The sequence below is a fragment of the Cydia amplana genome, chromosome 15 (genome assembly GCF_948474715.1).
Source record: "Cydia amplana chromosome 15, ilCydAmpl1.1, whole genome shotgun sequence".
NCBI lineage: Eukaryota > Metazoa > Arthropoda > Insecta > Lepidoptera > Tortricidae > Cydia > Cydia amplana.
In genome coordinates this window covers 16,631,000-16,742,071 of record NC_086083.1, presented here as the reverse complement: position 1 = coordinate 16,742,071, position 111,072 = coordinate 16,631,000, and the positions used below count along the sequence as shown (strand labels likewise).

Genomic DNA, 111,072 nt, shown 5'->3' with positions numbered 1-111,072 from the left:
TATAAATATTTATCACGAAAATAACCATTCTACGCGGTCGAAGTCACGGGCAGAAGCTAGTAACTAACTAAGAATTATCTATATAACATAAAAACAAAAAATAAAGATAGGTATAATTGATTTTCAATGCAATAATGCACCCTACAGTACTTTTTCATACAGTGGACGAAAACTGACTCATACGTGGACGAAAAGTAGCTCACAGGCGGACGGAAACTGAAATAACCCTACTTTTTCATAATATATTTTTTATGAAATAAACCGTAAATATTATTTAAGGTCACGTAATATTAACCTAAAATAGACAATATGAGCAATACAAACAAATATAGCACATTTAAGTAAGACTACTTAAATATTTTTTTTTAGCATTTCAAAGTAGACATCTCCTATAATTGGACGGTATCTGACACAATTACCCTATATGGCGTTCGGCACGGGCGCGCGAGACGTGACAGCGTCGGGCGCGGGAATATTTTTCAAATTTAAATCTCTAAACGTTGTGAAGTTTAAGCATACTTAACAGTACTACATGTTATCTATCATCGAGAACGAGACGCGTAGTATAATTTTATTATTATTTATATAAATTACGGCGGTTAAAAGGTTAATAAAAGAAACGCATGATACGTAACATAATTTATTAACACAGCTCATCTAATATTTTTAGCGTTCCTATTGGGCCGCCTCCTCTTCTTATCCGGGTTCTTATTAATCTTCTGTTTCGGCTGTTTCACCCTCTCTTTCGCCGCCATCTTTAACTTCCAAGACTTCCCTCGTTTCTTCTCAATTTTAACCTGTTGTCTATGGATGTCCGCTTGGGTCCTTAGTTTATGGAAACTCCTCATTTTGTGCTGCGCGCCTTCTTTCGCAGTTAAACCCGAGTATTCCATTTCTTCGTCATCTCGAGGTTTTCTAACGAACTTTCCAGGCTCATTTTGATTTTGTTTTCCCCGTTTGAAACCATTTTGTTTTTGCTGTTGATCCTGATTTTTGCCTGGTTTTTTCTCGAACCTTCCTTTCTTCATATAGCTCTCGTCTGGTTGTGAGGGGTGTTTCCGTTTCCTGTTTTTCCGTTTGTGTTGGTCGTCATGGTTCGCTAGAGGATTGTTGGCGATGGATTTCTCGAGCCGCTTCTTTCTGGCGTTCAGGGCGGTTCGGTCCTCGATTGAGAATGATACTATCGGTCTCTGTAAAAATAAAACATGGTAAATATGACTACAAATTCTAAACATTGGAGTACTAGCACAGAATAAATAATAGTACTAAGTACAGAAGACTCACTCTCTAACAAAACGCGTCTGTTACGATCAGCACAGACATGGCCGCTAGGTGGCGACAGCGCGACGCGCGGCTTATGGCTTTCCCCAAAATTGGGGCGGAACGGATGTACTTTTAGCTACCTGTAGCAAAGCGACGAAATCGCGGAGTGAGCCACGCCTGGTACTAGTACTGGAGTTAGATGTTCTTACACGTTGACACTAGATGGCGGTAGTAGAATTATTGTTGTTTTAGTGAGCCATCTATTGGCTCTAGTGTATTTTAATAGACCCGACAACGGCGAAGTGTAGGGCGATTCTTAGAGAGGCCACGAATATTTGACAATATTCCGTGTGACTTTTTTGGTGTGCCCTAATGGGAAACATATAGTCTGTCAAGCCATTTCCGTCAGTAGAAAAAAGCGGCAAATATAAAAAAAATTGGCGCAAAGGGTTATCGTCCCATAGAAAAAAATAATTTCACTCCTTTTTCTACTGACAAATGTAGATTCAACATCAATGTTTCTCATACAACTGACAGACATTGATGTTGAATCTACATTTACAAAAAGTTGAAATACTCGTAGTATCAATAAGTAGGGGTTCGTTTCCTGCGCGTGTCAACAGATGTCGCTAGTAGGTGAGTAAGTATACGTACGTTGTTCTTGTCGAATATGTCGGGGTTGTTGTTCAGCTTGCGCAGGCAGGCGACCGCGTCCTCGTGCCGCGTGAACATCACGAACCCGTACCCCTTCGAGCTGTAAATATGCAATATAATAAAAAAAAAAAAAAAAAAAAAGCCTTTTATTTCAAGTCCAATTTGTTACACTCATTTCATTACAACAATATAAGTTAGCATTTATTTATAAGTATTTATTTTAGGTATAATGTCAATTAGAATTATTTATTGTTAAATCAATTTTCACATGTTATAAATATACAAAGTATTAATTATTTGTGGTGGACAAGAAGCTATATCTTTCCAGCGGGCTCAGCACGGTTCCATTTTTATCGACTATCACTATGCCCGTCACTTTCGCACTTACATACTTGTTAGAACGTGACAGGCATGGTGATAAACGATAAAAATGCTACCGTGCTACTAGGGCAGTTTATACCGGCTGTTTTATTTATGTCATCAGTCCATGCAATATATTTTGTATAAATTAATCACTATCACAACATCACTATATACATATAGTTCGTTTTTTTAGCATTAGAAATAAGGTAAACAATCTTGATGTGTCTTTTAATTGAAAAACACATTTTAAAAATAAGTTACGGTAGATATGTAACAATTGTGAATCTAATACGATCTTTTATAGTCTTCTGCTTTCATAAGTAATAGTTATTGATTTTTAAAGTGTTTTTCAATTAAAAGACATGTTAAAATCGCTTACCTTCTTTCAAGTTCTTTCTAATGCTAAAAAAAACCGGCCAAGTGCGAGTCGGACTCGCGCACGGAGGGTTCCGCACCATCAACAAAAATAGAGCAAAACAAGCAAAAAACGGTCACCCATCCAAGTACTGACCCCGCCCGACGTTGCTTAACTTCGGTCAAAAATCACGTTTGTTGTATGGGAGCCCCACTTAAATCTTTATTTTATTCTGTTTTTAGTATTTGTTGTTATAGCGGCAATAGAAATACATCATCTGTGAAAATTTCAACTGTCTAGCTATCACGGTTCGTGAGATACAGCCTGGTGACAGACGGACGGACGGATAGCGGAGTCTTAGTAATAGGGTCCCGTTTTTACCCTTTGGGTACGGAACCCTAAAAACGAACTATAGTATAAAACAGAGTCGCTCCCGCGGTCTGTCTATATGTATGTATGCTTAGATCCTTAAACTACGCAACGGATTTTGATGCGGTTTTGTTAATAGATAGAGTGATTTAAGAGGAAGGTTTATGTATAATTTGTTAACCCGTGCAAAGCCGGGGCGGGTTGCTAGTAATTCATATTTAGTATTCGTATAATTTGTATTGTTCCGGTACTGAGTATGGAGCGAGCGAAAGATCACATAACAGAATCACGACCGAAGCAATTGATTCTAATTTAATTAGCATCTCGTGCGTACCGACACAACCTCTACCAATAGGGAATATTACGTAGAGCTGTGCGTAGGGGGCGCCACTAGCCCTAAGAGTAAACAAACCTCCTTGATGCATCAATGTCATATTTATTCGTAACAAAATAATTTGTGAAAACTTACTACTGTACTATGATTTACGGTGCTGTACTCTGGTGGCAGAAAATTGCAATGAAACTCCCTATTCATTATGTATGTATGTTAATTTAATAGTTTAAATCTTGGAAGCTAAACTTGACCCACTTCCCGTTTTCCGATTGAGCTAAAATATTGCATACGGGGTCCCGTTGTTTCCCATAAAGTTTTAAGTCATAATGTATTGTTTGTCATATTATCATTAGTCATAAAACTGAAAGCGTTAACATTTCAGGATTTTCGTTAGGTTATCCTATAGATAGGTTAGGTTAGGTTTGTTTTATGGCAATCCTGAAAAGTGACGCGTTTCTGAATTAAATGAATTATGACTAACGAAAATTTGGGCAAACAATACATTATGGCTTAAAACTATTTCGGAAACAATAGAGACCCATTGCATACATATGTAAATCGGATGACAATGCAATATTAGGATGACATGGAGCTGATCTGATGATGGAGACATGAGGTGGCCATAGGAACTCTGTGATAAATAAATAAATAAATAAATAAATAAAATAAAAATCATTTATTTCAGACTAAAGGTCCATACATGGTTAGTGAACGTTAAAATTAAAATCTTATTACTAGTGTTAGTATGACATAAAAATAGACTAACTAAAACTAAAGCTGTCAATTTGTGCCTCGGCAAACATACCAGAGGCACTACAAAATCGCGGCAACCCCATCAACACCCGGAACGCGTTATTATATTGGACACGTAGGCCGTTGTATGCCCTCTGCGTATAGTTGGTCCACAGGCTGCATGTGTAGAATGACTGACAGTAGGCTTTGAAAAGTGTAGTCTTTACTTGCACAGTACATTTCGCGAACCTGCGGGCCAACATGTTACAACGGACAGCCAACGACCTACGCTCTCGCTCAATATCCAGATCATCACTCAGGTCGTCAGTTACCCAGTGACCCAGGTACTTGAACTTGGTGACGAAGTTTAAAGGGACATCGTAGAGTGCCAGTAGCGGTACCGTCGGATAACTTTTTCTACCAGCTTTAAAAATCATCACTTCGCTCTTTTTGCCATTATATCTGAGTCCCTGGGCCACAGCATAGGATTCGCATATTTTTATCAACCTTCTCATCGAGTCGATTGAAGGGCCGAGCAGCACCATGTCATCAGCGTAACTATAATTGTTGGCGGCGACTCCGTCAATGTGACATCCGGCATAGGTACTGCTTAGCTCCTCGATGAGTTGGTTGATATACAAATTAAACAGTTTTGGGGAAGACAGCCCACCCTGTCTCACCCCACACATCAAATTATAGTCACTCGACATTGTGTTACCCCATCTTACAAAATTACTTTGATGTAAATACCAATATTTAAACAGAGCTATCACTTCCCTAGGTACACTTGTCTCATTTCGTAACTACAAAACATCCGTACGTTCAAAACATCGCGGACTAATTGTGTTTGGGGTTATTCAAGAAATATTAGAATAGGCTACATGACTATTTTTTTTTATGGTATCAATTGATCGGGTTTGTTTTTAGGATCAAATGCCTATATGGGACCCATTGCATTAAAATAACACAAAAGTCAGAAATTGTAGTCAAAGGCCGACAGTCGCACTTCACTCGCGAAACGCCCTATACAAAACGGCCAAGGGCCGTGACGTCATCGCCCATCTTGTAGTATGGTCAAAACAAGAAAATTGCGTTTTTGTCGGTGAAATATTGCGTTTATGTATATAGTTGCTATACAATATTTTATTGCATGAAATGTAAGGAATCGAATGGTACCCTTACTTTTATCGTTTTTGGAAGTTAAAAAAAAAATTAAATTTTGAAACTTTCAGGTCCTGTATTTTTGTAATTTTTCAATATTTTATTTTAATATCCACATTATTGTGATAAATTGCTCGTTTGCTATCTATTTTACTAGATTTTGTTATAAAATTCAACATGTGTCATCATCCCTATTGTCGATGTTGCCTGTGGAAGGAAAAGTAAAGTCAGCGATAAAAGCTTGTGCCAAAAATGAAACTATTCCAATGGAATGGACTTAGAATAGTGTTGTGAATAACGCTCATTTCGAGGCTTAAAGACTCGAACCCTTAAGACTCTCGAGGCTTAACGTCTCAAAGGCGGCAAAGACGATTTCTTACATCCGTACGCGTAAAATAAATAAATACAATTCTCAAATACAGTTGAGTCTTCAAGACTTACGAGTCTTGAGGGCTCGAGTCTTTAAGCCTAAAATAAGCGTTATTCACAACACTGACTTGGAAACCAGGGATGTTGCGGATGCCGATTTTTTGACATCCGCGGATGCGGATGCGGATTTTTAGAGGCTCACATCCGCGGATGCGGATGCGGATGTCAAGATAGTACCATAAAAAACGTCAAATATTACATTTTAGTCATTTTTATTTAAAAAAACCGGCCAAGGGCGAGTCGGACTCGCGTTCCAAGGGTTCCGTACATTAAGTCCCACTCACGCTTGACTGCTCATTTCTAATAGTTTTTTTTGGTTAATGACTAAATTGCCTAGCAGTCTAGCACTTACGCCGATGCTAAGACGTTCCTGTACCGACCTGTTCCACATCCGCATCCGCATTAAATCCGCATCGATTTTATGCGGATGCGGATGTTGAAAATAATGCGGAAGTTCTGCGGTTGCGGATGCGGATGCGGATATTCGCAACATCCTTGTTAGAAACCAATGTAAACTCACGGATGCTTCCCGTCGCTGCCCACTAGCGCCCTGAGGTCTCGCATGACGCGGCACTCGGTCACGACGGCCTGCTTCCCTGAAGCGGACGCGCAGATGCGGCGGAGGCGGTTGTCCTCCGTGTTGGCCGGCAGCTTGGACACCACCAGGCGGTAGCGGGACACGAATGGAAGTGTAAACTCACGGATGCTTCCCGTCGCTGCCCACTAGCGCCCTGAGGTCTCGCATGACGCGGCACTCGGTCACGACGGCCTGCTTCCCTGAAGCGGACGCGCAGATGCGGCGGAGGCGGTTGTCCTCCGTGCTGGCCGGCAGGTTGGACACCACTAGGCGGTAGCGGGACACGAATGGAAGTGTAAACTCACGGATGCTTCCCGTCGCTGCCCACTAGCGCCCTGAGGTCTCGCATGACGCGGCACTCGGTCACGACGGCCTGCTTCCCTGAAGCGGACGCGCAGATGCGGCGGAGGCGGTTGTCCTCCGTGCTGGCCGGCAGGTTGGACACCACTAGGCGGTAGCGGGACACGAATGGAAGTGTAAACTCACGGATGCTTCCCGTCGCTGCCCACTAGCGCCCTGAGGTCTCGCATGACGCGGCACTCGGTCACGACGGCCTGCTTCCCCGAAGCGGACGTGCAGATGCGGCGGAGGCGGTTGTCCTCCGTGTTGGCCGGCAGGTTGGACACCACCAGCCGGTAGCGGGACACGAATCTGGAATACATTTGAGGTTCAATTAATTATTGTAGAAAGAGGATTAGGTCTGGTTGCGCCATTGATCAAATCACAGACTACACAGACAATATGAAGAATTTACAAAGAGCGTCAGGATAATTTTATTGTACCTATCTTATAACTTTAAACGAGTAATTCTTGTATATTTATTTTTTATATGTATATATATTTCGGGGATCTCGGAAACGGCTCTAACGATTTCGATGAAATTTGGTATATGGGGGTTTTCGGGGGCGAAAAATCGATCTAGCTAGGTCTTATCTCTGGGGAAACGCTAATTTTTGAGATTTTATATGTTTTCCGAGCAAACCTCGGTCTCCCAGATATTTAAATGTAAAGTGAGAATTAAATTCGTGCTGGATGGATGTAAGAATATATGGCGCTGTACAATTTCTCTCTGTATCTCTAGTTGTCAAAAATATAGAAGGTATAAAAATCCGTATGACAATCTAGAGACTACAAAGCAAATGGCGCAGTACAGCGCCATCTATTTCAGCCGTCAAACTAGGGGCATGAATTTTTTTAGACTTCTAAATACAATCGATAAAAAATTAGTATAGAGTAAATAACGTCAATATTTTAGCGCATTTTGGTGTATTCCCATTTGTCCCCACGTAATCGCCGCCATAGATGAGGCGGGGACAAATGGGAATGATTTATATGAAAACACCTATTCCCATCTGTACCCGGCGGGGACAATTGGGAATACACCCGCATGGTATGTAAAAGGACTCTTTCTGCGCGTGAGTTGAAAACCTTTTTCAACAGATGGCGCTAGTAGTTTCAATATTTGTGATGCCAAGACACTAAGTAAATCCATACTAATATTATAAATGCGAAAGTGTGTCTGTCTGTTACCTCTTCACGCTTAAACCGCTGAACCGATTTAGTTGTATCTTGGTATGGAGATAGTTTGAGTCCCGGAAAGGACATAGGGTAGTTTTTATCACAGAAATCACCCTTTAAGGAGGTGAAAAGGGGCGTGGAAGGATCTATGGGAAATCGATAAAAAGCAGATTGGGTAAAAATAAGCTACCCAAATTACCAACTTCACGCAGACAAAGTCGCGGGCAAAAGCTAGTCTTTAATATTTACCTGTTCAGGTTCTTGAGCATCTGTGTCTTGCTGCGCTCGAGCGCGAGTCGCTTCGCCATGTCGGACGCGGAAACACCCACCGCGGCCTTCGTGCCCGCCACAATCACTGGAAACACAGCCTAAAGTTACATTTGACATTCAGTTACAGACAGACATAATGCATGACACCGTATAGCGCCATGTAAAATTAGACAAATAACGAAAACAACCAACTTTTAAGGTTTTGGCACTGAATAAATAATAGTACTAAGTACAGAAGACTCACTCTCTAACAAAACGCGTCTGTTACGATCAGCACAGATATGGCCGCTAGGTGGCGACATCGCCACGCGCGGCTTATGGCTTTCCCCAAAATTGGGGCCGAACGGATGTACTTAGACACGCCTGGTTTTGGTAAGAGTCTGCTCATGCAAATATAGCCTAGGGTCTCTGTGATTTTTTCAAGGCTTTTAATAATGATTAAAAGATATAAAAACTCAATAATAACTACCATTTTGCGTTATCCCCACTCTTAAGGCTACATCTCGCTATCACGTTTGGATTCACGTGAGAGCAATGATAATTATTCCCCTACGACTTTTCGTTCCTTTTGCTTGCAAATGAATTTACTGAACTATTGAATTCCTCGCTTAGCGCTGGTGGCCTAGCGGTAAGAGCGTGCGACTTGCAATCGCACGCTCGCGAGCGTGCGCGAGCGTGCGACCTCCCAAAAATAATAAATCAAAATTGCGTACTATTCGCTGACGATATTTCCGTGCTCACATCATGCCTAAATGACCAAAATCTTAACGAAAATCTAAAAAACATATTGACAAATATAACTCACTGGATGAACGATCATAACTTAGAAATAAATTTTTCAAAGACTAAGTTAATGCAATTTAGGCCCTACCAAAAAACCCCGTTACAAATAGACTTCTCATACAATAACATAAAACTAGAATGCGTTGATAGCTTTACACTTCTTGGCTTGGATATCGACTCCAATATAAATTGGAAAGCGCACGTAAAAAAGATTGCAAATAAAATGTCTAAATTCACCTATGCATTAAGAGAACTAAAAAAAACCACTGACCTAAAATCTGCCCTTGCAGCTTACTACGCGTATGCCTATTCATGGTTAAAATATTCTATCATCCTATGGGGGAATAGCACAGATGCAAACGAGTTGTTTATTCTCCAAAAAACATGCGTAAGAATATTAGCAAATATCTATTGCCCTGACAGTTGCCAACCCTACTTCATAAAATTTAAAATCCTAACCTTAACTTCAATTTATATCTTTGAAATTTGCAAATTTGCACGTAAATACCCCACTCTATTTAAAAAAATTGCTGACCAACCTAGACGATACGAATCGAGATATAAAAATAACCTTATACAGACAACAAACTCAAATCTGAAACTACATAGCACAAGCCCACAAAATATGGCCATAAAAATTTATAACAATTTACCTAACGAAATAAAAGACATCGAATTGGAAAAAATATTTAATAAAACTTTAAAACAATATTTAATCAAACAATGTCATTACAGCTTACAGGAGTATTTTAATGAAAATGAGTAAACAGCAAATAAATATTAGGTACGCTGGTCTAACTTCCAAATACCTACTTGCGAGTAAATATAGCTGATCCATTTTACATAATCGTACTTGTTGTGTACCACGGTCTCGGTGAGAAAGAAAAATGTACATACCTACTTATTTGTATAATACTAGAATATTTACTATTCAACCACCCTGCAATTGATGAAATTATGCTCGAAACGACTAATATTGTTTACATATCTACCTGATTGCTGTGCCCATCAGGGTTTCATGTGTCATTTGTGTACCTACCTATACTCTTAAGTACTTGGAAAACCTGTAATGTACATGTGAATTGCAATAAATAAATACAATACAATCCGGAGGTCGCGGGTTCGAACCCCGGCTCGTACCAATGAGTTTTTCGGAACTTATGTACGAAATATCATTTGATATTTAGCAGTCGCTTTTCGGTGAAGGTAAACATCGTGAGGAAACCGGACTAATCCCAATACGGGCCAAATTTACCCTCTGGGTTGGAAGGTCAGATGGTAGTCGCTTTCGTAAAAACTAGTGCCCACGCCAATTACTGGGATTAGTTGCCAAGCGGACCCCAGGCTCCCATGAGCCGTGGCAAAAATGCCGGGACAACGCGAGGAAGAAGAAGACGTAAGTTGGTAACATTTAGATGGCGTATTAAGCGGGACGCGAGTCGTATTAACCATGAAAAAATGTATGAAAACAGGCCTAAAGTTGCAGGGACCGGCGTAAAATGGCGTATTATGCGGGAAATCGTATTAAACGTGATCGTATTAAGCGGGTTCTACTGTATTTTATTCTGTGCACAAGATTATTAGCAGAATAAAAACCTAAATAGCCTTACCTCCCTCTTTAACCAGGTAAAGGTTCCGGTTATCCTTGGGCTGTTTGGAGGCTTTTTGCAGGCTCTCCCGCTTGAGCGCCGGCCGGGGCTGCAGCGCCTGCCCCTCGAGCCGGAGCGCCTCGGCCGAGAGAGAGAGAAACGTCTTGGCGTCCTCTTCTTTCTACAAATGTTATAAAAAAAAAGTTAAAGAACGGAAGGAGTACGTCTAAAGCTTTGGATTCCTCCGAAAACGGTGCCGTCATATAGCGGCCGCAAAAGACGGCCGTCTTTACGGTGGCGACATGTGGAAAGTACCACGGCGTCATTACACACCGTCAGCCACCAAGGTCAAAGCGGCAAATTTGAAAAATGTAGGCGCGGTGGGATAACGTCCCATAGAAAATTTGAATTTCGCGCCTTTTCCTACGGACAAGATTTGCTTGATCATCTATAATTTACTTGGAGGATGAAATATCATCAGAAGAGGAAAATAATCGTAGTACGGAATCATTTATTCAAATCTCGTGTCATTTATTCAAAATGGCGTCACCGCATTCTAATAAAACGTTCACGAAACTTTCGACACCGTCATGACGGCCGTCATCTTACGTTACGTTGACAATCAACGTAACGTAACGCCGTGTAGGAAACCGCGCCATCTTGTTTACATAGACAACGTTCTAGTGACGTCAGTCAACGCTATATAGCGGCCGTAATATGACGGCACCGTTTTCGGAGGAATCCAAAGCTTAAGCTAAATAACTTTGTACCGACTTGAATAAAAGGGTTATTCCCAGTAGTTACCACTGGTAACAACTTGGTGGTAACTAGTGGGAATAATCCGAATAGAACTGTCTTTAACGTCATATTTTCATATATAGAGTAAGCTTAACGACATAAATCATAATAAAATAAAATAAACTCCCAAGGGAATAAAAATATTGATCCGTCATTACAGACTGTGTGGATAAACATCCCTGTGAGATGAATAACATGTCACAATGTGAATGCAATTATAGTTTTTTGTTTTACAAGGGGGCAAAGTTGTTTAACCGCTCGTGCTAATATTGATACCCGAGCAAGCGAAAGATTTCAGAATTGAACCACGAGCGTAGCGAGCGGTTAGAAAAATGGAATCTTGAGCGTTGCGAGGGTTAAACAAAATTTCGGGGGGCAAATTTGAAACACAAAATTTTTCACCACACCAACCCAAAGCAAGTATTAAATGTAAAATATCAAACAAAATCATCAAATGAATGTTATTAAATATGTATCATCCAAAATCATCATTTAAAAGTCAATTCTACCAGCAAACATAAGAAAAAAACTCTAAATTATACAGTACATATATATATTTATACAGTCAACAACCCTATTGGACTTAATGTGCTTATTGTGTCTTTTTTCTTTTTCCTTGTTTGTTTTATTTTGTTACTGTGTTTTGCGACAATAAATTACTTTTTATTTATTTTTATTACAATAAATTACAGTATCGAACACCTGCAATATGCGGGCCCACACCTACCTCGAGTGCTGGCAATGTTATATACTTTGTGTCTGGGACATTCGTATTTACCGGCCGAACTAATGAAAACCGTTGTGGTTCCGATTGTAAAAAACAAGACTGGAGATACGTCGGACAAGACCAACTACAGGCCAATTTCTCTTGCCACTGTTATTGCAAAAATACTTGACAGTCTGCTTAATACACAATTAGATAAGTATATACAGCTGCACGGCAATCAGTTCGGGTTTAGGCCCGGATTGTCGACTGAAAGTGCTATATTGTGTTTCAAGCAGACTGTTAGGTATTATACTGATAGAGACACACCTGTTTATGCGTGCTTTCTCGACCTATCGAGGGCTTTTGACCTGGTCTGTTATGATATACTATGGAGAAAGCTTATGGAGATGGAGGTACCTCCGGAGCTTATATCCATTTTCAAATTCTGGTACACAAGACAGGTCAATAGCGTTCGATGGGCAGGAGCGTTGTCGGAACCGTATAGTTTGGAGTGCGGGGTAAGGCAGGGAGGGCTAACCTCCCCGAAGCTCTTCAATTTATACGTAAATGGATTTATTGCCGAGCTCAGCAGCACACATGTCGGTTGCCACGTGCAGGGCGTTTGCATTAACAATATTAGCTACGCGGACGACATGGTGCTGTTGAGCGCGTCACCCTGTGGTCTCGCGAGGCTTATAACGGTCTGCGAGCGGTACGCTGCAGCACACGGGCTTAAATACAACTCTGCAAAGAGCGAAATGATGGTGTTTGGAGTCAGAGGTAAATGTCCATCAACAGTCCCAGTATTACAACTAAACAAAACCCCGCTTAAGTTGGTAGACAATTTTAAGTACCTGGGACATATGATTACCTCTGACCTCAAGGACGGTGCCGACGTCGAAAGGGAGCGCAGGGCACTGGCTGTGAGGGCGAACATGATTGCCCGCAGGTTCGCTTGTAGCTCACCGGCAGTAAAGGTTACGTTATTCCGAGCCTTTTGTACATCTTTTTACACCAGCAGCCTGTGGGTGAACTACACGCAAAGGCAGTACAGTGCCCTGCGTGTACAGTACAATAATGCATTTAGGGTGCTGATGGGGCTTCCTCGCTACTGCAGCGCGTCAACAATGTTTGCGGAGGCGCGCGTAGATAGTTTTGCTGCCATTATGCGCAAAAGAACCACTTCATTGTTATGCAGGGTGAGGAACAGCACCAACAGCATCCTAGCCATGTATGCAGACAGGTTCGATGGGGCCTACCTGAACCACTGTGGTGCACTCCATATGTGCATAAATAAATAAATAAATATGTAAATATAATGATTAATGTAGTTAGTTAATAAGTTTGTGTGTGTGTACCTACTAACATTAGTTGTAAGATTAAATGTGTCACTAACGAAATTGATTCTTTGTTGGTCTTAAATAAATTTAATTTAATTTAATTTATTTATTTATTTAAATTTGCATTTGATTACTTTGCCTCACATGTGAATAAAATGCAACTTTGCTATCGGTTTCTGAAGTGCTAAGTAAGCCTTTCCGAGGGTGTGGTGAAAATTTACATTTACACGTTTTATCAAAGGATTTTTAGGCCTTTACGGCCATTCAAAAATTGCCATAGCGGACGGTATTTCACGTCCACACGGCGGGGTATTGGTAAAGTTTTCAACTAGCAATAATCGCACCTCGGATAAACCTCATTGGTTACGATATTGCCTCTGCGCAAAGTTAGCGACACAACAGTACGGAGGGCGGGTCATGAAACTACGCCGCACTAACGATAGCGAGATCTATCTCGACGCCAGCGCCATCTAGCGACAAATGTTGTAACTAATTTAGATGTACAAAAATGGCGGCGTGATTTTTTATTTCCCTTAGAATATTTGTAACTTGTAACTACATAGTTACATGTTATTAAAGCTTTATTTTATTCATTTTTGGATATTTGGTTGATTTTTGCTTCTAAAAAAATTAGTTGAACCAAAGTTTCGTGTCAAGTCACAAAACGACACTTTTCCTGGATTGGTTTACCGAAGTCTGCAAATGCGCTATATGGGTATTTTATTTCCTAGTGTATTTCTTATTAATAATATTTTTTTTTTTAATCTCATGGCGGGATTTGCGAACAGGCTTAAATTTTAGCGGGATATTTTTTTTTACGTTGCGAATTATATTTTGTATCTGCTTTCTCCATAGATGGTTTTTTAGTAAACTAGACTATATTTCATAGGTAATAAGTTGTAAATTACCTCAAACTTGACGAAGCCAGAGCCTTTAGAGTGCTCGGTCAGCTTGTGGACACAGACTAGAGCGTACTGCACGGGTCCCGTGTTCTCGACGAACGCTCGGAGTTGGTCGTTGTCGACGCAGGCTTTATGTTATAGATGATAAGGTTCATATTACCTCAAACTTGACGAAGCCAGAGCCTTTAGAGTGCTCGGTCAGCTTGTCCACACAGACTAGAGCGTACTGCACGGGTCCCGTGTTCTCGACAAACGCTCGGAGTTGGTCGTTGTCGATGCAGGCTTTATGTTATAGATGATAAGGTTTATATTACCTCAAACTTGACGAAGCCAGAGCCTTGAGAGTGCTCGGTCAACTTGTCCACACAGACTAGAGCCACAGTATAATAAAGAGTACTAGCATACAGTATGGACGCTCCCTGCCTCCCGTTGAAAGTGCTGCCCACCCGCTGAGACCCGCTCTCGGTTACCTCACAGTTACCCTACAATGGCTTATCTCACTCACACAAGCATGGTACGCGTTCACCTACACGAGCTTAGGCTGTGTGCGTAGGAACGCGTTTGTTTCATACATTTGATCGCCAGTGTCCGAGGTGTGCTAGAGCGTACTGCACGGGTCCCGTGTTCTCGACAAACACCCGGAGTTGGTTGTTGTGGACGCTGAACGAGATGTTCTTATGAACTAGGCTTTATGTTATGGATGATAAGGTTTATATTACCTCAAACTTGACGAAGCAAGAGCCTTTAGAGTGCTCAGTCAGCTTGTCCACACAGACTAGAGCCTACTGCACGGGTCCCGTGTTCTCGACGAACGCTCGGAGTTGGTCGTTGTCGACGCTGAACGGGATGTTCTTATGAACTAGGCTTTATGTTGTAGGTGATAAGGTTTATATTACCTCAAACTTGACGAAGCCAGAGCCTTTAGAGTTGTAGGGACTGCGTCCTACATTCGCCCAAGCTTAGATGATATTAAATAAATAATTAAATAAATTAAATTTTAGCTTTTCCCGTTATACGCAATGTGCATAGCATTCGTAACGGTAACTTTGTTTTTTTATTGCCGTTAGGAATAAGCTTGTAAAAGTATTGTAAAATGCATTTCCTTTTCCTTGTCGGCACTGACTCTTTGTTTGTCCATCTTTGTTTTATTTCTTTGTCGGTGTCCGAATACCTATTGTAAACTTAAGTAATAAACTAATTTGTAGCCAGCGTGAGAAACGCTAGGATCCATGTGCAAACCGTTATCGGTCCTGTACCGCTATCCCGATGAGCCTGATGCTTACCTGCAAAGTTATGGTCATCGGAATCGCGGGGAGTCAGAGTTAGTTCTGAGTTAGACGTCAACTCGTCGAGTTGTCTCGTACCTTTATTATCACAGGTCGAGTTTGATTTTATATCGCTCCCTACTCCTACTACTAGTGTAAGGGTAAAAACACCAGAGCACCATTTATAACAATATTTATTAGAGAATCACAATATATGAGAGTTAGGGACTTAGGTAATACGCGACGCCGTTTAGGCGCAAAAACCGATCTCTCTAGATGACAGACGTCAAAGTGCTGTCGCATTCCGGTTATTGTAATGATGTGAAGACCGCTAAATTACGATACCGCCTTTTAGCTCGGCCATCGCCTGACCCGACCGGCGCCCCGAAGGTCACTGTCATCAGCGCAGCCACTGAAGGCTGCCACAGCCAACGCAGTCGCAGCAAGCTGGGTCTTCACCAGGTGGAGGTAGCCTCCACCAGTTCATTATTAATTGGCTTCTCCGTTGTAGGATGCACTCCCTCGCATGCACGCACACAAATGCGTACAACTCGTGAGAGGCTAACATGGGACACGTCTCATGCATGTGCGGAGCTGCCTAGGCTAGGACACCACTGCCCTTGTAGGCGCAACGACCGTAGAAGTCAGCCCTTCACGATAAGGTTGTCACGGAGCCCGGTGCACGCACTCGCTCCAACTGGGTATTTCGAACAGGCACTCCCTCCAACTCTACTGGATCCGGTACTTCGCCAGCGATCCCTAGAAGGTATAAGTGCGAGCAACCCTTTCAAGGTAACCTTGAGATCATCAGTCTTAAGGTCATTAAAATATCCTTTTGTAAACAAGGTCTCAAGCCAACCTCTCAAGGTCAACAACAAATAGTACGATACGATATAGATAAAACATTTATCGGTAGTAGAAATAATGGTCCTCTTAAGGATAATATCATATCGCATGCAATGGTCCGCCTCTTAAAGCCTGCACTGCAGATACCAGGAACAAACTAGCCTGTTAAAGATAGTCTTGTATCACATGCAATGGTCCGCCTCTTAAGGCCTGCACTGCAGATATACCAGTAACAAAATTAGCCTATTAAGGATAATCTAAGCTCACATGCAACGGTCCGCCTTTTAAGGCCTGCATTGCAGCAAATACCAGTAACAACCATCCTCTTAAAGATAGTCTTATATGACATGCAATGGTCCGCCTCTTAAAGCCTACACTGCAAATACCAGTAAACAACCATCCTCTTAAGGAATGCAATGGTCCGCCTCTTAAAGCCTACACTGCAAATACCAGTAAACAACCATCCTCTTAAGGATAGTCTTATATCACATGCAATGGTCCGCTTCTTAAAGCCTACACTGCGAATACCAGTAACAACCATCCTCTGAAGGATAGTCTTATATCACATGCAATGGTCCGCCTCTTAAGGCCTACACTGCAAATATACCAGTAACAAAATTAGCCTATTAAGGATAATCTAAGCTCACATGCAACGGTCCGCCTTTTAAGGCCTGCATTGCAGCAAATACCAGTAACAACCATCCTCTTAAGGATAGTCTTATATCACATGCAATGGTCCACCTCTTAAGGCCTACACTGCAAATACCAGTAACAACCATCCTCTTAAGGAAAGTCTTATATCACATGCAATGGTCCGCCTCTTAAGGCCTACACTGCAAACACCAGTAACAACCATCCTCTTAAAGATAGTCTTATATGACATGCAATGGTCCGCCTCTTAAAGCCTACACTGCAAATACCAGTAAACAACCATCCTCTTAAGGATAGTCTTATATCACATGCAATGGTCCGCCGCTTAAGGCCTGCACTGCAGATATACCAGTAACAAAATTAGCCTATTAAGGATAATCTAAGCTCACATGCAACGGTCCGCCTTTTAAGGCCTGCATTGCAGCAATTACCAGTAACAACCATCCTCTTAAAGATAGTCTTATATGACATGCAATGGTCCGCCTCTTAAAGCCTACACTGCAAATACCAGTAAACAACCATCCTCTTAAGGAATGCAATGGTCCGCCTCTTAAAGCCTACACTGCAAATACCAGTAAACAACCATCCTCTTAAGGATAGTCTTATATCACATGCAATGGTCCGCTTCTTAAAGCCTACACTGCGAATACCAGTAACAACCATCCTCTGAAGGATAGTCTTATATCACATGCAATGGTCCGCCTCTTAAGGCCTACACTGCAAATATACCAGTAACAAAATTAGCCTATTAAGGATAATCTAAGCTCACATGCAACGGTCCGCCTTTTAAGGCCTGCATTGCAGCAAATACCAGTAACAACCATCCTCTTAAAGATAGTCTTATATGACATGCAATGGTCCGCCTCTTAAAGCCTACACTGCAAATACCAGTAAACAACCATCCTCTTAAGGAATGCAATGGTCCGCCTCTTAAAGCCTACACTGCAAATACCAGTAAACAACCATCCTCTTAAGGATAGTCTTATATCACATGCAATGGTCCGCTTCTTAAAGCCTACACTGCGAATACCAGTAACAACCATCCTCTGAAGGATAGTCTTATATCACATGCAATGGTCCGCCTCTTAAGGCCTACACTGCAAATATACCAGTAACAAAATTAGCCTATTAAGGATAATCTAAGCTCACATGCAACGGTATGGTCGTTCAATTCAAGAATCATTGCTGTCAAATTTCTGGAAATTACACAAACCAAAAACACACCAACAAAGCATTATGTCAGTTGCAATAAGCATGTGTAATATCATACACACACATATGAAACAACAAGTAATTTCTCCTTATTGTTGTTGTAACCAATATTCCAGTGTTTTTGAAAACTTGTAATCTATTTTAATTTGACTGAAAGGATAAAGTATTAAATAGCACTCATTGTTAATCATGAAAGCATAATACCACCATACATATAGCATCAATCAAGGCTAAATTTACATTACCAAACTTGTTTTATAATATGCTTTTTACTTGAATGTAAATTTCACCATGACACAAACTTTAGAAAATGTTCATAGCATTTTTTTTAATATGTCATGTAGACATACTTAATCACATTATGTTATGTATCTGAAAGCACATAGATTACAAAAATAACACAACATATAAGTGAGGCAGCATTTACCACTATGGCCCGGAGCACTGTTAGGTGTTGGATCGACAGACTTCTTACCTGAGTTAACTTTTACCTGAGTTACTCTATAATCCCAAGGATTTATTTCATTCATACCAATATCAAAATTCAATTGTACCTAATGGTATCTGTCAGCTTATGTCTTGTGATCTTCTGCTGTGAATATTGTAATACATACATGCCAGCAGCTTTATTGCACTGTCAATATGTTTTATTTTTGACAGTCATGATCATTGGTGTACATAAACTGAAATAGGTATCTGAAATCAAACACAAAACACACAAAACACACGGCAAAGGTACGATACGCCAGCCAATAGCCGGCACGGGTTAGTTTTGTAGGCTATTCTTGTAGGTATGATTTTGACACCAATCTTAGACTTTGTATATTTAAGTCCCTAACTGATGAGTGGTGTTGGTGCATTTACTCATTACAATCAGATTAACGATCAGAACAATGAAACAAGGAAGGACTACGCGCGGTAAATTTCGTAATGTCAATTTCGACAAATTATATCGTAGTAGGCGGGAATCCACTATCGCACTTCTGAAGCTGTAAGGGTAAAAACACCAGAGCACCATTTATAACAATATTTATTAGAGAATCACAATATATGAGAGTTAGGGACTTAGGTAATACGCGACGCCGTTTAGGCGCAAAAACCGATCTCTCTAGATGACAGACGTCAAAGTGCTGTCGCATTCCGGTTATTGTAATGATGTGAAGACCGCTAAATTACGATACCGCCTTTTACTAGTTAAATATTGTAATTTCTGTTAGTTTAGTTTTTGAGTAGTGTTAAATAGAGTAATTATTTTTCCGGAGTCTACATTTTTATTTACAATAATCCCAACACCTTAGTACGCATACCAAACCCCGCTGCCAAAGAGTGCTCGGTCAGCTTGTCCACACAGACTAGACCGTACTGCACGGGTCCCGTGTTCTCGACGAACGCCCGGAGTTGGTCGCTGTCGACGCTGAACGGGATGTTCTTATGAACTAGGCTTTATGTTGTAGGTGATAAGGGTTATATTACCTCAAACTTGACGAAGCAAGAGCCTTTAGAGTGCTCGGTCAGCTTGTCGACACAGACTAGAGCGTACTGCACGGGTCCCGTGTTCGCGACGAACGCTCGGAGTTGGTCATTGTCGATGCTGAACGGGATGTTCTTATGAACTAGGCTTTATGTTGTAGGTGATAAGGTGTATATTACCTCAAACTTGACGAAGCCAGAGCCTTTAGAGTGCTCAGTCAGCTTGTCCACACAGACTAGAGCCTACTGCACGGGTCCCGTGTTCGCGACGAACGCCCGGAGTTGGTCGCTGTCGACGCTGAACGGGATGTTCTTATGAACTAGGCTTTATGTTGTAGGTGATAAGGTGTATATTACCTCAAACTTGACAAAGCCAGAGCCTTTAGAGTGCTCGGTCAGCTTGTCCACACAGATTAGAGCGTACTGCACGGGTCCCGTGTTCGCGACGAACGCCCGGAGTTGGTCGCTGTCGACGCTGAACGGGATGTTCTTATGAACTAGGCTTTATGTTGTAGGTGATAAGGTGTATATTACCTCAAACTTGACGAAGCCAGAGCATTTAGAGTGCTCGGTCAGCTTGTCCACACAGACGCTGAACGGGATGTTCTTATGAACCAGCCAGCCTATTATGGATAGCTTTATCCATCTTTATCCACGTGATAAAATAACTGTCACTGTTTAACACCGTGGGAAAGAAAGTGACGGACACCGTTTTATCACGCTGTCACGTAGACAAGAACGACCATCATATCCGTACTGGCTTTATGTTGTAGGTGATAAGGTGTATATTACCTCAAACTTGACGAAGCCAGAGCCTTTAGAGTGCTCGGTCAGCTTGTCCACACAGACTAGAGCGTACTGCACGGATCCCGTGTTCTCGACGAACGCCCGGAGTTGGTCGCTGTCGACGCTGAACGGGATGTTCTTATGAACTAGGCTTTATGTTGTAGGTGATAAGGTGTATATTACCTCAAACTTGACGAAGCCAGAGCCTTTAGAGTGCTCGGTCAGCTTGTCGACACAGACTAGAGCGTACTGCACGCGTCCCGTGTTCTCGACGAACGCCCGGAGTTGGTCGCTGTCGACGCTGAACGGGATGTTCTTATGAACTAGGCTTTATGTTGTAGGTGATAAGGTGTATATTACCTCAAACTTGACGAAGCCAGAGCCTTTAGAGTGCTCGGTCAGCTTGTCGACACAGACTAGAGCGTACTGCACGGGTCCCGTGTTCTCGACGAACGCCCGGAGTTGGTCGCTGTCGACGCTGAACGGGATGTTTGTTACGAACACAGTGCGCCCGTCCTCGGCGTCGTTCAGTTGTATTCTGGAAATGTTTTAAGAGACTAAATGAATACCTAGAAACTAGTAAAAACATGACACGTCATCACGTCAAAACGATTCGTTACTATAGCTGGTCAAGCAAATCTTGTCAGTAAAAAAAGGCGTGAAATTCAAATTTTCTATGGGACGATATCCCTTCGCGCCTACATTTTTGAAATTTGCCGCCTTTTTCTACCGACAAGATCTGCTTGACCAAGTATATGAATTGCTATGAAGTTACTATGATAACGCATTTTGAGACGTCACTAAAAATCCACCTCCTGTAATGAATTTTTATTAGTTTTTAAATATGTTCAAAGCACAGATCATATAATACTAGTACAGATACCCAATCCCATACTAAAAACGCGCACCGTCCTAAGTAGCAAATACTTGTAGGCAATTTTTTAGTTCACAGTAACAAACTAGATGGCGCACGGAGCCCCACGGAGCTAATAAAACTCTTACGACAAACATGCGTTGAAATGGCGTCAAAACACCTCTCGCGCGATATCTGTTGTAGCTTTCACGCACTAAACCTACACATCACATTCATTTTTAAGGTCAATCATTACTAGATGGCGTTTCAGCCATCGGCGACAAAATTGAAATTTATTTACATATCATAATTTACGATTATGAAATCAATTTGACTTTTTAATTTTTTTGTTAATTTTTTTGTATTGTAAATAGAAGTCTGAATGGGTACCTACTTTAGTATAGGCGAAGGCCTCAAAGTTTCGTTACAAATCACAGGTCGTATTCTTATCGCTTACCTTGCTTCGGCAAATCGGCACGACAAGCGTTCGGGTAAACCAGCATAACTGTGACTTTGAGATACACAATAATAATGCATAATCAAAGAGGACTCTTATGCTGGTTTGAAGGTATCTGGTACCTATGCTTCACATTAGGGCAGAAAGAACACGGCATTGCGGTATGATCTGTTTTAATAAAATAATTCTTGGAGCTAAGCGTTGCATTGCCGCGTGCCGTCCACATGGCCTTGAGAGGCCCAAATCCCAAGGTCGCGCCGACCCGCCGACGAAACAATCTATTTTTAACGTCCGTTAAATAAAATCGAAAGTAAAAACTTGAAAAAATATGCGCATATTAAAATCTAAATTTATATGTGACGTTATCTATGAAAAGGGACCTTATTGTCGATGGCGCTTACGCCATTATTGACGATGTTTAGATATAAATACAAGGCCACGCGACGCCGTGCGGCGTAAGCGCCATCGACAATAAGGTCCCTTTTCATAGATAATGCCCCATATTAGTACCTAGAGATATAGATATAATACTACGCGGTATTTTCTTAGATTTATTATGAAATAAAAAAGACCATGTATATAGGAAAGGAAGGAGTAGGTATTTTGTAAGGATCACAGATCATATGTGTATGTGACGTTATCTATGAAAAGGGACCTTATTTTTGATGGCGCCTACACCGTTATCAACGATGCTCCGGCATAAATACAATGCCGCGCGACGCCGTTCGTCGTAAGCGCCATCGACAATAAGGTCCCTTTTCATAGATAATGCCCCATAAAATACTAGTACATACATAGTACATGCAGATACCCAATACGCCAATACCATACTAAAAAAGCGCACCGTCCTAAGTAGCATATGTGACGTTATCTATGAAAAGGGACCTTATTGTCGATGGCGGTTACGCCGTTATTAACGATGCTCTGATATAAATACAATGCCGCGCGACGCTGTGCGGCGTAAGCGCCATCGACAATAAGGTCCCTTTTCATAGATAATGCCTCATATACGTTGCTTTGCGTGTTTTACATTCTATTTCGTAATATTGCAATAAAAAATGTGTGTAACGTTTATTTTGCCATGCTTTTAAATTAATAAATAAATAAATTGTATTTCCGATTTATTCATTTTTTTATTTATCTACTAAAAGTTTTGTAGCTTATTCGCTACGGCTATCATGAGTTGGCATTTGACGTTTAGGTACGCTAGCGACTGCATGAAGTCGATCGCAGTCTATCTCGCTCGCACTCGCATTGATGTATTGGTGCGATCGAGTTCACGCAGTCGGTGGCGTAAAAGTCAAATGTCAATTAATGGTAGCCGTACTTGTCCTATCATGTACAGTCAGCAGCAATAGTTGCTAAGCGGGCGAGGTGTTCAAAATAATCTTGACGCGACTTTATTGTTAAGAGAATAAGAGCGCGTCAAGGTAATTATGAACGCCTCGCCCGCTTAGCAACTTCTGCTGCTGACTGTACCTAAGAAAACATTTTTTTACATCCGATGGATTTTTTAAATATGATATATACAAAACGGATTAGTTACTAGTGGCTCTGTGAGCTGTAGACCTCGCAAGCAGAGCTTAAAACTGAATAAATGTATGGCAAAAATATTTATTAAAATATAGGTATAGTACATGTAATATAAACAAAAAATTAAAAACTACATAAAGCTACAAACAAAAATTAAACGAATACGCTTAAGTTAAAATGAAAAATTTCGTATTTTTTATTTATCAAGCGCGGCGCGGGTTAAGCGGCTTAACCCGCGCCGCGCTTGATAAATAAAAAATACGAAATTTTTCATTTTTTCAAAATAAAAAAATAAAATAAAAAACAACTATATGAAATTTAAGTATAAAAAAAATACTAAAAGTTATGTAGCAGCAGTATACAATTACTGGGAATGGAACCAGGGACCTGCCGATGCAAACAAAAAAAGCGAACGTTTGCTAAATACGCCATTATAGTTCTTACTAAAGCTGACGAAATTTAGCTACTCATTCTTAAGTAAAAACTAAATATCTAAATACCGCCAAAACCAGCGATACAAATTTTCTGAATTTTTGGCCATTTAATCTATAAACATATCTCAAAAAGAAAAAACTCTTATGATACCGATACGACTATTTGTTTAGGCGGGAGCTATCACAACTCCGCCATTTTGAAAAAATTTCAAAAACCGGATAAACAAAAAAATTTTAGTCATAGAATTCGGTCACAAAATTTCACGAAAATCGGTTAAGAATTGCGACCTGTAGAGGAGAACATCCGGACATACAAAAGCAAAATGCCCGAGTCAAAACGTAGACCTTCGCTACGCTTCGGTCAATTAAAAATGTTACTCGAGCGCGCAGCTTGCAGCTATTGATAGTGTCAGTCGCGCACCAAGTCTCGGAAATAAATAAGAGGAGGGAAAATAATAAGGGTATGCCGGTTTCCATGGTCAGGGTGTTTAACCCGTAAGTAGCAGGGCCACAAAGTTACAAAAAAAGTGACCTTGAATTACCTACTCGATCGATTTTTTTATATTGAAAATAAAGTGTAATTTATTTGTATAATGAGACAGATATTTGTTCCTGAGTCATGAATATTTTCTATGTATTTAAGTATTAATTGTATATTACACATTTGTATCGTTAGTCAGTTTGTGTAAGAATCCCTATAATATTTATTTATTTATTAAACATTTATTTCATGTTAAAAATTTACATTCTCGTACAAACGGCAGTAACACGATTTATTTTGTAGTATTTTAAAATACAAAAAGTAATTATTTGCACGAAAAACAAATATTTACAGCCGGGCTAGCCCATGATAGGCACGACAGTATCTCGCGGCGAGATATACTGCCCGTCCCTCTTTTATTAACATGGTTAGAACTGTTAGAAGTTTCAAACCGTGCATGCTGTCCCTGTCGCTCCTATTAGAAAGAAGAAGAGGACGGCACGAATGAAGAGGCTTTCTATTCCATAGAGGAATACATGGCATCTTTTGACCGAGGTAGGTGACATATTATAATATAGGCCTTGACTATTATGGATGTTTAAACTTAGTTTTAGTTGTAAATTTAGTTTTTTGCATGCCAGATGCTGGTGAAATATGTGCTACTTATGTATACTATTGTCTGACCATCTTTTGTACCATATTTCATGCAAAATAAAGTTATTTGTCTTTTGTATTTGTATTTGACTGTGGCGTTCACGCCTATGTACCTAGTTGTATGGTATTTTTCGTAAGCACACAGACGCACCTTACAATTAGTACTTAATCTGAGTGTGCGTGTGCACGTCGCTGTGCGGCCTTGAGACGCTGGAGCGATTGAGGACATAAGTATTCGTATTAAATTAAAAATAAATACAAACCTATAGATATAACACACCGTATTGTCAATTCAAGTTTGCAAACGCGCACTGTGTTCAGATTAGAAGCGAAACATCGACTTTTGACCAATCATGGCGGTCATGACCTTGCATTGGAAATACGAACACCTAGGTGGCATTTTTTTCAAGGCTAACTCGCATGTCACGCCGTGGCCAGTCCATGACCAAATCATGACTACCCCCATACTCCCCGTCGTAGTCATGAGTGCAGTCATTGTCGGAGTCTGTCCGTCAACAAAAATTCGACTAGGCAGGCCCCGAGACCCGCGAACACCGAATATTGCAAATTTTGGGCTCTTTATACTCACATTAAGATGTAATTCGAGTGACAGAGATAGTTGCATGAGTCATACGAAGCATATTTTATTAGTGTTATTTTAAACATCAAACTTCTATTAGATTATGTAATTAAAAAAACACTTGCATAGTCTGTGCTATCAAAATCGCTGTCAATTTAGTTTGTTCTACCTCATGAAGTTTACAAACTTCGATTTTCGCGGTTTAAGCCGATCGTCGTTTACAACAAGGAAATTAATAAACTGTAGACCTCGCGAGCATAGCTTAAAACTAGAGATACCACGAATATTCGGCAACTATTCGGTATTCGGCCTATTCGGCCACTTTGCCGAATATTCAGTATTCGGCCGAATGTTGCCTACTATTCGGCCGAATACCGAATATCTGTTGCACCTACTTAAAAAGAAAAATTGCATCATAAAAATAACCAAAAACTATGTAGGTAAGCATATTTAGAATGTGTTATTGGAAAGTTGTTAAATACGAAGACCCTTTTTTGACCATTTATTGATTAAAAAACATATTATTTTTATCATGAGTCTGTTTTGTTTGACTCTACTCATTAATGCTGTTCAACAAAAATATAACTTAGCTAACGTCATCTAACGTTGAGGTTTGTTAGCGATCAGTTTTCATAATAATTGTGAGTCAAAATGTTCGCATGTCATGCCGAATATTCGGTCGCCGAATATTCGGTATTCGGCCGGGAGAGGGGCAGAATATTCGGTATTCGGCCAATACTACTTCGGGCATCTCTACTTAAAACTGAATAAAAAATATATGGGTACGCCGTTTAGAATTATTTAGAAAAACTAAATTAACAAAAAGTTAAATAAAAGATTGGAAAAATGAAACGAATACGTTTAACCCGTGCTTTGCACAAATAATAATACATAATACAATAATATAAGTGTAAAAATTTACAAAAAGTTAGAAGCGCACTTTCCTGGGGTTCGAACTTGGAACCTCCATGCATCAAAGCAACTGTTTGCAAACTGCGCCATGATAGCACTTAGCCAATTTGACGAAATTTGGCTACTTATTCTCGAGTAAAACCCTTTACAACATTTCTACATTTTTGCCAAGCACTGTAAATATATCTCAAAAAGAAAAGAAATGCTCTTATAATATTGATACGACTACATATTTGTTTCCGCAATTTTGAAATAATCAGATTGAAAAAAAACTATTTTATCCTAGAATCTGGTCACAAAATTTGATGAGAATCGGTTGAGAATTAAACCGAGGAGAACGTTCTCCTCAAACGAAATTTGGCCCGAGTTAAAACGGAGACCTTCGCAAACGCGTCGGTCAATAAAGGAGTAAAATGTGCGTTTGACTTGGACATCAAGCGAAATAAAAACTTGCATTGTGTTTAAAAACAAAGCATTTATTTCTTTTGAAAGACATCGCCCTACGAGTTTTTTTAGTTTATATTTTAACGTCAGGCCTACTTTAAAAAAAAATAGGTACTCATTTAGAGTAAGCAAGTTTATTGACCGATCTATTTTTTAACATTTTGTACTAAATTTCGTAATTCATAACTCAAATGTAATTATTCTAAATCAAACTCCACATATTAGAACCGTGGTGGCTCCATCTAGCGACAATATTCAATATTACTTCGACAGCTCCACATAACTGTCCTGCGCTGTTGTTCATAACGTAGTCAGTCGCGATATAATTGTGATTTCAAATTTTGAAAATTAATGCATTGAATTCGTGTTGTTATTAATGTTTGAATTTCATTTATAATGTTTTTAATTTATGACACTTTAAATGTCTCTTAATACATCTTAATCTGTAAGATAAAAATTTCGTTATCGCCGATTGTGACATATAGCGCCATCTATGATATCGATTTAAAAAGAATTATACGGCCTTCGGGATGGGAGGGCATGGTTCAAAGTATGTAAAATACTATGGGACACCAATTAAATAATTTTAATGAAAATAAATTAAACCCGACGTCATGGATGGCGCCAGAGGGGACCATAAGCCCTTAAGAAATTGCATATACGAGGAGAAAATACGCCTCATGCCGCTGCAACCCGGGTGGCCGAGCGGTTTTAGGCATCTGCCGCGGACGCTGGTTCTTGCTGAAGACGCTGGTTCTTGCTGAAGACGCTGGTTCTTGCTGAAGACGCTGGTTCTTGCTGAAGACGCTGGTTCTTGCTGAAGACGCTGGTTCTTGCTGAAGACGCTGGTTCTTGCTGAAGACGCTGGTTCTTGCTGAAGACGCTGGTTCTTGCTGAAGACGCTGGTTCTTGCTGAAGACGCTGGTTCTTGCTGAAGACGCTGGTTCTTGCTGAAGACGCTGGTTCTTGCTGAAGACGCTGGTTCGGTTCCAGCCTCGCTTGGAGGCTTTGGTCACCTTTTCTTTCGTTTATAACATTAATTTCAGTTTATAATTCAAAGTACAGACACATGTTTGAATTTGTGATTGATTTTGGCAGTAACTTACCGTTTCCTTTCAGCTATAGTACTGGTCTCACTCTGATCATCCATCTCTTCATCCTCGGCATCCTCATCATCATCATCATCTTCTTTTTCATCACTCTCATCATCGGCTTCTGAATCCTTCTCATCATCAGACTCTGCGGAGCCTTCATCAGACTCGCCTGGAAAAAAGAGAAAAAGCAAAAAATCTAAATCGGTGTTCTATGCAAGTGAAGTTTTTAAACCCCGACCCAAAAAGAGGGGTGCCTAAAGTCTATTTTTTTATTCGGTAGACTAAAATGACATTTCATAGTATGAACATAAAATGTAATTTCATACTATGAAATGTCATTTTAGTCTACCGAATAAAAAAATAGGCTGTATGTGCCTGTGAGACGCAAGGCTCTCTCACCTTGGACAAAGAAATTGGACAGACGGAATACCACCCTTAGACAAGACGTTTTTTTAGCGCTTTGAGCGTTTATCCTTGTAAAGACGGCTGTAACGTGTAATGTTAATCCATTGTGTAATCTAACAGGGATTCTGCATGTGGACGCAACGCACGTGTCCGATCCATCGGGTGTCGGTTTTTAGCGCGAACACAAAGGCGCTCGTAATATTTTTAATGAATTCGAAATGTTTTTATTTTATGTAAGGAATGATTTTACTGTTATTATTTAAGATTGGCAGTATTTTTATCTTTAATTCATTTTTAATTTCTATGATTTATCCTGTTAGTTAAGTTATTTTATTGTATAAATTATCTTAAGGACATGTTTTTGTACGCCAAAAGGCAAAACATAGTGATACCAAACTTATAATTTTTTACACCACTGTAATAGTTTTACCTATGTTTTACAAATAAACACTTCGACTATTGACTGGCAGTGCCGTCCACACGTTGACAATATATTACAAGTGACACATTACACCCTTCTGGATCCGGCATAATGCTTTTGAATGTGTTGTTTGAAAATTTTGAAATATGAACTAACTTTTGACCTCCGTCTTCAGTTCGTCGTTGGAGATGTTGATGGGCGGCTTGACATCATCATCGCTGTCCGACTCCTCCTTCTTTACCCCGTTTTCCATCTCGGTCTGCTTGTTCACCACAAACTGCATGTACTTGTCCTTCGCTACCGCCCAATCTACGGAGATCGGCCGACCTGAAAGGATAATGATGGATTTTTAACAAGTCACTCAATTTTGGTACATAAACGTTAACTACGTCTAAAAGAGCGTCCTTTATTTACGTCTCACTTTTTTTTAGATTTAGACATTTAAGTACTAAATTGTAGTAGTAACACGGCAATCTGAGCATTATACGGTAATTAATTGGCTAATATGCCACATTAAATATTAGAAAAAAAAAAATGGTAATCAAGGAGGTTTTTTCACAATTTTATACTGTTAATATTGCCGGAATAGAACTATGTGGAGAAACACCCCATTTTGTCTACATTCGAAATAAAATAAAAACTTACAAAAGTGCAATTGAATTTAGTCAAAATTTTCAGGAGTTGTTACTGTGACTTACCTAAGTAAGGCTTCATATTAGTATTCAAGAGAGCCTTCTTAGCCATAGGTACATTCTTGAAGTGCACAAACGCACAGCCCACCAGCTTCCCGTCCGGTTTCTTCAGCAGCTTGACCTCATGAATCGTGCCGTAGGGCTCAAAGTGCTCCCGGAGCGACTCCTCGGTGGCCTTGAAGGAGACGTTACGGACAATGAGGCGGGCATTGCGGTTTATTCTTGGTTCATTCTTCTTTGCTTGTGAGTCTTCAGATTTTATTTCTGTAAGCAGTTAGAAATACTATTTTAACTCATTTGTAATGTTTTTTTCATTGTAATTTTATGTTATTTCGCTCATACTGTGACACCAAGCTGAGCCATTTAGGGCAACACTTAATTTGTGTAATTATTTGGTACTATCTGTGTAACTGATACAAATTAATAGAACACTTTTCAACAAATGAAAACATTTTGAGAAATATGCCAATGCCAGTTATGCCAGTGCTAAAGTTTAGGAGCCACTGATAAAAATAAAGTTAATTGTATAGGTACCTAGAATCTTAAGACTATTACCAAGTGCCTAAAGAAGAGTTCTTATGATAAGAAGGTAGAATATCTTTAGAATACAACTGTAATAATACAAATAATAGGAATAAGGATAGGAATAAGGAATTATGTATATTAAATAAAAAAATTACTATGCATAGACATTTGCTAATAAATCCAACATTCTTTTACATACCTTGGACATCATCCTTACTGTCATCTGCTGATGCTCCGCTGTTCAACCTCTTTTTAGGCCCCTTCTCATTGCCCTGACTCTGTTCTGTGTATTTGTCTTTTGAAACTGCCCACGAAACAAAGATCGGTCGACCTGGAAGGAAGAAAAACATTAACAACTCATTTGAAATCAAACGAAACAGTGTGAGCACAAAAATAATATAAAACATGATGTCCATAGTATCACATTGCAAGGCCTAGATATAGTTTGACCTTGTGTTATGAGGATAGTGAACTTTATCAGCGCTTAAAAGAAATAGGAACCATTAAATCTAGGGTTAACATTATTTTAAAGAGACAAGTAAACTCACCAAGAAAAGGCTTCTTATTTGTGGCTACTATAGCTTTATTAGCTTGAGGCACGTGTGTAAAGTGCACGAAGCCGCATCCCACCAGCTTGCCATCGGGTTTTTTCAACAGTTTCACTTCTTCAACAGTTCCATAAGACGCAAAGTGTTCCTTCAGAGATTCCTCCGTAGCTTTAAACGATATGTTCCGGACGATCAGCCTGGCGTTTCTGTTGACGCCGTCCTTGTACTTCGTGTTCGAGTTAACGTTACTCTCTTCTTCAGACATTTTTAAAAATTAAATTCACGTGTGCGCAATCAAAACATAACCTAACAATATAAGTATTTAAGGATAATGCGAGTTAACTTTGTTATACTTTTTCGACAATGTTATTTTTACAACACTTAATTATCACTTGTATTACTTTACTCCATTTATATAACGTTTGAATTGCAGAAACTGTACAAAATATCGATTTAAAAATACGCTTAACATTGCACAGCAAAGCAAGATGTCACCTTATAAAATGACATTGACACTTGACAGCAAGAAAAAAAGTGCGTTCAAAACAGAGACATGTTCAAAATGCGTTTACGCGTACGTTCCGTTTCCCTATTTTTGTTGGGTCATCCCTTCCGGGTCACTGCACTGGAGAAGTACACGAGAAGTGGTTGAGAGTCAACTGAGAGTTGCATACTAGTATTATGATTTTTATAATAGAATAGAATAGAATAGAAATAATTTTATTCGTGAGCACAAACACAAAATAGAAACAGATATAACAGAGATATAACAAGAGATGACAAGAGATATAACAGAGAATAAAAGGATAAAGTGCCACGAAATGGTCTCATCTCAGCATGTCACACACACACACACACACATTATCATCCGTGTAATACACATTATCATCCCAGAATCACATCAAAGAATTCAAAGAAAAGGAAAAACTATTAGGTACATGGTTTGGCTGTGTATTTTAAGACTTTTGCCTGGAAGAAATAATATTAGAAAAGCAATCAACGTCACTGTCAGCTGATTGTCAAAAAATAAAAATAACCTGAAGTTTATTCAATTTGTTAAAAATATAATAGCCCTGTTTCGAAACGATGAACACTCGAAGCTTGTTCAGGGTATGTAACAAACTTATAGGACCTAGCATAGCATGCACTCCGTGCAGGCATGTAGGGACTTACAAGACCGTAAAACGTCCAGACCCAAGCACGCTAAAAATGCCTGCTCCCGGCACAGCCCCAAAGCTAATGGAGATAATTAAGGAAAAAATACGATTAAAAGGTCCTTTATCAGTGGCAGAATACATGCATATAGTGATCACGAATCCTACTGAAGGTTATTACATGAAGAAAGAAACGATAGGGGAAAGTGGGGATTTCATAACATCGCCGGAGATCAGTCAGCTATTCGGCGAGATTGTTGGGATCTGGTTTTACGCGGAGACGCAGAAGATGGGCATGGGCCCGGGAAGACCGCTGCAGATTGTGGAGCTCGGCCCCGGGAAGGGCACACTCATGAGTGATGTTTTGAGGGTAACATTGTTTTTCATTTTCTTATACAGGCTAATCTTTACTTTATGGACCGTCGATTTGGAGGGAGTGTTGGGTATGGGGGGGTAGAGGGTGCAAAGGCCTACCCCCCAGTCCAACCCCCATGGCGCGGAACCCCATGGTTATGGAGATATCCATGGTTAAAGTTTGTATGAAATTACTATGAAATAAAGGAGTAATGTCATAGCAGATGTCGAAAGGTGCTGTTTTGTGTTCATTTATATTACCTTTTATACTACACCACCATCCTCAAGGTCACCAAAATCTCAAGGTCACGAAATTTATGGTCACCAAAATCTCAAGGTCACCAAATTTTTTATCCCCAGAATCTCAAGGTCACCAGAATCTCAAGGTCGCCGAAATCTTTGGTCACCAGAATCTCAAGGTCACTAAAAACCGAATCAGAGCACCCCACTATCCACGTGGGCTTGTCTGTCCTACCCCTAGAGAGCAATTCCAAAAACGGAGGCGCGGAGGGAGGGCAGCCCTCGCCCGCCGTGACGGAGCGCGGGAACGAGCGAGGCGAGCGGCTGAGGCTGGTCGCCGAAGGCGACCAGTAAGCCGAAGCTGCGGAGCCGAGTGCAGTGAGCGTGCTTTGTCACGCGAGGGCAGAAGGGCTGCTCTTCCGCAGCGCCGGAGCTACCCCCAGATCCAACAGCTTCACCGCTGAGGTCGAAGGCTCGCGGAGTAGCCCCGAGGTCAGCGAGCGACCGAGACCAAATAGCGAAGCGCAGGGGGGGGAGGTGGCGAGCGTAGCGAGCCGGCGACGTCCACAAGCGAGCTATGGTCTCGTCAGCTCGCGACCTCAGGGGCGACGATGCGGGCCTTCGGGCGAAGCGCGCCCCCCCTCACCCCTCACCCCCTCCCCCTTCAAATTTTGCTGTAATCCCTTATTTCATAGTAATTCCATACAAACTTTAACCATGGATATCTCCATAACCATGGGGTTCCGCGCCATGGGGGTTGGACTGGGGGGTAGCCCTCTCCCCCCCTCCCCCCTCCCCCCCTCTCCACCCCAAAAATCGACGGTCCATAAAGTAAAGATTAACCCTTATACAAAGTTCACACAACCAAATTATACAAAATTTTAAAATAGTTATATGTTAATTTTTAGTTGTCTTTCACCTTTTAATGTTTGTTCCTCTCTCATTTTCTCAAAGGTTAGCTGGAAGAGATCTCTATTGGGGATAAGTTCGCCTTTGTACATACACTTACATCTTTTACTCTGTTGTTTCTGTTTTTTGTAAACTTGTTTATATGCAATAAAGTGACATACATACATACATACATACATACACACTCTCTCAGTGTGATGTGTAATAAAAAGTTTTGACCGAGATTTTTATTATAAACCTGATGGTGATGCATAGAGATCCATAATGTAGTGTTAATTAATTATTTTAAAATCAAATTTGGTTACTGAAATTTTATAGGTAAGAAAAATAAAGAGTACTTCAAGAATTTCTATAGATATGTTTCGAAATTGATTTATTTTCATTTATTCACCATAAACTCCATAAAGTAATATGTGCATTACACGGTAATTCAAAAACGAAGTCTTGTATGGAATTTCAGGTGCTGCACCGATTAGGATACAAGCCCAAAGACCTCAGCATTCACCTGGTGGAGATTTCGGACACCATGCAAACTGTACAGGCTCACCAACTCTGCGCTTCACATAAGGGCTGTGATGTGGACTCGCCACACTATTGCGAGGTATGTATGGTATAGAAGCGGAAGTTCTATTCCAATTAGGGTTTGCACGACGGATCCGAAATGTATGAGAAGATCCGCGGATCCAGATCCAGATCCGGATAATTTCATATATTTCGGATCCGGATTGCAAACCCTAATTCTAATGTATTGAAAAAAAAAGGATTTTTTGTGTAGGAAAATATAAATACTTTTAAAAATGAAAGAAAATTGTCTGATTTAGCTTTTGTTGAGTTTTGATAAAAGTGGTATTTTTTTTTAATAAACCAAGTATAACGTAAACTGCAGATCAAAAACTAAAGTTGTTATGGTCTGTTAAATTTCTCTATAATTTAAAATTAATTTCATACAGGGTGAAACAACGAGTGGGATAAAAGTGTACTGGTACTATGACTTGAAGAAAGTACCTTGTAACTTTTCTTGGTACATTGCCCATGAGTTCTTTGATGTGCTGCCAATTCATAAGTTTGAAGTAAGTGTTATTCTGACAATTATATGATTTACTCCTATGTCTACTGATTTAATGTATTCATCTTTTGTATTTGTATGTATAATCTGTGATCATTTTTTTGTTATACCACTAGTAACTGTTTGTATCCAGTATATACATATACTCCAGTCTATCCAGTATAGTTATGCTGTATAGATCTGAACTGTGATGAGAAAAATAAAGGAGTAGTAGTAAATCAAGCTAATTTTACGGTTTAACTCACCTATTTTCAATCGAGCGACATGTTTCGGAGAGCCTAGTTCTCCATTTCCAAGCACTAACAGTGCTGAGCAGCCAACGTGGTCAACGTGATCGTAAAATCGTAATGTTCGTTTACGCTCGCTTCGTTCGCTTTAATTTATCAAGCTTGTCTTAATACAATCCCTTTCTACAGAAAACGGAAGAAGGCTGGCGCGAACTCCTAATAGACATTGACGAAAACGAAAAACTGTACTACAGAATATCAGCTAAAGAGACCAACAATGTGAACAACCTAATCCGTCCGCCGCTAGATGGCGGGGATCGGACTGAGTTGGAAGTCAGCGCGAGAGGCCTGGGGATCGCCAGGCAGTTGGCTCAGCGCGTGGACGGGTATGGAGGGCTGGCGCTGATCGCTGACTATGGACATTCGGGGGAAAAGGGAGATACTTTTAGAGTAAGTCAGAGATTACAAATTCTTTATGGTTGCGATATTTTCATCAGTTCATCACATACATATATATCGAGCCTTTTTTCCGGAGGGGTAGTAGAGACTACGGATTTCCACTTGCTACGATCCTGACATATCTCTTTCGCTTCCGTTACTTTCATAATATTCCTTATACACCTCGCCGGTTTAGGGTACTCTTGACCTGGCCTTTCTTCAGGATTTCCCCGATCTGATAAGAGAAAGTCCGCCGAGGTCTGCCCCTTCCAACTCCCTCTTCCACTCACACCAAATACCAAGTTCATCACACTTGTTCAATTGCTCTTAAATCTCACTTTATTTATACTTACAATTAATTAAGCAATCTAATTTATTTGTTAACTGTTGGTAATGTTTTATTTCTGGATTTCTTCTTTGTTTGTTTTTGTTATATTTACATATATATATATGTATGTATGTATTTGTGTATGTATATGTATCTTATCTTATTTTATTTTTATTTGTGTTATACTGTTTTGTATTGTGTTTTTCTGTGCTAAAATTCTTATATTGAATATGAAACACCTACTGACATGACAAATTTATTAATTTCCGCTACCTAAAGGTTGTCTGGAAGAGATCGCTTTTTAGCGATAAGACCGCCTGTTGTTTAACCTCTTCTTCCTGTATTATCCGTATTGTTTTCTGTAATGAGGTGTGCAATAAAGAGTATTTGTATTGTATTGTATTGTTATTGTTATAATGTTTTTATTGTTGACTGATAGATTAAGTATTTATTTGATATTTTATTATTGTATTTGCATGGCTTTTGTCTATATTCGCAAATAAAGAACTGAATACTGAAATTACATTTTTCCACGTCAGCGTACCAAGCTTGTTTTTTTAGGCATTCCACAAGCATAAAGTAGTGAACCCCTTGGAGACCCCCGGTGCCAGCGACCTCACCGCCGACGTGGACTTCTCGCAGCTCCGTGTCGCCGCCTCCATGACCCCTGGGGACGAGAACTACGCTCTCGTGGTCGGACCTGTTACCCAGAGAGATTTCTTGAGGCGGACACAAGCTGAGGCGCGGTTAAAGGTACGTCATACCATAGAGAAAAAAATACATAGAGTGCTCACTCCATACATCAGTTTTAATAACAAAAAGACTATTAGCATCTAGCATCGAGTAGCGGAACTATCAGTACTGCTACTTGACAATAGATGGTAGCACCGACCGGAAAGTCTTATGCTGATGAGATAAGACTTTCCGGTCGGTGCTACATCTATTGTCAAGTAGCAGTACTGATAGTTCCGCTACTCGATGCTAGATGTAAACACTGAAATTAATAGTCTGAACTGATGTATGGAGTGAGCACTCTTGTCTTTATTTCTCTATGGTCATACTTTGATCAGTCTATGACTTGGAGGATATAATCAAACGGAGACAAAAAAAAAATGTAAGCGTAACGTAAAAATAGCCATGTCAGATAAACGTCAGTCCATACATTGTGTATGACCGTTGGCCGCCTATTTTCGACAGAGGGGAAAGCCTGTTAATGGCTACTCCAGTCTATGACCAATGATATTATATAACCATAGATAGGTTATACTCATACTTGAGGAGCACAAAAAATACTTCCATATTTATTTCTGTGCCTACGAAGAAATCTCTTATTTATAATTAGTTTTCTCATTACATCCATCTTTGTCACACTCGTTGTTAAACATAAGGTCGTCTCTTTCTTTTTCGGTGTGCGGGAGCTCGTTAGCACGTGCACATTTCTCGCTTGTCCAGCCGCGTCTAAAGGAAACTTGTCCAATTTGTCACAAGTTAAGCGCTTCAATTTTGGAACGCCTATAACCTATCTTGAGTTATAAATCATTGTCTGTGACTCGGGGAGGAGAACTGCGGTCTCGTTGTCGGGCTTGTTACGTAGCTATATGTCTATATAATATAATCGGCCATATTCGAACTTTAAGATACGTCAAATACTAGAGATTGAAACCACGGATTTAGAGTTAATAAACTGGATCGAGTACATTGACCAAAAAGTGTGTCCACATGAGAAGTCAAACTAGAGCCCTGCATCTCGTTCTAATTAGGGTGACCATAAGACATCTATATGTGGGATATTAGGATAACATGAAATATATCAGTAGGGTGTGACATTTTCTAAATAAAGTGAAATTTTAAGTAGTCGGGTTTTTTCTTTCATTTGTAGTCGGCCTCTTTAGCACTCACTCATGGTATGTTCATAAAGGTAGGCTTCCCTTTTGTCCACTTCAGCTTTTTTTAAGTGTAAGCGTCATTGAAGATCTGTTTAGCAAATATGACGTTTTTTTTAAAGTTGGTGCCTTTTTTCTATTGACGGAAATGTGTCCTACCTATAAAGAATCGATTGCATATATATAAACAGTTTGACACACCTTTTCCGTAACAAAATATTATGTATAAATGAGAGTCTGTAATGTTTAAGGGGTTAAGCACTTTGGTTTTTAATTTTGGCAATTGAAGGGATGTTTACAAAAACAACATAACTGACTACACTGGTTGACACCTGAAACGATTAACATGTTCTTAAAAAAAATGACAACCGCTCTAATCAGTTATGTTGTTTTTGTAAACATCCCTTCAATTAGGTATTCTATAACAAATCTTAAATTAAACATGCCGAAATAAAGACATACCTATTAAGTTAAACTTACTTTTACATTACCTACGTTAATAATAAGAATTCTGTGAGACCGATTCACAACGTGCCGACATCATAGTCACCCTAATGAGTTTGACAATGTTGTCTTGTATTTTTATAGTAAAATGTAATAATTGTGGCTTTCTTGTGAAACAATATTCCACAATTAGCAATTATTTCACTCCAACAACCTTTAACATAACATTTCTTCACAATTTTTAAGAAATTTCGCATTCACGTGTTTTGAAGAAATGTCATCAAGTTGGGGATACCAATTAATATGTAAAGTTACTACAAATCCTACCATACTAAAATTTAGGTTTTTTTTTTGCTGTGTATGCGCTTGGTTTAATCAGTTAATAATATTGGCATCATAATTATTTACAAATTACTTAAAATATATCAGAACTGTAATCTGAATATAACACTAAAATTGTATAAGAAGGTAATTAAATTCAGTAGTTTAATGATATAATTTCTACCACAATGGTATCTTTTTAACATTGGCAACATGTGCGAGTGAGACACAGGGCTCGGGTTTTTCTATCTCAAGTGGACCGTTTTCTCTAGTCTGGTACGAACAACTTTCTGTCTCAGTGATAAGGTTCAAATTAGTATGGCAAAAAAAGTGACAACTCGCTCCAGTTTAAAAAATATAACTTCATGATTGAAACGATATGGATTGGATATGTCAGTGTCAAACAAGTGTCAAAAGTGACGCGTTTGTTTGAAGAAACGTCACTTTTGACACTTGTTTGACACTGACATATCAATTCCATATCGTTTCAATCTCTAGTATTTGACGTATCTTAAAGTTCGAATATGGCCGTATATTACAAGTAATTACTGGGCACAGATCTCTTCTCATTGTACAATAACCACAAACTTCTTTGTTATTCTTCGTCTATTGGCTTTTCTTGGTATTCGAGTGACAGCAAAATAAATAGACGTAACTTCCATTTTAGCCTCCCGACACAATTTGCTTTAAAACTAACATGTTCCCTAAAATTTAATGTTTATTGCGAGCGATGTTCCGATGTTGTTTACCTAATACTTTCTTATTTTTCAGGTCCTAATAGATCATGCCAAATCTGACGAACAAAAAGAGACGCTGCAGGCAGCTTACGAAATGCTGATAGATCCAGAGAAGATGGGCGAGAGATTCAAATTCATGGCCTTCTACCCCTCGGCGATGGCTGCCATCTTGGAAAAATACCCGCCTATCGGATTTTCGAATTTAGAAAAGGAAACAAAATAAAAAGAGTTAAATATTGTTAATTTATGTGTAATTGATTTTTGCTGTAGTCATTAAATCAGTTTAAAAAAAATCTATCGTTTTAGTATGAATTTGTACTCTGGAAACCTTGGAGGATATAATCAAACGGAGACGCCATGTCTGTAATTTTCTGTACAAAACAGTCTGCCGATTTTTGCGGGGGAGGGGAACGTCAAATGTATGCGTAACGTAAAAATAGCCATGTCAGATAAACGTCAGTCCATACATTGTGTATGACCGTTGGCCGCCTATTTTCGACAGAGGGGAAAGCCTGTTAATGGCTACTCCGTTTAGTTGTATCCTCCAAGCTGGAAACCCACCTCGTCAGTAGAAAAAGACGTGAAATTTAAATTTTCTAAGGGAGGACAACCCAAAGAGTAGACTCTGTGCGAAAAGAGAAGAGTCGTAGAATGTATTGGATACCATACATTTCACGACTCTTCTCTATCCGCATTTCCGCCCTTTATACTGACGGAAATGGTTTGCCAAACTATAATATATAGTTATACATGTAGTTTTGAAAGAGATTTTTTATTTAACATCACAATTTGAATAAAAAACCTACAGTTGCAGTGTCGCTCTTTTATAGATGCGCCATGTGCAATATCAGCGATCGTGTTACGGAGCGCATCGCGTAATTTATATATCTGGCAACACCTGAGACAAGATGTCACTCACGCCTCAAATAAATCCTTCTCAAATCGAATAGGAATGGAATAAAAATTAAATTCTATATTGAAGAATTATGTATAAAGTGTTAATGGATTGCTCAACCTTATAATTATCAGTTACGCTTAGTTCCTGTGTGGGACTAACGAAGTATTAACACTACGAAGCGGGAGAAATCGCGGAAGATGTGGTAAGTGTTGTCATCGCTATTCACAGAGCACCAAACATCAACATAAAAGTAAATATTTTACTTTAATTTCAGTTCCGAACCGTTACCAAAAGAGTTCGAAAAGACCTCCGATGTTTTACCATTTACGAAATATGGAGTATCTACGTTGGAAGAGTTCAAAAAGGCTGAAGAAACAGTGCATCATTTGGAATGGCTAAAGAAAGTGGGTTTAACGAATGAGGAAATAAAACTGTATCAAGACGATGTAGCAGGGCTTCTAGATCAGCGGCAGAAGATAGAATCCGGTGTTTTGAATAGTCAATTAGAGGCGATAAATAAGAAAATAAATGATTATCAGAATAAAGCAGGAAGGTATGTGTTTACTTACTCTTAGTTTGATGCTTTATTGCTTATTAGAATTAAACCATTTATATGTAAAGAATTGGTTCTAATTAGTGCTGTATTGTATGAGAGGGCTTTTGTATAACCATAAATTGATAGATTATAGTTATTTTTAACAAGCTTTTATTAGGTCCACCTGTAACTATGTAATGGAATCATGCAAGTTAAATTTGATCCACTTCCCGGTTTCCGATTGAGCTGAAATTTTGCATACACATGTAAGTCGGGTGACAATGCAATATTATGGTACCATCGAGCTGATCTGATGATGTAGACAGGAGGTGGCCATAGGAACTCTGTGATGAAACAACGCAACCTAATTGTGTTAGGGGTTTTTAGAATTGTCTCGATGAATATTAGTTGTCTGTCGTAAGAAGAGTACAGTCAGAGATAAAAGCTTGTACCAAAAATTAAATTTTTGCCAAAAACTTAATAATTTATTAGATTTTTGTTGGTTTTCAGTTCAGATCAATGTGATAACCAACCTAGTACTTCAAAACAACAGGGAACAGTTGATATTTTACAACGAATACATAAGAAACCAAGAAAGTTCTACCCAGAAGGCCATCCTATGCATGAATTAAAAGATATAGAAGATAATATATTTGGCAACTTGAAAGATGACAACATAATCCCTATAACTAAGCGGCGGAAAATCTTACGGCGACTAGAACGCAAGAAACAAAGAGTGATTTCACAAAGTATAGAAGTTGGTACTGTACCTAACGTGTCCAAGCCTCCGAAGCCGGGCAGCCTGTGGGATGTTAAAGAAGTTCCAAATGGAGTCAAACCAGAGACTTCAAAAAGCAATCAGATAATTGGGCCTAAGAAACAGACTGTGTATACTATTAAGGATAACAAGATTATGCGGCTAGAGCCTGTGCAGCAAGAGGAACGGCCAGATGAGTATCAGGCAGTAGATATTGTGGTACCGGTCAATGCCGCAGAGGAACATTTGTTGGAGGGAACTAAAATGTGTGTTGATGATATTAAGAAGATTGAGAGATTTAAAGATTATGAGCCAGGGATACCTTCTAAGGTGAGAAAATTACTATAACAGAGATCTAAAATCTAACATTTCTCTAGAAATTTACTCAAACTTTTTTTTTCTGGCTTACTCCCTGCAATTTTGCACGGAGTGAATTTGCCAATGTCGGTGTTGACTTTCACACACAGTTCACACGTGAGGAGAATGTTTGGTATAATAATTTTGTATTTTTGGAAGGATTTAGTTGGGAAACCCTAAAAACAAATAATTGTTATGAACTCAAACTTTTAATCCTCATTAGAATTAGTATAAACAACTATCATTTTAATTAACAAAGACTGCACATTTAGAAAGGTAGGTATTTGGCCAAATAACTGGATTTATATCATTGGCTCAAAAAAGTGACATGATTTTGTTTGTTTACAATTTCTGGTCTTAATTGGATAGGCTAGGAATAGGAGCAGCTTCCTATCAAGCCTATAAATTCAATTCAATTCAATCATTTATTTCAGACATAAGTACAAGTACAAGCCCATATCATTTGTTAGTAATACAATATAAATTAATCTTAATATGCTAATGTTAGTAAGTACACATTAAATTAAATACACATTAAAATAAACCCTTGTAAATTTAATTTAAAAAAATGATTGAGTGATTTATGACAGTATTTTGTTATAATAATAATAATAAAAGACGTTTATTCAAAGAGTTTGAACATAGGTACATAATAAAAGTACACAATAATGCTTACAAACTAATTGAAAAGAAAGGTGGCTCAGCTAATGTCTGTGCCAAAAGACTACGGGGCACAGCGGCCCTAAAGACTTCCAGCAACGGACGCTGTTATTCTGCCACCGCCGTATTTATATCTAGCTAAGGACAGTAGAAACATTTACACACTTATACTGTGTTATGCAAAACTACCATGACAAGCACCTTGTATATTAAGAATAAATTGGCAACATATTTTGACACTGCTAGTGCTCCGAGCGTCTATAGGCTACGTTATCCACTTACCATCAGGCATGCTATGCTATTGTTTACAACTGTCACTTTCTTAACCTTTTCAACGCCAAGAGCCACTAAAGTGGTCGAGTGCTGTCGTGCCCATGACGCCAACAGCCACTAAAAAGGCTATGACGGACGCTGTCAAAGCAATTTTCCTGCTGACAGATAAGATTTTCGCTCTTCATATAGCAACCATTTGGCGTATAAGCCACATTTTAGCATGGGACGAAAAGCGTTGAAAAGGTTAAACACTCGAAACCTGCAGGTGCTGTACCTCAAGAATATCGCCCCGGCGGTGACGCAGGAGCAGCTGTCTCTCCTGTTCAACCAGTTCGTGCTGGACAACGGCGGGCCCGTGGACATTCGACTGATGAGCGGGCGGATGAGGGGACAGGCGTTTGTGGCGTTTCAAAGTGAGTCTATCTGATTTTATAGTCTTTGGTGTGCTTTGATTCGCGACAATTATTCAAATACTCATGAATGTTTAATTTTCTGAAACATCGTCATTATAAGTTCGTAATTCTACTGATGAACGTCGGAAGTTTCTATATTTAGAGGTTTGCTTCCTTCACGCAAAACTAGCCAAAGGGATATCGATATTTGTGGTAGTTAAACGATTTATAACTTAGAAAAGGGCATAGGATACTTTTATTCCAGAATTCATCTCTTATTGAAAAATGGCCCGGGAAAACTAAGGGAGTAGATATCGAAATAAAATAACCCATTATTATTATTACAAACTGTTTATTGTACCCAGATGAAGACGTGGCGATACAGGCGATGCACGAGGTGAACGGCACCATCCTGAGCGGGCAACCCGTCATCGCGCAGTTCGGCCGCAACACCAACCGGATCGACGACAGATAAACCAGCGACAACCACTTTTACAAACACACTCTTTTATCGACCGGGCGCTGGTGCACATTCTAGGGGTGCGTTGTGTTAAGCCCCGTCTCCATATCGCGCGGCAAGCTATCGAACATTGGCTCGCGAGCCAACCCGGTATCCATTGCGCGCGGCTGCCGCGCGAGCCAATGTTCGATGGTTTGCCGCGCGAGCCAATGTTCGATGGTTTGCCGCGCGAGCCAATGTTCGATGGTTTGCCGCGCGAGCCAATGTTCGATGGTTTGCCGCGCGAGCCAATGTTCGATGGTTTGCCGCGCGAGCCAATGTTCGATGGTTTGCCGCGCGAGCCAATGTTCGATGGTTTGCCGCGCGAGCCAATGTTCGATGGTTTGCCGCGCGAGCCAATGTTCGATGGTTTGCCGCGCGAGCCAATGTTCGATGGTTTGCCGCGCGATGTGGAGACGGGGCTTTATGTACTTAATTCTGCATTGACTTAGCAGCGACAAAGTGTTGATTGATTCATTCTTTTAAAATTATGGCTTCAGCCCAGTGGGACTATTTCGCCAGTATCAAGGTCGTAGGAGCAAGGATTTACGAAATTGTACGGTTATGCTTTGGTTTCCTCCGAAAGCGGTGCCGTTATATAGCGGCCGTCTCCATACAAATACTACTACATCCATATTTAGCCGTATTATTTAGTATGGAGACGGCCGCTATATGACGGCACCGCTATCCTAGGAAAACCGATCTTTGGTACGAGTCAGTGTACGGTGATTTTATTCACTCTTGTAAAGCGATAATGGACTTTACAAGAAGCACGTGGACTACCGGCCGTTGACTCCAAAATGGTGGTTAAACGCGCTTCAACATTAATTCTCCATTCACTGCACACCACCACATTAGTTTACTGTATAATAAGCTATCGGTAATACAGACAAAGTGTTGAAAGCAACTATAAATGGTATGTTTTGACATTTTTTGTTGACACTCCAAACTTTGTCAGTTGCTATGTCAGTAAAGAGCTTGCTTGGTCGGACTAGCTCTATACAACATCATGAGTATTATTGGTACAATATTCATGATATTTGACAGAAACATTACGTTTTCTTTTTATGAATATGAAATATAATATAATTATACAGGGTGTAATCTAGAACGTGATACAAGATAATCAAACCTGAATCTTTTCATGATTTTGAACAACTTTTACTATGGGGTCAACTTTGTAAATTAACAATAAAAAAAATCTTTGCCATACATTTTTGTCTACCTCTCCTTGACCGTTTCTATGGAACAGCTCAATTTTTTTTTTAATATTACAAAATTGACCCCATAGTAAAAGTTGTTCAAAATCATGAAAAGATTCAGGTTTGATTATCTTGTATCACGTTTTAGATTACACCCTGTATATCGAAGGTTCTCTAGATTTAGACACGCGCATAGGCCCGGTTAGTAAAAAACCACGATGTTAAAACTTGGCCAAAAGATAAAAAAGTGTGATTTTAAAAGTAGATTGATCTATAAACAATACTAGCGTATGGAGGTCTGTTTCACTCACTTTACAAGCCTTAATTTATACATGTGATTTCTTATGCACGACCATTTCCTCCAAAAATAACAAGTAATTTAACCACTTTAGGAGACCTTTATATACGCTACTATTATTTATTACACAAATCGTCTATAGATAAATTACAAAATGTCTAACTTACTTTAAAGTATCGATGTTTAATCCAGGGATTCACTAGGGGAAATAAATCCTGTGAATTCCTGGTTTAATTTTATTTATTACTTAATCTAAATCAAGATACAATTATCATATTTTGTATATAAGAATTACATTTCTAAGCACTCTACAATAGTCTTTTTTTATAACCCATAATTTTGACATTCGTTGATTTTACAAAATCCAAAAGTAGACATGAATCATAAATTATGTTATGTACGAGGGGCGTTCAAAATATTCTCGGTATTGATATCTTACGACCTCTTCTAAAATTTCTTTCGTTACTGGCCGCTAAGGTTTATTCATTGACATTAAAAAAAAGTATAATTCGAACCGAGATAGTCTTTTGTTTTTCTGCAATTGCTGAACAAACATGAACATCATGTGCGAATTGACAATGTTAACTAAATTAGAACATCGATGCGTGATAAAATTCTTGACAAAACAGGGTAAAAATCAAAAAACCATAAAAGAGGAAATGGATTGTGTTTACCGTGAGTCTGCTCCTTCTTTATCTACCATTCAAAAGTGGTCAAGCGAGTTTAAACGCGGAAGGGAGAGTATTGAAGATGACCCTAGACCTGGCCGGCCTGTAGTAGCTATTTCACAAGAAAATATTGATAAAGTGGAAAAACTTATATTGGAAGATGGTCGAGTGAAGGTAAAATCTATAGCACAAGTAACCAATCTCTCTATTGGTACCGTACATGATATTATACATGACCATGGTATAATAATATACTCCGCCTGGTACTCTCTTCCGAGATTCGCGAATGACCTAACTGTCACTTGCCTACGTCATCATGCTGTTTACAGGTTCTTAAACTTTAAAATGTGGGAGAATTTTAACCAACGGTGAAAATTATTTTAACGGCATTAATTTTAAGTTATTCATGTAGAAACATAGTAAAATAAAACAAATCTATACTGCACTTTTCACTCCTACTCTTACAGTTCCGAATAGAGCAGCCAACCATTTTCGTAACAAAACATTAATTACCAAGCTTACGACGTGAAAAGTTTGGAAAACACTGCGACTGCTGACACTGAGCGAGAAGGAAATAACAATTAACACGCGTTCGACAAGGATGACGGTCAGGGACAAAATGGCGGATTGTCAAATGTGACAGCGCTATCCTGTGTTGCCAGTAGTGTAAACAGAATTACCCGAACGTCTGAAATTTCTTTCGTGAATCGGAAGATATTGCTAACGAATAATTAAAAATGACGTGTTATTGTAAAATTTAAGATAAAATACATATAAATGAAAATTATAAAATTATAAAGAAATATTTTAACTTATTAACCATAGGTATAAAGTACCCATGTTACATGTTATGTTGAAATAAAGTGGCAATGTTATTGTGACGTAGGCAAGTGACACTCTGGGAAGAGAAGACCATGTTTTATTAGACCATGATACATGACCATCTTAATATGTCAAAAGTAAGTGCAAGATGGGTTCCGCGAATGCTGACTCGGCTTCAAAAAGACATGCGTGTAGCTTGTTGTTCCGATTTTATTGACCTGTGCGGTGAAAATCCTGATGAGGTGCTGCAAAGAATAGTTACTGGAGATGAAACCTGGGTTCATCATTATGACCCAGAGAGTAAACAAGAGTCCATGCAGTGGCACATTAAGGGTTCAGCTCATCCCAAGAAGTTCAAGGTCATCCCTTCAGCTGGCAAGGTCATGGCCACGATATTTTGGGATTATGAAGGAGTAAACTAATCGATTATAAAGAAAAAGGTGTAAATATGACAGGACAGTACTACGCTAACATTCTACGTCAATTAAAGGATGTAATTAAAGAAAAGAGGCGAGGAAAGTTAACCAAAGGTATTCTGCTTCTGCATGACAACGCCCCCGTCCATACTGCTCATATTGCCAAGGCAGCTATTGTTGAATGTGGGTTTAAAACTATTACTCACCCACCGTATAGTCCGGACTTAGCCCCCAGCGACTTCTTTTTGCTCCCCAATCTTAAAAAGGATCTGCGTGGAAATAAATTTTCTGACGATGAAGCATTGAAGGCGGCAGTGGAGGAGCATTTTTACACGAAAGATAAAAAATATTTTTACGAGGGATTAAAAAAAATAATTGATCGATCTTTTAAGTGTATGAACATAGGGGGGGAGTATATTGAAAAATAAAAATATCAAACTTTTCGTACTTGTTTGTTTTCATTCTCATACCGAGAATATTTTGAACACCCCTCGTAGGTACTTAATTTACACAAAAATTACAACTTACAATCAGTAGTGCATTAATTCAACGATGACAACCTAATATCATTAGTGCCTATTTCTATAAGTGCCATAATATTAGTTACAAATAGTAATGGTCACATTTTAGTAGTCGATACCCATCCATACCTAACAGTATCGTGTGTTAACGTTTGATTGACGTAGACAGTTAACCTTCTCAAAATATTACATATAAACAAGTTTTTGTCTAGTAAATACTTAATACCCCTCCTTATTCATTATGCATTACAAGTCGCAAGTAGTTAATTATGTTTTATCCCTTTCTTACAAATACATAAGTCAAAATGACAGATTAAGACAAACGATTATTAGATAATCGAGGGTTGTAGCGCGTTTATGAATAACGCCATAAAAATATACTGAACGACATTCACCCGATATATTGAAAAGGTTAAATCTAGTCTCCGTAGCTCGAAAAAACACGTCATTTTTTTCATCTAAAAGCAAAACCATACACCCGAGAGTAATGCAAATACTGAAAATTCTTTCAAGACCCATTTTCGAGGTTGGAGTAGAAGTTTAGTTGTTACAAGTAAAAGTAAAACCACTGAATGCACTAAGTGTCTCTTCACTGGGCGTCCTTCGAGGAGGACTTGCGCCGTCGCTTGACGACGCGTTTGGGTGACAATCATTCGGCCTCTTTCTTCGCAGGCGGCTCCTCGGCTGCGGGAGAGAGACAACATTATATATTGATGTTTAGTCATAGGTAAGTGTGAAATTGTTAGACACCATTTGAAAGCGGGTGAGAGTGGATATTAGTACGATTGATTAGTGAAAATTGTTATGCTTCCAACTCAGCAGATATCAGTTTTAATGGGAAATTGAAGAATCCTATAAGGTTTTATTCCATTTTACTTACCACAACAAAATTAAGAATGCTACTTGTTGCTAGGTTCAGTATTAGGGTAAGGTTTAGAAGTATATAATTTTACGATTTTGTTTAGTTACCTATTGTTTGCTGTCCGAATTATTCGATCCTCTGAATGGGGTGGCCGGTCGAAGTATTTAGCAGATGGCGTCATCATAGCTTGCCCTGTCAATCCCTAGAATTGTGTCCAATTTTTGTCTTTTTAATGCCCTGGATGCCAGCCCTTTAAGCCAAATCTCATAGAAAAAGGGGCAAGCTATGATGGCGCCATCTATGCAAACCTTTGACAGTTGCCAACCCGATTGAAAACTACGTATTTAGGTAATCGTAGAATTCGGTAGTCTTACCTTTTATCGGCTAACCATAGCGTTCGGCTCTCTTAGGACCACATAAAAAAACATACTTATCTTAGTTTTTGTGCAGTCTCGCTGATGTCATGTAGCTAGATGAGCGGGTACCTATACAATATTCCAGCAATGTACTAGAAAGGGTGTATGGAGAGAGAAGATTCAAAAACATATAAAACAAATACTCGTTTGCGTACAATTTTTGAATTTCAATCCGCAAAGACTTATAAGGAGTGACTATTCAAAAAGCTTTTAATGGTGATTTGCAAGTAAATTAAGTAAACTGCTCGCAAATGATTGTAAAAACTGATTTTAAGGTTAAGGCTTGAGGTCTAGCTGGCACAGATCAAAATAAATGCAAACTCAAAATAGAAAATTTAAATACAATCGAATGGATTCAATCAGAATCAGAATTTTATTGGTAAAAGTAACAGAATTTTACATGTCAGGCATAAAAATATATTATAACTAGATATGTCACATTTTTAATTCATATATAATTTTAAGATATTTGCACAGTTATTGCCAGTTTAATCGCTTTGAATAGCCACTCTGTGTAGTTTTCGGTATGTGCGACCACTGACAATCCAACCTCTAGACTGAGCTTAGGCCAATTCTTTCATGAAACCGATGCTGCCAAAAATACGTGGGTGCGGGGGGACGAGGTGAGCGAATCCCGTGCCGTGATTAGTCCGTTCAAAGACACGGACCAATCATGGCACGGGATTGACTCGAAGATGGAGTAACGCTACCGTATGTGTGGCAGAGGGGGTAGCGCGACTATGCTATGTCTAGAGGTTGGATTGTCTGTGTGTGCGACTCACTCGGGTAGTCCGGCTGCGGGTGGTGCGGGTGGTAGTGGTCGGGCAGGTAGGGCCGCGGCGGGTAGCCGGCCGGGAACTGCGGGTAGCCCGGGTAGTAGCGCGGCGCGTACGCGTACCCCACCGCTGCCCCGTAGTGGTTAGTTACATGATGGCAACAATGGCGGACTAACTGCTCCCTTACAGACTTAACGACGGCGTATTTTTTTAGATTCTGTACAACTGTTAGTTCGCCAGTTCCAGTTTTAAAAAGGTGCTAAGCGTTAAGGGTCAATCTTAAGCCCCGTCTCCATATCGCGCGGCAAACTATCGAACATTGGCTAGCCAATTTTCGATAGTTTGCCGCGCGATATGGAGACGGGGCTTTAGGTTATCAAATTAAATCTGTTCCACCTGTTTGGCTGTTGAAGTGTTCTGTGACTATTAATAATTTATTTGAATAAATATATACAGAAGTACGTTTACATTTACTGTCTCTTTTTGGACCTTACTTTAGTTAGAAATTACACTAAGATTAACGAAATATTAGCACCTTTTTGTAGACAAATCAGTTTGTAATGTAAGTGAAAAGTTACACCCGGAGAGAAGAGATTCTTAGCCATGAAATTGCGGATTAATTTTGAAAAAAAAAACGACTATTATATTATTATATTATAAACGACGACTATATTGCGCAATTTTGATTAAAGTGGCAGACTGGAGAAAGATTGTAGTAGTCAAAATGACTTTTCATTGACTTTTTTGAATTATTAGATCAAATTTAAACATATAAATTGATCGATATTAAACTTTCGTGAGACATATTTTAAACTGTTTATACGACAACGGTTTCACTCACTTGAATTTTTAGTCGTTAGAGTGACTAAAAATACATGTGAGTGAAACCGTTGTCGTATAAACATATAAATTGATGTTTTTTTCTCTCACTTTAATCAAAACCACGTCCAAACATAGCACCTCAAGTTAATTTGTGCTGGTCGGTTAATATTAATATGTGCAATTTTAGAATCATGGAATTCCAAAGTAATATTATGTGCCAATGAGTACTAAGTACTATATTGAATTATGTACTAAGGTAATTACTTGTTACAGGCATTTTTACAGTAAATTTTACTTAGAGTTTCAGTTCGAATGCCTAGATTTGTAGAAAAAAAATTTTTGGTTCAATATAGTACATCAAAGTTATGAATTGTTGCAAGTTAGTACGCGAATACCTGAGCTCCTCTATTATGTACAGTCACCTGCAATAATATGTTACTCAACGAAGGCTGCAAAAATATGTGACACAGTCCTATCGCTCTACAAATAGGATCGCGTCAGATATTTTTGCGGTCTTCGTTGTGTATCATATTATTGGAGGTGACTGTACCGTTTTTAAAAGCAAGGTGATCAGATATTTTCGTTTCAGTGTAAATGGTAATGATAGCAGTGTTATAAGGCTTCATAAACTTTCTATCAGTCCTCACTCGAAGTATGAAAGCAAATGTAGATGTGTTTAAAAAACTGTGATAAACATTATCAAATATTAGCTTAGACTTTCTTTTTCAAAGAAAAATGTTTTTTAAATGTTATATGTTTAAAAATCTTGTTATATTTGTTCCTTAGAAATTTTCTTTAATTTAATTAAACTTTGTTGTAAATCACAGGCTTGGCTTCATTGAGGAAAAAAACAATTCCGTTATTTTTTTCATAATAATTAGTAAATGTCCTATAAAACTACCTAGTTCTAAACAAAGAAATGGTATGTTTTAGAAAGGCCCTAATATGTGAGAAGATTGGTTAATTTTACATTTTTATTAGACCAATTTTTAATTCAATCTTTTCCCGCTGCATAAGGCAGCGGTAGAGTCGGGGCATTTAATAAAATTCGGGGATAAAATTCTATGATGCTTATTAACCTGTCGAATCCCACGATATGACGTCACCATAAGCGTTCTGGCTCATATTACTCATATATGAGCCGTGGGAGCTGACAAATTAAACTACATTTATTTAAATTGTTGCAAAGTTCGACTCTTCAAGAATAAGGACTGCAAGTGTTATGAAGTGTTGTTGTGACACGTGTGTGGTTACATCAGTGTGGGAACTAACCTCCGGGCGGCGGGGGTCCGTGCGGCGGCGCGTTCGGGTTCGGCGCCATCATCATAGCTGCAAAGGTTGTACGAATATGCTGTATTAAGTTACCGATTCAATTTGTGTTTGTAAAGCTTTGGATTCCTCCGAAAACGGTGCCGTCATATTACGGCCGCTATATAGCGTTGACTGACGTCACTAGAACGTTGTCTATGTAAACAAGATGGCGCGGTTTCCTAGACGGCGTTACGTTACGTTGATTGTCAACGTAACGTAAGATGACGGCCGTCATGACGGTGTCGATAGTTTCGTGAACGTTTTATTAGATAGCGGTGACGCCATTTTGAATAAATGACACGAGATTTGAATAAATGATTTCGTACTACGATTATTTTCCTCTTCTGATGATATTTCATCCTCCAAGTAAATTATAGATGGTCAAGCAAATCTTGTCAGTAGGAAAAGGCGCGAAATTCAAATTTTCTATGGGACGATATCCCTATTATTATTATTAAGTACATTATACATTTAAACAGTCAGACAGGTGTTCAGCTACATGAGTGAGCCTTACCGTGGTGCGGCGGCGACGTGACGCGCTGCGCGGGCGCACCGGGGGCTGCGGGCGCGGGCTCGGCCTTCAGCTCCGGCGCGGGCTCCGAGCGCTCTCCTAAACAAGTAAAGCAAAACTTTAATACACACATTTTTTAATAATATCAAATTTTCTGCCCTAAAACACGACAGTAATGGGGTTGGCAACTGTCAAAAATTTGCATAGATGGCGCCACCATAGCTTGCCCCTTTTTAGGGTTCCGTACCCGAAGGGTAAAAAACGGGACCCTATTACTAAGACTTCACTGTCCGTCCGTCCGTCCGTCTGTCACCATGCAGGCAAGCTGCTGTATCTCATGAACCGCGATAAGTAGACAGTTGAAATTTTCACAAATGATGTATCTCTGTTGCCGCTCTAACAACAAATACTAAAAATAAAATAAAATAAACATTTAAGGGAGGCTCCCATACAACAAACACGATTTTTTGCTCTATTTTTTGTTGATAATGCGGAACCCTCCGTGCGCGAGTCCGACTCGCACTTGGCCGATTTTTCTATGAGATTTGGCTGAAAAAACACTATTCTAGGGATTGACAAGGCAAGCTATTATGGCATGGCTCCCTCTGCTAAATACGACTTTCACAAACTCCCCACCAGGGATTAGATATGAGCGCCGCGCCGGCGCGCCGCCGCCGCCGACAAAATTTTCGCGCCGCCGCCGCCCACGCTGCGCTATCGGCGTGGCATCGGCGTGACCTTGGTAGTTACTACTACTTTCGGAATCAGATAATATATTTTTAATCGAGTTTAGATCATTAACGGCGCCACTTCGAATAGTTTATAGGCATTCAAAAGGTATTTTAGGCCCATATAATTCAAAAATATCGAAGGCAAATGCAAACTTATCTGTCTAGTAACCGCGCTACTAGTCTTGGGGAAACGAAATTATTTAATATCAATTTTAACATCAATATGCTTGTAATAAACATACTGATTTCCTTCCATTTTTATTGTGGAACGTTCCACATTACAATTTATAGATTGTATATATGTATACACTAGACATATGTCAATCACAATGAAAAAATTAACTGTGATCAACTCTGGCTAACGTGAGACTCGAACCCACATCTTTGGATTACCGATCCAATGCATAACTAATTTTGCCAGCTATCTATCCGTCATTTACCGCGAATTTAACCATTGCAAGCATGGTTAAACGTCTTTAAAAGGTATTGTTAAATCCGGAAGGGATTCAACTAACTTTATCTATGGGAGAGCTGTAAACCTATTATGCCTAACTCCTACTGCCCTAGTCAACCCTAATTCCCTAGCCCTACCATAGATTCAGTTTACATATAAATAAATATAATAAATAGGTGTCTGCACCTTTGCGACCTACGGGTACAGACGGAAGGTTGGAAGGATATGGGTAAATGGGTTTTTGGATAGTCACTGCTAGTTACACAGACTCGTGCAAGGCGAAGACACCTTGTCTTATGCCACAGTGACGGAGTAACCTGGTCGATGAAGTAAACACGGTGTCCAAATGAGAAAAAGAGAGTTTATTTACAATAATTATTCTATTTACACAAAAAATCTGCATATGAGTTATTTTATATAATGAAAGTTACGTTAGTGTGCGTTTCCGTAGTCGGCGGTTTTGTTGTCCCAATTTGCTCTGCTGCTAATGTAGTCGTATGTTCAACGCACGTGAACAGGTATAAAATGGGGTTAATTTTGAGATATTAAGCGTTTCCACGTCCAAATGTCCGGCCGTTGGCTTCGCACGAAAGGGCGTTGGAATCGGGTCTCAATTAAACTTGGCCACTGTTCAAATTTCAAGCTTTGCTCTCTCGCAGCTCAATCTTTGGCCTTGCATCGCTCGCATGGAATTAAGCCGCTATCTGAACCTGCAAGTTTTTGGCCCTGTTTGGAGCTCAACTTTCGGCCTGTTTTAAAACGCTTGAGCATTGGTCCTTATCCGATCTTAGCTCCATTGCAGCTCGGCCTTTGACGTCGCACGAATGCGCCCGCAGGAAAGCTCCAGATCTTTAACACTATGGCTTCAGTCTTTATCGGCCTGCGCTCTCGCTCTGCTCTCTTACAGCTCGGCCTCGTACAGAAGCGCGCCGCAATCGGCGCTCCAGGCGTTCGGCAGTCAGCCAAGCTTACACTTGGCGTTCGATTCTTAGTTGTATGTTTACCTGCAGCTCATTCTCTGGCCTCGCATTGGGAGGCGTCGAAATCAAGTCTTCGGTGTTACATGGAGCTCGGCGTTGGGCCTCACTTTTTGACATAAATCGGTTTTGTTGAATCGATATTGGTTAATGACGGAGCTCGATTTTCTTGGGACTGTCGACAAGACGTTTGCCTGATACAGTCAATCCGCAATTTTTAACTTAGCACAAAAGATAAGGGCCTCGCTAAGATCTTCCGGCCAGAGCCTCGCCAAGATTAAGACCGCCTCTGATGCCGCGCGATACCGCTTATCCACAGTTTATACGATATCATTTTTTTTCGTACCGTACCGTATTATTCAATAAATTATCCTTGAAAATAAAAAATGCATTTATTTCATAACTTTCTTAGAGCAAAAACATGTTTTTTCGGTAAAATTTTGGGTTGAATTCTTTTTTCATTAATCGAAGGTGTTTCAAGGCCACGCCGCCGATTCGCCGCCGCCGCCGACCAGTTTTGACCGGCGCGCCGCCGCCGGCTAAATGCCTATCGGCGCTCATATCTACCAGGGATGTTACGGATGCCGATTTTTTGACATCCGCGGACGCGGATGCGGATTTTTAAAGGCTCACATCCGCGGATGCGGATGTCAAGATAGTACCATAAAAAACGTCAATTATTACATTTTAGTAATTTTTTTTTCAAAAAACCGGCCAAGTGCGAGTCGGACTCGCGTTCCAAGGGTTCCGTACATTAAGTCCCACTCACGCTTGACTGCTCATTTCTAATAGGTTTTTTTGGTTAATGACTAAATTACCTAGCAATCTAGCACTTACGCCGATGCTAAGACGTTCCTGTACCGACCTGTTCCACATCCGCATTAAATCCGCATTGATTTTATGCGGATGCGGATATTGACAATTATGCGGAAGTTCCGCGGTTGCGGATGCGGATATTCGCAACATCCCTGCTCCCCACACACCTGCGCAAGGTTAACATAGTGCTACATACCCTCCTCGGCATGTCCGTTGTCCTTGTTGAGAGCGGGCTCGGTCTTGTTCAGCTCGGTGGTGAGGTTGCCGCCCTCGGGTTTCACCTCCGTCGTGGACACCTTGTCCACCTGCGTGGGGGGGTTGTAACATAGTGCTACATACCCTCCTCGGCATGTCCGTTGTCCTTGTTGAGAGCGGGCTCGGTCTTGTTCAGCTCGGTGGTGAGGTTGCCGCCCTCGGGTTTCACCTCCGTCGTGGACACCTTGTCCACCTGCGTGGGGGGGTTGTAACATAGTGCTACATACCCTCCTCGGCATGTCCGTTGTCCTTGTTGAGAGCGGGCTCGGTCTTGTTCAGCTCGGTGGTGAGGTTGCCGCCCTCGGGTTTCACCTCCGTCGTGGACACCTTGTCCACCTGCGTGGGGGGGTTGTAACATAGTGCTACATACCCTCCTCGGCATGTCCGTTGTCCTTGTTGAGAGCGGGCTCGGTCTTGTTCAGCTCGGTGGTGAGGTTGCCGCCCTCGGGTTTCACCTCCGTCGTGGACACCTTGTCCACCTGCGTGGGGGGGTTGTAACATAGTGCTACATACCCTCCTCGGCATGTCCGTTGTCCTTGTTGAGAGCGGGCTCGGTCTTGTTCAGCTCGGTGGTGAGGTTGCCGCCCTCGGGTTTCACCTCCGTCGTGGACACCTTGTCCACCTGCGTGGGGGGGTTGTAACATAGTGCTACATACCCTCCTCGGCATGTCCGTTGTCCTTGTTGAGAGCGGGCTCGGTCTTGTTCAGCTCGGTGGTGAGGTTGCCGCCCTCGGGTTTCACCTCCGTCGTGGACACCTTGTCCACCTGCGTGGGGGGGTTGGGCCCGTTGCTCTCCTGTTTGATCACGTTCTGCTCCTGGTCCATGGGCTGGAATAATACCATAATATCTGGGTGACCGAGCTTCGCTCGGAAAACGTATAATAACTCGGAAATGCGCGTTTTCCCAGAGATAAGACCTAGCTAGATCGATTTTTCGCCCCCGAAAACCCCTATATACCAAAGGGTATAGCCGGGTAAGCATGGCCAAACTGCCCTTAGCGAAAAAAACAATTTCCTTTTACTGGATTATTAACCTATGTATATGTAGTGCTTTCACCAAATATTAAGCCTGAAATGCTTCAGATTTAAAAAAAAAATGCAAAAAAAGAAAAATCATTTTTATTTTATTACAGCCAAAGTAATAATCCGATTTCTTTGTAATTTGGGTATGTTGTATATACAATTAAGGTCGCTTTCTGAAAAAAATAATATTGAATTATCTCTTAAAATAATAGTAAAAAATTGAGATGAAAATTTTCAGAAAAATAAAAAAAATACGTGCGAGATAGCGACAGTTACCAAATTTACATATTTTATGTAGAATTTAATAATGTTTAACATATATTTTTTTCAAAAATTAAAATCGGGATTAACAGTGTGAAAAACTCGAATTTGTAACATCCCATAATACTCTCTCTTAGTCTCTTCATACAAGCAAAGCTAAGTAGTCATAAACGAATGAAGTATATTGTGAACGCAGTCTTTACGAATTTGAATTTAGAATGTGACGTATTTTATTCATCAAAGGAACAGACATTTTTCAATCGTTAACGCTCTGTATAAAATTCGTGCCTATTTTCCTGTTCCCGCGCTTTTTTAGGGTTCCGTAGCCAAATGGCAAAAAACGGAACCCTTATAGATTCGTCATGTCTGTCTGTCTGTCCGTCTGTCTGTCCGTCCGTATGTCACAGCCACTTTTCTCCGAAACTGTAAGAACTATACTGTTGAAACTTGGTAAGTAGATGTATTCTGTGAACCGCATTAAGATTTTCACACAAAAATAGAAAAAAAAACAATAAATTTTTGGGGTTCCCCATACTTCGAACTGAAACTCAAAAAATTTTTTTTTCATCAAACCCATACGTGTGGGGTATCTATGGATAGGGCTTCAAAAATGATATTGAGGTTTCTAATATCATTTTTTTCTAAACTGAATAGTTTGCGCGAGAGACACTTCCAAAGTGGTAAAATGTGTGTCCCCCCCCTGTAACTTCTAAAATAAGAGAATGATAAAACTAAAAAATATATATGATGTACATTACCATGTAAACTTCCACCGAAAATTAGTTTGAACGAGATCTAGTAAGTAGTTTTTTTTTATACGTCATAAATCGCTTAAATACGGAACCCTTCATGGGCGAGTCCGACTCGCACTGGCCGCTTTTTAAATCTCTGAATGCCGTTCGCCCTAGCCGCATACAGCCACGGAGTTTAAGGTCCGCGCTCAGCGAAATAAGTCGCGTTCTAAATTCAAATTGCGTTGGGAATATAACTTTCTAGTATAACGTACAAGTTATTTTGTATGAAGAGAAGGTATTATGGGATGTTACACATTCGAGTTTTTAACACTGTTAATCCCGATTTTAATTTTTGAAAAAAATATATGTTAAACATTATTAAATTCTACATGAAATATGTAAATTTGATAACTGTCGCTATCTCGCATGTATTTTTTTTATTTTTCTGAAAATTTTCATCTAAATTTTTTACTATTATTTTAAGAGATAATTCAATATTAATTTTTTCAGAAAGCGACCATAATTGTATATACAACATACCCAAATTACAAAGAAATCGGATTAGTACTTTGGCTGTAATAAAATAAAAATGATTTTTCTTTTTTTTGCATTTTTTTTTTAAATCTGAAGCATTTGAGGCTTAATATTTGGTGAAAGCACTACATATACATAGGTTAATAATCCAGTAAAAGGAAAATGTTTTTTTCGCTAAGGGCAGTTTGGCCATGCTTACCCGGCTATACCCTTTCATCGAAATCGTTAGAGCCGTTTCCGAGATCCCCGAAATATATATATATATAAATAAATAAACAAGAATTGCTCGTTTAAAGGTATTAGATATTGATACCAGGCCCCAATTTCACCACGCCGACATTTGTCAGAGACATATGTCGGGTGACAATTGTCAAGTGACAGGTGACAAGTGACAACTTCGTAAACTGTTTTTGTATAGAAGTGCTTATAAACATGACAGGCATTTAGTTACAATTGTCCAATTGACAATGATTTGGTGAAACAAGAGTAGTTTTTATAAGTCGACATATTTGTCAATTTGTCGGTAATTCTTGACATGAGATCGGAGCTGTGTCAGGCTTGGGTGACAATTGTAGTGTTTTCGTTGTTAGCAAACCCCGTTATCATTGTTGCAGTTCATTGAAAATAAACGTTGGCAAAACTGTGTACCCTAAATTCGCCTTTAGGGTACAAATAAAAATCGCTTTAAATCGCTTTTAAATTCTTCTTAACTAGCATTAAATCATAATTCCATTATAAATTGTAATTGTTGCCTATGAAGGCGTTTAGTAATTCAACATTTAGGATTTGGAATAAGTCTCAGTATAGTTTTCATAATTAAAAAAAATTATAATGCGAAGTTGGGGACCGGTAGCGAAATTAGGTATGTTTAGGTAGGTATTGTTTTTTTAATAATTTACTTGGGCGAAGTTGGGCACTAACAGTAAAGTTAGGGTTTTGGTTAGTTAGAAAATGAATCTCCGCGAAAGCAATAGTGGTGATATTCTTATACAAGGGAATATATAAAGTACGAATAGATTCCTACTTTGACGTCACTGACTTTGCATTTGCAGAAAAAATTACTTAAAACAAACAAAAAAATAATGCTTTGACGCCTTGTCAACAAATAATGTAGGTATACGCTGCATTAAATGGGGTCGGGACACAGATGGGATCTCAATCAATATCATGTTAGTGATGACAACACGGCACATCGAAAGCAATTAACGATCTCTTGTGAAGAATTGACAAATATGTCGACTAGTAAACATTACCCTTGTTTCACAAAATAATTGTCATTAAATTTAAGATGGACAATTGTACTAAACTACCTGTCATGTTTATATGAAGTTCTATACAAAACAATTTACGAAATTGTCATCTGTCACCTGTCACTTGACAATTGTCACTCGACATATGTCACTGACAAATGTCGGCGTGGTGAAACAAAGGTCTGTCATTTTTTTGACAATTGTCGTACCTGTCAGCTTGGTGAAATAGGGGCCAGATTGCATGTAGAAAAAAGATATAGCCTCTCATGTATGGCTGGAATGCAATAGAGTGGTTTTATTCAGGACAAAATATCTCAAATCTCCGAAAGACCTCCCCGAAATCCTACTCGACATCAAAGGTCTGATAGGATTCCTTAACGAGTGGGACTGACAAGAATAGCCCACCTACTCTCCTTCTTATTTAAAATATTATAAATAAATGACTATGACGAAAAGTAGGCGCCCAAAGTAAACTAATAAAGTTTAATTATAAGAAGAACCGGACAAGTGCGAGTCGGACTCACCCACCGAGGGTTCCGTACTTTTAGTATTTATTGTTATAACAGCAACAGAAATAACCTGTAAACTTTCCACATGTACGTAAAGACGGCCGTTTTTTTGCGTCCGCTGTATGACGGCACCGTTTTCCGAGGAAACCAAAGCTTAAACGTTTACTTTTGAATAAACTATCTATTACCAACCAATGAAGTGGTGCTGTTTTTTAAAGAATTCTAATGGCCACATTGGCCACTGCCATTCTTCTTCATTTTGCTTTTCTAAGTGCCACCCCACACTAGCATCTTTTGAACGTCGGCATCTAATTACTGCAGAGGGCGGAATTGCTCATGGCAAAAATCAAACGTCAATAGAGTTGGAACGTTGAATTTTATCGACTATCGAATAAACTGAAATTATATTTACCTAGCGTATCTTTATTTATTTATTAACAAAACTAAACCTCAAATCCATAAGCAAACAATAATAGACTTCATATGAACATTACGGAATAACATTTAAATAAAAGCCAATATAAGGGCTCAATTAGACGATGCGAGAACTCGCATGCGAGTTTTATTACATCGGGTTTTCTTCGGTCGGTTGAATTGGACGTACCCAACAGTCCGCAATGTAACTAAAATCGCATGCGAGTTCGCGCGCCGTCTAAATCAGCCCTTAAACGATAATTTTAAAAACTACTTAACTTAGTACTGCATTATTAAAACTAGCTAGTCAACTAGCTATGTTAAATTCAGAAATGTAAAAGGTGACTGAACTTATCGATAGCTGAAAAAGTCGATAAATTCAACGTTCCAACTCTATTGACGTTTGATTTCCATGAGCAATTCGGCCCTCTGCTAATTAGCGCTATGGAAAATGACGTCGCTGCGCAGTTGCGCCAACGTTGCGTCGAGCGGCAGCCATAGAGTTGACTAGACGCCGACGCTCAGGACACGCTAGTGTGGAGTGGCACTAATGGTACAATACATGAGACGACGACAGCTTGGAAAGGCCCAGACGGCAAGAGAAAAAGAAGACGGCCATTGGCACGCTGGGCTGACGACATTATTAAAGTAGCGGGGGTCAATTGGATATGGGAGGCCCAAGACCGCACAAAATGGAAAAAGCTGGAAGAGGCCTATACCTCCAAAGAGGGTTCTGGTGAAATTTAGATTTAAGCATAGGTTAAGTTACTAATTTTATCCGTGATATGAAAACCAGAAATAAAAGGCTTTTTTATTTTTTTTTAATTTATTTATTTACATGAGACTAGATTAAGTTAGATTACCTCATCTTTCCTCTCGACGCTGACGAGTGACTGCGCGGCGGGGTTGATGCCTCGCCGCATCTGCTCCAAAGCCCGTTCCACCATACGTTGGAAGGTATCATCGTCCACGGCCGGTTTGCAGTGCTGTGTTTGTCAAATAAACAAACAAATTAGAAAGGCTAGTTATAAACGCATATAAAGCGACTATCGGGACAACATCAAACATCAACATTTATTCAGCAAATAGGCCACAAGGGCACTTTTACACGTCAACATGGAATTTACATACAGCAAAAAAAAAAAACACATCTACAATTATAAAATACAACTTTCTAAGCCGCAAATATAAAATCAAACTAAAGTATTACATAGAGATGTATAGTCTCTAAATGTCGAATTACAAAAAAAAAACGCTATAACAATAGTATTGAAAAAAAAGAACACAAAGATACAAAACTATAATCTAAAATTATTTAGAGATGTAAATGTCTCTAAGTGTCATCATAACTAAAAGATTACAAATATATAGTAGTTAATCAAATTATCCTTAGAGATGTATAGGGTCTCCAAGAGTCAAAATCCTGTATACCTAATTAAAACATTCATTAAGTAAGAAAATGACAATAAAAATAAAATAGCATACGAGAACCGAATGATGTGTGTCTGTGTCCATGTAATTATCCTCAAAAATAGAGTAACTAAATATAATAGCTCGTGTTAGCTTAAATAGACCAGTCTCCACAAACAGCACCCGTTCACGAGTTTTGGCTCGGGTCGGCGGAGTGAAAATGTTCACCGGATATTAACTTTTAAAACTAGTTACAGAAGGTTCACTCTCCACCAAAACGCGTCTAACGAGAGATATGACCGCAAGCGCGAGCAGGCGTCCGTTCCGTAGCGGTGCGCGGCTACTACTACTGCCAGACACCAAAATTGGTGCGACCGCATGTACTTACAACGACGCGACGTAATTGCGGAGTATTACAAGAATAGGCAAAAAAATATCGACATAATAGGGAATTTTCCTACTAGTCAAATCAGCTTCTTTTTTAAGAACTGTCAAAACGACTTGCTATAACGGAATTTATATGAATTTATAGGAACATTACACAGTGACGTCACAGTCAACTCGCCTACTTTTTATATTTCTATTCGATTTATTAAATAGGACTTGTGTTTAAAAATAACTGCTATCTATTATTTATAGTAATTATCTGATGCTTTATTTTATGCATGGTGTGTAATAATTTATTTTAAATACAGTTAATACAGTCAAATACCCTGTTAGTGAAGGGCGTACCTTTTTGAGTTCCTCCTGGAAGGCGTCGCTGCTCTCGATGAACTTGCGTTTCTTGGCGTCGAACTTTATTACTTTCTTCTTGGCGTCGAACTTTATTACTTTCTTCTTGGCGTCGAACTTTATTACAAACGGCGTACCTTTTTGAGTTCCTCCTGGAAGGCGTCGCTGCTCTCGATGAACTTGCGCTTCTTGGCGTCAAACTTTATTACTTTCTTCTTGGCGTCGAACTTTATTACAAACGGCATACCTTTTTGAGTTCCTCCTGGAAGGCGTCGCTGCTCTCGACGAACTTGCGCTTCTTGGCGTCGAACTTTATTACTTTCTTCTTGGCGTCGAACTTTATTACAAACGGCGTACCTTTTTGAGTTCCTCCTGGAAAGCGTCACTGCTCTCGATGAACTTGCGCTTCTTGGCGTCGAACTTTATTACTTTCTTCTTGGCGTCGAACTTTATTACAAACGGCGTACCTTTTTGAGTTCCTCCTGGAAGGCGTCGCTGCTCTCGACGAACTTGCGCTTCTTGGCGTCGAACTTTATTACTTTCTTCTTGGCGTCGAACTTTATTACAAACGGCGTACCTTTTTGAGTTCCTCCTGGAAAGCGTCACTGCTCTCGATGAACTTGCGCTTCTTGGCGTCGAACTTTATTACTTTCTTCTTGGCGTCGAACTTTATTACAAACGGCGTACCTTTTTGAGTTCCTCCTGGAAAGCGTCGCTGCTCTCGATGAACTTGCGCTTCTTGGCGTCGAACTTTATTACAAACGGCGTACCTTTTTGAGTTCCTCCTGGAAAGCGTCGCTGCTCTCGATGAACTTGCGCTTCTTGGCGTCGAACTTTATTACAAACGGCGTACCTTTTTGAGTTCCTCCTGGAAAGCGTCGCTGCTCTCGATGAACTTGCGTTTCTTGGCGTCGAACTTCTCCTCGATCTGCTGCAGCTCGTCCTCCAGCTTCTTCTGGTGCATCGTCAGCGACTGCACCTGCTTCTTCAGGATCTGTACAGTCATTACAGCAGGGATGTAACGGATGTGGTTTTATCGGAACCGAAAGCGGAACCAGATGTTTTAAATTCAGTTTATCGGAACCAGAAACGGAATCGGAACCGAAAACGGAACCGGAACCAGAACCGGAGCCTGAGTCAGTACTATCAGTAGGTATACATTACACAACACAACACATACGAATAGGTACTTTAAATTCAAAAATACGAATAAACCAGAACATCTAATTACTGCATCACGTGGCAAGCGGGGCTATGAGCGAATGACTGGTGTAAATCTGTTTGTTTTTGATGTACACCGCTCATGTCTCGCTGCCGCGCTAAGCATTGACATCCGATATAACTTCCGTTTCAAAAGTAACGGGACCGGAACAGAAACGGATGTGTAATACCAAACGGAAGTTCCGACTTAACGGAAACGGAAACGGAGCTCTGTAACATCCCTGCATTACAGGCTTCCAAATTATCCAGATTGTTTAGTTTTTAATGCCATTAAGTATATCACCTCATTAATTCCCACCTCTTTGTATCTATTATATCGTTTGGGGAAAAAAGCAATATACAAAAAAAAGAAGAAAAATCTTTCAATGAAAGAACACGTGCGGTGCGGACAATTTTTTCACGTTGCAAATATAATGCTATTATTTCTGAAGAACTGCGGAATACATTGATTGCGGAATCATTGTTGTCTTTAAGACATGGACCGGGGGTGAGTGTAGGGCTCATATCTATTTATTTTATATTTTGTGTTTTTTCCACCCTTCATATGAAACGGGTGTCGATTTGGCGAGGCCATTGAACCAGCGCAAGGCATAAGTCAAAATCCACGCCGAACCGGCTGGAAGGCTTAATTTTACACAGATAATCATAGTCTTTGATCATTATCCGATAGATCGGATAATTATCCCAGGTATGGAAGGTGCTATATTTATTTTCTTTGAATTCTTTGACAGTAAAAAAAAAATGGGGCGATTTATTATTTTAGGTTTTACATTTTAGGTTATTATCAAATCGATAATTATCAGGCATAAAAATCATTGATAATTATCCTTTCGAACAATGAACAATGAAGTGATTGTTTTGAATTAAAACGGGCTTAGGGCGTGGAGCATGTTGAATGGTTTTATACCTTCATACAATACGAATATTAATAAAATTTCTCCAATTTTTTATAGACTTTTGCAGCGATTATTCCTGAAAAACTTCGTTTTTTTTAATGTCTGGAAAACAGAGCCGACATCGTCAGCGACTGCACCTGCTTCTTCAGGATCTGTGCAAACTCAAGACTTATTGACCGAAGCGTTAGCGAAGGTCTCCATTTCGATGTACGGATGTTTTTCGCTACAGGTTGCAATAGCGTCCATTGCGAGTATGCTGTGATAATGAGTCAAAGATGTATTTTTTTAACTCTTTTTAAGCTTATGAATCTTAACGCGAGGTCTACAGTTCACAGCTCACAGAGCCACAGTATTGATAGTTTTTAATTAAAACAAGATGAATTGTTGGATGGTTTCATTCCTTCATTCGATACAAATATTAATAAAATCTCTCAATTTTTTTTTATAGAATTTTGGAGCGATTATTCCTGAAAGTATTCGTTTCTATGGAAAATAAGGGCCAAATAATTTTTATTTTATCACAAGAACCGACGAGTGTTGCCCAAACGAAATGGCATTTTCAGCATAATGCTGCCATCAAGCTGTTTGCCCTAGACCAGCGGTCGGCAATCTTTTAGTAGCCAAGAGCCACATAGTAGTTAACGAAGTTGACGCGGGCCGCACTTTGTTAATATTTATGACTTTATCAGACATTGTCATTTGTCAATATTACATACAAAATAGCCAGGGTTGCTCGCGGGCCGCAAGTGACAGGTTCACGGGCCGCATGCGGCCCGCGGGCCGACCGCTGCCCTAGACGACAATTTTGAAGTTAATAAGAAAATGAAATTTCTTTTTTGTTTCTTGTAGTTTGCATCAGGGATGTTGCGAACATCCGCATCCGCATCCGCAACCGCGAAACTTCCGCATTATTTTCAACATCCGCATCCGCATAAAATCGATGCGGAGCTTATGCGGATGCGGATGTCGAACAAGTCGGTACAGGAACGTCTTAGCGGCGGCGTAAGTGCTAGGTAATTTCGTCATTACCTATAACGAAATCGTCTAGATCCAGAAAAGTCAGCCAAGTTACTGTTTATTAAATATAACGCACCTATATTCTTGTTCAAATACTAAACGTTTCGTTTTTTTTTAAATAAAAAAATACTAAAAATGTAATATTTGACGTTTTCTAAGTACCTAATCTTGACATCCGCATCCGCGGATGTGAGCCTTTAAAAATCCGCATCCGCATCCGCATCCGCGGATGTCAAGAAATCGGCATCCGCAACATCCCTGGTTTGCATTTTGGAATCCATTTTTCTAGAAGTGCTAACCTGCATTCTGGCCGTGGTGACCACGGAGCGGACATCGGGCACGACCGTGTCGCTGAATATCTCGTTGACGAGACGATGGTTGCGCAAGTAACGCGCGTAGGCGACGTGCTTCACCGACACCCCTTCGTCTTGCTCTGGAAACAATGGAATAATATAGTCTGTCAAGCCGGATATGTCAGTAACAATGTAAAGCAAACTAAAGTATGGTATCCCTAGGAAACGAACAAAAAGCAGCAATGCACATCGACATCGATAAAGTTCCACAGATAAGATATAAATGACACGCGATTTTCGAATAATTCAAACGTAGTGTTGCTAACCCGCGATTTTTCAAATCTGCCGCCTTTTTCTACTGACAAGATTTGCTTGAACGAGTATAAAACGTGCTTATATTCACTTTTTACTGTTATTCTATTAGGAGGATCCACACTAGGGTGTTGCTTATTTCGTCGTAGTTAAAAATTTATATTATATATTTTATTAATCAAGCAACATGGCTCAAAAGGCTGTGAAACATAAAAGTTAAAATTACAACTAAAATTAAAAATACAGAATAGATTAAATTAAGATATTACCTACTAAAATATAATTAATTGATTTTAGGGAAACATGTCATAAAAATAAAATAATAACAATTACGATATAATTAAATTAATTTATGTCTCACCCGCTTAATTTATTCTCTTCCACTTAAAAAACAAATATGGTTGTTTTTTCATAATTCTTAATTACGTTTTAGGGGTTGATACCGAATTTTGATAATTTGGACCCTTCATACATTTTACTAACACCATTGACATCTTGGCTAGGCACCCTGAGCTTTTTGACTCGAAGACCTTGCAGCGCTCAGTTGATACATAAACATATAGACAAGATCATACATCCATATAATCTTAAAAATACAAGATTAGTGCTAAGTTAATATAGTATAATTTCATGTTCTAAAAAAAATAAACAGTTTAATTTATTTATTTATTTTCTTTCTATACATTTTTAGCATTAGAAATAACTTGAAAGAAGGTAAGCGATTTTGACATGTCTTTTAATTGAAAAACACTTTTTAAAAATCAATAACTATTACTTATGAAAGCAGAAGACTATAAAATATCGTATTCGATTCATAATTGTTACATATTTACCGTAACTTATTTTTAAAATGTGTTTTTCACTTAAAAGACACATCAAGATTGTTTACCTTATTTCTAATGCTAAAAAAACGAAGTATAATACCATACCTTCTTCATCCTCTGCAGGCTGGATATCAATCCGTCTGTCTTGCTGTTGCTGCTCTTTCTGGGAGCTTCCCTTCTTACTCGAACTCTCCTCCTCCAAGTTGCCTACTACTGACATAACACACGTTACTATCATTACATGTGCCATTCTCAACCAAAAGGGTACTTGTCGCTTGTCAATAAGGTGCTATTTCCATGAAGATTGAATTCGGAATCAACCTTGTCGAAAACCGACAATGACCTTTTAGTTGAAAACGTCAATTACATCTATAATAATGCGGTCAAGGAATTTCATTACTGTGCCACTTAAATAAATTATTAGGGGGCAATCTTCTTAGAAACAAACACTCTTGATAAAACACAAATATACCGGGATTCGAACCCAAGCCAGCTTTGTAGGCAGGGCCACTACCGACTAAGCTATGAGGCCGTTAAACTTCCTTGTCACAATGACAATAATTGAGATCTTTAACGGCATTCATATTGATTGTTACTGTGACAAAGTGGCACAGAAATAATACCTCGCGTATAAGTAAGTAAGCTTATTTGTTAGCATGCCATGAAATGTGATGTGATGTTAGATAATGGTGCACATATTACAACTAGAATGTAATTTTTTTCTTTTTACTAAGTTAGGTACTAAAAATTCAGCATTCAAAATTGGACTTGCCGAAACGATAATGAAGGATTTTGTGTCACTAGTTAAATAATTAAATTAATGGTTTTAGCATCTATTTGGAAGAGTTTAATTTGGCTCAATTGTAAGAACCACACGAAATATTTAACATTGAAAATCAACTAATAAGCTATTACTTTTACTTACTAAGCACTGCTTAGTTAGCACTAGGGTTTGCACGACGGATCCGAAATGTATGAGAATATCCGCGGATCCGGATCCAGATCCGGATAATTTCATACATTTCGGATCCGGATTGCAAACCCTAGTAACAATTTGTCTGAGAATCACTCTGAGAATTTATAAGAATTATTGTATTATGGAATGAAGAGGAACTCAAGTCCTTTGAAACCAGTTTTGAATCAAATTGAAGAACTTGATTTTGAGTATTTTTTAAGCGCAATTCAAAGGCCTCGAGCTTGCGAGTATATAATTTTACATATTACATAAGACAATGTTTTTTTTATATTTTCAGAAATTGAGAGTTTTTGAAAAGGACTCAAGTTTCTACAAAAGGGGTTTCTAACAAAGAAAAGATCTCGAATTTCGGCTTTACTAGAGTCTGTAAAACGAAGTACTTAACCCTCTGACCGCCAAAGACGACAACTGACGCGTGCAGCTACAGCCAAATATCAACCTTCGTGCATTCCGATAAGGTTCACGATGCCGCGCCGAGCACGATAGGCGTGGCGTTCAAAGGTTTAAAGCAGAGGACTCAAAGGACTCGAGTCTTAACCGACACTAGTTAGTTATTTCTAACACACAACCCAAACCAGTAGGCCTAGCACATGATTGGCGCGACAGTATCTCGCGGCGAGATATACCCGTCTTTTAGTATCTATCTATTAAGCCCTTTTATTCTGAGTTAGAGTATGTCTCTTAATTAGTGATCGTTATCAACGCGCTGTATTGGTAGCAAAGTATGGTTGACAAAAAAACAAAATAAATACGCAAGTATTTGAAACATTGTATATTTCACAAATTATGAGATTTATATACATATTTATAATCACTTATCCAAATTACACAGAATAAACGACTAATATTTGTTCAACAAATTTGGCTGTCAGTCGTTATCGTCGATTGGAAAAAATCCATTTTAAATAGCTAAATGACCTTTCTACGTTAACAGAAGTCAAAGGAAGGTTAATTTAAGTCTCTAAAATATTGCACGCAACTATAGTTGTATCTTTATGACATTTAATGTCATTTAACGTACATTGTTATAAAAATATATTAGGGCGAAAAGGGTTTTGTACCGTAAAGAGTTATACTAGAGGTGTAATCCTAAGATAAGTATTTATTTTATAGTTAAGAACAAAAGTGAATATTCAAATGTATTTGTTATTTCTGCCAACCATACCCTTTGCTACGAAAACTGCACGTTGATAACGATCACTACTTAACTCAGTGTGCCGCTTGGCAAAGGCCTGCTCTAGCTCTTTCCATTGGGGTCTGTCGTGTATCCTGTGTAATCCGTTTTACTAACTATGTTAATTAAGACGAAACAAGAGCTGAGATTTAAATATTTTAGGTAAATATACCCGTCTCGCTAACGGAAGCGGCTCTTAAAACTAGTGCGATAAGGACAAGGCGAAAAATCTCAAAAATCGAGGTTTCGTATTCGACTGTTTCCTCCTCCAAAACTTAACCAATCGTAACCAAATTTGGAAATCTAAATGATTATGAAATTATCTGTGTCGGACCGTTTTGCTTTTTTGGCTAATTGATATCAGTTTTGAATACCACGCCTCTCATTGCGGCATAGTCAATTAGGCCATTTTGGCCATTTTTGAAGGGCTCTAGCGCCTTAAAAAACAAAAATATCAAAAAAAGCAAAACGATCCGACACAGATATTGACAATATTAATCTGTGTTGAAAAAATCATTGCTCTAGCTTCAAAACCCACGGAGGAAACAGTCGAGTACGTTTGTATGGAGAAATGACCACTCCTGTTGCCTCCTAAAGAGGGCCGGGTAGTCTACCTCGCCGCGAGATATTGTCGCGCCAATCATGTGCTAGTCCGGCAGTTGTCATGCAACCCTTACCTACGGCCTTGTTTTTGGCCGCGACGTACGCCTGATAGGCGGGCGAGTTGTGGTACGCCTTGAGGCTCTTTTCATACTCCGACTACGTGGCAAATGGTGCATGTGGACAAAATTAGCAGGTGCGGGTTAGTCACAGGGTGCGAACACGGCGATATGGCAGAAAGCATAGAGAAATATAGTCAGACAAGAGTGCTCACTCCATACATCAGTTCAGACTATTAATTTCAGTGTCTACATCTAGCATCGAGTAGCGGAACTATCAGTACTGCTACTTGACAATAGATGTAGCACCGACCGGAAAGTCTTATCTCAACAGCATAAGACTTTCCGGTCGGTGCTACATCTATTGTCAAGTAGCAGTACTGATAGTTCCGCTACTCGATGCTAACAGTCTTTTTGGTACTAAAACTGATGTATGGAGTGAGCACTCTATGTATTTTTTTCTCTATGGCAGAAAGGCAAATCGAAAATCTGTGATATAATAACATTTATATAATAGTACGAGTTTCTCGCCTCAGACATAAGGTATACAACTATCGAAATGCGAGAAAATATCGGACAGTTCGGGCGATAATCGATTCAGATTGAACTCTGAACAAAATTGAATGCGAGAACCGTGGTAAAATTCTCGCCTTGCTTAGGACGATTAAAGTTCTTGGCGAGTTTTTACTTCTCGTTCGAATGTAAACAATTATGTACAATAAGTCCAAACCGCACATGAAATGCGTAATACGAAATTGGTAAAAAAATTACTTTAGCAATATCAATAGAAAAAGTAATTGACCATTCGAAAACTTAGTTGACAATTTTACTTTCCATAAAATCTTCCTCGTCAGTTTTAACTAAGTTCCAACAAGTGTTCTTGGAATATAATCTTTACAATTAAGTAATTATCTGAAAACACAGGGAAATATCAGATTACATTATTTAATGCCTCTGCCATATCGCCGTCGATTTCATTGGTACAAGGAATGAGGAACAATGATACATGGGCTCAAACTGTGTTACCCGAGAATGTTACTGTATGTGCAATTTGTACAGTGACTATTTATATTACACCGTTTAATGGATATGTACTTCTGATAACATAGATTTAAAACCTCTTACTATTGTTTATAGTGATATTAATGATTCAGAATATAATAACTGTTTTAAACAAACTTAATTTTTCGTTAATTCGAACTTTACTCATATTTCTTTACTAAAAATCTTGAAATAAAAAATTGCAAATGAGTTTAGGAATCGATCCTAGTATCTCTTGCATACTGGACCATATCTCAACTACTCATTTACTCACCCTTTAAATTATAATGAGAAAGTTTCTTGGGAATATCTTATAATATATTCAAAGTGTCTTGTTTCTCTTGCTTTTGGGTATACAGGAAGAAAAACGGGTTATTTTGAATATAAATTCCCATATGAAGCAACCTACTGCAATTACTCTTCAAAAAAAAACATAGCAACGAACCCTGACCCTATTTTTTTAACAAATAGTAAACGGTTTTCAAAACTAGCCCAACATAACCCGTGTTAAAGCAGTGTCGTGAGGCATGGTTACACACAAAATGGATCCCAGTCGTAGTGCATAGTCAAAATAGCTTGCCTCGAGCCTTGTGGGCCACCCACTGTACGTACGCGGGGGAGGCTTGGTACGTTTTCAACAGTTCTGTGTACTGCGCCTATTTCACAAATAAATTCGTTAATATCTGGGTGACCGAGCTTCGCTCGGAAAACATATAAAAACTCGAAAATGCGCGTTTTCCCAGAGATAAGACCTAGCTAGATCGATTTTTCGCTCCCGAAAACCCCCGTATAGCAAATTTCATCGAAATCGTTAGAGCCGTTTCCGAGATCCCCGAAATATATATATATATAAATAAATAAACAAGAATTGCTCGTTTAAAGGTATTAGATAAGGTAAGTCGGGCCAAATCGGTCCGCGGGTAATTCCGTACAGGAGCTTGTTTGATTGCTTTTAGTTCTAGCAATCACATGCAGATGGATCATTGTCGCTTACGGTTGAGAAAAAAAAAGTTTATGGACAGACTACAGAATTTCCCGTAGACGGATTTGGCCTTACTTAAAATATATAAAAATATGTTGGTTTCTTATAGCTTGGATTACCTACTTGGATAGATTGTTTACAATCTCATATATAAGTTTTAAAAAGCCTCACTCTAATGGAATTCTCATATTTGATCTGCATTGTAAGCAGCTATAAGCTGTAAGAATATAACTAATAAGTATACAGAAATAGTATAGAAATCCAAAACAAATCTACTTCAGTAAGAATGATCAATATTTTTTTGTTGGTCACCTTTCCTCCATTATTAAAAATTCGTTTTTTTAGCATTAGAAAAAAGGTAAACAATCTTGACATGCGTTTTTATTGAAAAAATGTTTTGAAAAATAAGTCACGTTCTGTTGCTTTAAAAGTAATAGTTACTGATTTTTAAAAAGCGTTTTCGTAGTCTTTTTCTAATGCTAAAAAAATAATTATAATTTGGTAGAGATAGTACAGAATCACATGAGAATGTTTCCTTATGCCAGGCAAAGTTTGGAGTGATTATAATAGGCCACACTGAGCAAGGTTACCGTACCTCAATTTTCCTTTATGTGATCTAAAGAACTAACTTTTCTGGGATTTTGGTGACTTAGCCAGTCTGGAGACATAGATTTAAGTGATCTTACCTTCTCCGCTTCATATTCATCGACAAACACAGCCTTCTCTGACTCCGGGAGATCCCTCCACATGCCTCCGATGATGCGGCCGATCTCCCACAGCTTGAGGTCCGGGTGGGCTGCCTTCACACTGTCCCAGACGCGGCGAGAGTAGCGCATGTACGGCATGAGGGGCTTTTCTGGCGGCTTCGGGGGCTTGGGCAGGCCTGCGCCCTGAAATTCGTGGGATGTGTTGAGAATATGCTTCTTTTTCGCGGATTTACATGTTTCGGGGGCCATTTCTTACAAAAGGGTCTGATTATCTTCAATGCCAGTCTTTTCCTGCGACGGAGGAGATGTCGTCTATCCACTTCTTTTTTTTTGGGTTTTCCTTCAGGAAAAGACTGGCTCCAAAAAGCCCAAGACAGGGATGAGTGGAGAAAAAGTGAGGAGGCTTTCACCCAGCAGATGGGATCTGCAGTCAGCCCCATAACAAAGTTAAAAAAATAAAATAAAATAATATAACAATCCTGACTGTAGAACAAATGAAGCTTAAATAAATAAATAAATCTTCAATGCAGCATAAAAATTAAGTATCAAACAATGCCTCGAAAAAATCTTAAGGATTAGCGTTCGTAAATGACACTCGTTTTTAGGTGAAATGCTCCATAGGTATTAAAGCAGTTGAGTCTTGTTTTGTTACTTGAAAGAAACTTAAACTTTTGCTGTTGCAAATTTTGGGCTTACAGTTACACAACCTCATTAGAACTATTACAGAACTTTAGAAGGAACATATATTATGAAACAGGAAGGATGATTGAACTGGTCTTTTACTATAGTTCAACAACCTAGGATATAAAAGTGAATGACACTCACCGCACCAGCTCCTTTCCCGATCTTCTGCGGTTGAAATCCAGGGTGCGAATGCAAGGTGGATACGAAGGGGCTGGTCTTGTCATCCTTTCCAGCTTGCGCGCCCTGCGCCGCCCCCGATGCGGCGCGTCGCGCGCTCTCTGCACCGAAACGTGGTTGTTGCGGTGCGGGTTGCCATCCATACCCGCCCCCGTGGCCCATCGGGGGCCCACCTTGGTATTGCGGGTGGTACTGGTATTGGTTATGGTGTGGCGGTGCATTCATACCGCCTTCAAGCCAAGCAGCCGCAATACAATGAAAGAAAAAACAAAAAGCATAAGGGAGGACGGGAGAGGAAGGCAAATAAATCAAATATGCACTAATAACGACAGAAATGTTAATCAGAAATTAGTGCAGCGAACGGCGTAAGAATTAATACGGCGTTAAAGAGGCGCTAAATTAGCAAAGGAACAAAATGAAAATAAAAGTAAGTCACGTAAAAATAATGATGATTGCGAATGAATGTATTGGTGATGCGGAAAATTGGAAATTTTGTGCAATTACGATTTTAAATCCCCAAAGATAACCTAGATCCGAAACAGAATGAGTGTGAGGGGTCTACTCACACTAGTTCTATCAATAGTTACACTAATAGATTTATAGTTGGAATTTCTATTCCCAACAGTTCATTATACTTTAGTTCACTAAAAAAAACTTGTTGAATGAATGAAAGGAAAGAACTAAATGAGGGTAAACCATCAGGGTAAGGGTATTAATCTGCAACCTTAATGTCAGCTACCCGAGTTTTCAGATTGCCAACATAAGGGGGCAGCTAAATTGTCATGTCCCATTCATTTCATTTACAAATAATGTGACTGGAATCATTGCCTTTAAAAAACGACTAAAAATACAAATTCCAACTAGTGCTATCAATGTATGAATAATTGAACTAGTTTGAATAAACCTGTGCGAGGACAATTTTGAATAATAAAAGTAGATCAACAATCTGGTATTACCTTTCATCATACCGAAACTCATTGGGGGCCCCGCAATCATGTAGTCTGTACCGATATAACAAAACATGAAACAAAACCAACATAAGATAATACTTCTAGGCGAGCAAAAGGTCAAAAGTAACTGAAATAAAAAGACTTGTTACTAATGCAAAACAGTTTCAACATAAGCATAGATTGGAGTCATGCGTTGGATCAATGCGGCGATGTTAGATGACCAGCAATACCAAGAGTATCGGCCGCGCAAGCCTCGCTTCCACTTCAGTACTTTGGTATATTAACAGTTAGTATCTAACAACATCTAATCTAACTAGGATTTAACACATCCAGTAAATACAGAAATGCAAAAGTACTACTGTTTAACTCTATTAACTGTTCTGAGAGTTGTTTCAAATGGTATTGTAAAGGAAAAATACAAACGCGGATTGCTTTGAGGACTTGGCATCGACATTGATGTGTTTTGTTTGTAGTTCGCTGGTGTAGCCATAACGCGCTGTGATCTGGAACACCGAAGTATCGAAGTGTATGTTAAGTCGAAATCTTAGTCCTTATTCGTATACAGCATTAGTATTCAACGTTATGTAGTGCAAAATAGCTCTACGGATTAAGAACTGTACGGAAATGCCTTTATATTTAAATCAATGCTGGAACGCGTTGGTTATACATAATTGTAAATTAAAGTTAGAGAAACACAATAAACAGTTAACTTATTTGAAACCCATTACGTAATTAATATAGAAATTAGTAAATGTCCTTACCAACACTGAAAAAAAAGTAATTTCTGACTTCTATGCGTTCAAAATCTAAGAATTCCGAAATTACAGCATCTTACTTCAATACTATGACAACAGAGATGCTGATGCTGACGCCATTTTGAAATATTTGACTTTTACTTTTTTGACCAGTGTTGTCACCTCGGAATTTGAAAAAATGCCAGACTTATGTCTAGATTATGCCAGAATTATGCTAAATAATTTGGAAAAGTGCTAAAAAAAATGCTACACAATATATAGCTAGGTAACTAAAAATGAGTGTCTTCCACATAAATCAAACAATGCTGTTTCTGAAAATTTTATAGAGTCAGACCAAGCTAACTTTGCACTGACTTGGTTAGCTATACTTGGTCAAGCCATAGACTAGGAATCCTCTAGACGGAGTTTAGAGCAATTATTTCATGAAACCGATGCTGCCAAAAATACTGGGGTGCGGGGGACGAGGTCACCACTTTCCCGAATGAAGGTTGAGAGCAGGGATGTTGCGGATGCCGATTTTTTGACATCCGCGGATGCGGATGCGGATTTTTAAAGGCTCACATCCGCGGATGCGGATGCGGATGCGGATGTCAAGATAGATACATAAAAAACGTCAAATATTACATTTTAGTAATTTTTATTTCAAAAAACCGGCCAAGTGCGAGTTGGACTTGCGTTCCAAGGGCTCCGTAGATTAAGTCCCACTTACGCTTGACTGCTAATTTCTAATAGGTTTTTTTGGCTAATGACTAAATTACCTAGCAGTCTAACACTTACGCCGATGCTAAGACGTTCCTGTACCGACCTGTTCCACATCCGCATCCGCATTAAATCCGCATCGATTTTATGCGGATGCGGATGCGGATGTTGAAAATAATGCGGAAGTTCCGCGGTTGCGGATGCGGATGTGGATATTCGCAACATCCCTGGTTGAGAGAGGTGATGGCTGAGATACGCGTCATACTCGTGAACGGGTGCTGTTTGTGGAGACTGGTCTATTAAAGCTAATACTAGGTATTTAGTAACTTTATTTTTGAGGATAATTACATGGACACAGACACACCTCATTCGGTTCTCGTATGCTATTTTATTTTTATTCTCTTTATTCATTTTTCGTCTTAAGTTAGGTTTTATTACAATATGGATATAAAATTAAAATATAAAACACTTACCTTCTTTCAAGTTCTTTCTAATGCTAAAAAAAACGAACTATAAGTTTATGACAATTATGTCTATACCAAATACCATAGATAACACAAAACAGATTCGAGCACCAACTCGTCATAATTCCTATAGGCCTCTACAGACGTACTGACCTTAGAAGAAATGTCATGTGATTTTAAATAACTGCGGTGCGGTAGTCTGTTATAAGGTTCGTCGTATGTATAAAATTTCCTTTGACGGTTGTGCCATGAATTACACTGCCAAATAGGTTTCAAACTTGGCTTAGGGACACAATTCACTAATTATGCTAAAAATTATGCCAGATGTTATATGGATAATTTGGATGCCAAAGAGTGTGAAAAAGTGCCAGATCTGGCATCCATTATTGCAAGTTGGCAACACTGTTTTTGACGTCTAATGTCTATGCGAGCGTTTGAGTAGACTGTGATGAATGCGCTACTTGCACCGTGTGCAATAACTTTATTGCAACTGGCAATCAGTAACAAAAGTTTTATGGCGGAAACCTCGTATTTTTTATTGGTACATGTACGTTTATATTCGTGGATTCTACCGTACGGTAGCATCAAATGTCTAAATTACTGAACTGATTTTGATGAATGGGGTGTCGATTATATAGACTGTAATTTTTAACTGACTTTGATAACGGAGGATGTTAAAATCGTACCTAGACGGTTAATGTTTTTAAAAATTAACTTTTGCAGGTAAATGTACCTAAATATGTATGGAGTTTCCCGCAGACAGATTTGGCTGCATGGACCTTATAAATACGTTGCTAACTAGGTAACTTAAAACCTCCGAAGCTCCCAAGTCTCCCAACATTTCTCATTTCTACGCTGAAATCGAGAAAATAAAATAATACGGTAAACCGAGGTGACTTTCAAATGCAGGGGCGACTTCGATATTTCAGTTTTTCAGCCGTAACATATTTTTATTCGGAATTTTTAGTAGCATGTAGGTAAACAAGTATGTATGTATAATAATCTAACTTGTTACACGAACAGTTCGGGAAAATAATGAATTTAATGCTAATTTAGTGGCAGTTTTAAAACTATCACAGTATCCCCAAATTTTCCTAAAGTCACCCCGCATTACGGTACTATTCTCAAATTTAAATACTGTTGACTGAAATCTTGGTCCTTTTAATCCCCTCAGGTAAAACAATATAATATTACTGTCTAGTAACTACGTCTTTCGTTTCATTAGATTAAGATTGTATATATAGGCGTTAATTAATAAAATAGCTAAGCTGACCTTTTAGCACTAATTACTAGATACCTATACACTCTACAGGCCCACTTGTTTATTTTTGTCATTTCAAAGTTCTTAAATCGTGGAAATAAAGTCTAATATTGCTTAAACAATACGTAAAAGTAACGGGGTGGATACGGAAGTTGGCACGGGCCAACGCCCGATACGAGCCAATTTGTATAAATAAAGTCGAAATGTCGTATGTCGTTTGAAAAGCGAATACTTATAGCACATTGTGTAAGATTACCACAACACAACACAGGTGCTTGCGCTCTGCTTAGTAGTAAATGTCGAATTTTACGCATTCAGGGTTGTGATTAAACGTGTCTGATAGTTTAAGAATAAAAAAAACCGGCCAAGTGCGAGTCGGACTCGCGCACGGAGGGTTCCGCACCATCAACAAAAAGTAGAGCAAAACAAGCAAAAAAAAACAAGCAAAAAATCGGTCACCCATCCAAGTACTGACTCCGCCCGACGTTGCTTAACTTCGGTCAAAAATCACGTTTGTTGTATGGGAGCCCCACTTAAATCTTTATTTTATTCTGTTTTTAGTATTTGTTGTTATAGCGACAACATAAATACATCATCTGTGAACATTTCAACTGTCTAGCTATCACGGTTCGTGAGATACAGCCTGGTGACAGACGGACGGACGGACGGACGGACGGACGGACAGCGGAGTCTTAGTAATAGGGTCCCGTTTTTACCCTTCGGATACGGAACCCTAAAAAAACATGTTTGGGCCTGCAAAATAATTTCAATGCAGGGGGTCAATTATCTTTGCAGTTGACTGTACAATATTTATGGCAGGTAAGGTGGCAACGCTCCAAAAAATAATAATATAGAAATGAATTATGTCTACGACCTATCTACCCGTAGTCTCTTGAGAAAATAGGTAAGTATACAGTAATGGATCTATGGGGTCCTTCATATGAATTGAAATGAAAGCCTCCACAAGCTACGGTAACAGGTTACTATTAGGAGAGCTTAATTCCTACCTATGTTTTTTTTGCCACCCGTGGTAAAACAATGTTGAGTAAGACATCGAAAAATGGAAAATCGTCATATTTGCCTCTTCGCTTTTGCATATTCGAGCGACAACGAGGCAGATATATAACTTTTTTCGATTTTTCGTGGTTGGCGGTTTATTTTACGAATTAAAAGCTAGATGGCGTTATTCTGTGTAGTACAAATCCTAACACGCGCTATAATGTTTTTTTGCATTCCAGCCAGACTAAGGTTTGTGTTTTGCTACCAAAACTCACGCCATCAAGATTTTTCTGGTACACTCCCAGGCAGGCTAACATATTACATATGCATGGCTCTTTTATAATTTTATCCGGTGGTATACATTTCGATGTATACTAAAACATAGCAGTGATAACCCTTACTAAAACTGTTATAAGTAGCTGACCGCGTAACATTTGTGAATCTCCGAGAATAAACCTGCAGCCGAATTGCACGCATTGCAACGCTACGCATTGCCGGCCTGCGTCAGTTTGGAGGCGATATTCTTGGACCGCTGGAAATAGAACGGCAACATAAATAATTCGCTTGTATTGTGCTATTTCGTCTGTCGGTTCGAGACGTCATCAAAAAGACGCTTCTTAAAAGTAGGTATGATGTGGGTATTCATAATTTTATTTGGGATAAAATCGCTTATAATACCATATGTTCATTGTGAATAAACGATTTCATTTCATTTCATTTAACAAGCTTTTATTAGGTCGACCTGTATATATAATGGAATCTTGCAAGTAAAATTTGATCCACTTCCCGGTTTCCGATTGAGCTGAAATTTTGCATACACATGTAAGTCGGGTGACAATGCAATATTATGGTACCATCGAGCTGATCTGATGATGGAGACAGGAGGTGGCCATAGGAACTCTATGATGAAACAACGCAACCTAATTCTATTGTATTTTAGAATTGTCTCGACGAGTATTAGTTGTCTGTCGTAATAAAAGTACAGTCAGCGATATAAGCTTGTACCAAAAATGAAATTTTTGCCAAAAACTTACTATTACCGAATGTCAACATTGTCAACACAGTACCTATATATAGAAAACTAGTTTCTGTCCGCAACTTCGTAGGTGTGGTATGATGATGTCATGTTACGTACCTACACCCAATCACAAAAATGCAATTTTGTAGCTCGCTGTACATATGGCTACCTATATATTCGTATTCATTTTAGGTACACTCCATAAAGAAGTAAGTACGTACCAACTTATTCTGAAACTCAACTCGCAGCAGCTATTTGATTAAATCTGCATCTTATTTTCACTGTGTCGTCGTCGTCACTTCAGTTTTCCGTTAAACCTATTTGCATATAAAGCACTGTAACGAAGTGAAGGCAGAATGGAGAGCAGTCGCCGTAAATAATGGTTTTAGGAGCCGTTGGCGTCTAAAAGGGCAAATTATTTACAACTCAGCTCACTTTAAACCTACGTAAACCTTGTTTTTATATACCAGATGGGTCATGCACATATTATTGTAAAACTAGTCATATTTGCGCAATATAAGGAATATGATATGACATTGTAATTGCCGTTCCAGTCTGGTGGATTGTCAAAATGGGCTGCGAACGCGTCTGAACCCTGCTATGAAAAGAGCGGAAGCCATATTCAAGGTTTTACTCCTTTCAGGAGATTAAGTGGGTATCTAATTTAATCTAACCTTATGTATCTATTGTTTTTTTACGCGGACTAAAGGCGGGATTCCACCAGTGTGCGGCACAAGCATTTATAAACAGTAGAAAAATGCTTGTGCGGCAAGTGCCGCACACTGGTGGAATTCCGCCTTGAGACCTTTTCAGTGTTGCCCCTGTCGAATTTTGGGGTTGCCTTGTACGGAGAATCACAACAGATGCAAAAGTAGGGGAAATGGTGATGGGACTCCCCTACTTTTGAGACCCGTTTTACAGATTTTGATTGTTTTGGGAACAACCGTTAAAGGTACAATAAAACTGCCGATGAACAAAATATTCTCCATTACAGAAAATAATAATAAAACCCATATTTTAAGTGTCATCAATTCTTTATGATCGATAATAGGTAATGTTATTCGGTCGTGCCAAACTTCTTTACACGCTATCTATTGGCTAGGTGCGAAGTCGGTGGAGGGGGAAGTGGCGCTGATCGTCACAAACACAGGTAATCTTATGGAATGTCCGCCATTAGTACTAGCGGCAGCCGCTTGAACTAATTTTACTCCATAAGATTTAACGTAGAAAGTCCGCCAAAATGACGGCAGCACCAGTCGTGCACCTAGCGAATTAGGCACACACGAAATTATATGTAGACCGGAAACTCAACGGCATTCAAGCCAAACACACACCAACAATCGCATAGCAAACATATATAATAATGATGAGCGCGTCACGCATTTGACAACGGTAGCCACAATTTGGAAGTAAAGTATGACTCATGATCAGTGCGTAGCAAATTGATCATGATTAGTAGGTATTCCAACTGCTTAGCGATCGTTGGGCATACAGATGTGCGGAAATTTTCTAAAAGGTTAGAAAAGTTATCGAAAATTTCGGGAAAATTTAACAGGAAGCAAAGGAAACTTTTATTTTGGAAATAGATCGACTATGAGAAGGTTTCGAAATGGAAATTTTGGAAACTTTTAGATAGCACAAGTTTTATTAGTAATTAGTCAGGTGTCTAAACATCACTTAGAAATTGTTTTAACATCACACACCAAATCAGAGCTCAGAGTTTTGCTGGTCCACCTGCGCCCAACATAATCTGTGACCAGCGCTGAATTGTTAGCGAATTATCAGGCTTCCTGTGGCGCATACTTTATATGTTTGCGAGCAATTGATATATATGAGTCAATAGACTCATACCCCGAATACCCCGGGAATACCCCGAAACGATATGAAGATCGAGAAAATTTGGGTGTGGGGTTTCTTATCGAAATATAGAAACGAAATTAATGTTCAATTAGTTTTTGTTGCTACGGTAAACTCAACTGATAATTATTAGGATACTAAGACACTTATGTTATGTGAGCAGTGTGTTCGTAGGGCTAAGATGGCCGGCTCTTTATCATTTGTCACCATGGCTGTCACGTTTCTAATTAATACGTGTCACGTGTAATTAATGCTTTTCGAGAAATCAATTACCTATATTTAGGCAAGTTCCGGTAAAATTGGCAGATGTCCAAGGAAGTGGCTATCAAATGTAATAAATAATAGAGCATCTACGTTTATCCACGTTAATTGCGATTATCGATATATGTATATAATGTATAACGTAACGTATTACGGTCGAGGAAACGTTTACGCTTGGTTTACCTACGGCTGAAACGCCGGGAAATGCATTAAATATCTGCAACTATGACGCAGGCCCGCGTCGCGGCAGCCGTGTTATATCGAAATAAATCCGTCTTCGTTCGACGATAAAAATAACGTGCAAATGCATTAAGATTAAAGGTTTTCAACACGTCTCTTTACGTTGACGTCAGCAATGGCTGCCTACTCGTCAAGTCGTCACTACTAATCCAGAATATTCGGATTATTTATTATGAAAGTGATATAGGTAAATATTTAGCCTTACAGTGCTCTTGTAGTGTGAATAGGGATGATGACACATGTTGAATTTTATAACAAAATCTAGTAAAATACAAACAATAGCAAACGAGCAATTTATCACAATAATGTGGATATTAAAATAAAATATCGAAAAATTACAAAAATACAGGACCTGAAAATTTCAAAATTTAAGTTTTTTTTTAACTTATTAAAACTATAAAAGTAAGGGTATTTACATTTCATCCAAAAAAAATTGTATAGCAACTATATACATAAACGCAATATTTCACCGACAAAAACGCAATTTTCTTGTTTTGTCCATACTACAAGATGGGCTCCCAGAGACCTTGACCTCACGTTCCCTTATCGTTTTGTTTAGGGCGTTTCGCGAGTGAAGTGCGACTGTCGCTACAATTTCTGACTTTTGTGTTACTTTAATGCAATGGGTCCCGTATAGACATTCATCCTAAAAACAAACCCGATCGATTTATACCATAAATGAAAATTAGTCTGTAGCCTATTGTCACAAATAAATAAATAAATATTGGTCAATATTACAGAAATCTACCTAGTCCCACAGTAAGCTGAAATAAATAGTTACACTCACAAGGAATGTCTTAGTAGTGCAACTTTGTTGCCGAATAGTAGCCGAGCTCGGCGGCTGCGTTTAGCTCCTGCATTACATATAGTTTTGTATTTGTACAGATAAAAAGTTGCAATCGCAACATCAATAAATAATCAATAGCACGGCATAGTGCGGTTTTAGGTCTGTACCTTTAAAACGCGTATGGTATTATAATTTAGCAAGGTATTCCGTACCGTCATCATCATCATTAGTATCATTACATAGTATAAAACAAAGTCGCTTCCCGCTGTCAGTCTGTCTGTATGTATGCTAAATGCTTAGATCTTTAAAACTACGCAACTGATTTCGATGCGGTTTTTTTAAATAGATCTTAGAGTGATTCAAGAGGAAGGTTTGTGTATAATTTGTTAACCCGTGCGAAACCTGGGCGGGTCGCTAGTCGTCAATAAGACAATTTTTATGCAAAGTAATCCAACTGAATCTGATTCATTTAGACCGTTAAAGAACCAAATTTTAAAACTAATTACGGGACCGCATTTGCATTCATTAATTCCATTCCATCCATTTGCAAATAATAAGGATTCCATTATTTTTATTATTGTAAAGCATCTGTATGAAATTATTTTACGATTTTACGCAAATATTCCGTTAGTGTTTAATTACTTCAATACCTAGTATTATTATTAGGTATTTAATATATTTTATTCCACCGAGAAAAACGTACCTACCGATAAGAGTCACTAACGTTCGATATTTATGAAATAAATTCGATAGGTATATGAAAAAAAAAGGTGTATATTCGTATCATAATTCCGGTGCTGATAAACATTTTTTAAATAAATAGATAGGTAACTCATTTTTCTACGATGACTAATGGGGCTTATTAAAAATTCTACGTCGATTCACTATAACTGGATCTTATCATTCATGGGGACTTGGAAAGAAACTCTATCGTCACACCAACGTGCCAAGCATATTAAGACTAGGGCTCGCGGTCGAGTCCGTGTTTCGTTTACACGTTTCGAATACCCGTTTCCGAATAACACGTACACGGTTTTCTGGCCCGTTCCGCACGTGTAATTAAGAAACGTGTAATTAAGATCCGTTCCCACGGATAAACGGGTATTCGAAGAAACGGATCTTATTTACCCGTGGCTCCGGAGACGTCCTTGACGAGTAGCGAAGGAACGAACCGGCGTAGATACTTAAGAGCTACAAATGAATAGACAAAAGATTCATGAGGAGTTTCTGTCATATTTAACCTTATTTCGTGGTTCATAGAGTCGAAATTCAATAAACGGTTTACAAAACCCTTTTCTGAGCAGGTAGTTTTTGCTTGCAATGTTGCAATACGAGTAGAAAATTAGAAATACAGTAGGTATACCTACATGCTACTATCAAAATAGTATTTTGTATAAGACTTCAAATACTAATACTTTATAGTTTATTATATAATTTGATAGCAATAAATATAAAGTGCTAGTAATAAAAAATAAAAGCAATAAAGAGTATAAAGAGAAGACTGTACGATAAAAACTGGCCATGCATGATCTGGTAGGTATACATACAATATTCTTACCAATTGCACATTATTAAACAGCTCTTATATTTTTAATAATCTGTAGATATAAGTCCTATAAGTATAATTATTATTAAAATTCAATCAATTATCAACCATATTACTGATAGTACCTACAATTTATGTGTGAGTTTTCTCGAACAGGTATATTTTATCGAATAAATATTCTGTCAATAAGAAATGTATATTTTTTTATCGTATTATTTTTTAACTTACGTAAGCCAGGCATCTAGGTATTAAGTATTATAGTAAACCATGTGCCACTGCATTTGTTACAATTTCTTGTGTAGACGTGTTCACCTTATTACACCGACATAAAGCTTATAATTGGTTGTGGCAGTTCTGATAATGGTTTGGGAACCTACTTGTTTTCGGCGATATCAGACAAAAGGGTATTCGAAAACAACACGTTCTAATGAATGGAACACCAGCGGCCGGCATTTATTACCTGAACACTCGTGTGAAAGTGACCCAAGTGAACATGAATGATTACCAATTTTGAGATCTATCTTAATGTTCTTAACAATATAATCGCTAGGTAACCAAAGTAGCATGGGTTTTTATTTTTTTAAGGTTCTCGTCTGAAATCCTTCGTTTCGAATGCCGCTTGTGTGTACTTTTTTTGCGTCGTTGGCAGATTTGCTGTTTTCGCTCAGCAGTAAATTGATAATAATAAGAAATAACCACGAAGTAATCCATACTTATTACCTGTTATTATCTGTTATTTTTAACTAATATAGGTAGTATTTGTCTGCAAATCTATTCTTCACGAAACTATATTACTTAATTACTTACACAATTATACATGTATAAAATGTATTTCTTTGATTGAAATAGAATTATATTAATTATGTAATTAATGATGAATATGTTAGCTTAAAAGCAATAATAGTAAAAAAATGAAGGTTTTAATTTAAACTAGGGACGAGTAGGTTTAAAATTTAAAATAGTAGACAATATAGGATAGGGACACCTACTTCGATTAATATATTGTATAGTTGGCTAAATATGTTATATCAACACAGTTATAAATGTGACGTCCCACGGGTAAAGGTACCTTATGGCCGTTGGCGCTTACGCTATTATTAACGCCGCTCCGCCGCCGCGCGCTATTATTATTGCAGCGCTATACGACGTAAGCGCCAACTGCCATAAGGTACCTTTTGCCGTGGAACGTCACAAATAATTAAAAAAAAAATCGTACGCCAAACGAGTTCATCTGAAGTCAACATTCAATATTAGACCTTACATACCCAGACCTAGAGCATTGATTGGGTCAACCTGTTTCGGATTCGTTCGGGCCGGTGTTAAGTACCCGTGTAAACGGAGATACGTATCTGAGAAACGTGTCTTGGGAACGTTTATTGGAGACGTATCCGGATCCCGGCGGTTCCGAGTAAACCGTGTTCTTAGCACCGCCGGGCTTAAGAACACGGGTATTCGTTTCGGCGTGTAACACGGATACCGGGAGCCCTAAATTTAAGACTACGCACTATAGTTAAGCCAGCAATCAGTGAAACGATCTTTGAGTTTCTTAAGCTCTGGTTTTATATCCCAGATACTAATGAGACCAAAGTATGTCTGGAAGAGCTCACCCTTTAGCGAGAAGACTAACATAGTTTATCTAATCTATCTAATACCTTTAAACGAGCAATTCTTGTTTATTTATATATTTATTTATTTATTTATATATATATTTCGGGGATCTCGGAAACGGCTCTAACGATTTCGATGAAATTTGCTATATGGGGGTTTTCGGGGGCGAAAAATCGATCTAGCTAGGTCTTATCTCTGGGAAAACGCGCATTTTCGAGTTTTTATATGTTTTCCGAGCGAAGCTCGGTCACCCAGATATTTTTATAAATATGCTTAATTTGTATGTCATAAATATGTATTTCGATATTGGTGAGCAATAAAGAATATCTGTATTGTATTGTACATGTATGTACATACCTACTTATGTATAAGACTTTTTTTTATATAATTCGGCCTCGGCAGTCAACATCGAAAAAAGTAGGTAGACACCATAGAGAAAAAAATACATATTGCTCACTCCATACATCAGTTTTGGTGGTTAATATAGTCGACATCTAGCATCAAGTAGCGGAATTATCAGTACTGCTACTTGACAATAGATGTAGCACCACACCAACCAAGCATTATGTTGAACATTGTTGTTATTGTTGATGTCGACTATGAAAATAATAGTCTTTTTGGTACAAAAACGGATGTATGGAGTGAGCACTCTTGCCTTACTATATTTCTCTATACGTAGACGCCGAACACGCGTTTTTACGACTTCACCGTGCCTTTGATAACTTATCATTGCGGAATTACCAAACGCACCGTACATTCATATACATATTATTCATGAGACAGCTTTAAAAATACCCTTGCAGATTAGGCGCAATGGCGGTAGTTATCTCTTAAACTGGAAAATTTTGACAAAAGTCATAAAGCTGGCTAGAGATTAGGGTAAACTGCGTAATATATTTAGTTGGGGAAAACCATCGACGTATATCTCAGGACTGGCCTGACGGGCAATAAGAATGGGGAATGAATGAGGCCAGTACAGCGGTGTGACACCGCTACAACGCGATTGGTCGATGAGTTCGCATCACGCGCGCGATTGGTCGCAACTAGTTGCGTTAGGGTCTCCCCAAACTTATCGACGCGGAATCGGCAATGCCAATAGAAATGAAACTTTATGTCCACGCAATAAGAGCGAAAAAGACGCCGACGCGTCGGCCGTCGACGGCCGAACGGAGCCGAACCGAACCTTACCTGTTTATGCTGTTTACTATCGGCTTTCGCCGAATCCGCGTCGATAAGTATGGGGAGACCCTTAGACTGCACGATTGGCTCGAAGCTCTTTTTAGTGCCCGTAAGGCCCGTCCTGAAAAATACGTCAATGGGGAAAACTTAAAATCGACTTATGACTTGGAGGATATAATCAAACGGAGACGCCATGTCTGTAATTTTCTGTACAAAACAGTCTGCCGATTTTTGCGGGGGAGGGGAACGTCAAATGTATGCGTAACGTAAAAATAGCCATGTCAGATAAACGTCAGTCCATACATTGTGTATGACCGTTGGCCGCCTATTTTCGACAGAGGGGAAAGCCTGTTAATGGCTACTCCGTTTAGTTGTATCCTCCAAGACTTATGATAAGTAGGTAATACCTACTTAGGTATGTAAACAATTACGCAACCCATTTAAAGATGGCACGTATTTAACCGGTCAACTAATTAATCGATTTTGGGTAGTTTAAAAAAATAGAAAAGGCTACTAAAATTAATAGTTTGGCACCAAAAACGAAGTCTTAAAATATATCAATATGAGCTGTATTTTAAAGCCGTTACAGCGTTTGAATATTTTTAGGCAGGTACCAAGTATTTATTTGGCAACTGAATTAATATATTGGAGATTATTTATGAAGCACATTTTAAAAAGAAAACGGCTATCTATTAAATCAAAAATTAAGTTCTTTTAAAATATTTTGTTTGGTCATTACACTAGCTGTCAACCTAACACGCTCCTCCTCGCTTCGCTCGTCGTCGCACCTATCTGTTGACTCTAGCAGAACATAGTGGTAACTATTGAAATTAGTAATTAAAAATTTAAAGATCTAATGGTTTAATGGCCATTAGGCGTTTCATGATTAGAAATTTCGACTATAAGTATACTGACCATTGCGTATTGGTTAATTAATTTGAGGTGTTTTGTGTAAAAAGTGACCAATATTCATTAAATTTAACTGCTATCGTGTTAAAATACTACCTAGCTGAATACGATATGCTCAGTTATGATTAGTTGATTACTTAAGTGTGAACAACTAGATGACAACTAAATTTTATATTAGTTGCCAATTTATTATTTTAGACGCCAACCTATCACTTTAAGTTCCCTATATTTTTTTTAGGTGGCTTGATTTTGCTGCCAGTTTTTTTAATAATATGATGCTTATATTTGAGGCTAAAATATTTTTTTTGGCGCCAAAATATTAATGCACAGCCAAATTAGATTATTATATGCCCAATGAAAGTTCCTGTTTAATGTTTTAGTTGCCCGGTTAATAATAAGCCTTTAAAGATATGTCTTTTTCTCCATTATTCGCCGGCAAAGCACTTGCAACTCCTCTGGTGTTGCAGGCCGCGTAGCCAACATGCCAATCGCTTACGCTCCGTAGCGATCGAGACGCAACTATCACTGTCGCACTAATATGAAAGAGCGATAGAGACACAAAGCGTTTCGTTGTAGAAGCGATTGTAACCTTTGCTAATAGGCCGGCAGGTGTCTATGGGCGACGATAATTGCTTCCCATCAGGCGATACGTCTGGTCATTTGCTTCAATATTAATTCGCCGTCTGTCCAGCGAGAAATTTTCTAAATGAAAACACGTAACACAAAAAATACACCCTTACAATACATTTAAACTGGCCTCCAAATTGGCCTCTAACCAATAGAAAACAACGTTCAAGAAGACGATAAGCGTTTAGCTAATCTTTTCATTTTATATCATAAGTATGTACATATACATACGATTATATTATAACGGATATCCCCGAAGGATTATCACTGTCGTCATTTGAAGAAAATATATCGACGATCTAACGACTGATTTAGGCCGATTCAGATTAAACAACTTGACACAGTTTTGATCTTATTTTGATACGACCTTGAAGATCACTCACACTGATCGGTGCACGTGAAATGAAGTAACACGCGCGCAAATCACCAAGACGACCGAGGTCGTATCAAATCCAGTCCGAAACTCTGATTTGGTGTCCTTATCTAAGGCGATTATTCTGACTCACAGCACAGCCGCGATATCAAACACAAACAGTCCGGCCACTTAGGTAGTTAAAGTGTTAGCCAATTATTATTTACCTTTACCACTTGTTGGATTATCTACAATAACAACTAGCGGAATATTTTGCTTTGCAGGATGTTGTTGCTCGAGTGTTTCCTATAGGTAGGACGGGTCCTTTATACATTTGTTTACGCTGTTAATAATCATACGAACCTAGCGAACCTAATCGAATGAAGTTTTAATTTCAAAACGAATTGCCGTAATGACATGAGATTCTAGTAGTAGTTCTTAATAAAGAAAGTCTTTACGAGCTGGTGTAGTGAAAATAACTATTAAAGCATCTTTTTGTGGGGGGTGTCATTATGATGTTCATCTTTTATATTACTAATAAATACAAATCAAACCTAATCTAACCGAATTGGTGCTAAAGGATGCCTTTTTATGAAATTTTAGAAAAAATTAAGGGTCATTGAAATAATAAACTTGTTTAGATAAATGAAAATTTGACAAACATGTTTCGAAGTTGCGACAGGACACCCTCCGATACGTGTGTAAATTACGTCGTTGCAACTTGCAATTTGCAATTAAGTTAAGATGTAAACACTTCAATTAGGAGTCAACAACATCGGCTCTGTCGCAAGTTATGTGTTTGCCATTTATTTACCGAACAGGCAGCGAGGTCAACATTGGATATGTAATTAAAACTAAAACTAAAAATTAAAACTAGTATTTTGAGAGTTAGTAGCAGTAGGTGAACAGGATCATATTAAATTCCAATCGATTGCGTCCTATTTAGATGTTGCACTGAAAAAATAGTTAGCCGAACTCTGCCGATAATTTATGTGTAGTTTGACTTCTTAAAACTCAAATTAAAAAATATTTAATAAAAATAATTGTATGTGGGGCCAAACTCATTTAAAAAATAACTGAACTAAATACATAATAGAGAAATACATTTAGGTCAATATATTTATGTATAATTATGGTACCTAAAAATCGATGTTGTTGTAACAAAACTGGCGGCCTGTTGCCCGTTTCAAGTTCAACGCATAGTTAGCAATCCCGATTTTTGTGTGAGTAATAGGTAACAAAATATTTTGTTACTGTTATGCAAACATTGTTTTCAGCGTAATTTGTACCCAAGCACAAGACCAATGAAGTCGGTCACTTATATCACAGACTTAAATTTCAGAGAAAGTTGCAATTTTGCTTGAAATTTTTGCAGCACCACTAAGTTACATCCTACACTATTATGTATAACAGCCCATGTTTTAATATGTTATATGAGTAAATCGTAAACCTAGACGTAACTGAAATACTGACATAACTATAAACATCCCATTTTCATTGCTGGCAAATGTGCAGTACACACCCACCCCGCCCGTGTGAGTGAACGGCATATGTAGAGTTCTAAAGTGCATAGTTCATCGGCAGAGATATCTAGGTACTCGATAAGGTCAAATAAACTTACATAGGTAATTCTAGTTTACTTTAAAAATGAGTACAAATACCTAATTAGTTTCAAAATTAATTAGAAAGTTAGTAGGTACTAATATAATTAATGATCAAAGCATTTGGCGGGAAGTGTGTGGTTTGTATAAATAGGCACTACTTATGTTGGTCGAAATTTAAATTTTATCAGTTACATACTAACAGACAACGCATAACCTGAACAGTTGAATATAATATGAATACCTATACTTTTTTCATATATGTATTTCAAATGTTGTAGAGCTCCACATAGAAACATTTTTTTTAATTCAACTCTCAAGGGGTGAAATCGGGGTAAAAGTTTAATGCAAACGAAGTCGCGCGTGAAGACTAGGCGATTAGTAAGTTGTGAATTAATTAATCACAGTTGCGTAGACAAATTTATCAGAGAGATTGTTATAGTCGTAGTTTCCAGAATCTAGTTATAATTGTTGGAATGATCGATTGTTTACTGTTTTGGTAAATATATTACGTCGTCTATACGTTATTATCTACTTAGTAACAAAACGAACAAATAAACATTTCAATCAAAATACAATGACTAAGTACTACACAGTCAAAACACTGATAAAATACCTACAAAAACATTGCTAAACACAGCTCTCTAAAATTTCACCAATGATTTCAAAATATTTTAGTCAAAATTGTGTTCCAAGATATTTCTGCAGAACCTTATACATTATACCGATATCGTTGCATTTCGCCCACGTCGTCCAGAAAGGGCAGTGCGTAGAATGCTATTGTTTGTATGTTTGTATGCATACGACCATCTAAAAATAATTGTTGTATATACAGTAGCACGTTCGCGTGGCTGTTTAGTTCGCCCGCAGACGCCGCGCCAAGCGACCGTGTCAAACATGATGGTGAAATTAGCCTTTCCTCTGCTGCCCGCCGACTATCCGGACGTCGACATGTTAAGGTGCAAAGAATGGAACCATTTCGCTACAGAATGTGTCGTTCCTCGGCGACCGAAGCGGAATCTACCACCGCTACCAGAAGACAAGGAATGCAGCAATACTGAGCTGAAGAAGTGCAGCAAAACGGTGCATCGAAGGCGTAAATACAGGCGGCTACCGTCGCTACCAGAGCATGACGAGTGTTGAAGATTTAAGCTTAGCCTTTGTGCATTGGTTTTGGGTCAACGTGTGACCTGTTTGTCCAAATCACGCTGCTTCGGCAGCTAGCTGCGTGGATGAACCTTTCATCAGTGGCATTGAAACTCACCCGAAGTGTTTAACTTCACAAAGTTTTGAAATGTTTATCTGGTCCGTAGTGTACGTCTAGTGTTGAATGTGCGCACAAAATGGACCCGCTTAGTTAATAATTTGTATTTATAGTGTAAATCACAAAGTGAAACGTTAGCCGAGAGTATATATATATATATACGTATAAAGTTATACCTCTGGCATATCTGTTTTGTCGCGAGTTTCTGGGTCACTGTCCCCGTTTCCCGAGTCTAAATGTTGTTATGCACTACGTTGCAGTAAGACATTGTTTTCAATTTCTAAACATTAATAGCTGTGTTAGTCAGTCACTTAATGTGATTAATTTTGCAATCATGTGATTAAACTAGTCACGCCTTAAATATCTTATCTTGTTTTAAGTTGCCGGGGATTATTATTCATAATAATTGAGTTTTCATACTGTTATCATAAATTATATGTGACGTTATCTATGAAAAGGGACCTCATTGTCGATGGCGCTTACGCTACTATTAACGATGCTCCTATATAAATACAATGCCGCGTGACGCTGTGCGGCGTAAGCGCCATCGACAATAAGGTCCCTTTTCATAGATAATGCCCCATATATATCGACACTTTATAATGCATGGGAGATAAAGGCAGATTAGTTTGTCAATGTAAATTAGTGTTTTCAGAGTAATTATACAGTAAGGTAAACGTACTGGTGCTCGACGCGGTACCAGTACATGTCATCTTGAAATTTAAGTCATCGTCAATAGAGGTGACAGCAGGGTGTCATCTATTGGGCATTAGCATGTCGAGCACTAGTACATTAACCTTATAAATGGTTATATTTGTGTGTCGCCGGCCGTAGCCAAATGCGCAGTTGGACCGTTTCGCTCGATACACTTGGCTAAGGGTCACTAAATTGCCTTCAAAAAGTATAATACGCATTTTGGCCTCTAAAACGTTTATGTTTCAGTTTTCAGACACAGTGTTACTGGATTGAGTCTATGTTGTTGTTAGATACGATAGCATATCATATATGTTGTTATGATTGCATAGTTATATGTTAGTTATACAAGAGTGTGTAAGAGCAATTAGTGAAATGATTGCGAAACTGTAGTAGAGGTGTTAGTTTACAGTATATTGCCGATGCAATGTTAGTTACTATTAAGTTATGAAATATTTCAAGATGACAATTTCAAGGTTTATTTAAGAATTATGTTATAATTGGTAGTTTTGAACTGTGATATGAAAATGTATATCGAGTGTGAATATCTTTTTGTAATCTTTGTTAATAAATTACCTTAAACTAAATTTTTTTTAAATTTTTTCTTGATTTTATTTTGGAAAAACACGCTTATAACAGAAGTTTCTTTAATAACAGAGTTCTCAATCTTAAACTTTACCAAAAGTGCAGTATTATGCAGCAAATAACTACATTTTGTAGGTGTATCAGAATTCAAGTCAACATCTAAGCCTTTTAGCAGGCTTAGATGTTGACTTGAATTCTGCAATGACCACAAAGGTTTTAGGTTTTGACCACTTAGGTTTATACGTTATAGCATTATAAGAAGTATTTATTTTGATGCATATTTGATTCTACATAGTGACTGGTTGTCGTGGTTGACTAGTGAAATAGGCTCACTGTGCCATATTATAAACTGCATCGTCATTTTATCCTAATACCTAAACATAACCTGCCAGCCTATTATGGATAGCTTTATCCATCTTTATCCACGTGATAAAATAACTGTCACTGTTTAACACCGTGGGAAAGAAAGTGACGGACACCGTTTTATCACGCTGTCACGTAGACAAGAACGACCATCATATCCGTACTGTACGGATATGATGGTCGTTCTTGTCTACGTGACAGCGTGATAAAACGGTGTCCGTCACTTTCTTTCCCACGGTGTTAAACAGTGACAGTTATTTTATCACGTGGATAAAGATGGATAAAGCTATCCATAATAGGCTGGCTGACCTGCTGAATATCATTACGTAAGTTGTTCGATAGGTGAAGTATGTTATCAACTGCTAGGAGTAGTAGCAGCAGCAAGAAGTATTTTTCTTTTATGGTTCCTTCAGATTAGTCACGTGTCGTAATATGCAGGTATATATTATATAGTCAAATATATGCATACTTGATTGGTAATTTATAGGTATAGACAGACAGAAGCCCTCGTCCGATAAAGTGTACTCAACAAAGACGGGATGACTGATAACAGCATCATCAGCATGATCTTCACTTTCTGCAAGCGACTGAGATTGATCACATACCTATTGATGTCTAAAATCGCAAACCTCGTAACTTCATTTCAGGGGCATTCAAATTTGCAACTTTAGCCTACAATACCTAAAGTTGAAAACCTCTTATGTACTCCGAGGAGTGACTTTAGCAAATGGTATAGTCTAACATACACTATATTTACATGCCCGTATAGGTAATTGCAGAATTGCATTCCTATTGGTCATCAATCATTATTAATTTCTTGTGACGTGATCATCATGCCAAACTGCTAGCTCGCAAGAAATTAATGTGATACCCTACACGATTGACTATTATTTAAATATATTATATAATAAGTACCTAGGTGTTTTTGGAGGTATATTACGTACTATGTATATTAATAGTAGGTACTAATTATGCATTAATTCTTTGATGCTTTAAGGGTCACCAACACGTATGCCACTCAGCCCTAGTAGCACGGTCGCATTTTTATCGTTTATCACCATGCCTGTCACGTTCTAACAAGTATGTAAGTGCGAAAGTGACGGGCATAGTAATCGTCGATAAAAATGGAACCGTGCTGAGCCCGCTGGATATGATGGTCGTTCTTGTCTACGTGACATCGTGATAAAACGGTGTCCGTCACTTTCTATCCCGCGGTGTCAAAAAGTGACCGTTATTTTATCACGAGGATAAAACTATCCATAATACGCCTGCTGAAGTGCATGCGTCAACAGGATATCATCAGGCGGGACGTATGCTTGTTTGTCACCGACTTGGTATAGAAAAATCTTAGTGTCTGTCTATTAGACGACCATATCTTATAAACCGTTATAGTCAGTAGATATTTTCATTGTGTTTTGAATAGATTTTTTCCAAAAAACAAACAGATCATTTAAAGTTTTGGTTAGGTATCAATTTAGGCTCTGTATTTTAATCAGACACGTAAAAAAATACGAACCAAATATTTACTGTTCTCCGCCAGTTATCATTCGCAAACATGCAGGATACCCGCTGTGAATCCCAGTAAATGTTTACTTCACAGACACTACGCAGAGTAATTTAAGAAGTTTGATAGTGGCAATGCGTTTAGAGAATACCTACATAAACAAACTGATATTTATAATATTTATATACGATTAGCTAATAATAACCAGCGAGGACAAACAACAAGACCAAAAATAAGCAAATCGAAAAGTAAAAAATGTATCGGAAATATCGGAATGACAGATGTAGGTAAACAAAAAGTCGCGTGGTCTTTCCTATATATTATTTATATAGGTATGTCTAGAGGGGGCGTTAAGCCAGGGCCATAATGTGATGGCGAGCCGCGCGAAACTATTGCGAGAACGATATGGCCATCTTGCATCAGGTCTTTAGGTTTTCTAATTGTCAATACCATGTAAATATTAAACAACTAAATTTATACATTATACTTATACTACAAAATATACTTCTGTTTAAAATATTGCTCTTCAGGTCAGGTCCCTTGTTTATATCAGCTATTTTTACAACTGAAAATAAACGGAAATTAGATGTTTTCGTGATTTTAGTCTATCGAGCCAAATTTTATGTTTTAAGGTTTTGGTTGAAGTCTGCCCTTGTAAATATAGTCTAGTTTCCGTGAGAATTTTTGCATTTTGTCCTTGATTAAAACCTGCAAAAAATCAATAAAAAAATCTACAATTTTACGTTACGCCCCTTTTAAAATTGGCGTTGAATATTGACGATTGCCAAAACATACTATCTTATACCTTTAAACGAGCAATTCTTGTTTATTTATTTATTTATATATATATATTTCGGCGATCTCGGAAACGGCTCTAACGATTTCGATGAAATTTGGTATATGCGGGTTTTCGGGGGCGAAAAATCGATCTAGCTAGGTCTGATCTCTGGGAAAACGCTGGTTTTTGAGTTTTTATATGTTTACCGAGCAAAGCTCGGTCTCCCAGATATTTATATTTATATCACCAATGTGGTATTAAAATAATTGAGGGGTATTGAGGAAGAAAAAAAAATCAACGGGTATTTAGTTAAGGCTTCCGTCACACAGGCGCGTTTTCCGGGCGGGGCGTCAGCGGCGCGTGAGCGTTTTATATGTAAAAACGGCGGGCTCCGCACACGCGCGGCCCGGTAAACGCGCTTGTGTGACGAAGCCTTTAGGTACAACAGGAAACGAAGGTAGAAAATAGCTTACATTTTGATTGGGCTTGGCGCCAGTTGTCATCCCATCCTCTTGACATTGACATTGTTTAGACACATGACTACACGAGAACATTATATAAGTACCTAGTGTACAGTCGCCATCAGATATATCGGAGCGGCTAAGTCGCTCACAAATATCTGAACACGCCTCTATTGTCAGGGCATTAGAGTGCGTGTTCAGATATTGTGAACACCTTCGCCGCTCCGATATATCTGATGGCGAACTGTACCTACTATATAGTAGAGTAGTAAAACTAATAAACATAGTAACTAGTAACTATGTAGGTACCTACCTACTGCACTAAGAGCAATAAATACGGATCACTTAATTTGAATTGAAATTTTTGTCTAAAAAAAGTTAACAAGTTCCGAATGACATCAAACTATTAAGAATAAAGACGCAAGAAAAGAGCATGAATTATTTGATACCTACCTACAAACAGACCATCTACAAAAAAAATTAAAATTAAAATTATTAGTTAAGTACTTAGCAAATATAATATTGTACTTATACCCGATATGGGTTGCCGTTGTGTGTATGTGTATAACATTGTATTCCACCACCACCACCGTCCACCACATATGGTAAACAATAAATGATTTCTATTCTATTCTATTCTACAACTTATAAAATAGTGTTGTTGCCATGGCCACTTATAAAGCCTAAAAGCGTAGTCACTATATTGAGTGTACTCACAGCAACATCTGAACTGATCATCGTTGTACCTTATGTCTTTGCAATAAGATTTACAAATAGTTAACAGTGTGGATGGTACGATAAACCCACGCCCAAATAAAACCCAGTACCAGGATACAACGTGCGTCACTGCTGGAACCACTAAACCCAGAATATCGTATTATAATTCTATTAACCTCGTATGTGCTCGAGTTTGCATTGAAATTAAGCTATATAGCTAGGTAATTAAGGTTGATTTATGTAGACAGTTGTGTTACTTGTGTTAAATACGAGGTTGAGAAACTGATGAGTCATTTGATCTGATTACCTACCTATCACTTATAAAACGATTTGGCGTGGCTACGGGAATTAAGGTTTTGCTCGAATTTCGTGATAGGATCGCAGATGTATTGAATGAAAATGTCTAAAATAAATCGGCGCTGATTTGGTCTCTACTTTTGTACTTCAGATTTCAGATACGTGCTTTTTCCCCCGATTAGAGTCGGTGCAAAGTTAGATAACCAGAATTTATTCTGTTTAAACTTAACTTACCTATGCACACTACGTAAGATAGGTATTGAAAGATATCAGTTTAATATTAAAATCATAGTATTTATTTATAAATGCACGTTTGCACATGGAACTATGCGTGTCTAAATTCGCATATTCATCAGAATTTTTAAATATACACTGATAGTGATTTAGATTCAGTTACATAAATTACCTAGTACCTATTTTAATGGAGCATTAGATATGATACAAGAGACTGTTATAAATAGGTGCCTATAACCTCCATACATGTTATAAAACATAGAATAAAAAAATAAATAATAAATCGTTTATTCAGATGAAATAAACTCTAACATACCTACATATTTTTTTTCTTCTGCAAAACTGCAGGACAGTTTGTTGGCAGAGGGACTCCCTTAAAACATAGATGGGTAAACTTAGCTAATTGACTAATTAATTGTTAACAGTACATCTTATTGCTTATGGACCTTATGGTGGTAACTTTAATTTAATTTTGTCTTAGACATAGCAACAGGATATTAAAAATACCAGTCTTTACACAAGAATTGTGCTGCAAATTTGACAGCTAACGTAGATGGCGTTGTACGGCTCCGGACATTATTCGGTAACTTTGGTCGTCAAAGGTTGACGTTTAACAATTCAATGCCATAATACCAGATACAACATAATAATATAGCACAATACAGCGCCATATAGTACAGCTGTCAAACCCGGAAGCAGCATTTTTTTGCTTTTAAAATAAAAGAACAATCGAAAACGATCTTTTAGTTTCACATTGGAATATTTATGTCCATTCCGTAATTTCCCAGCGATTACTAGTCAGATGGAGCCGATAAACACGTTATAAAACCGCTTTAATAATGTCAAATAATCAGCTAATAATTGTGGCGCCATTTTAAGCGATAACCCTTATCAATGCATGTCGCCTGATAACGATGTCGATAACAAAGTTCGTGGTTTTGACAAATGATAGTGTATCGTTGTTATGACAATCCGGTATGAAAAAGGGCATGTTTTTGTTGTTTTTTATGAAATATAAAGTTGTTTAATGGACATTTACCTAGTTAGTAAAATTACAAACTTAAACAATTTAATGTTCGTCAAATGACGTCTATGTACATTGTACCTACTCATGCCCATTTCCAAGTGTTTGGAGTGCGTTATGGATGTGATAGAGCAAACGTGACTTTTTAACCCTTAAATGCATGACTTTTTCTTTTTGCCCGAAATTAATATATTTATGTATCACATAATTGTTTGCCGATTCTAGGAAAAATAGTAAAAAAAAATATAACTTCGATTTTCACTGCGAAATCAGTGTTAGAAGTTGAATTGTCTAAATCATATTTATGTAAATATGTAATTTTCAGTAATAGATATATGAATTTTTTTACTACCATTAGAAAGGTACACTATTTGTGATATACCTATGAAATTTTTTTAAAAATAAAATAATTACAAACCCCGAAAAGCTGCCCAAAATGACATACTAAAAATCATCAACTTCCAGGTTTTTCCAAGTTTTCCGACATTTCGTCTATAAACAAATGTAATTTTTATAAAATAAATAAAAATAAATAAATAACAGGGGACATCTTACACAGATCAACCTAGCCCCAAACTAAGCAAAGCTTGTACTATGGGTGCTAGGCGACGATATACATACTTATATGGATAAATACATACTTATATACATAGAAAACACCCATGACTCAGGAACAAATGTCTGTGCTCATCACACAAATAAATGCCCTTACCGGGATTCGAACCCAGGACCATCGGCTTCACAGGCAGGGTCACTACCCACTAGGCCAGACCGGTCGTCAAATAAATTAAAATATTGCGTAAATTTATGTAATGATTCGGAAAATTTATTAGTTTTACTATTGAAATAATATATAGGAACAAATAGAGTTTGTTTAACCCTTAATCTGTGAGCTGTCAAATGCTTCGTAGACATTTGGCAACACTATGCATTTAAGGGTTAAAACTACGCGTGTTTACCTAAGTTATTCTGGATAATAATTCGGGTAAGTTTAGGGTTGCCATATGTAAAAATAGAATATCCTAACAAAAGTCCCGACAAAAAGACCCTAAAATTGCGACATTTCATGGACGTTCATTTCTCCAAATCCCACTGGAGTCTCTTTAAATAGGCCTCCTTATCTCGAAAATCTGCTAAGCTATAATTACAAGTACAAGCCTCCATAAGCTGTAAGTAGCTCCACCTCCAAACTATAGGCCAGCTTCTAGTGGTTAGTTGTGAGGTTTCTAAAAACTGACAATCGCGAAGTCCCCCCGCTACCCTGACAAGTGACAAATGACAAAAATATAGGTATGACCATCCTAGGTAGTAGAGCCGACCCCAAAACCTAGGATATGGGATGATGAGGTACGATAACCCTAGGCAAGTTCTCATCCTAATGCTAATCTATAATCTTTACCATAAATGAAGTGCCGAAAGTGATGAGTGGTATGACGCTTGGCAAACTTGTGTGCTATCACCTACTTGTTGTCACATGACTCAGTCTTCTGTCATCGTTTCACGTGGCTCACATTTGGACCGGAGCCAGGAGCTTAAAACGTTAGTTTACTTTAACAGAGTAAATAAATAATGTTGATATTAGGAAAGCCATTCTGACGTAATTTTTAACTATAACGGTTCTCGTGATGTTTGTTTTTAAAGAACAATCGGGTGCATAACGCCATTTAATATTTTTTATAAACAAAATATACTTCAATTGCAATGAAAACTAAACAAGTATAAAACATAACCATTCGATATTTTAGCATTGAAAGTTGATCTTAATGTACTGATTTTTAAAGAGTTTTCCTATTATTAGATTACCTAATTGGTTGTCTAAACCTAAAATAGGTAGGTACTTAATGCTAATGGTTAGTTATTTTAGTTAAGCCGTGACGTCATTTGGCATAATATCAAAGCTTTCTTCAATTAATTATCTAATCCATTAACAATTTTGTTAAGCAGATAACCGAATGTAATATCTGATTGGTGTCCGCATTAAGATTAGAACTTATCGCAAATATATCAATAAACTTTTGTATATAACTACTCCGTTAACTATAATATTAATTTGTAATTAAGTAATTAATTATATTCGACAATCACTATATAATATGATAAGTACTCGTAATTACTTATGTATTACATCATCTATACAATATATACAATATTGTCAACATCGAACATCATCTATTGAATATTGAACCCACGCTAATTTCGATCGCTACTTGAACTTCGCATACCTCATAATTCATAAACCTAACAATATGCATTTAATAATTATTCGGTATCAAGTTGCACTACCAGTAGGGGAAGTCCGGGCATAGTGAACACCTTTACCTTTGACTTGACAGAACAGAAAAAATTTACGAGGAAGAAATGAAAAAAGTATCAATAATAGGTCTTTATTTAATAATCTTTTAATTTAAAACAACATTAGCCTCCAATGTTTAATAGTTGCTGCAATTTTGAACAAAACGTAAAAAAAGATATTTTATTCGCTTTGCCCAGGGTGCCGGGCAAAGTGAAACAGGCCCCCGGGCAAAGCAAATATTACTCATAAAATCTTAGTGAACTTAATAACTAAGTGAAAATTAATCAACATAAGATCATTTCAATAATATTAATTAGAAAAAGCTGTTACAAGTAACTTTTGATATATTTTCACTGATTTCATAAGCATAAGTCTTCACGGCATTTCTGAAGACATTTTAACACAGCGAATCTACGTTCTGATAGCCATTTCCATGACGTCTGTTAGCCAGGAGCCATTATCGATCTTTTTTTGATATTTATATACCATCTGTAATAAAATATTATCATAAAAAAAAAATACCTAATAAATTCAAAGTGAACACGCTATCCGCTTTGCCCGATCCACTTTGCCCATTCAGTCAGTTAAAGAAATTAAGAATTTAAAAGAAATAACCGTTGGATTGTTTTAAAAGAAATGCGTTGTAAAAGGAAGATACTTTAATAAGCAATAGAAGCATCTTGAATTAAAATTCGAGATAATTACTGTGACAAAATAACATACAATGTACTTACCTTTCAAAATCGATGATTTTGCACTAAAAACACATTTTGACTCGTCACCGACGACGCTCACAGCGACCGCTCCCTGTGATGCTTGCCGCTCATAGAGCGAAGGATCCTGAACATCATATAGGCGCGTGGTGCGACAAAGTCGAATAGTTTAGGATTGGGAGCCCGAATTCGCTTTGCCTGGGGTGTTCGCTTTACCCGGACTTCCCCTACCATTGTCCACACATTGCAACGCATGGTGTAAACCTAATTGCAAGACATATAAGTGCTCCTCGTACCAATCAGTTAGGTGACTCGCTTCAGATTTCCATGAAAGCATAACGTGATCACCACCTGTCATAGAAAAATAAGTGTCGGAACCCACGTCCCAGGCCCAGGCCGTTCTAGCGGGAGTCATCTTTAAATGGTCAGTAAGTACAATTAATGCTACTACCAATCATGTTCGCGGCATGCCGAGGTATATCAACGATCTTGTTACGCAATTCAATTGCATCTGATTTGCACTCGCGCGACATGTTGACACAGTTGCCTGCGTTTAGAAAGACGTAAGTATTGAATTATCACGCCAAAATGTCACCTCAATAATGTTGAAACTAATGTTGTTGTTGTTGGCGTCAGGTTAAGACAGTTTTAACAATTCATCACTAAAATCCTATAGGGATCCTACATCAGACCATGCATAGTATGGTAATAATGTTATTAAGTAACTAACATAAAAAAAACATACAACCAGATTGAGAACCTCCTAGTGTTTACTAAATTTCAAAAGGAGGAGGTTCTCAATCTGGTTGTGTGTTTTTTTATGTTAGTTACTTCATAACTCCGTTATAAGTCATGTCATAAGTCAGTTAAAAAAGTGACCAAGGCCTTCAGTGCTTTTTCAGCATTGGTAATTAACTGATTATATGACATCTATTTCAAATTATATGTAATTTACTAACCTTGTAATATTTTTTGGTAGAAGATTGGTAATTTTGTTACTCATAGTAGCTACTGTCTCTCCGAAGACAATGCTTAGTTGTATTACTAACTAGAATAAGTAGGTATGTATCTTAAAAAGTCGTAACAGTTACCCAGGACTTTGGACAAGCCCATGGTATAATAATATACTCCGCCTGGTACTCTATTCCGAGATTCGCGAATGACCTAACTGGCACTTGCCTACGTCATCATGCTGTTTACAGGTTCTCAAACTTTAAAATGTGGGAGAATTTTAACCAACAGTGAAAATTATTTTAACGGCATTAATTTTAAGTTATTCATGTAGAAACATAGTAAAATAAAACAAATCTATACTGCACTTTTCACTCCTACTCTTACAGTTCCGAATAGAGCAGCCAACCATTTTCGTAACAAAACATTAATTACGAAGCTTACGACGTGAAAAGTTTGGAAAACACTGCGACTGCTGACACTGAGCGAGAAGGAAATAACAATTAACACGCGTTCGACAAGGACGGCCGGTCAGGGACAAAATGGCGGATTGTCAAATGTGAAAGCGCTATCCTGTGTTGCCAGTAGTGTAAACAGAATTACCCGAATGTCTGAAATTTCTTTCGTGAATCGGAAGATATTGCTAATGAATAATTAAAAATGACGTGTTATTGTAAAATTTAAGATAAAATACATATAAATGAAAATTATTAAATTATAAAGAAATAAATTAACTTATTAACCATAGATATAATGTACCCATGTAACATGTTATGTTGAAATAAAGTGGCAATGTTATTGTGACGTAGGCAAGTGACACTCTGGGAAGAGAAGACCATGTTTTATTAGACCATGGACAAGCCATACAAAGGGTAAATAAAATGTTACGTAACTCTGGGTAATGCAATTTGCTTCATAAAGTTTACCCTTGAGTTGTATTTTATAACGCAAATTATGTCATCAATAATACCTAACAGAGTTATCAAATGCCCACGTCTATTTAATGTACTTAATAAATATAAGTACTAGGTAATAATAGGTAACCCATGTGCCAGTAATGTTAAACGGAGTCATCACATTTAAGTGAGATTTACCATACCGGGCAAAGTTACACGATTTAAAGTAAAGGATTTAAAGTAGATATTATATTTCATTGGATTGTTTAATCGGTTCCATTTCCGATTACGAACATACTGTTATTAGGGTTTATACAGGGTTGTGTTTGACCATTTTCTGAGTGGTGAATAGGTAGGTCATGACACAAAGTTATTGGTGATTGTGTCATCTGCTTAGAGCATATACCTAAGAACATGTCGGCTCGGTGTAGTAGAGATTGCGTTTTACGGTAAAACCCTTTGCGCAATTTGCGGTTTCGCTGAGATCAGACGAAATGCCAGGTGCTTGAAATTCTTGCGGTCGCGAGTGAGCAATATCAATCGTCAAAATAAAGTATAACTAAACTAATAACCATGTGACACATGCATTTCTATGTAGAAGAATATTTTGTAATATAATGTCATGGTACCTACTTGGCTACTTATTATATGTTAGAGTCTGTGCGGAAAGAAAAGAGTAGTGAAATGTATCGGGCCCCATACATTCTACGACTCTTCTCTTTCCGCACAGACTCTATGGGACAATCTAACACAAATCCACCTAGTCCCAAAGTGGTAAGCTCCATTAGGCTTGTGTTGTGGGTACTACATGACGATATATATAATAGATATAAATAAATAGATATTCACATTCACAGTAAAATCACCATAACTCAGGAACAAATGTGACAAACATAGAAATAAACGCCCTTACCAGTTTTTACAGCCCTTATTCGAACCCGGGACCTCCTGCGTGCGTATAGACTACTAGAAGGCCGTAGTGTATAAGGTTTTGAACACTTCGATCGCACAATTCCTACAAGGTCCGCGGCACAAGGCCGATCTCGACTCTCCTACTGCTCGCCCTTCGGCCTCGCACCGAGGTCAAAACGTCGTCGAAGGTCGAATCGCGCCCTTGGCTTTTCGCGCCCTCAGACGTACACCAGCGGCGGTAGCACGGTCGCATTTTATCGCTTGTCACCATGCATGTCACGTTCTAACAAGTATGTGAGTGCGAAAGTGACGAGCATAGTGACATGCGATAAAAATAGGTTCATGCTGCGCTCGCTGTTGCATTAAATATTAATATCATACGAATCGCGACTGCAGTAGTAATGCTGATGCAACGTTGCAACAGCCGGAAACTGGCGATGTCACTGTCAATGTCATTGATAAAATTAGTTTCACATCAAAATAGAAACGATGTTGCCATTTACAAATCTAAACTTTTACCTTCAGCATAGTAGCATCTAGGTAGAAGTTAGACCAAGAGAAGTCTGCGATTTTTATAGCATACGCAGTACAAGTACCTATCATAATTTTGACGTTTAAAATAACACTTGCACTGCGTGTGCTATCAAAATCGTTGCAGACTTCTCTTTGTTCAACCTTTAATAATGATTTAGAAACATACCCGTTGCTGCTTAAGATAGGCACATGCACAGCCAGAGTTATTATCCAGTCAACGTGTGGGATAACACGTGCAATGTCCGAGCCCACTCGTATGATACGGAACACGCTATAAATTAACTGATTGGAGATAAAGTTCAAACTACTCATGCACTAAAGGTTCAAACTACTCATACACAGAGAAACAAGGGTTCATTGATTGTACCTCATATTAGATGTATGTAGGTAAAGTCTAAGATAGGCAAATTCATGCCTCAAACGTGACAACCAATAGATGTCGCTGCATGTACAAGTGTACTTTATGCTGTTACTCTGGTTTTCAAAACATTTCTGGTTGACGGGTGGAAATTCCATTAGCATAAAACATCATCTTCACCTGTCTAACTCGAAGGGACGTTTTTTAGATATTAAAATATGTCTTATACAATTCATTAATATTAACCAAAAATTGGTTAAGTGCGCTAGTGCGTTTCAAAGCATTCCAATTTCCAAAGTATGGTTCAGTTCAGTACGATACGAAAAAAGCAATAATTTTATTCGCAGTATAAATACTTATTCATTAGCCTAACAACCTGCCTTACCTATCCTGTATTAAGATGCCAATATAGATTTCCCTATACAATTGATAATTTTTATTAAACTTATTTTAGCCCAAGCCCAGTAGGTTTTACTTATAGTGTATGCATAAAGAGTAGTGTTTCAAACAGAAGTAATTTTAACTTAGTTGCCGTGTGGGACATTACTGCACGTGGCTGCAATGTTTAATTTAAGCCCACTCGTATTATAAACTCGCCCCGTAACTCAAACGGGAGCGATAAAGGTCAATATGTGCAACTAAAGGCTGGATAAATGTCTAAAATGTCTGTGGGTCTACAACTTAAGTATCTCAGGCCGCTGCTAAAGTTGCGCGGCGATTTTAAAAAAGAAAGTAACTTAGCTTTGTTAAGTATTTTTTGAAATCACCGCGCAACTTTAGCAGCGGCCTGAGATACTTAAGTTGTAGACCCACAGACAATCCAACCTCTAGACATAGCATAGTCGCGCTACCCCCTGCCCCTCTGCCACACATACGGTAGCGTTACTCCATCTTCGAGTCAATCCCGTGCCGTGATTGGTCCGTGTCTTTGAACGGACCAATCACGGCACGGGATTCGCTCACCTCGTCCCCCCGCACCCCCGTATTTTTGGCAGCATCGGTTTCATGAAAGAATTGGCCTAAGCTCAGTCTAGAGGTTGGATTGTCAGTGTGTAGGCCTATTAATATTTAACTATAAATTAGCTATGTAGATTCAGCAAAGCCTTCAACAAGTCCAAAGCAATTCTTATTAACCTTCTCACCGATAGACCTTATAGAACAGTATTAGTAGGGCGGTACCTAGCTATAGTAGCTATTAATTGTTTTAAATTTTAACCACTAATTGCTAATTTTGAACAATGCAAAGTTAAAGACCATATCGAACCGTGGAACAGAGCAGAAGGTTCCAAACAAGGCCGATGGACTAGCGATCTAGTTAAGGTCGCAGGAAACCGTTGTTGAGGGCAGTGCACGATCGGTCGTTGTGGTGATCCTTGTTTAAGGCTTATATTATAGCCAAGCAGTGGAAGTCTTTCGGCTAATATGACAATGACGATGACGACCCATACGACATGCCTTCTATCTTTTCCAATCTTTTACAAATTTTGGCCAATTAATTTTATTAATAATCATTTTTAAGTATGTATTGGGTATTAGCTACCTACAATAAATGTGCTAGGCACATTTAGCCGGGTACCTATAGCCTAATAGCATTTATAATACCCTTAATTTGAAATATACTTATTTACCTAATTAATAAATTATCATGTTGTTCAACTAGTAAGGAGTGCTTAAACCCGTGTATTTTCGACCACATGTGATCCAATATGAATGTAATGCATAGGTACTCAACTGCCCAACTCACAACAGTCCTAACCTAACCAGAGATAGTAGAACAATGCACAGGGCCATAGATAAGGGAGCACTGTGTTTTCGCGTGATCGAATCAAATAACAACCGGTGTATGCACACAGCCCCCGATAGCCGCCTAATGCTCAAATTAACTGGGAAGTGGCAGCTGTTGATAAAACTTGTTTTTTTCTCCAGGCGCTTGAAATGTTTTCGTTTTGCTCGACTGTTTTGATCTCAGTTTGCGCATGGTTCGCGTTCTGAGTTCAATATCCTGCATTGCGAAGCAAACACTGTGTAATGAGAAAATAAGCAAATTAAAGATACAGAAAGTGTTTACGAAAATATTGTACTAAGTAAGATACTTAGCTATTTATTGAGCAAACGGACTATTATTTTATTTGTACCTACATGTAAACCTAGCTTGTACACATTACAAACACAACCTTAAGGTACATAATTATAACAGCAATTTATTTATGCAATTACGCATTATTCTTAATTCAAAATGAAGTTAAAAGGGTTTTAATAAACTTAAGTAAAAAGTGGGTGGATGACGTTCGAAGTATCGCGGGGCACTTTTGGATGAGACTAGCACAGGACCGGGACAAGTGGTGTACAAGAAGAGAGGCCTGTGCTCAGCAGTGGGCTACCGAAGGCTAAAATGATGATGATGAAGTAAAAAGGGTTCCATGTTTATGCAGCATATCCTTCACACCCGATTGGTTTCGAACAAGATTTATAAAATTTAATTTATTATTTGCTTGCGCGCGAGACTAGAAAGCCGTCGAGTAAATATAAAAACACATGGTAATGACAAGTTAAGTAATACCTATCATCTGTAAATTAAAACTTACAATCACTGTCTTACTCATATCTAAAAATCTTGCGTGTAACGATAAAAAACTCGTGATAAATCTCATCGTGTGCCAACGTGAAAAAACTCAAACAAGACTTCTTTGATAACACTTTTATTGTTTCCACGATAAGGGTTATGACGACAAACCAATTTATATCGATCCTTATTTTCTTAGAAGCCTTAAACAAATTAGAGTCCAGAAAGTTTTGCCTTTTCATGCCTTTCAGCATGTGTTATGGGTATGACGAAATCCAATTAATTGTAATTTAAAACTCTAGCGTATGGTCGTAAAATTGTTCGTTAAAATGAGTCACGGTGTGCGTACGTTTAAATTGGTGTTATGGGCACAATGTACGATTTCAGGAAAGCGTATATGCTCATGCTCATGACAGTCATGACCAATTGACCTGTGTGACGAATACAACTTAAAGATTCTCATCATGCATATGACGCAATGTTGGTGCTTTATGAAACCAAGTAATAAAAATTCAATTCTATTCTATTCTATAACCAAATGGTTGCTCGTAGCTAAGATGACACTCGATTATCGACAAATTCCATTCAAACTTTAATAATTATGTATCGGTATCATATATGCGGACAAAAAGTTTCATATTCCAATTCCAATACATTTTATACCGTAAAACGGGGTGAGTAGGTTTCGCGGGGAGAGGTGGGTTATGAATGGGGAGAGAAGGTTTGAGAGGGGGGTGAGAAGGGATTTTAAGGCTACTGCTACAAAAATAATGTATTCCAATTTAAAATGGAGCTCTAGTAATACGCATAATAAAAAAAAATCGATCCAACGATCTTCCAAAATCACCTTTGTATGAAAACCCCTCTCACCCCAAATACGAGGCACTACGGGGTGAGGTGGGTTTTCCTCTTTATTGTCAAAGTTATGAAATGGAACTACCCAAAATAAAATAAAAACTAAAATACAAACGTCCGGAACACTTATTATATACATCATTCTGTTTTCATATGTAAAAACAAAATGTTATCGAGGTTTGAATTTCAGTTTTGACCCTACTCACCCCATTTTACGGTACTTCAAATATTGTACAATTACAGATAATATATAGACATTTATTAATATAAATTACTAAAATACAGGAATATAAAACTGAAACTAACTACACTAAAAACTAAAACTAAAAATTAAAAATACCTATCAAAATTTGGTGCCCTCGGGAGGGTGCCCAATACCACAGAATAAATAATAGTAGGTACTAAGTACAGAAGACTCATTCTCTAACAAAACGCGTCTGTTACGATCAGCACAGATATGGCCGCTAGGTGGCGACAGCGCCACGCGCGGCTTATGGCTTTCCCCAAAATTGGGGCCGAACGGATGTACTTTTAGCTACCTGTAGCAAAGCGACGAAATCACGGAGTGAGACACGTCTGCCAATACGCAGGCAGCGTAGCAGCAGATAATATATATTTACAATAAATCGATTTTATAATTTTGCCGCCACTGATGGGGCGTTCAAATTCAAATCCTACTTCACATACTACTTTCAATTCGCGTTTTCTATAAGTAAACAATTGTGACTGTTTAGGCTCCCTGTAATAACTAGGTTCCAAACACCAGGATCCTTCTCCAAACCCTCATTGTCGATGTTCTTCGTTTTTTTTTTTTTTTCAGTCTTTTTAATAAAGAAATTTTTTGGCCCTCGTAAGGTAGCTATTATTGCTAATCAGGAAATCAAATATTTTTAACTTTTTCTTACATATTCTAAATTATAAAATTGTACTTGATAAATGTAATATAGTATATTACACTACGTGACACTACTTAGGTAGTGACTATAGTTCTGTATTTGTTTTTGGCAGAGTAGAGTGTTCTCGTGTTAACAATGCTATTGATTTAGTAATTTAATGCGTTTCAATCTAAATTATTTAGCGTGTGCACGCTACAGAATCGTGGAGCGCTAAATATCTAAACGTGTCGCTAATACATACTTTATTATCATCTAAATCTTTCATAAATAGAGCAGACTTCGTATTCTGACGTTTCGTACGAGTATGATCCGGTTTACGAAGATGATTGATTGGCCTTTCCATAAAAAATAGAATATGAGCTAATATACCCAAAAATTTTATTGATTACTATTAGGTATAAATAATAATAGGTACCTACATGTATTTATTTGGACTCATATTCTATTTCTTCTCCACCTTTGTCTTGCTTTGAGTTTTGATCTCTTGATGGTGAAAATATTGTTGGTTAATAGGAACTCGAGTCTTTTGAGTCTCAATTTGAAGAACTTAATTGACTCGTTTTTACGCAACTCTGCGCTTGAGAAACTTCCGAGTCTTCGAGTCCCGATTCGAGTCCTTTATTGAGTTTTAAGCGCAACTTAAAAGGACTCGAGCATTCGCATAAAGACGTCGTCAATTTTTTTGTAGGTTTTGTCTAAATGAATACTAAGGAAAATAGGCGTTAATGAATAATGTGTACAGTAACCAAATGCGTTTTAGAAAACTTCTGAGAGTTGTCGACAACCAAAGTTGTGAATTTACTTGTAACACAAGCGGATGTCACTTTTTGACAGCTTTTGTTAGAAAGGGAAGTGACTTCCACTTGTATTACAAGTTACAAGCTTTTAGAAACGGGCCCCTGATGTTATTTGCATACCCCGGCCGGCGAGAGCAAAAATGCGTTGACAGCTTAATAGTGCGAGGACACACACTTGGTCGATGTCGATAAAAACAACACGATGTACTGGACCACCGTTATGATATGCAGAAGTATTATTTATTGTTGTAAACAAAATTAAAACCAAGTGTTTGTATTTATTCAGTTTAAAATTGTTTTAGGGTTATTCTTAGAAACGCGTGGAGGTATCAAGTTGAAATAAATAACAAATACTAATGGCTCAGTTTAAAAAAAAAATTGTGCTTAATTAAAAGTCGACTATTCTATCGACATCCATATGTCGATAGAATAGTCGATATTTAATTAAGCACTAGGAGCAGACGCATTTTTGCTCTCGCCGGCCGGGGTATGCTTATTTGTCGTGTCAAAAAGACACGTTGTGTACTAGTGTCTGGCTCTGACGTCAAACCTTCGTGACTGTATAATGTAATAGACAAACGCTATTGTGAAGAATGCCGTCACAATAAATTCGCAATAATCGCGATAATTGTAGCTAAGTGTAGTTTTTATCAGTGACGTGTAACGGTTTTGCGATATCCTTTAAGAACGCATAGAGGTAATAAGGATGATTGATGTAATCGGATTACCCACGTAGTTTCAATGTATGTATTTAATAAGTACCTATTAACGTACCTACCTACTTCATCAGGTTACAATAACTTTGTCACTTATGTTTAAACTTTAAAACTAAATTCACCGTGAAAATCAGATGAAAATATCTTACTATGTGGGATTACACATTGCGAGTGGTAAGGCTAATATTTAGACTCGGTGTTTGTAAACAAGTGTCTGCGGCGAATCGTAGGAGTCTACTGGCCACGGACCATCTCCAATATTAAATTATGGGAGTTGACCGGACAAAACCCTTTAGCTAAGGAAGGAGATACTTCTGCGGAAATGGCGCTGGATAAGTCATGTTTTACGAAGGCCAAACAACCACATATCCAAGCAAGGGCTGACTTGGAAAATTCCCGGAAAAAGGGGGTAAGGCCGCCCACGTACCACCTGGAGGTGCACAGTGGAAAAGGAGACTGCACCAGCTGGCCTCGGCTGGACCGCGAAAAATGGAAATCCCTTCTGAGAGCCCTATGTCCCTGATGAGGGATAACAGGATACCATCATCATTTATCAAAATGTACTATCTTTTACAGTTAATTAAGATTTGAGCGGAAGTCTAGGTCTCCATTCCAGGTTGGGCAAAAAGTCTTTTGTATGTTCGGACTCTGTTTACATCAGGTCGCCGATACTCGTGATATTTGGTGAGCAGGGTTATTTATCTATTTAGTTTTTGGATTTTTCTAAATTATCGTGGGGTCTGCGAGGTCTGCTCGCAGAGCTACTACACGGCTGTAGTATAAATAAAAAAATATTTAGTGACCGAAGTGCTCTTATCCTTTTTTTCCTTTTCTCCGAGAATTGTAGTTTAAAACGCGTTGTGACTACCTACAGTAGATTAAATTAAAAGGACATTGTTGCAGTTGGAAACTCGTGGAAGCACGGGTCAGATCCCACGCAGGTCACAGATAAAGCAACGTTGGTTTTAGATTCAGTTTCCAATTCAATC

The 111,072-nt window shown here is 38.5% G+C and overlaps 4 protein-coding genes and 1 non-coding gene across 6 annotated transcripts; 2 read left to right on the top strand and 3 right to left on the bottom strand.

Annotated features, from left to right (window-relative positions):
• Window positions 1-626: 626 nt before the first annotated feature.
• LOC134654647 (RNA-binding protein 28) lies at window positions 627-30,876 on the bottom strand. Its single transcript, XM_063510115.1, has 11 exons — window positions 30,407-30,876; window positions 30,058-30,189; window positions 29,340-29,597; window positions 28,798-28,968; window positions 27,828-27,984; window positions 20,734-20,911; window positions 10,419-10,578; window positions 8,005-8,110; window positions 6,724-6,888; window positions 1,918-2,017; window positions 627-1,190 (listed from the first exon to the last, which is right to left on the bottom strand). Exons 1-11 carry the CDS (start codon window positions 30,669-30,671, stop codon window positions 654-656), a joined length of 2,229 nt encoding a protein of 742 aa, XP_063366185.1. The 5' UTR covers window positions 30,672-30,876; the 3' UTR covers window positions 627-653.
• LOC134654910 (U4 spliceosomal RNA) lies at window positions 13,492-13,630 on the bottom strand. The gene has a single exon (XR_010097390.1). It is a non-coding gene; the product is annotated as a U4 spliceosomal RNA (small nuclear RNA).
• Window positions 30,877-31,416: 540 nt separating the features above from the next.
• Window positions 31,417-38,745, top strand: LOC134654667 (protein arginine methyltransferase NDUFAF7 homolog, mitochondrial). Of its 2 annotated transcripts, none has more exons than XM_063510142.1 (6): window positions 31,417-31,930; window positions 33,524-33,664; window positions 34,014-34,133; window positions 34,546-34,806; window positions 35,684-35,875; window positions 38,542-38,745. In XM_063510142.1, exons 1-6 carry the CDS (start codon window positions 31,493-31,495, stop codon window positions 38,728-38,730), a joined length of 1,341 nt encoding a protein of 446 aa, XP_063366212.1. In that variant the 5' UTR covers window positions 31,417-31,492; the 3' UTR covers window positions 38,731-38,745. The 2 variants fall into 2 exon arrangements, with proteins under 2 accessions (XP_063366212.1, XP_063366213.1); XM_063510143.1 differs by having other exon boundaries at window positions 31,418-31,930; window positions 34,546-34,689.
• A 676-nt stretch (window positions 38,746-39,421) lies between these two features.
• Window positions 39,422-42,901, top strand: LOC134654646 (RNA-binding protein 41-like). Its single transcript, XM_063510114.1, has 5 exons — window positions 39,422-39,607; window positions 39,680-39,958; window positions 40,451-41,027; window positions 42,253-42,400; window positions 42,745-42,901. The coding sequence occupies exons 1-5, from the start codon at window positions 39,603-39,605 to the stop codon at window positions 42,852-42,854; spliced, it is 1,119 nt and encodes a 372-aa protein (XP_063366184.1). The 5' UTR covers window positions 39,422-39,602; the 3' UTR covers window positions 42,855-42,901.
• Window positions 42,902-50,948: 8,047 nt separating this feature from the next.
• Window positions 50,949-74,096, bottom strand: LOC134654477 (SWI/SNF-related matrix-associated actin-dependent regulator of chromatin subfamily E member 1-like). The gene is made up of 14 exons (XM_063509917.1): window positions 73,940-74,096; window positions 73,523-73,567; window positions 72,531-72,796; window positions 71,685-71,888; window positions 68,994-69,075; window positions 66,272-66,379; window positions 65,037-65,170; window positions 62,457-62,597; window positions 60,325-60,447; window positions 55,393-55,564; window positions 54,964-55,215; window positions 54,678-54,929; window positions 51,507-51,602; window positions 50,949-51,010 (listed from the first exon to the last, which is right to left on the bottom strand). Exons 1-14 carry the CDS (start codon window positions 74,004-74,006, stop codon window positions 50,949-50,951), a joined length of 2,004 nt encoding a protein of 667 aa, XP_063365987.1. The 5' UTR covers window positions 74,007-74,096.
• Between the last annotated feature and the right edge of the window lie 36,976 nt (window positions 74,097-111,072).

Bases quoted from the DNA above. Each gene is read 5' to 3' on its own strand.
- LOC134654477 (XM_063509917.1), bottom strand. From the start codon at position 74,006: ATGGCTACACCAGCGAACTACAAACAAAACACATCAATGTCGATGCCA. The intron at 54,930-54,963 runs GTATGTAGCACT...CCCCCCACGCAG, and splicing joins CAACGGACATGCCGAGGAGG to GTGGACAAGGTGTCCACGAC. The intron at 51,011-51,506 runs GTAAGGCTCACT...CAACCTTTGCAG, and splicing joins CACGTCGCCGCCGCACCACG to CTATGATGATGGCGCCGAAC.
- LOC134654647 (XM_063510115.1), bottom strand. From the start codon at position 30,671: ATGTCTGAAGAAGAGAGTAACGTTAACTCGAACACGAAGTACAAGGAC. The intron at 8,111-10,418 runs GTAAGGCTATTT...CTGTGTTTCCAG, and splicing joins TTACCTGGTTAAAGAGGGAG to TGATTGTGGCGGGCACGAAG. The intron at 6,889-8,004 runs GTAAATATTAAA...AATGTATTCCAG, and splicing joins ATGCTCAAGAACCTGAACAG to ATTCGTGTCCCGCTACCGGC.
- LOC134654667 (XM_063510142.1), top strand. From the start codon at position 31,493: ATGAACACTCGAAGCTTGTTCAGGGTATGTAACAAACTTATAGGACCT. The intron at 33,665-34,013 runs GTATGTATGGTA...AATTTCATACAG, and splicing joins ACTCGCCACACTATTGCGAG to GGTGAAACAACGAGTGGGAT. The intron at 34,134-34,545 runs GTAAGTGTTATT...CCCTTTCTACAG, and splicing joins TGCCAATTCATAAGTTTGAA to AAAACGGAAGAAGGCTGGCG.
- LOC134654646 (XM_063510114.1), top strand. The intron at 39,959-40,450 runs GTATGTGTTTAC...GTTGGTTTTCAG, and splicing joins TATCAGAATAAAGCAGGAAG to TTCAGATCAATGTGATAACC. The intron at 41,028-42,252 runs GTGAGAAAATTA...CGAAACCTGCAG, and splicing joins AGCCAGGGATACCTTCTAAG to GTGCTGTACCTCAAGAATAT.